At 41.1% G+C, this 144,179-nt stretch overlaps 1 protein-coding gene across 1 annotated transcript; it reads left to right on the top strand.

The window, feature by feature from the left end:
* The first annotated feature begins 25,359 nt into the window (after window positions 1–25,359).
* On the top strand, window positions 25,360–140,219 carry LOC131248818 (uncharacterized). Its single transcript, XM_058249288.1, has 13 exons — window positions 25,360–27,482; window positions 77,092–77,269; window positions 81,144–81,256; window positions 81,426–81,527; window positions 87,875–87,944; window positions 88,577–88,632; window positions 90,371–90,421; window positions 108,157–108,261; window positions 108,443–108,487; window positions 120,309–120,420; window positions 128,366–128,568; window positions 139,187–139,273; window positions 139,761–140,219. The coding sequence occupies exons 1-13, from the start codon at window positions 25,605–25,607 to the stop codon at window positions 139,932–139,934; spliced, it is 3,174 nt and encodes a 1,057-aa protein (XP_058105271.1). The 5' UTR covers window positions 25,360–25,604; the 3' UTR covers window positions 139,935–140,219.
* The last annotated feature ends 3,960 nt before the right edge of the window (window positions 140,220–144,179 follow it).

Genomic DNA, 144,179 nt, shown 5'->3' with positions numbered 1-144,179 from the left:
GGGAGCTCCGTTCATGAACCGCTGTCGAGTCAAACGGACTCGCTACAGGGCGATTCTGAGCCATTCAGGAACTAGTTCGAACCTCCCCAAATTCTTGAAGATTGCTAGACCTCCAATAGGGAGTTTGGAAGAAGAAGAATGAGAGAAAGGGGGCGTAGGTTCGTTGATTCTTCATAGGTTGTCGAGTCAAGCACTGAGTTGACTCGGCCAATCCCCCAGCTGAGTCAAGCTGACTCGCCAGTTTTCCGACTGAGTGAGGGAACTTCAATCCTCTGGGTATGATCTGAGCAATGTTAGATTTAATTAAATCATAAATCGGGCCTTGTAGTATATTAGACCTTGTAACTAGCTCAACTCGCTGTAGGTTAGAGACTCTGACCGAGTTAACTCGATCATAACTCACTAGAACTTGTGATGCCCCTACAGGTGCTGGTTGCAACTGTTACCCTTGAAGGACATTTTCCTTCAATCAATTTCAATCAAGATCTTGTAAACTCACATTGCAAGAAGATTCAAATTAGAGAAACATCCACTCAAGATGAGGAATATCCCACATTGCTTCCTTCATGTCATTGAATTCCAAATTGGTTAAGCCTAAAGAGTAGAGGAATTTAAAATGATGTAAATACTGATTTTCACTCCATTTAACCTCTAACTGATATTGATAATCATGAGCTATTGTTTTAACCATATTTCTCCAATTTAATTTATAGGAATTTGCATAATACTCTTTTTACCTCATTTGTAATTGCTTGATTCCATATACTAGTTATAACATGAGATAAGAATCTCATTTCCAACCATCTTACAAATAGTATATTTGCCCCATTACTTCTTATATATGCCAGGCCATTTTAATTTTGAATTTAATGTGTATGGAATTTTGGAATAATGCGAATAGTGATCTAATCCTTTTATTCCTATTTCGTAGCGATGAACATGAATTAATACTAAATTCCTTTTACTCTAATTCTATATGGACTAACCATGTGCATAGAACTTAGCCTTATATTTTCTATGGCACATTTGTGATTGCTTAAATATAGGTACACTTCTAGTAGTTATGACTTGAGCCTTCAACTTACATCTTATTTTGTATTATAAATTATATAAGGAGGAATATATGATGAATGTCTTCTTTGGTAAGAAATGTAGAATGGACCTTTAAATATTACAACTTGTTTAACCATACTTGAGATTGACACACCGCATTTGTGGGCCTTTACTTAAGCCTAGCGGAATTATTCGGATTTATGATTGAGCTCATGTTTGATGTTTGATATCTGATTAAAAGACCTCAAGCGTTGATGATGTTTATGAGAGCAATCTTGTTAAATCTAAGGAATGTGCATAAGCATCATGGTACATGACGACATATTAGCTTTTCTAAGTGATCGATGTAAGTCACACTCTGATTGAATTCCTGAAGGTTCTAGCACTTCAATTACACTCACAGAGCATGTGCATTTGTGCCACTTTGGGCGCTCTTTCTTTATATAAGGCTTTTCCGGGATTAGACACTCCTTGGGCATACCCCATGTATTTTTCCAGGAGATATCCTTGGGTGCACTCACTTACATGGCTTTTTTCAGGTAAATGATCTACTGAGGGTGACCTGCATGGTCTTTTTCAGGTGGCTAGTTCTCCTTGGGCGTACCTATGAGTATTTTTTTAGGTGACTAGTTCGCCTTGGGCGACCTTTTATTTTGACAGCTGGATGTGCATCCCCAGATCTGTGACTTGGACATACATTCATACATCCATACATTCGAGTTTATATTATCCTCATTATGATTGAATATGATTGGTTTGAACTATTTTGGAATGACATTATATGCATGAATCCTTGTGGGAAATTCCCACTGAATTTTCACTCACCCAATCGTGCGATTGCAACAAATAGATGCGGGATTAATGACAGATGAAGACCCTTATGACAGGATTTCAGAGATGATTGAGTAGGAGTTTGGCAAGGACCTTTATGCCGATGTGGTTGAGCCATTGGAGCTTAATTTACATCTTAGGATTTACTTGCTTTCATATGTCAAACTTTGTGTTCTGCATGAATTGTAATAATAATTCCCTACTGTGGGATTTCATTTTGGCTTCCATTTACATGTATTAAACTTCCTTTTGTTACTCTTGATATCCTTAGTTTATCCAATGTTGCCTTACTCCATGTTATAAAATTTGTTATTATTTAGATGTATGTTAGTCCACCTCATAACATAATACTCAGGTTCTCAATGAGGAGCGACTATCCTCAGGTTTTGAGAACCAGGGTGTTCCAGTATGTATGGCTAGGACAAGTGGAATTCCTCTACACACCACTGAGGATAGGTTAGTTGAAATGGCTCAAGCACAAAAGGCATTGATGGACGAATGTAAGAATCTTCGAGAAGCTCTGGCTACTCTCACATACAATGTAGCCCAAATAATATCACCTCCGATGATGGCTTCTACGACTGAACGGAACAACAACCTGAAGGCTCCCAGCTGCCTCGAGTGGGGTCTCATGGATCCATTCCTGCGACAAGAATTATAACACAGGAAGAAGTGCGATAAGTGGTTGTGAAAGCTATAAGAGAGCATGATAGTATGGGAAGGTTCCGGTATCGAACGCCATATCCGAAGGAAGGAGAGGATATACCTTTTCCTGCTAATTTTAAACACCCCGAGTTTTACAAATTTAATAAAGACGGATCACCTGATGAACATCTAATACATTTCATCACATCTATGGGAAATTTCCCCGTTGTTCCCCAAGATTGCCTACATCTATTTGGGTCTTCCTTAATAGGCAAAGCATTTCGTTGGTATTCAAGTATAGCCCCAGAGTCAATACAAAAATGGGAACAAATGGAGGATGTGTTTATGTCAAAAAAAATTCATCAAATCATGATGTTAGCATAGCAGAATTAGCATCCGTAAGGTAAAGGGAAAATGAATCAGTGGAGAAATTCATCAGCAGATGGAAAACTTTAGGAACGGCGTGCCGCCAATTGCCTGAAGAGAGGGAACATGTAAAAATGTGCTTAAGCTCCATGGATACAGGATCGCATTTGGACTTACCAGTGCCAATATAAAGACTTTTCGAGATTTGGCCACCAAAGCACATGTGTTGGAGTTGATGACTAAAAAAGATACCCACATTCCAAGCTAGAACCGAAAGAAGAGGGCCAAATAAGGTGGTGGTAAATGTTGTCGACTAGGAGAAAAGGAAAAATACATTCCGCGATAAGAAGGAAATGAAAGGAAGAGAAGAATCGAACTGGTGAAGAGATTATAAGAACGATAAGCAACCACGGCCGTACGATTCACATGAAGAGTATGCGTTTGAAAAAGAGGATATATTGCCAATGATGGAACAATTATTGGTCTTTGAACTATTAGACTACTCTCACCAAGATATCTAGAGGAAGCTGCAATGACAAAGGAGAGGAATTATTGTCATTATCATCGATGTTTGAGACATCAAATAGAAGACTACTTCATGCTGAAAAATATATTGCAAAGAATGATAAGACGAGGGGAAATCGTCCTAAGAAAGGACAATGAAAGGCGATACAAGGTGACAACAAATCTGACAACTGTAAGAAGATCGTCAGCGATACCGGTCAGAGAGACTGATTCAGAAAATCTGTTTTTCATCAACGGCCAAAATAACGAATCAGTAAGGCAGTTTATTAATCAAATGAAAAGCCTGGGGACATCTGTATTCGGAATGCCTGGTAATGAAAAGTCAGAGTATTGCAGCCTGAATACCTCGATAAAAAGGGAGTGAGGAGGAAGGTGTGGATTATTTTTCGCAAAAAATGTCTATATTTGATTTGTCAATAACAAGCTAGCCTGTAGAGTGACAATGATTTTGGTTACAAAAGGTATTGATGACATACCTTTCAAACCCAAAAGGGGGCAGAATAGGTAGTAAAAAATAATGAATGAAATGATTACGCCTATGATTACGCTAATGATTATGTCGATGATTACGCCAATGATCATCACTATCATCATTAATCGCTCGTGCAAGCCTATCTTATAAAAATTGCTACCATCGCCAGGCTGATATATATTATTTTAAATATAGTATGAATATTGGCAGAACATTATCAGCAATGGTGAAATATCAATTTTAATTCACCATTTTGGCAGTGGAATAAGACTATATGGCCAACCGCATATAAAGTTGATGACAGCAATGGCAGCTTATCATTTTAGGCAGCGTAGCCAAGCCTCATACGGCTAATTATGCATAAGACCTATCATCGTTGGTGACATATATATATATATATATATATATATATATATATATATATATATATATATATATATATATATATCATTCGGGCAACAGTGGAGTCCGTGGCCCTAAAAAGTCCATAAAGAGCTTCATATGCACCTATGCGGGCAATTGACGAAGCAGTCATGTAAGACCCATGCCATTTGTACAGTTTCAGGTAGCATCATGAGGATGGCCAGAGAGCGCCCCTTGTAAATGGGTCTGACCTTGCAGGCAAAGGAAAAGCGAGTTTCCGAAGCAAGATGACTCCCCAGATCGCTAGTTTGATTTCTGTAGTAACACATAGGGGTAAGTATCTGAAGCAGGAAACCCTTCATTCATGGACTGGTGCCTTGGATTTGGTACCCCACGGTAGCCTTGCGCGCCCTGCAAACTCTAGAGAGTTACTGTGGCTAACCATGTGTGTAAATCCTATTGAGTCCACGATTCCGGTAGCTTCATTGGGCCCCTCTGATGGATCACGGTTTATAAACTCCCCGGCCGCGATAAGCCCCATGAACTCTAGAGAGTTACAGCAGCCATTCATATAAGACCAACTCCAACTACTTATGAGTTTAAACTGTGGTAGCTCCAACTACTTATGAGCTTAAACTATGTGTGCTACTAACTGGAACCCCACCTACACGAAATAACACCATATAGACAGCACTGTATGATTGATAATAAAATGCAACATAAGAAAATTAACTAATTAATCATGATGTTTAGCCATTATATTCAAACATGATATTTGTTTACGATAAGTATGCATGACTCATCAAAGTTTGTCTATAATGTCAAAGAAAAAGAGATAGCAAATGTGAAAACAAACTACAATAAATATATTTTTTTTTAAAAGGAAAGTTCATATATCATTTGAAATTCCTAGAGCGAGCATGTAACGACATAGGTCGTCTCTCAATTGAACTTCAGCGGTTGCACTTTCAACTTTAGCCTCAATGATAAGCCTGGCCTGGTTTAGAGCATCGATCAACTCCCGCTCCAAGGAATTTATTGCCTCCTCCCCTTTTGAAACCTCCAACCGCTCCAGATCGGCTATCTGCCTGTTAACTTCAATATCAGCCTCAAGCTGACTCGCCTTTGAATTTATTTCGCATTGCTAAGCCTCCAAATCCAGGATTTGCTACTTGAGGTTTACAATGTTCTCTGTTATTGTCATCGAGGAATGCTTGGCAGCCTTTACTTGCTCCTCCAAAGAATGAAGCTCCTTATCATAAATAGAAACCACTGATGCCGCTTTTGAAACTTTTTTCTTTGAGCAGTAATAATTCCTGTTGCCGAGCAAGAATTTTAGGGGCAATAGTCATATTGCGGACATCCACCGATTTACAGAAGGTCTTACAAAAATGGGATAAAGACTCGCACAAAGGAGAAATATTGAACCTAGCAATTCACGTGGCATTTTCCAGAGAAGATGGCACTATCTCTAAGTCGGACAATTGAGATAGATCCTTAAAGATGTTAATGGCTGCTGATATGGAGCTTCGCAATAAAGATAACGCTGGGGTAGAAATCCTTTTCTAAGATATGGTATTTGATACAGTGACCACAAAGTTTGAGCTTGTAAAGCCACTAGAGATAGCATAAACTGTGAAATACAGATAAAATGCATAGGTTAAAGGATATCGGTGACTACTGAAGTAGATGGAGCTAGAGTCGTCGCTTCTACAGATGGCACTTCCTCCAAGGGAGGTTCAGGTAAGTCTGAAGCCATGTTAGCAAAAGATGGAGCTTTGAGTTCAGTACTGGACACCACGGTAGCGAGGGTTGTAACAGTGGTAGGTTCTATTTGGAAAGTTATGCCACGAACTGCTCTACTAGTCTTGATGGGAAGTTTGGGAGGTTCTCTCTTCTTTTTAGTAGAACGCTTATCGGAGCCAGAGGTGGGAAGATTAACTTGAACTGTATCCATAGGAGCCGGGAGAAGATGTCACAATATCAGTCAGAGGATTTGAAGGCACTACACGCGGGAGGGGAGAATAATTACTGCTGAAAGATATAGTTAAGTTAGCTTCAGCTATATCCACGTAGTCTCCATATTCCAGGGGTTCTTCTCCCTCATCAGCATCTCCAGTGATGAACTGTGGAATGTTTACTTGGGGAAGCTCCTCGTTAATCCCAGTAGTCGCTCTGACTCTTTCGTCCTTGCTAATATCTACATCTTCTTCTTCTATTTCTTCCATGACCTCAACTGCTTCGGCGTCGGCATCTGATTCACTTTCTTCTCCCGAGCCGCTGGAAGAGGATGTTCGACTGGTAGAAGTAGAGCTGTAAGAGATGAACTCTTCATCTTCTTCCTCAGAATACGATGGAGATAATGACGATCTCAGAGGAGATTCTTTGGTAACCGCTTGTTTTTCCTTCCATATAGATTCCCACCTTTCAGCAAAGGCTGGGTTTTCTGTAGCAGTAGCGATAGGGGAAGTAGAAGATCTTACTCACATTTGTGACTGGGTCACAGGCGATAAGGATTCTCTATGAGGAGGTGATGATGGAACAGGCGAAGGTACTTTTCAGGGCTCTAAAGGCCCAACAGCTTCTGAGGCATGAATAGGAACCGTAGGGGCGGGAATATGAGATGCTTCGTCGATATCTGCAGGGGCACGTTCTTCGTCAACATCTGCGAGGGCATTTTCCTTAGCCGTAGGCTTTTTCTGAGATTTGAAATGTGTCAACGGAAACCCATGAGCAATCCAGCCTTCAAGAGTGTTCACTAGTTTGGCCTCACGAATGTGTTCTCCTACGAAAATCTTCACGCAAATATCACCATGAGCAGGGGCGTGTTCATGTTCAACAGTATAGCCTATCCCATCTCCTCTGTCGCATTTCCTGAGTTGAGGGGCAGGGATCCATATTGGCAAATTTACTGGCAAGCATTGGCGAATGAGGAATGATTGATGTGCCCACCACTGCATCCATGGATAAGTCGTGCGAACGAAACAACCAAAACTTGGTATGATGAACTTTGGATTGATGCGGGCTGCAAGAAGTTGTCTCAAGATTAAGCCCCAATTGAATGGCCCTATACCATAACAGCGCATGTTGCGAGTCACTTCTTCCGAATGGTCAGGAATGGTCTGATCATATCCAAACTATCCCGCGAATCGGCTAGGATAATACGGTTCTCTCCAAAACTCACTGCCTTCTCGTAAAGGTAGGCTGTTAGACCATATTGATATGAAGAATGCTTACTCAGGTGGAGGGAGCTCATCAACGGCTTCGTGATCCACTATATATTGGGCAAATGAGAACTGATAAAAACCAATGGCATTTATTGACCCACTGGCATCAATAACCCATTTATACATTCATTTTGGCATGACCCTCCTCTGATAATGGCATAAAGGGAGTCGGGATGGATAAACATAAGCTTTTTCTGGGTCATCATATGTCCATGGGAAATATATACCCAGCCATCCAGAAAAGTAGTACCACGGGGTGAATGCTGAACTGGCCCCAACAAATGGGTTTTGGCAATGTTTAGTAATGTCCCCGAAGGCTCGGTACAATGAGCAAAGTACAGGGGGTGCTAATGAATATCTCCGTCCTTCTGTTAATTTGCCTGCAACGACAAATACGGATGGTCTGATGGCGTCTGCCCATTTGGAACTTGGAAGTATTATTGTACTCAGCTAGTACGCTAAGAAAGCCGCTAATTCACCCTTGGATGAAAATTCTGATGGGTTTCGTATTTTGCGATGTGCATTTTCCAGTTCATCCGAATTGTTGTTTTTAAACCTGCTAAGAAAAGGAAATCATGAGCAAAAATGATGATTAGTGAATGTATGAAGATCACAATGAAAAGAAGGATAATATACTGTAAATCTTGGGAAAAATGAGCCAGCCAAAGGAAGAAATGAGAAATTTTACCAGTGTCAGGAAATTTGGACATCTCCCTGAAAAGTTCAACAGTAGTATCCGATACTAGTGCTTGTCTTTCGGAAGAAGAGAAATGTGAGAATTCTTCATTAGTAGGAACATATTCGTCATAGAAACAACCTGTCACAGGTAAACCTGCCATTTTATGAAGTTCCCACAAAGTGATGCTGACTTCACCCAAAGGAAGATGAAAGGAGTTTGTGGTGGGACACCAATAGCTCAGGAAACCCTTATAAATCATGTGATCATTGTAAAAGTACTTAGAAGTTGCTTCAATAGCGTCATAGAGGCCAACATGCATCAGTGTCGCGGAATGTTTGGTAAGGATAGCCTTGGCCCAGTCAGTGTAATATTTACAAGACGTCAGGAAGCCTGGCGTGCGAAATTCTCCAGATTCCCACAGCGATCTTCTCTCTCTGAAACACTAGCGTATTATCTCGTAAAAGACTATAGAAAAGCGTGCATGAGGGTTGTGACATGGAACCAAGAATCGGATAGGATGTACTTCGCCAATTTATTGTTTTGACCCTCTCTCTGAAAGAATCCCTCTAATATTTGGGGCTCTCGAATTGACCAGTTTGGAGTATACATCATACAGCTTTGCAAAGTTCGATCCGTTGGCTCGCTTTTAAGAATGGACTAATGTCGTCGAATGTTCAAAGGAATTGTCACCAGTTCGTTCTTGAGGGGGCTGTTGAATTTTATGAAGTTATCATGAACCTTTACCATATCCAAGGAGTTCGGGACTTTCCTCTTTTTATGTTCTTGGATCTTTTCTTGAAGTATTTGTTGCTTCGACTTCTTCCACTTTCTCTGGGAAAGAATGGGTGGTGGTGTGTCTTCTCTTATTGGCGAACGAACGATGTCTGTGCACAGATTGGCTGTGGATTCCAGCCAAGTCTCCCAGTCGACTTCTCGACCTTGCTTTGGAGGCGACGCTATGACTCCAAAGATGATTGCCTGACATATTGGCCAAGATAACAACTTGACTCTGTCAAAAAAGTCAAGGACAGAAGGAGCAGCTACTTAAACTGGGGAAAAAGGGGCCACTTGAGTTACAGGAGTTGGTGAAGGATCAGAAGTTGGAGGAGAATTTGGAAGGCTAGCATGAGAGGGACAATTGGTGGGTGGCTCTACTACATGAAAAGTTCTTTTAGTACGAGATATAGTTGGGAAATTCGAAAAATGGCTAAGCCTAGAAAAGTTAGAAATTTCGGCAGAGTTTCGAGGCAAGGAGTTATCGCACAAGTGCTGATGAGTTGCGCGAAAGACTTGTGCGGGCAAGTTGCGTGGGAGTGAAGCGTGGAAAAGGAAATTGTTGGGAGATGGAAAGATTGGAAGGTGAAAATGATTAGAGGAAGTGGATATTTATAGGCTCAAGGTGAGGCCAGAGAGTTGCGCGAAGCTGCACAACTCAGATTCTCTGTGGCTAAAATTGATTAAAGAGAGAGAGAGAGAGAGAGTTAGAGAAAGGCATGAGAAGGAGGGTGAAAGTAATACAAGATGTGCAAGACCCGAGTTGTGCGGGACATAAGTTACGCTGATCCGCACAACTCACTCGAGTTGTGCTCGAGCACGCAGGTTTCATCATAAAAGGAGGATCCAGTAATGCGAGGTGGGGCCCATGGTACAGGAGTCGAGGGTTCACACATGCGAATGCCTATAAATACCTCCTGACCCCCTCATTTGGGGGATCAGATGTTCAAGAAGTCAGTCCCTTTGGCAGGTATTGAGGGTGGAGAGAAGGGAGGAAGGAGAGTTGCGCTAGCAAGTTGCGCGGGACCATGCAACTTGTCAACCGCGCAACTCCTATATGAGTTGTGCCGGTTATCTTTAAGGCAGTCATTATGCTGAAATTTCAGACAAATGATCAGACTATTTTGGATATTTCCAAGGGATCCTAGCATGGGAAACCCGCACAACTCGTCTCCCCTGGAGATTTGATAAAAATGCGCCGGAATGCTGCCAAAATTTACATTCTGATTATATTTGACTAATGTATTTTTATCTTTATTAAGAGATTCTATCTTGTAATCAAAGGATCAAGAGGATGTTAATCAACTCAGCACAAATAAAATTGATGAAAATTCTCTTTGTTCCATCTTTATCCACATTAAATAAGAAATTTCCCCAAATCAAATGCATTTTCTTTCTGGTCGAAATAACCCGAAAATCATATCGTACGTGAACACCGCAAGATGGCTAGAAAATTGATAAGCGAACTCCCGCTCCACCCAGAAATCACAGTACGATTAAATACCGCAAGATGGCAAGAAAACCAATATACAAACTCTATACCACCCAGAAATCATATCATACATGAACATAGAAAGATGGCTAGAAAATCGATAAGCGAACTCCCTCTCCACCCGGAAATCACAATACGACTGAACACCACAAAATGGCTAGATAACTAACATACAAAACTCTACTTCACCCAAAAATCATATCGTACATGAACACCACAAGATGACTAAAAAATCGACAAGTGAACTTCAGCTCCACCCGGAAATTACCATACGACTGAACACCGCAAGATGAAGAGAGAATCAACAGCCACAAAAGGGCACCAATGTTCCATCAAGGCCACAAAGGACAAATAAGCGATCCAAGTCATGTAAGGAAATGTGCGATCAAGTCCGTGTAAGTCAAATAGGGACCGCAAGATGGTAAGTCATTAACATGTTCCGTTCAGTCCATAAGATAATCATAAACGACAACATCTAATTAATTAGCTAACTCTATAACTTAAGATAACATGTGGCAACCAAATCATTCATGTTTGCTAACATTAAAGAGACATAGCAATTATACATTACATGAGTCAGTCGTGCAACATATTGACATATTCATATAATGAGATAAGTAAACTATGAAATAACTTAGAGCTACTAACTGCACAGAATTAAAGCATCATTTATGTCCAGATTGATGAATTTAAGTGGGAAGCTCAAAGGGTGAGTCCTCACCTTAAGATGTAATTGTGCACTTCTTCGTAGGGTTTGAAGGTGTGAAGTAGCTTGAATCAAATTAGCCCCATGTTAGAAAATTTTTCAATATACAATAAAAATACAAACCAATCTTTTTAATAATAGTTTCTAATCAAAATAGTTGCCTTGAACTTACCCGATTGGGCCGATCCAATTTAGTCCTGGTTGCTCGTCTTGACTTGAACTAACTCAACTCGAGCTTCGTTTGTTCTTGGTTTGGAGCTTAACTCAGCTCATTTGACCCGCAACTGAATCGAATCGAGCCTGACCGGATCTTCATGACTCCACAACGAGTCGACTCACTCTCTCTCTCTCTCTTTTCTCTACCCTCTTTCACTCTCCTTCTCCCTTCCTTTCTTTCTTTCTTTTCTTCTTCCCTTGACTCCCTCTCTCTCTCTCTCTCATCCCATGCTGGACAACTAGACCTGGACTAGGCCCAAACCCAACTTGACTCAGTTGAACTCGGTTTCAACTGAGTTGACTTGATAACCACCCAACCCAACTCCCTCTCTCTCTCTCTCTCTCTCTCTCTCTCTCTCTCTCTCTCTCTCTTCCTCTCTCTCCTTCCTCTCCTTCTCACTCTCTCTCCTTCTTCTTTTCTATTGCTGGACCAAACCACACCCAACTCGGTCCGGCAATGTCCTGGTGTTGCAGTGAACAGAAAGGAGGAGGACAACGTCCATGTCTTCTTTATCTCTTTCTTCCTCGTTTCTCTCTTGCTGCAATGACCAGTAGGGATTGAGCTCGAGGCAAGGTTTGAACTCGGCAGCAACTCCGCTGGGCCAGCTTGGTGCAGTAGCAACAGCAAGGAGGAGGACAGCGTCCTAGTCTTTCTCGTTTCTCTCTTCTTTCTATCTTTGTCTCCATTTTCTTCTTCTTTCATTTTTTTTCTCTCTGGACAGGGGAGGAACCCCGACTCGAACCGCAGCTTGACCCAAACTCAGTCGGGGTGCGGCAAGGGAGAAACGGCACTCACATCCCTCTCTTTAGATTTCCTTCTTTGGACAAGAGCTGCCCTAAAAGGGTGGCTTTTATAAGCCACTCTAATCCCACCCTGATATTCCAACTCCAACTAATCATTTGATTAGTTATGCTAAGCCAATTCTAGACCCAGACGTAATGCGAATAAAAATTTTGCAGATCTAATTCGGGTTGCCTTAAATGGCTTGCATGGCCCAGACACTAGGGGTGGATCTCTGGGACCCTGGTCCACCTAATGGACAGTTCAGATCGACGAATGGGCCTCATCATCGGGTGATGGGTCCTTTGAACGGACGGAGAAGATGATCTCCACGCTAATGGTAGAATGCCATTGGACAGTTGAACCTCTGATTTAAGGCATTCGGACGGAGTTGATAGGTCTCATGATCACTGTGGGACCCACAAAAGGGATGGTGATTAGCAATTTTACTTAATGGACTTAGGTTTTGAGTTGCGTCAGTGGGTGAGAAAAGCTCAAGCCATAGCTGAGGAAGCCCTACTTTAAAGGGCTGGGATTTGTGGGCATTAGGGCTGAAAGTCAGGCGGGTTGGATCGGGTTGGTGCTCAACCCTAGCCCAACCCAAGGTTCTTGTTCCTCAACCCTAACCCAACCCAACCCAACCTCGGGTTGGGAAGGGTTAGTCTGGTTAGTCGAGTGGATACATGCTAATATTTTAATAATTGCATTAGTTTATTATATTTTAATACACAAAAGCAAATGAGACAAATCCTCTTTCATATAACTTAGTCAATTCCAGTTAATGAACAAGGATTGGGGAACTTCACATCCCAAGGGACTGAGCTACGAAAAGTCGGCCGGCAGGAGGGTTTTTTTAAACCCGAAGACTGCTGGTTAGCGCTCGCTATGGCTCGCTTGCTAGAACTACTATTTTTTATATTTATGATTTTATTAATTATATATGTAGTTATTTATCGTAAAGAACTTCATTTATTCTAAACAAACAAGCTAAAATATAGGACAACTACTCGTTTAAAAGTCGTGTTGTGTAGCACACAATCTATTTGGGAAAGAGAAATCCAACATTTCTTGTTAGCTTGAGTCATTGGAAATGATGTGGACCAATGAGACCCGACAACACCGGAATTTCCTATGTCTTCAACACATACGATCCACACTCAATTATAGTTTATAAGTTACTTATATATTGATCGGGTTCGAGTTAGGTCGGGCAACCCAAGACCTCAACCCAAGCCCGACCCAAGATTTATCGGGTTGGTGTTTACATAGCCCAAGCTTGAGATCGGACTCGATACATCTTGCCCAAGCCCAACCCAATGTCAGGTCGGTCATGGGTCGGTCGGGTTCAACCCGCCCAACTTTCAGCCCCATCAAGCAAAACAGTGCAGGGTATGGTCATAGGTGGCTCCTGAACACGATGGACAGTTCAAATCGGCCATCCAATCATTAGCGGTGGGCCACAATCCATCACAACAAGCAAGCCTTATTCGAATTCGTCTAGGCGGGAAAAGCCTCTGTCGTTTTTGCCATTTTCATCGGGTCAGACCCGGTTTGACCGAGCACCATGTTCAGTGCAACGTAGGAGTACACAGGTTGTGTACTCTCAGCTCAAATGTGGGGCCCATTATGATCCTTTTGATGGATCCATTCCAGTGACTAACCTTTACGGTTCTAATAGGCCATTAATCCAAAATTTGGGCAGATTCGAAACTCAGGTGGATCGCACCTAGCGAGATATGTTATAATTTGGCGATTTCTACCAATCCCCGACAATCTGCCAGTTGGATTAGATTTTAGGTGTTAATCTAAATGATCCCACTTAATTCTTAAGTCATTTAAATCTCAGTTTATGCTGCATGTCTCCATTCAAGTATGAAGCTGATAAACAGTGGACCTCATAGTCATAGCTTCTAATTTAAGGCGTAAGGTTACATCCTATTTATTTAACGACGATGAACTCTTAAAGATAGGCTTTTTAGTTGATGTGAAGGTCCATTTTGAAAGTAGATGGTTGGATTTGAGGCCCAATTCTTATAGTTTAATCATGTATCATTCCTGACCCATTTCTAAGGGTAAGGATTCATGGGTTCGATGATCCAATACCATAGGTTACTAGTGGATGGTTAGGTTTACTAAAGAAATAGGTCCTCTAGATAACGTGGCGCTATATTTTGAAAATCAATGGATGGATTGTCCTAGGGTCGATGCCTTCTTCCCACTGGCTAGATACCGTTTTAAAAATGTAGCTTTGACAATAGAGTTAAGCTTATTTTGATAATCCTACCTGTGCATTTGTGAGACTTAGTTCACATGGTAACACCCAAGTACTGAAAAGTACAGGGTGTTACAGTATGCTTATCTCTACTCCCATTGAGCATAAAGGAGAGCTTGGATGGTCGATTGCGGACCTCAAGGGAATCGATCCTTTGATTTGTACTCACCGCATTCATCTTGAAGATAATGCGAAGACCTCCCGGCAACCACGATGTAGATTAAATCCAAACATGAAGGAAGTGGTTAAGGCCAAGGTTCTTAAGCTATTAGATATGGGTATCATATACCCTATATCCGATAGCCAATGGGTGAGTCCAACTTAGGTAGTTCCTAAGTCCGGAATCACCATCACAGCTATTGCTGACAATGAACTCGTGCCAACTAGAGTCACTACTGGTTGGAGAATGTGCATTGACTACATGAAGTTGAATACTGTCACGAGGAATGACCACTTTCCTTTGCCCTTCATTAATCAAATATTGAAAAGGCTAGCTGGTCATTCCTATTACAGTTTTCTTAATGGATATTCAGGCTACAATCAGATCGAGATAACCATTAAAGATTAGGAAAAGACAACATTTACATGTCCTTACAGCACCTTTGCTTATTGAAGGATGCTATTCAGGCTATGTAATGCTCCCATCACTTTTCAGAGATGTATGTTGAGTATTTTTCTGATATGGTGAGACAATATTTAGAGGTCTTCATGGACGATTTCTCTATCTTTGGTCCATCCTTTGGCGAATGCTTAGAAAAGTTGAAAAATGTGTTGAAGCGATGTAAGGAAAAGAACTTGGTACTGGATTGGGAAAAGTGTTACTTCATGGTTCATAAGGGAATTGTCCCTGGACATATCATCTTGCCCAAGGGAATTGAGGTAGATAAGGCTAAGATTGATATTATCTCTATAACTTACCTCCACCTAAAAACATATGAGACGTGCGATCATTCCTAGGACATGCCGGATTTTATAGACGATTTATAAAGGACTTTAGTCACCTCTCTCATCATTTATGCAATCTACTTCAAAAGGACGTGCCATACAAGTGGAGTGAACAATGCCAATAAGCTTTTTCTAAACTCAAAGGCATGTTAACCACTGAACCTATCATGCAACCAACCGAATAGAACTTTCCTTTTGAAATTATGTGTGATGCGTCCGACTATGCTCTTGGGGCGGTGTTAGGCCAGAGAAAAGAAAAGAAGCCCTACGTCATTCATTATGCAAGTAAAACTCTAAATCTGCCCAAGTGAATTACTCTACTATGGAGAAGGAACTCCTAGCCGTAGTATTCGCTTTAGATAAATTTAGATCCTACTTGATTGGATCTAAGATCATTATCTACACTTATCATGCGGCGCTCAAGTATCTACTTTTTAAGAATGATGTTATGCCTTGCTTGATAAGATGGATCCTCTTACTCCAAGAATTTAATTTGAAAAAAAAAAGATAAAAAGGAGTAGAGGACGTAGTGGCTGACCATCTTTCCCGCCTTGATCTCTCTGATTTCCTTGAGACGACACATATAAATGACATGTTCCCTGATGAACAGTTATTTAAAGTCTCTCATTCACCTTGGTTTGCTGATATTGTTATCTTATTACAGGTTTCACGCCAACACATTGGACTGCACAAGATAAGAAAAAATTCTTTACTGAGGTACACAAATTCTTCTGGGATGATCCATATTTATTTAAATATTGCTCAGACCAAATCTTAAGGAGATGTGTGCCAGACAATGAACACCAAAGTGTCATCTCCTTCTGTCATTCTCAGACCTGTGGTGGTCACTTTTCTATTAAAAAGACCATGACTAAAATTTTACAGTGTGGGTTTTACTGGACCATTATGTTTAAAGACACTCATGAGTTTTGCAAAGCTTGTGAGCATTGTCAGAAGTTGGGAGCATTGTCCCAACAAAACATGATGCCTTTAAACCCCATTCTGATCATTGAAGCATTTGATTGCTGGGGCATCAATTTCATGGGACCGTTCCTCCAATCCTTTGGGAATTTGTATATTTTGCTAGCAGTAGACTATATCACTAAATGGATCGAAGCAATCCTATGCCAGAACATTGATCATCAAATGGTCATTAAATTCTTAAAAAGGAACATCCTTTCCCGGTTCGGAACGCCTTAAGCCATCATTAGTAATGGAGGTCCACATTTCTGTAATAAGCCATTTGCGAACTTAATAAAGAAATATGGCATCTCGCATAAGGTGAGCACTCCATACCACCCACAAACAAGTGGGTAAGCTAAGATTTTCAATGGAAAAATTAAACATATTATGGAGAAAACGGTTAACCCGACCGTAAGGATTAGTCGATCCGATTGACCGATGCCTTATGGGCTTACTGTTTTGTATTGAAGACCCCGATCAGAATGTCTCCCTTTAGACTTGTCTATGGGAAGGCTTGTCACTTGCCTGTGGAGCTGGAATAAAGAGCCTTCTGGGCTATTAAAAATCTAAACTTCAATTTAGACAACGTTGGCTTGCTACACAAACTTCAGTTGAATGAACTTGAAGAAATCAGGAATGACGCATACGAGAACTCGAGAATTTACAAGGATAGGATTAACGCATTTCATAATTAACACATTCTTCGAAAATCATTCACACCAGGTCAAAAGGTCTTTTTGTACAATTCTCGGTCACATCTTTTTCCAAGTAAGCTTTAATCTCGTTGACCGGCCCTTTCAAAATTACTAATCTTTATCCTCATGGGACCGTCAAGATTCAGAATCTAAACAATGCCAATGTTTTCAAAGTGAATGGACATCGATTAAAGCCATTTGTAGAGAAATTTGATTCAGGGGACATGTCCATACCTCTTATTGATCCTGTTTATCAGGATTAACCTCCTAGTCTGACGAAGGTATAGTTAGATATATTACTTTCATATATGTTATGTTTAGGATAGTTTGCTTTTCGCTGTTTAGGATAGTTTGCTTATCGTCTGTCTAAGTCTTTTGTGTTAACCCATCTACACACTGAGATTATTGGAAAAGCCTCAAAATTCGTTCTTCAGGTATTATCTTTCCATTACTTTCCTTTTCTTTTCAATGCCTCTTTTGCATTACATGCTTATTTCTTTTATATTGAGGATAATGTAGATTTTAGGTTGGGAATGGTGGATTAGGTAAACTAATTAGTGTTTTCTCAGTTTTGAGCAAAATTTTTGAAAATTTTTAATGTTTCAAGTTGAAATCTGTTTGGGAAGCGATGAATTGTGTACTTAATAATGCTTTGAGTATGATAAGATAGATATTGAATTTTGGATTATTGGAGTTTCATCAACTAAGTAATCTATCACCTAAATTCTTGCACTCAATTGATTAAGAGGAAGTTTCAATATCATGTTAATCTAAATCACAAGACATATTCTAATTATTTTCTGTAAACAATACTGGAACCTCTACTTGTTAGTATGTAAATCATTGATAGATATTGAGAATTGAGTCTGAAGAATTTTATTCATCTTAAAAGATGAAAAGAACTAGTTAAAAAATAGTGAGATCGACTAAAAGGTCATGTATGGTGAAAAGACTGGAAAATAATGGAAAAAGAATGAAAATAATGCAAAGTCTGAAAAGAATGTATAAAAATTGATCGTCGATATAAAATCAAAGACTAGAAAAAGAAGGGAAATGGGATAAGTTTGGAATTAACACTTATGTCTTCAAGTAATCTAGATATGGCAAACATGGCTAACATGATGAATTGATAGTATTCGTACAAGAAGTAAGTTGATTTTCATTGAGCACATTGAAAAAAAAACTGGATATGCAAACTATGCTATGATTTAATGGATAAAGAACTTATTTGATTGGTCGCTTATGTGATTCGGCTCTAGGTTTTCAAAATCCCACTTTCATGTCCTTAGTTTACTCATTCATACTTGATTACACAAAAAATTGTTTTCTTAAAAGAAGTTTTGGACATTGAGCACTGAGGTTTATTTCACGCATACTTTGCTCGGGACTAGCAAAATGCTAGTTGGGGATTGTGTTGAGGGTCAAATATTGCATATTATCCCTCATTTATATCTTGGTTTTATGAACATGATAATGCTTAATGGTTTATTTTATACATGTTTGTGTTGTAAGGTGAATCTGAGAGCTTAGATTAAAAAGAATGTTAAAAGCATGGATTTGAAGCTCAAGAATCACCAAGCCAAAGGTTGGATCTTAGAAGACCAAAAATGAAGAACTCACATGCCAAAGATCCAAAAAAACTAAGTGAGAAATGAAGAGAATCGAAGACTTGAAGTGAAGAAAAAGAATTCTAAAAATTTACCTGCTTCGACTAGTCTAAGCCCTCATTCAACCAGTCTAAGCTCTACCTCGACTAGTCGAAGAAACTTCGACTCGAACTCCAGCAACATGGACTTTTAAATTCACGCGATCTTTGACCAGTTAAAGAATGTCCTCGACCAGTCAAAGGTGACCCTCGACCAGTCGAAGGTTGTCCTCGACTAGTCGAGGGTTACATAGATTTTGCACGGACTGCGTAAATTTAAGGCAGTTTCCAGACTTTTCCAACTCGATGCGAAAGTTGGAGTTCCCCAACTATAAATAAGAGTTCCTAAGATATTCCTAGGCATCTTCTAGGGTTTGAGGAGTGGAGCAAAAGTGTGGAGAAGCCGTCGCTAAGAGTTTTTCTTCTTCTTCCTTAGTTGTTTTCATGTTTTATTTAAGAGACTTTGGTTCAATCATGTATATTATTGGTTAAACTTCTTAGTCAGGGTTAAGAGGTGAAGCTTGTAGCGTGATTGAGATGTTTTCTTTGTTTTGATTCATGTTTATGTTGAACTTCATGGATTCTAATTTAAGGAATACTTATAGTTTTTAATGGTTTATTGTGACTCAAATTACGATAGATCCGCAATAGCTTTGAGTATCTTCTTCTTCCTATTTTGAGATTGTGGGATTGGTAAATTCCATTGTTTGCCATCGTCTCTTGGGCATGATTTGGTGATGGAATCCCTTCCAACCTTCACAATTCTTCTCCATTGAGAATTAGGTTAATGAAAGTTCAGATTTGATTTGATTGCTTTATCTTCCAATTGGATAGGATAGGACTCCAATTCTAATTATGCTTTTTTTAATCAAAGTAAGGTAGCATCCCAAGAGCTACAAGTGGATCCTTGACACCTTAGTTCCCACCTTTAATTGATAGTTTTCAACTTAATCACAATTATTCACTTTATTCTAGATTTCTCTTCTTCTAATTCTGATTCTAGTTACTTTTAAAATACGCATGAGATTAGTCCCTGTGGGTTCGACCTCGGTCTTACCGAGATTATTTCTACATCGCGACCCTACACTTGGGGTTGTGAATAGCTACAAGCTTCACCTTTTAGCCCTAGCTAAGAGGTTTTGTCAATCATATGTAAGACCCGTATCCTAGTCCGTACTGTTCCGTCGACTCCCACGATCCTTTCCATCGAATTCTAGTAACCTGCGACCTATAATCAACGTTTGCACGCGATCCTAAGTCGTATCCTATAGATTTGAGTCAGCTTAATCTGAGACTTGTACCATTGCGATCGCACCCTTGCCGCGGTTCCAACGCCGCGTCTTGCATACCGATCCGATACCCTGACAGGGAGATGTGGGCCGGTGTTTATTTCGAAGAAAACGTCGCGCGTTTGCAATTCCAAGAGAATCTCTACAACATGTCCCATCAATCAATCACTCAAATTAATCAATTAATTACTTCATGTCAAGTACAAAAGCAACCCATGCTTTCTTTCTCCACAAGTCAAGCAAACCCCAAAAGTCAACAAGTCTCTCACCTCACTCATCACTCACCTCACATCTATCACCCATCACTCTACCTCTCTTACAACCCATTCTCTCTCTCTTTCTCTTCACCTTTTCCAAGCAACAAAGACTAAAAGAGAGTGGTGGACATCCATGCATTCTAAGGAGAGAAAAGTGCATGTGTGAGGCCCACTTCCCATCCCAAAATCCTTCATCTTAGCCATTCAACTCTCATCACCTTCCATCAAAGTGAAGCACAAGGAGATCAGCGTTCCATCGGACCAAGAAGATCTAACGGTGGGTGCTTATTATGCTAGATTTTTCATGTTTTGATGATGAGTCAAGTGAGGCCTACCAATTAATGGTATAGATCTCGCTTTGGACCCTGGGTGTGGCCGATGGCCCATCTTGATCCTCATGATCATTCCATGATGGGGCCATTCTCCATGGACCCAATCATGATGTTTATTCTCCTTTCATAAATAGGGTCATCTAGACCTTACATCTTGTTGGAGAAAGGATCTCCACCGTTGATTTTCGATTTGATGGACCCACGTGTAATGGGACCCACTTGATGTATGATTGATTGCAAAGGAGGGCCCATAGTGTCGGGGTCCCTCCATCACACGTGCCTCTCTTTCTTTCTCTCTCTCTCCCTCTCTTTTTCGTTGGTTTTGTGTATGATGATGTGGTTGTGCGGCCCACCTGAATGGACCCCACCATGAAGTATGTACTTTATCCAAGCCATCTTTAGGTGGAACCCATTTTATGTATGCGTAGTATCACACCACCCATTATTTGGTGGTCCACCTGAGCAGGGCCCACCTTAAGTATGTGTTATGCCAAACCGTCCAGCGTCCAGGGATGCTGGACGTGTAATGAAAACAAAAATATTAGCTTGATTCACAAGCTTTTGGGCGGGCCACTCATGCAGGCCCCATCTTGATGTACGTATTTAATCCAAACCGTCCATCCCATTCCTTAGATCATTTTAGGTGTTGAGCTGAAAAATGAAGCTGATCTGACTTTTTGGCGGGCCATAGCATAGAAAAATTGTGGTTTTTACTGTTGAAAACCACCTGATGTCTCTACACACCGAAATATACTTAATATTGGACTTGTTGGATTTTTAATGAGCTGTAGAATCCAATGGGTGGGGTGGATTCCCCTGATGCGGACCCCACTTAGGAAAAACATCAAAAATACACTTTTTTTTAAAAAAAAATGAAGAGCAGCAGCAGCGCCTGCTGCTGCTGACCGACTTGAGGAGGCGTAGGGCGTCCTGCGCTGTGGACGGACGGGCAGGGGGGTCCGAACCGTGGACCCCACCGTGATGTGTGTCGTCATTAACACCGTGCATTTGGGTGGGCCCCCTCAAGGCAGTGGGCCACCCCAAACATCAGCCGTATGGGGACTCAGGTGGCCCACGTCATAGGAAACAGTGTTGAATTGAATGTCTGCCATTTAAAACCCTTTGGGCGTCGAGACGTTTTGGGTCGAAATGAAATTTGTTTTTCCTTTCCATCTAGGTCCGTGTGACCTTACCAACGGGTTGGATTGCAGATAAACATTAAGGTGGGCCCCACGTTGGGCCCACAATGATGTATGTGTTTTATTCACACCGTCCACTGCCGTGGACGGTGGAACCCACCATGTATGTGTTTTATCAAATGCCGTCCAGGCATTTGCTGGACGGCTAATAGGCCCCACCCTTGATGTCTGTGTTATATCCAAGCCATCCATTTAATTGGTGGGCCATGTGTGTGGACCTCACCATGATGCATGTGTTGCATCCAAGCCGTCTAACCATTTGAAAAATCATTTTAAAGCTTGAGTTAAAAAATGAGACAGATCCTGTATCAAGTGGACCACACAGCAAAAGCAGTAGGGATTGAGTGTCTGCCATTGAAACCTTGTTGTCACATAGGTTTTGGATCATTAGGAAAATTGTTTTTCCTCTTAATTCAGGTCTGTGAGACCTTATGATCAGATTGGGTAGAAAATAAATGTTATGGTGGGCCTCGAAAGTTTTAAATGGTAGAAATCATTCCCACCACTATTATTTGGAGTGCAGTCCAGTTGGTCTTTTGATATGATTCATTTATATATATATATATATATATATATTATACATATTGATGTACTCGTGGCCATCCATTGAGGCCCACCTTGGTATATACATGAGACCCATGTGATTAGGCCCATCTTGATGTATTTGTGGCCCATTGTTGAGGCCCACCTTGATATATATGAGGCCCAAGTTATGAGGCCCGTTTGATGTATTAGAGGCCCGTGGGTCAAGGCCCAATGGGATGTACATAAGGCCCATTGAATGTGATTTCACTGTGGTTTATGTGTTAACCTCTATGGCGGGCTATGTCTTGGGAGCAATGATGGTTTGACATCCACATTGTAAGTACAATGTTGGTTAAATGTCCGCATTGTAACTCTCCTTAGGGCCCATTGATAGGCCCATACTTGTTAATAATTCATCACTTTATAACATGCTTAGTATAACTCCATGATTCATGCCCATACGCATCATATGTATGCTTGATACGAGGAACGTTTGATCATAGCATAAGTCGTTGGGCTGAGACATTTACGGGACTCCTTATAAGACGGAGTGCCCCACATGATCGCGCGGTACGCGTAGGATTGCTGCATGACTGATGGTGTGACTCATGCATTTCACATTGTGTGTCGTGATCACTGCACACCCTAGCAACATCAGGGCCGTGGCCTCCACAGGCACATCGTGGATGGTCGTATCGGATACCGAAAATATTGACTCTAGCATTGTGGACACTTAGGATGTCCTTGAGTGAACATCACAGAACCTTTTTGGTACCAGGAGATGCTTCAACGTCTAGACCGAGTGGATACATGAGCGCCCGAGTGCCGAATACCGATAAGCCGCGTCTCTCACTATGTCGTGGTCGGTTGGAAGGGGTGTGGCCTTATTCGCCCGAGTAAGGGGGCTATAAGTTAGGTTGAGTTTGACCAGCTCGCAAATGAGTCCGCTATCGACGAGCTGGGTAGGTATTGGTAGACTACTGGTTAGGTGGATAGTGTGGTTTCTTCCACTTGCTTGGCTGTGCAACTAGGGAGGAGGCAGTCAGTGTGAAGTGTATTAGACCCTGGTGATATCTAGAGAGGAACTGTACTGATATGTGTACTTGATGAGGACTGACATGCTTGGTTTGCATCTCGCATACGACATTTGACTACATAGGCCTCGCATCGCATGGCCTTGGTATGGCCGATAGCATTCATGTCTTGCATCATATAACTTTAGTACAGCTGATAGCATTCATGGACTTACCGTATATTTTCGCATTACTCTGATATTGTACACTTGGCGCTTGCCTTGCGTACACACTTACACTACCCTCTAAGCTTTTGTAAGCTTATGCACGACTGTTGCGTGCAGGTGACATTGGATCGCAGCAGCGCTGAGGCAGGAGCACACATCAGATTATTTTGAAGTTTTTGATCACCCTGTATTTTCCTTTCCGCATTGTACTTAAAGTTTTTGATATAGTGAATATGTGGTGATGTTGTTTTGTGACTTGGTTATGCTTGTAGTTATGCTCTATTACAAAAAAAATCATACTGAAAATCCTCCTTATAGGATCCAAGGATCGGAATCTGGCATGTGAGTGCCGGGGTTCGAGAATAGGGTACTACGGAGGTTGTTGGCGCCGGATTCGGCGATCGAGAATTTTGTGAGCCTGTTTTTCGAGTTCGGGGCATGACGCCATAGACATGATTGGATCAAAAACTCTAGAGGAAAGCATGAAAACTAAGGAAGAAATGAAGAAAAATGCTTGGCGACGACTCTCCGCTCTTGTGCTTCGCTCCTCCAAACCCTCGATGATGCCCAGGGATGCCTTGGGGACTCCTATTTATAGTTGTGTAACACCTCCTTCCGAATTGACCTTGAAATTTCTGGAAACCGCCTCAAATTTACGCACTCCGCGTAACTCTACGTAAGTCGTTCGATGACATTAAAGGTGTCTTGAATACGTGCCTTTTTTGCGCTGCGTAACTTTGTTTGGACTGCGTAACTTTCTATGTCATCGAACCTACCTTCGATGTTATCGAAGGTGTCTTCGATGTCATCAAAAGGTGTACGAGGAATCGAGAATGTGTCTAAAATAGTCTAACGAGTTTACTTCAATTTCTTCAATAAATTCGATGCCATCAAAGAGGCTTCGATGTCATCGAGCAGGTCTTCGATATCTTCAAGGAGGCCTTCGAGTAATCGAACATTGTACCCAATATGTCTAACGGATTTTGTGTAAAATCCACAAAAATATCAATGTCATCGAACTGGCTTCGATGTCATCGAGCAAAGCTTCGAGTCATCAAAAAAGTCCTCGAGTCATCGAGAAATGTCTTCAATTTGTCCTGCGACCAACTCGATTTTCATCCATAAATTCGATATCATCGACCCGTGTTTGTTGTCATCGAACGGTAGCTTCGATGTCATCGAATAGTGATCGATGACATAGTTAATGTGAATTCTGCACTTGTTCTTTTGACTTATTTCATTCTATACTTGATTTTCTTGAATATTGAGACCTTGAAATCTTCAATCTTTATCTCCTAATATCCATTTTTTGTCTTAGTGATCTTTGAGCATCAAATCCATGCTTTTAGTACCTTTTCCAATCCAAACTCTTAAATTTACCTTGCAACATAAACATGAGTAAAATATGACATTTAATAGCATCATATTCATAAAACCAGGATATAAGTGGGGGATAATATACAATATTTGACCCTCAACACAAAGGGTTTAGGTCAAGCTTTGGTGCTCTAAGGTTAGACGGTAGAGACACTACATCGGTTTGGAGTAATTTTTCAAATTGTGACCTCCACCGATCAACTTTAAGTACTGGCGTAACATTAAGTAAGACATCTATCTTCCTAATCATGTCATCATCTAAATCAGAGGAGTGGGCCGAGCACGTCTATAAAGTGTCAGAGTATAAAGTTAGGAGTGCTTTATTTTCTATCAAAGAATTGATCATGTTAATGTTGTGGGTATTATCACCATCTTATAGTGTTTGTTCACGTTGAAAAAGATGTTGTGCTCCAATTTCATATTTCTGAAAGATATACTCACGTGCCCTGTACTTTACTAGCAAGGGTCGGGTGGGGAGTACCCAGGACGCGTTCCCTTCTAACGACTCAAGCTTCAAATTACGATGGTACACAATGCTCATGGAAATATTCAGGAAGCAAAATGAGCAAATAAAAACCCTAGAATCTTACCCGCATCGAAGAAAGCCCTCTCTCCTACGGAGAAAGAAGATCCATCTTCTCCATGGAAAATTCGATTCCCTTTCAAATCCCAGCTCTCTTTCTTCTTCCCAGAATCTTCTGACCACGGAGCGAGATTTGTTAGATCGAGCTCGAGATGGAGGAATCACGGCGTTTCCGTCCGATCCAGGGTACTAACACCTGTCCTACCTGTTCCATTTCGCATTTCCCATTCTGCCCCCAACCTCTCCCACTCAATCACAACGGTCCCGGCCCCGATAATCTCCATCGCTTCCCAATGGATCACAACCTTTCGTTTCAAAAACCTTTCTTGAATCCCCACCCCGACAACCATCCGATGCCATTCCCGGGCCCGGGCCCTTTCTCGCATCCGAATACGAACCTATTTCCTGGCAATGCCTTCGGTGTGCCAGATTCTTCACATTCTTGGGATAGAAATCAGATGCAGGCTATTAGGGGTGCATTCTTTCCAGAAGAATTCGACGAGAGGACTCACAAGAGGATGAGGGTTGACGATATGGACTCGGGTCCTTTTACGCAGATGATTCTGCCTGTTCGTAATGGTTACACCTCTGCTGAGAACGAACGGCGGCTGAATTTGATCCGTGAGCATGGAGGACAAAGCATCACACCTGACCTGTCATTTGAATTGGGGCCTGGCTTAGTGCGTGACCGATCGAACACGGGTAGCACTCGGAGTTTTGAATATGACTACCGGACGGATAGATACTTTCAAGGAACTTCAATTCAGGAGAAGAGATCAGAAGGTCAAAGGATCGGAGGAGTTGATTGGCGGGGCAGTATGGTTTCAAACAATTTCAATAATTCTGGGTTTGATTCTGTTGCTGAAGCAAGACCTGTTTTACCTCCCGGCCAAGAGCTACTTAATCAGCTGAACCATCCTGTCCATGTCAATGTTCATGATCCCTATCGCAGTTTTCGTAGAGCTGATAATTTCCAGGATGAAACTAATAGGGGATACAGTTCAGGCTTTGAGCATCAACGGATGCAAAGCAACTCGAATGGGTTTCAATGCAATGCAGAATACACTGTTCAAAACAGGGAGGAAACTGCTGCGGCCACGTTCTATAATTCGCAAGATGAACAGCACCCGCATTCTCGTTATCGTCTGCCTGATATTCCCTTGCATGCTTTGCAGAGCCACAGACCTCGGAATTTTTCGATGGGTGCACTAAACCACGAGGACCCTGCCGGGCAAAGTCAGGATCTGTTGGTGCATCATGGAGAAGATCGTGACCTTTGTCAGAAGATGAACTGGGTTGGGCAGTCTTTTATAAATCCAGATCAAGGAAAACAAAATCAGTCAGATCGTTTTTCACGAGTCTCTCATGAAGATTTCCATGCCTATGGTCAGCAACAGTTTCACCCAAAAGAGTATTCTTCTGGGATCCCATCAAACCAGCCACAAAATCCCCATACAGCTACATGGCAGGCGGCAAATGCACAGCACTGGGAACCAAGTTCTCATTTGCCGATACAGAACCATCTCCCCAATGATTTGCTGCCCCAACAACTTCACACCATGCAACTCCCGGTGGTAAACAGGCATGAATTCCATGGCCGGCATATTGATGCTACATCACCCTTTGATCTTAAAGTTCCACTGCATGAGGAATATCAGAGGTCTGTTGAACCTCAAAGTTTGCCTGTGGTAGAACAATCGGATGCATGGAGTATCAATAAACACGGTGGTTACTCATCCCTGCCAGCTGCCAGCAGCATGATTGCCCAGACGTTTGGCACCCATCATTGTTCTGCCTCCTTGTTACCGCAGCCTCTTTCAAAGGCCCCATCAGCACTTTATCCATCACACTATCAAGCTCCTTCACCCCCAAGAACATCCTCCCCTTTGTGGCCTATACCTGCGAGTTCTTCAGCTACTGTGGCTTCACCACTTCCATCAGCAATTCGAGGTCTTCCTGAAGGCCAGCCCTTGGCACAGGACTACTACAATAAGCCACTTTCACATGCTTCAACTGGATTGTCTGCCGAGGTATTTCCATCAATATGTGTTTCTTCATCATTCTATTTGATGTTCCTTTTAAACAATGTTTGCAATACTGACAATATCGGCTGATATTATCGATATCATAGGGCTGTGATACGAAACCCATGGATAGTTGTGGGAATACTGGGTATTGCCAATAATACCATGTGATACATATCACCGATATCGTGATATATCTCGAAATATCGCATGTGCTTCACATTTTTAAATAGTACCGACGATAATATCATCAATACCATCGATATGCCGTGATTAGAGCTTTACACGAGTCGAACTGAGTTGAGCTTGGCACAGCTGGACTCGGCTGGTAGCTAACCCCAGCTCGAACTCGGCTTGGCTTGGTCCTCAAGCCTGAGTGACCAGCTCGGCTTGGTTCGGTTCGGTTAGCAGCTCGGGCCAGTTCGAGCTGAGTTTGAGTCTGTGCGAAATTTCTCAAACACAGAGTGCATCTTCAATTTCTTGCAGAATGCAAAATAGTAACAATACATTACAAGTATTTCATCAAACACTTGGCAAGCAACATCAAAATAAAGATATGAGGGCAGTCTTATAATGTAAAGTTTTTTGTTGTTGTTGTTGTTGTTGTTGTTGTTGTAGTGATTTGTTTTGTATCCATTTCTTCCTCTCCACCCGCGGATCCTGTGGAGAATGTAAACAACACTTTGTTGAGTCATTTCATCAAACACTCGACGAGCAACATCAATATCAAAATAATCGAGTCACCAAGCTGATTCGATCCGAGTTGATTCTAGTTGAGGTTCGATCCCAGTCGAGTCGAGCTCGGGCAAGCTTGAACTCGGCTCGAATTTTTTTTTGAGCTCCAAAAACCAGCTCAACTCGGTTCGAATCTAATTTCGAGCTGAGGCGAGTCGAGCTTTTCCGAGTCGAGTTGAGCGAGTTGACCGAGCTAACTTGACTCATGTATAGCTTTAGCTGTGATATTGATGGAACCCTTAGAAAAAAGGCCTTTAAAATCGCATTCGAAAAAAAGAAAAAAAAAGAAAAGAAAAATAAGAAGAAAATAAAAAATGACAAACCTTCTTCTCCCCCCCGGCTCCTTCCCTCTCTGCTACGTTTCTCTATTCTTTCCCCCCTTTCTCTCTGTACTTTCTTTTTTATTTTTTCCTCTTTTATTTCCTCCCCCCCCCCCTCTCTCTCTCTCTCTCTCTCCCCCCTCCTCGTCCTCCTCCTCTGCGCGACAATCTTTTCGAAGTAAAAGCTTGCAGCAGCAGGTGTCTTTCATCCATTTAAAAGGGAGAAGGTCTCAGTCCAATTGGTTGGACTACAAGTAATGGTCCACTGAGTGGATAATTTCCAACCTATTGTGCACATGTAACATCAAGCCATTTCAATAGGTCGGTTCCACCACAAGGATCAACTATTGCAACACATATACTAATCTGGTAGGCCACACCACAGAAAATAATTTTAGCCATTGATAAATAGCAGAATACGAGTATGGTCCACTCAATAAGTGAATGTGGCTGAATTTTGCATAAGGAATTCCATGTGATGGGACTAACTTTTTGGACGGGTGAGATGTCAAGCTCCCATGAGATGTTATAAGTTATTTGTTGGGTGGTAAGTTGTGGTCCAACCAGTTGGACCTTAGACCTTTTTAAAAGTTGGGTATTTGATACTCCAGCTGCTATGTATTTACGGTTGATACACAAGCACTTAGAAATGGATTTAAGTGGCATATCGCATATATATTAACCTAAATTAAACTAATTAAATTGTGGATCCCAATCTCATTAAGTTATAGTATAAAAATCACGTTAATTGTATAATAATAACCACTGATTCATGGATTCTTGTTATTTGAAATAAGGCCACTGGATATTTCTCATTTCTAACCGTTCAATAAGTGTCAATATACCATTTTCATAACGAAATAAGAGTTATTTTTTGGTCCATGATAAATCTAAACTGGTGCTAAACAGGTGCCTGTAATTTAGATGGTTTATTTTGAATTATTTGTATGCTACTTAAGCAATATCTTAACAATTTCTATGTGCCTGCATATTGCACATCATGCTCTATCAAATTATCAAAGTAATCTCTATTTAAAAAGGGAAGTCATATGATACTCTCGCAATGTATAACACTTCATAGTCACACACTCAAAAATTGTACACATGCTATATATTTATTCAAATTAAACCAATTTAATTGTGGAACCCATCGTTGGTAAGTCATGATCCCAAAATCGGATGTTTGAACGATCTTAACCTTTGATTCGTGGACACTTGTGATGGGGACATCTCGCGCACATGCACGCCCCCCCTTACTCACGTAAGGAGGACCCCACCTTCAATCTGGATCGATGAGGACATCCATAGAGGGCCTCCTAGTTAGAGGACTGTGTTTTGGTTCCTTGGGGTAGACTCGATCATCATGTGGATCCCATCATTGGATCTCATGATCGTGGCCCACTACCCTAAGTGACCTAGGACTTTGAGTTTTGCTTATTACCGTTATTAGGAACATCATGAACGGTTTAGATTGCATTAATTAGTTATTATTTTTGATTACTTCGTCTTTAAGTAATAACATGTGCACATGGCGCGGCTTTTGGGGTATAGGTTTTTCTTATAAATAGGCAACCCCTTGTAGTCTTTTTTCTCATTGAAGATGATTAATAAAATTCTGCATTTTCCTGCTTCTCTAATTCTCTGAGTTGTGGAAACCTAATTGGGTGCGAAATCCTCCCTTCTTCGAAGGGCTAACTACCGTGGTGCGAAGCCACACCCATCCCAAATTGTCCCCATCTCCTATCCTCCATATTCCTCATCTTTTACAGCCATCCCCTCATCAAATCCACCTACGTTTGCAGCTAATCTTTCTCCTACAGCAGATTTTTAGAATCTGGCCTTGCAGGAGGGCTGAAACTTCGGTGGAATATCGTGTTCAAACCAATCATCCGTTTGACATGAAATTTAGAGGGAAGGTGGCCCATCCCTGGTTGACCAGGCCCTATCTGGCTGATTCCAGATTCGTGGGCCCCACACACGCGCGGGCCACCATCCACGCACGTGCATCAGGCTAGTTTGATGTCCACATGTGCGGGCTGATCACAGGTTCCCTCTCGTCTCTATTTCACTCTTCTTTTGCTTTGTTTCCATAACCCTAACCATAAATCATCTCAAATCCCCAAGTTCTATTCCACTTTTGAAACCCTAGGTTTTCCCAAATTGAAACATGAGAATACCTTGGATTGGGAAATAATCCTTTGCATGTGTGGATGAATCTACTATTCGTTGAGTATGTTTGGTTTATAATTTTTAATTGATTCAGCTCTAACTTGTGTAGGCTTGGACCCTCGTAGATTCCCTTTGTTGAATGCTTGACTTTATGTGGGATGTGGAATTTTTTGTAGTTGTTTCTAAATTAGTATGATTCAAAGCCTGAAATCTTGCATATCATATTTAATTTTCATGTCCGGCATTACTTGTTTATTGAAATAGGACCATTGGATATTTTTCATTCTTATATGAGGAACTAAACCTAAATTTTGGGTTATGTGACAAAATTTGAACAATTTAATTTTAATCGATGAGGAATTATACCTAATTTTTGGGTTATGGGACATAATTTGAACAATTTAATTTTAATTTCTTGGACTCCAGGTGTGCAATTCTTTTAAGATAATTAATTTGTTGTATTTTCATACATGTCTTCTTAGATTTATAAATTATGTGGTCTGATTTAAATATAGTTGCATCACTTCTGTTAGCCAACGCATAGTTTAGAACCCTATACAAAGGAAACTTGTTTTGTGTGCTTGTTTTTTGTGATCTTTTGATTTCTTAACATTTATTGATGTCCTCTTTAACATTCCCTCAAGTTTCATTGAAAAAATCGACCAATTTCCCAATGTTTCCCAAAAACAACAATACATTACATGATACATTTGATATTTCCCATGCGATAACCGATACATTTTCATATCGCAAAGGTGCGATATATTCATCAATAACGATATGGAAAACATTGCTATTGACAGTGCCTATCATCAAACATGTTGTTTGCTAGATGAATTGTAAGGAGGAAAAGCATACGATATCTATGATGCATTTGGTGCATTCTCTCTCTATCTTTCTATTGATCTACATCTCTTTCTCTGAATACGATCACAATCATGCATGTGAGATGGAGGGGTGTTCAATGCACACATGTCTGATAGTTCGAGGACCAGGCCATTCAGTAGGTGGCATTAATCATGAAGATTAATTATATTGCCATAAATTTCTGTTTGCTATAGTTAGTCAATATTTTATATATTTTAAAATTTTAGCTTAATTTACAGAAAATTATGTGAGTGTGCAAGTCACATGGCCAACCTCGAATTGGAAATTGTGAACCTGCCAAGTTGATTCCAATTCACCAGTTTTCAACGAGTAGTGTAAAATAGAGTTACATCATTGTTTGAAGTATAGAAGTATATCTATAGCCGCACTTCTTGTATATGCTTGATTCTCTCAATATCTATGCCTACTGTGACTTGTTGTGAAAGTTGGTTTTAAACCTACTTTAAGAGTCGGACCTTGGTTTTTGTAACTAGTAACATACTTTGCAAGGTGAAATTCCCTTTCCCTCTTTGCAATTTTCACTCTTGCTCTTGCTCATGCATTTACATTTCATAACCTTTCAAATAGACCTTTTTGCACATACTCATGCTTCTTGCTATTAAGCAAAAGTTTTTCTTGCAACTAAAGAGTGTGTCTACGATCCTCGTACATGATCTTTACAATGTCTTTACCTAAGGGCTTGTTTGGGAGCTTCTAAATGGAGGTAAATGGGAAATGGAATTGGAGGTAAATGCATTGGGAGTAAATGGCTTTACTCAGTTGTGTTTGGTTGGGAGTAAATGAAATGCATTTGAAATCCAAATATTTTGTTTGGATGGAGTCAATGGGAGGAATTGGAATGCATTGGAAGTTTTTAATATATTCACAAGAGCATATGTGATATCCCAAATCAGCTCTAATATCTTAAATTAGTGTACATATGTGATATTTAACATAATAATTATAATAAGCCCATTGGAATATATAGGGGTGCACACGGGTCGGTTTGGTCCGGTTCTGGGGTAAAACCGGAACCGAACCGTTCCTAACGGTTCTGAGATTTTTGGAACCGGAACCGAACCGTTAGCGCACTAGAACCGAACCAGACCGGGACTGTGAAAACCGGTTCGGTTCCTGATCGGTTCCACGGTTCTGGCTTTTTAAAAAATTTAACAAAAGACCCTTTGCAATTTTCTCAGTGTGGCCCACTCCACATTCAAATCGTCGATCTGTACTGTCCATTGTGTACAGAAGGGAGATTTAACCCTTGGCAATGTGGCATTCTGAAACCATGCAGGCTGTTGTAGAATTATGACCGTTGAACATGAAATGGACGGCGGAGTAGATAAGCTCATGGGCCATGCTGATTTTGCTCCAAAAGCACTCTATTCCTGATGGTTTTTCGTCCTCAATCTCATGAACGGAGTAGATTTTTCAAAAGACTTCAGTAAGTGGGCCACCAAACGTCACCGAGTCGACGTACGTCAACTCTGTTGAAAACAGAGCTTCCGTCCTTTTGTTGTGGGCCACCATCATGCAGGGAGAGATGGATCTGAACCGTTCATCAGGTAGAGGGGGTAGAATCCATTAAAACCATGTTGAGCTTTCTTAGCCGTGTACATCCTCGTGATCTCTACAACGATCGAAAGAAGGCCGTCTGACTGCTTTTAAGGCTTGATTATTCAGGTGGGCCATATCATCATATGATTAAAGCTCACCATTCACGGTCTAAATTCCAAGAGGAAGACAATGGACGGTGTGGATCTGGGCCACGGTTCAACGGATCGGGTCCACGGTTCGGTTAAGGTTTGGTTCGGTTCTGCGTGGCCTTGAACCGAAACCGAACCGTATCCAACGGTTCTGGAAATTTTGGAACCGGAACCGGAACCGGTGCTGTCTAGAACCGGACCAAACCGGACCGATCCAACGGTTCTGGTCCGGTTCCACGGTTCTACCGGTTAAATGTGCACCCCTAGGAATATATACTTCACCCGAAAATTCAGAAATTTCAAGCCTCAAGTGGGCCACAAGCGCAAGGATCACAAACAAGCAACTTGCTAACGTTTTTGAACCGTCCATTTAGATGGCCGACCTCTGGATGGTTTAGATCATTCTATTGGTGTGATTTTAGTGATATAGCGGATAATTGGATTGTTTTGAAGTATCATTAGCGTGCCACGTGAATGGTGCATGTGCGTAGCACCACTTTTTGTTTACTTTTGTGACTTTCCAAGGGAGCTCAAAAAGGCATTTCACCCCATTTACTTTAGAGAGGATTTCATTTACAGGCCCATTTACTCTCATTATCATTTCATTTCCATGTATTTGCTCCCATCCAAACGCACTTAAAATTCCATTTACTCCCAATTCTCCTCATTTACCTCCATTTACTCCCATCCAAACGGCCCCTAAGTGGGCTTATTTTACAAGTGGGCTTGTTTTACAAGTCAAAGATTTCTCGGCCCATATAGTTTCCACTATATTATAGACGAAAAAGCTTGGAAGGAGGTGCATGACCTAAAATTCTCAAATCTAGTGGTGTATTTGAATAGTATAAGAGTGTATGCCAGCATAACTTTCCCATCTCTCCTTCCCATGAGGTTCCTGGTCCTTGTAATAAGTTTACCTTATGAGTGTTTTAGTCCATGTAATTAAAGGCATTCTGGCGCGCACACACTTTAGGCGTTTTGGCCCACTTGTGCCTCATTTTGGCCCCGTGAGAGGTGTCCCTAGGCGTGACTGGTACTACTTGCAAAGTGTTGTGAGGTACCCATATGCGCACCTCAAAGAAATGGCATTTTAGTTTTTTCTTTTTTTGGGTAGAGTCTTATTACCAAGGCATTCAATAACCATAATGATGATTGTAACGGGCAATGTTTAAAATATTAACGATATCAGCCGATATATCCCATGATATTTCCTGTATCCCACCTATGCTATAGGAAACGCACAAGTAGTGCTGATATATCCCACCTATTCGATACAATGAGCATTTTCAATTTTCGATCCATGTTTTTATTGTAAATCACATTAAACCAGTGTCAAATGGTTACAAATCTATGTTTCTTCATATTTTCTAAGAAAAATCATGGATTTGGAACTTCGATTTCGAGATTTAGGGGAGATGGGTCAAGTTGTGGAAAATTAAGAAAAATTGAAATTTCTCAATTTCTCTCAAATCAATTGCAATCTTTATATCCAAACACAAAATTAAACATGTATGTAACTTGATCTAGTTATTCTTCTTTTGCTTTTGAATGTATTGCTTGTGTTTCCATACATGTCTTCTTACGTTTATAAATTATATGAATAGACTTTGAAAATACTTGCATCAGTTCAGTTGGAAAGCACATTTATTAGGACCCCATGCAAAGGAAACCCCCATTATGTGCAATTTTTTTTTTTTGTAATGTTTTGATTTCTAAGTGTCTATTGATGTCTTTTTCAACAATCCTTGAAGTTTCATTGAAAAATTCAACCAATTTCCCAAATTTCCCACGTTTCCCAACAATAGCGATACATTGCGAGATACGACCGATATATCCCATGTGATAACCGATATGTATCCGTATCCCAAGGGTGTGATACATTAAACGATATATTTAAAACATTGGTCGCGGGCAACCTTATGGTATGATACGGGCCACAATGGTGGGGGATCTTATTACCAATGTATTCAATAACTATTGGTGGCTATAACGGGTCGCCTTACGATATGATATGGACCATTGTGGCCTTGTAAGGGTCAAAATTATTTTTATAGGAAAAATGTGTCGACCCAATATCGGTCCATTATGGCTCTGTATTAACGACCATTAGAGGTCTATTCTGGACCTTTTTTTTTTCTTTCAAATCGGGCGTTATGTCTCTGTATCACATAACGGGAACCACCATTACTGTTACGTAACTTGCGACCCACTTTTGGGGTATCACATGATGATGTCAGAGCTGCATGAAATTGGTCTCATTTGAAAGCTTCTTGAGTTAGTTTCCGAACAAGCTTGAGATTATGTAGTTCTAATACTTTTTGAGTGAATTATGGCTAATTTGCTGGACACCTACCTGTTTGGTGAATGGCTAGGGTCGTGGGTTTGCTCCCCACAGACGTGAGTTTGATTACCCTCCCCGTGCTTTACCCGATGCATGTGGTGTGTGGGTGATTGCGTGCATCCACAGGGACTAGTCTCACCTTAAAAAAGGGGCAGGGACATCCTGTCGTCATAAATTTTTTTGCTGGACGCCTGTACAACAGTGATGCAATTTTTGCGTTTTGCCAAATTTCAAAGATGTTGATTATTGCATGTGGGCCCCTAGCCCCTAACTATTGGCACAAGTGCTGATGTGGAGAGGTGGGGATGCTGAATATGTTTGGGTGCACGTGCACCCCACTTAGAGATTAGCTGATGCTGTAGCTAGAATCCTTACCAGGAGTCCATTAGTTTTTATTTTAAGTGATAGTTGGTAGGTGATGTCATAGAGTAATTATGGTCTTAAAAAAGCATAAATACTCTCTTGTGATATGGGATAGACGACTATTGATATTTTCTTTGAGATTTACAAGTGAATGAAAAAAAAGAAAAGAGGACATTCCTCCCTCCTTTTGTTGATTGTCTAGATATGTAATTTTCCCTTGCCGAGTTATTCGCAGGAAAGTACATTTTCACCGCTTGATTTACCTACGTGGTGTGTAATTCTATTTCAACGTTCTTGAATGACTCCCCAATTGGGCCGCTAGGGTATCACGTCATAGAGGGAAGTTGGAAATGTTGACAGAGTAAGGTTTGAGAAAGACACTTGGGAAGGAAATTCAACTTCCATCACTACTAATTAGTGAGCATTTTTTTGCCCATAGCTTCAGTGTGAAGGATGGTGGTCTGTCTCGGTCCCCTCATTTTCACAGAAAACTTAGACGCGAGAGGGTTTTGGATTTTATTGATCTCGCTAATTGGATTAATGACTTCTGGCTTTCTTCTTCTGTTGTGGATTTGGCATTAGAAGATGGCTTCTTTAGGGAGTTCTATGGTGAGATCTTTTTATTGCCTCCTTTATGGTATAGGTGTCACATGGATTTCGGCACCCGAGCATTCTCGACTCAGTTACCTAGTCACGGGTGTGACTTGCTACACTAGCTAGATAAAACCAAACATTCATTGGAACCATTCATACATGATAGAAATATTGAAGAGAAATCATCACTAAATAATCAAAGGTTTTCAGCATACATTTATTTATTCAAGATAAAAGTCCTATGACTAAAGCAAGAATAAACTATTCTTTATTCTCTTTTCCTTCTTTCGATTCTGGAACAACTTTCTCGAAATCGCAACTCCACTCCTGGATGTGATGACCCACCCTTTCTCCTAGATGGTTAAATTCCAATTGGGTGAGCTATAAGCCCAATAAGTAGTTTCTACACATCCTTTCACAGTTAGGCATGATTTAAGCATATGAAGTTTTCATAATATAAAGAATGTATGCATGAATGCTTTAAATGCATGCAATATTCCAGCAATTCTCAGTATAGTTAGTCCATTGAACAACGAGGGCCCGATCTCTTTCGCCTCGGCCTTCCAACACTCGCCCGGTAATGCAGGGGCATTTTCACAATGGGCTCGAGTGGGGTAGTGATGTAGGATGGTCTAAACTACAATGCATGTGTGAGCACAAAAATTATCCAGCGAAATAAACTAAGCAAATCAATTGAAATATTCAACATTCCATATAATAGTAAAGATAATAACAAAGGAAACATGCAATGGTTGAAGACCATCATCACAATCCTGCATTACCGTATTTAAATCATGTGTGGATTGGATCTGGCAAGGGATGGGACTTCCCAATCTTGCATGGTTTCAATCCAACAGTCAATGCAGCTTCTCTAGTTCAGGAAATCAAAGGATTTCTGGAATAGGGACGGCTGGAAAATTTGAGAGAGGGTTAGGATCAATTCTCAGATTTTCAGGGTAAGGGGACTTTAAAGAATCTAATTGTAAACAGTAGCAATCAAAGAATACTAGGCATAGAATGAGAAGAAGAAGGTTGGAGGGTTAGAAACATAATTTAGAAGAAGAGGAGATTATGGGAAGAGAAGAAATTACCACAGAGAGAAAGGAGGAGGAGGCACCAAGCTTTCATAAAAAAACATCATCCGGTTTAGGGTAGAAAATACCCTATTTATAAAATTCGGATAAAAAATGACTAAGCTACCCCTATAACAAAATAAAATAAAATAATTGTTCCTCCGTATGGTCTTCTAACTCATCCTATACGTGTCTTCCTAATGCGGGGCCTTTAATTGATCCATGGACACGTGTAAGGTGTTCAAAATCCTCATTGGTTGTGCCACGAACCATCATCGAGCCATAAAGATGTATTCGTCGGCCGCCTTCGTCTTTGATAAACTTTGAAGGGTCTGATGTCCTCATCAACTCCCCTCGGGTGAGAAGAACTCGACTTCGATGAGTTAAGACTTTTGTGCATCTCGAGAAGGTCCGGATCAATCTGTTGCAGTTCCGCTTCTGTAAGCCACGTGGAATCGGATGGTGGCTTGTTCTTTCATTTGACAAGGTACCTTTGGAAGCCCCATCTCGTGTGGAAACAATATCCTCATCCACTATCCCTTCAATCTCTTCCTTACGATCAATTGATGGTGGAAGGGGTGGAGTGGGTTGAGAAGTAAAGTCGGAAAGTGGCCAAGGATGGGAAGAAGAAACAATGGAAGGTACCTTTGGAAGCCCCCATCTCGTGATTGATGGTGGAAGGGGTGGAGTGGGTTGAGAAGTAAAGTCGAAAAGTGGTTAGGGTGGGAAGAAGAAACAATGGAAGGGTTAGGACAAAGGACTAGATCTTCCACATTGATCGTTGAATTTATTCCTAATTTAGGTGGAAGGTCTACCTTGTATGCATTAGACCCAATTTTGCGCAATACTTTGAATGGTCCAGTACTGCGAGTATGTAATTTCTTAGTGGAACCCTGAAGAAACCGCTCTAGTCTATTCCTAACCATTACATAATTCCCTTCATTAAATTCTGTCCACCTACGATGTTGGCCAGTTGAACATTTTACTTGCATTTATTCGCTGTCTAAGATGTGCATGCAAGTCATGAATGTGTCGTGCAAATGCATTGGCTGACTCAGAAGATCTTTGGGTAACTGACATGGGTAACAAGTCTATGACCATCCTAGGTTTGTACCCACTAACAATTTCAAATTGACTCAACCCTGTAGATCTATTGACTGAACTGTTATAGGCGAACTCGGCTATAGGTAGAATCAAATCCCAAGTTTTCACATGTTCACCCACTAAGCATCGTAAGAGGTTTCCAAGGCTGCGATTAACCACCTCAGTTTGGCCATCAATTTGGGGGTGGTATGCAGTAGAAAACTGCAAACATGTTCCCATAATGTGCTAGTGTCTTCCAAAAATAGTTGGTAAATCTGACATCACGGTCAGACACTATGGTCTTAGGTAAACCATGGAAACGGACCACACCATCGAAAAAAACCTTAGCAATATTAGATGCATCCGAAGTTTTAGAACATGGGATAAAATGTGCCTTCTTAGAGAAGTGGTCCACAACAACAAAAATGGAATCGTGCTTTTTAATCGTCTTGGGAAGCCCAAGCACGAAATCCATGCTAATGTCTTGCCAATGAGCATGTGGCACAGGTAATGACGTATATAATCTAGAATTTTTCTTTTGCTTCTTCGCCATCTAACACGTTCTACACTGCCCTAAAATTCTGGCGACATCTCGCTTGAGACTTGGCCAGTAGAAACGATCCTCTACGAAGGCAATAGTCTTATCGCGGCCAAAGTGGCCAGCTATCCCTCTCGAATGAAGCTCCCAGACGAGGAATTCACAGAGGGACGTACGGGGAATACATAAACAATTTCCTTTAAAAAGGAATCCATTTCTCAACACGAAATCCCCCGCATTTTGCTGATCACTCGAGAGTGACGTATAGGTACCCCCAAAATCTGGACATGTGGGGTACTCGTCTCTCAGTTGCTCAAAGCCAACAACTCCTACACTCAGAGAATTGAGCTATGCCACTTTACGGCTAAGGGCATTGACTGGTTTATTCTCTACTCCGGGCTTGTGTAATGGGGACATCACGCGCACACGCCCCCCCACCACGCACGTACGCAAGGAGGGGGGCCCCACCATCGAGCTGGATCGATGTCGACGTCTAGGGAGGGCCTCCTAGTTAGAGGACTGCGTTTTGGTTTGTTGGAGTGGACCCGATAGTCATGTGAATCTCACCATGAGTTCTCATGATCGAGGCCTAATATTCTAATTGATCTAGTATTTTGGGTTTTGCTTATTATTGTTATTAAGAATATCACGGACGGTTTAGATTGCTTTGATTAGTTGTTATTTTTGATTACTTCGTCTCCAAGTAATAGATTGCACACATGGTGTGAGTTTGGGATATAGGGTTTTATTATAAATAGGCACCCATTGTAGTCTTTTTTCTCATTGAAGATGATTAATAAAATTCTGCATTTTCCTACTTCTGTAATTCTCTGAGTTGTGGAAACCTAATTGGGTGCAAAACCCTCCCTTCTTCGAAGGGCTAACTACCATGGTGCAAAGCCACACCCATCCCAAATCGCCCCCATCTCCTACCCTCTATATTCCTCATCTCCTACTGCCATTCCCTCATCAAATCCACCCACGTTTGCAACTAATCTTTCCCCTACAGCAGATTTTCAGAATCTGGCCATGCAGGAGGGCTGAAACTTCGGCGGAGCACCGTGTTCAAACCGATCATCCGTTTGGCCTGAAATTTGGAGGGAAGGTGGCCCATCCCTGGCCGACTAGGCTCTAGCTGGATGATTCCAGATTCGTGGGCCTCACACACGTGTGGGCCACCATCCACGCACGTGCATCAGACCGGTTTGCTGTCCACACGTGCGGGCTGATCATAGGTTCCCTCTCATCTCTATTTCACTTCTCTTTTGCCTTATTTCCATAATCCTAACCCTAGATCATATCAAATCCCCAAGTTCTATTCCATTTTTGAAACCCTAGGTTTTCCTGAATTGAAACGTGAGAATCCCTTGGATTGGGAAATAATCCTTTGCATGTGTGGATGAATTTACTCTCCTTTGAGCGTTGTTTGGTCTATAATTTTCAATTGATCCAGCCCTAATATGTGTAGGCTTGGACTCTTGTAGATTCCCCTTGTTGAATGCTTGACTTCATGTGGGATGTGGAATTTTTATGTGATTGTTTCTAAATTAGTATGATCTAAAGCCTGAAATCTTGCATATCATATTTAATTTTCATGTCCTGCATCAAATTTGGTATCAGAGCACAAGGTTTTTATAGGGGAATGCGTTGCATGTTTAAGGTTTAGTTTATTTGTGTCCATTATGCATCAAGTATCATCATATAGAGCTGTTTAGAGGTCCATAATTCCTAATATAAGCTGCTGAATTTTTCTGCTATCAGAAAATCCCCATATCTCTTTGCTGGATTTTTTGTTGACAAATTCTTTGGGCAGATAGGTTGCTGGAAATTGAGTAGTATTGTGTCGTTTCCCCCATATAGTCCTATATGAGCATTTAGTCCCATCTAGGCGCATATAGTCGTATTAGAAGGTCCTTAAGTTGAGTTAGTAGTTGTATGCCTACATGTACGGGTCTTGGTTTTGGCTTGCACCGTACACTAAACATGGAGCAATTGCAAGAGTCAATGAACAAGCTGACCCAGTAGTTTGAGTCTTTGGGTAAGCGCTTGGAACAACGTATGGACCCACGCTTTGAGCAGTTTAATGTGTGCGTTACCCAACTAGAGACCTTCGTCCGGGCAAACCCCACCATTGGGGAAGATGCCCAATCTCAGGCAGGTGATCAGGAGGTTAGACTAAAGAATGGAGGTGGCTAAGGAATTGGTCATGGGTGCGCACCCACCCCGTGAGGGACATCATGATCAATATGACCCAGATGCGCAACTCCTCAATGGAGTTAGAGTAGATGCCCCTACGTTTGATGGCCACTTAGACCCTAAAGTCTTTTTAGACTGGCTGGCGGATATAGACCACTATTTTGAGTGGTATGACATGTCGAATGCTCGTCGAGTCTGATTCGCCAAGATGAAGCTTGTGGGCCAAGCAAAGAAGTTCTAGGCTACTGTAGAACGAAAGAAAGAAAGAGCAAGGGAGCTCCCAATAGTCCATTGGGGAGAAATGAAAGAAACTGTTAAGGAAAAATGCCTCCCTTTTTCTTACCACTTGAGGTTGGTTGAGGAATGACAGTCTTTTTGACAGGGTTCCATGAGTATCACTGAATACATTGAGAAGTTCGAAGAGTACTTGACCCGCTGTGAAGTTGATGAGGACCCCGTACTCACTCTTGCTTTATTTAAGACGGGCCTTCGTTCTGACATTAGGAGAGAGTTGCTTGCTAAGGACATAGACACTCTTGAGCAGATGTATCAAGTAGTGTTAGAGGTCGAGCAATACCTTAAAACACCTGTGGAAAGGCGGTTTGAGCCTCGCGATTATGGCGCTAAGGCCAACTCTTCTGGGGCTAAGCCTAGCGCTGGATATCAATACAAGCCTTCTAGTAGTGTTCAGTCTGGGCCTAAGGATGATAAGGATAAAGAGGTTATCGAGTCTAGCTCGCGTAAGAGTGGAGCAACTAAGTGTTTTAGATGTCAATGGTTTGGTCACCTTGCCCACCAGTGTGGCACGAGAAAGGGCACCAAGGTGTTCCTTATTGATGGGCAAGTAGAAGTAGTGCACTCAGAAAGTGACGGTGAAGAGGAAGAATATAAACCAGTAGAAGCCCCCAGTGATGAGGAAGAGGGAGCGCAAGAGTCTACGACCCTCGCAGTTGTGCGTCACCCCTTTACACAAACAAATAATACCAATGACTGACGTCGTTGTTTTGTTCCTATTCAGTTTGGGTCATATAAAGCCACATTTTGGTGTGATGTTGTTCCTAGGAAGCCTATCGATCTTGTCCCTATGTCACTATCCCATAGGCCATCAGAGTCTGCAGAGTCCCTTGTGTATCACATTCATTCATTGCATTAAAGAATCAGGCAGAAGATCATGACTAGTAATGAACATTACACACTTTCTGTAGACCAACATAACGTTTCAAGGAATTCAATGTAAGGGACTTTGTGATGGTCCGCATCAGGCTGGAGCGGTACCCTCAGGGAGTCGTTCGTAAATTACACGTGCGTAGCGCTGGACTATTCAAAATTATAAAACAAAATGGTCTCAACGAGTATGTGGTAGATCTTCTAGTTGCATTTTAGGGGGCCATTGATACATTGTCCAGCCTTTCGCCTAACCATCCTGATTCCTCAGACTTTTCCCTTGATCCATGGCCCTTTCCCGACCCATCTTCCCAGCCTCTACTTCCCATACTTACCCTTTCCAACCCATCGTCCCAGCCTCTACCTCCCATACCTACCCTTCCCGATCCATTTTTTCAGCCTCTACCTCCTATACCTACCCTTCTCATACCCAGAGAGGAGATAAAAGATATTCTGGACCATCAGATAATATCCGCGTTGGACGGCGAGTTTCAGAAGTACCTGGTTAAGTGGAAGTCCCGCCTAGCTTCAGATAGTATGTGGCTCACTGAGGAGGAGCTTCAGAGACTTGATGCTGGCATCTTGGAGCGGTTTATGAATTTTGTTTCGCCAGTGGTGAAATCTTCGCAGCTGGGGAGAGTTGATGGGGACATCACGGCACATGTACGCCCCCTTATGCACGTATGCAAGGAGGGCCCCACCATCGATCTGGATCGTTGACGACGTCTAGGGAGGGCCTCCTAGTTAGAGGACTGTGTTTTGGTTCGTTGGAGTGGACCCAATAGTCATGTGAATCCCACCATGGGTTCTTATGATCGTGTCCCACTATTCTAATTAATCTACTACTTTGGGTTTTGCTTATTATTATTATTAGGAATATCATGGACGGTTTAGATTGCTTTCATTAGTTGTTATTTTTGATTACTTCGTCTCCAAGTAATAGGTTGCGCACATGGCACCAGTTTTGGGGTATTATAAATAGGCACCCTTTGTAGTCTTTTTTCTCATTGAAGATGATTAATAAAATTCTATGTTTTCCTGCTTCTCTGATTCTTTGAGTTGTGGAAACCTAATTGGGTGCGAAACCCTTCTCTTCTTCGAAGTGCTAACTACCGTGGTGCGAAGCCACACCCATCCCAAATCGCCCCCATCTCCTACCCTCCATATTTCTCATCTCCTACATCCATCCCTTCATCAAATCCACCCACGTTTGCAGCTAATCTTTCTCCTACAGCAGATTTCTAGAATCTGGCCCTGCAGGAGGGTTGAAACTTCGGCGGAGCATCGTGTTGAAACCGATCATCCGTTTGGCTTGAAATTTGGAGGGAAGGTGGCCCATCCTTGGCCGACCAGGCCCTAGCTAGCCGATTCCAGATTCGTGGGCCCCACACACGTGCGGGCCACCATTCAATCATGTGCATCAGACCGGTTTGCTGTTCACACGTGCAGGCTGATCACAGGTTCCCTCTCGTCTCTATTTCACTCCTCTTTCGCCTTGTTTCCATAACCCTAACCCTAGATCATCTCAAATTCCCAAGTTCTATTCCACTTTGAAACCTTAGGTTTTCCTGAATTGAAACGTGAGAATCCCTTGGATTGAGAAATAATCCTTTGCATGTGTGGATGAATTTACTCTCCTTTGAGCATTGTTTGGTCTATAATTTTCAATTGATCCAACCCTAACATGTGTAGGCTTGGACCTTTGTAGATTCCTCTTGTTGAATGCTTAACTTTATGTGGGATGTGGAATTTTTATGTGATTATTTCTAAATCAGTATGATCTAAAGCCTGAAATCTTGCATATCATATTCAATTTTCATGTCCTGCATCATTGTGTTTCAAGACAAACGAATACTCTTGAAGGAACGCAACTCACTTAGCATGCCTTGGGTTACGTTTCTTCTGGGAGTGAAGATAACGCAAGGTCTCATGATCAGATAGTAAGAGAAATTCCTGCGGTAGGAGGTAGTGGCGCCAATGTTTCAAAGACTGCACTACCGCATAGAATTCCTTGTCACAGGTAGAGTATCATTATTTTGCCTCATTCAGTTTCTCACTGAAATAGGCAACAGGATGACCCTCTTGACTCGGGACTCCACCTATACCAACAGCAGACGCATCACACGCAACTTTAAAGACTTTAGAAAAGTTGGGAAGGCGCATGACGGGAGCTTCAACCATCTTGCTCTTAATTTCTTCGAAAGCCTTAGCTGCGGCTTTCGACCGCATGAATTCTCCCTTCTTCATACACTCTGTAATGGAAGCCATAATTGTGCTAAAACTACTAATAAACCGATGATAGAATGTGGCTAAGCCATGGAAGCTTCGCACTTCATGGATGTTCCTCGGTTCAGGCCAATCAACTATGGCTTTGACTTTCTCTGGGTCTGCACGCATCCCTTCTGCTGACACTATAAACCTTGAGAATACAACCTGATTGGACATGAACGAACACTTCTTAAGGTTAGCGTATAATTTCTCTGCCCTAAGGGCGCTACAGACTAACTTTAAATGTTCAAGGTGTGATTCTCTAGTGGTGCTATAGATCATGATATCGTTGAAGTACACCACTAAGAATTTCCCCATGAACGGTCTCAAGACTCGGGTCATCACTCGCATGAAAGTGTTGGGTGCGTTAGTCAAGCCAAAAGGCATGACCAACCACTCATATAGCCCATCCTTCGTCTTGAAGGCCGTCTTCCATTCATCATCGGGGGCGTATGCGGATTTGGTGTTATCCACTCTTGAAATATATTTTGGAGAAAATGGTGGATTAATTATCATGTCTAACATGTCATCAAGCCTAGGTATGAGAAACTTATACTTGACCGTGATTTTGTTGATGGCTGGCTCTACTGTCCACACACATGCGCCAAGTGCCGTCTTTCTTAGGTGTTAGTAAAGCGGGTATGACACACGGGCTCATGCTCTCCTAGATGAAACCCTTTTGCAGGAGCTCATCTACTCGCTTCTTCAACTCTGTGTGCTCTGTAGGGTTCATCCTATAGTGAGGAAGGTTTGGTAGAGTCAACCCAGGGACAAGATCATTGGCATGCTGGATGTCCCTCATGGGTGTGGCAACTCATCCGGCAAATCCTCAGGGAATACATCTCTGTACTCCTATAAGACCGGGGCTATCTCGTGGGGTAACTCTACTGGTACCTCTGTGTAGCCTCTCTAGCCACTAAGGCATACACCGTCGAATACTCCTCAGTCTCTCTTTCAAACTCTTTAGCTGTGATGATGTGGAGAGACTTGGGTGTGGATTTCCTCACTTAGGCTCACTAGCCTTCTCTCCTTTCTTCTGTGCAGTGTTTTGTGGTGGCATAAAATTAATTTTGAACTTCTTGCCGTTATGCATAAAGGTACTCACATTAAAATGGCTGTAGATCGTGACGTCATTATTGAATAGCGACGGTGTGCCTAGGATGATGTTTCTTACATCCATGGGCAACACATCACATCGCAGTGACTCTTTATAAGACTTGAACTCAATTGATACAAGACATTGATGGGTGACAGGAAAGGAAGTCTTCTTTACCCATGAGACTTTGTACGGGTCAGGATGAGGGGTGGCCTCTAACTTTAGACGGCCTAAGGTGTTAGTGGAAATTACATTCTGACAATTCCCACTGTCCACTATCACCTTACAATTTTTCTCACTACACTTGGCGATCGTGTAGAAGATAGTGTTGCGACGCCAGTCAACACTACTTCTAGTATGGGCTAGCACACACCTGACAACTGCTACTATGGCATCACCACCTACCTCATCCTCATCACTCAATGATCCTATAGGCTGATATTCTTCAACATCAGAGTTGCCCTGATCATACTCGCTATCCTGGGAATCGCGTATGACTAAGGCTTTTCCTTTACTCTTAGTGGGACAATGATTTGCAAAATGGCCAATACTCCCACATTCGTAGCATCGCACATCCTGTCCTCCAACTAGACCAGCACCAAGGACGCCTTTTCCCTTATCATCCCTAGGCAGGACATTTGCCTGTGCCTTGGGTTGATTACCAATGTTGGGTCTAATTCCCTGAGAACCAATCCTAACATTAGAGTCTCGGGAATCGAACTGTCTTGTGATATGGGTCTTCAGATACTACTTTAATTCTTGCACCACTTGGTACATCTCGTCCAAGTCTGTCACGGGACGAGCCCAAAGCTCACGCTAAAGATCCGATCGAAGCGTTAGCGTTATAAAGGGTCTTCCTCAGTGTCACACCGCATCATGAATTCCTCAAATTTTGCGATGTATTCCGTGACAGGCATGGATACTTGGCGTAAAGATTGTCATTGTTCCAGGAGCTTCCGGCGATAATAGAGAGGGAGGTACTTCTCTCTTAGCATAGTTTTCATCTCGCTCCATTGGTTAATGGGAGTTCCTCCCACACATTCAATCCTACGCTCTGTATTGGTCCAATACATCTTTGCTTGCCTCACAAGCTTCATTTTGGCAAACTGCACTTGTCGGTTCTTTGACATCTCATGCCTTTCAAAATAATGGTCCATGTTAGCTAACCAATCAAGGAATGCCTTGGGGTCAAAGCGACTATCAAAGCTCGGGGCATCAATCCTAACATTCTTCATGGGCCTTTCATCAGGATCAATGCGGTCCTGATATGCCCGTTCTCTACCCGCATGCTCGCCATTGGTGGGGGTTTGTATAAGGGTTTGCTCCTCACCAACACCACCTACCTACGACTACACATCTCCTCCAACAGTAGGGTTCTCCTTTTGGGATGCCTCTAATCGCTTAAGTCTAGCTTTGGTGGCGGTCAGTTTTCGTTCGATATTTTTGTTGGATGTCTCTATGGTAGTTATCTTTTGGAGTAACTGAGCGAGGTGATCGGTTAATTGCTCATTACTCATTATGGGGTGTCGAACAAAAACTCGAACTCGATTTTCCTAAGCTCGACTCAAGGTTTGAACAGACCTCAATGTGGATGTATGATCCTATTTCTATATGATGTGTGAATGCTGCAGATTTTCAGATTTAACTAGAATGAAAACACAAATCTGGAAATTCAGATTTATATCTCATAGGACTGAATCTGAAAAATCAGGTTCGCAATTTCTGTGGGATGTAGATATTTTATCTTTTCAATCCTAGATGAGAAAACAGATGATCCTAAGTTCAGATAACTCGATCTAACAAAAACCATGCAAAACTTGTCTCCGATACCAAATTTGATGCAGGACGGTCTAAACCAGAATGCATGTGTGAGCATAGAAATTATCCAGCAAAATAAACTAAGCAAATCAATTGAAATATTCAATATTCCACATCATAGTAAAGATAATAACAATGGAAACATGCAATGGTTGAAGACCATCATCATAATCCTGCATTACCGTATTCAAATCATGCGTGGATTGGATTCGGCGAGGATGTGACCTTTCGATCTTGCATGGTTACAATCCAACAGTCAATGCAGCTTCTCTAGTCCAGGAAATCGAAGGATTTTTGGAATAGGGATGGCTAGAAAATTTGAGAGAGGGTTGGGATCAATTCTCAGATTTTCAGGGTAAGGGGACTTAAAAAAATCTAATTGTAAACAATAACAATCAAATAATACTAGACATAGAAAGAGAAGAAGAAGGTTGGAGGGTTAGAAACAAAATTTAGAAGAAGAGAAGAGATTAGAGGAAGAGAAGAAATTACCACAGAGAGAAAGGAGGAGACACCAAGCTTTCATAAAAAAAACATCATCCGGTTTAGGGTAGAAAACACCCTATTTATAAAATTCGGATAAAAAATGACTAAACTACCCCTATAACAAAAATAAAATAAAATAAAAATTGTTCCTCTATATGGTCTTCTAACTCATCTTATACACGTGTCCTCCTAATGTGAGGCCTTCAATTAGTCCAGGGACACGTGTAAGGTGTTTAAAATCCTCATCGGTTGTGCCACAAACCATCATTGAGCCATAAATATGTATTCGTCGACCGCCTTCGTCTTTGATAAACTTTGAAGGGTCTGATGTTCTCATCAGGTAGCCTGTGGGATGTAGGGGCACACTCAGGGTGGGCGACCTGTGTGAGGTAGGCTCCACCCATACGAGGCAGGCTCCACCCATGTGAGGCGGGTGGCTCGTGTGAAGTGGAACCCATGTGAAGTGGGGCCCGCAAGGGGGGTTCGGCCAAGGTCCTAACCCATGCAATGTGGGGCCTGGGCTATGAGATGAAGGGATTGTTTGCCATGCTCTATCAGTTCGAGCTTTTAGTGCAAGTGGTTAATTGTCCTGCATTAAAGTGGTATCAGAGTAGGAGGTCTTGTGTTCGAGACGCCTCACCAGGGTTGATTAATGCAAGGGCATTTTCACACTAGGCTCGAGTGGGGTGGTCTGTGGGATGCAAGGGCACACTCGGGGTAGGCGGCCCATGTGAGGCGGGCTGCTCGTGTGAAGCGGAACCCATGTGAAGTGGGGCCCACAAGGGGGGTTCGACCGCGAGGTCCTAACCCATGCGATGTGGGGCCTGGGCTATGAGAAAAGGGATTGATTCGCCATGCTCTATCAGTTCGAGCTTTTAGAGCAAGTGGTTAATTGTCCTGTATCAAAGTGGTATCAGAGCGGGAGGTCTCGTATTTGAGACTCCTCACCAAGGGTGATTAATGTGAGGGCGTTTTCACAATAGGCTCGAGTGGGGTGGTTTGTGGGATGCAGAGACACACTCAGGGTGGGCGGCCCATGTGAGGTGGGTGGCAGGTGTGAGGCGGGCCCCACTCGTGTGAAGTGGAATCCATGTGAAGTGGGGCCCACGAGGGGGGTTCGGCTGAGATCCTAACCCATGGGTTGTGGGGCCTGGGCTAGGAGATAAAGGGATTGATTCGCCATGCTCTATCAGTTCGAGCTTTTAGAGCAAATGGTTCATTGTCCTGCATCATCGGCCTACATGGGTCGATCTTTAACACGTGATGTGTTCTACACATACTGTGCGCAATCGCTTGGCCTAGATCCGTGGGTGAACTAATTTGAGTTGGTCAGATTCTTACCTTGTCCGACTTATAATCTAGAAACAGAGGCCCTAATGGTACCATCTAGGGGTGGAGATTCACACCTCAGGACATCTTCCTATCTCATCTAATGTGAGGCACACTCATTCTTTGAGTTGTCTGGTGTTCACATATAATGAATGCTATTTTCATTCAATGGTGCAATCACACATTTTCTTAAAATGTACACACCTTCCAAACATTGCATTGATATGTATGAAACTTTCAAAACATGACCTTATACTGTAAACAAAACAAATTTCATCAATGTATGAGTCATGACATGTATGCGGATATTACCGTCCGTGTTTGCAACTACTTATCCATAGTGCAGTGTCCACGTGTGAGTAAGGCTTTTTCTCTACGTTGATTTGTTTCCTCCTTGCTTCATCCTGCCAAGTCACTCTCTTAGTCCAGTGTGTCTTCCTTTTAGCCATCGGTAAACCCAAAGACTAGTTAATAAATAGAGTTTTCGCTTAAAATTCATCATGCAATCACATGATCACTAAATCTGATACACAACCACTAAATCAGAGCCGTTGATCCAAATTAGTGGCGCGATTTGCGTGCTTGACCTTTGATCGAGCATCTTACCCTTAAGATAGCTCCGCAAGTTAAGGAAAAACTATGTTTATTGCGTAAGATCGTTGGATGATGGAATCCATCCGATCCGATTGTTCATTTCATCGTATCTTAATCTGATGGTTTAGATGGGTCAGCTTGTTCGATCTGGTGAATTCTAAAGTCCAACACCCATTTAGTTGGGTTGATTGCCCAATCAAGGGTTAGATTACTCTCTTAGAGGTTAGGATCTTTCCCCTCCTTTTCTTACACATAACGGTTCGAATTTTAACGGTTGCAAGCCCAAATATTTACTTCAAAATCATCTAATCATTGGTTCAATTGCATATACGGGTTAAAGCCCACTAACTAAATGTGTACGTGTGGTGGAGCCCACTAGGATGATACATTTAAAACATGTGGGCCCTACCCACACAACATATGCAAGCGATGATCCTACTACGCATATTTAATAATTCACAAGACCAAGATACATGTGTTCTAAGGGATTCATTCCCTTACATGTGCTTGTGGTGGGGTCCACTTAGAGGGTACGACACATGTGGCCCACTAATCATGACACATAAATGAGTTCATCATCCCACATCATCACACACTAAGAGCCCCAATATACTATTGAGTTTATCAAGTCACTTGTGCATGTGTGGTGGGACCCACCTGTTAAGGTACAATTGACATGTGCAGGGCCTATCATCACCTCACATATTTAGATGGCCAACTACCCGTTCATAACCAGATTTTCTAACACGTGGGGCTCACCACTGTGGTATTAACATTAGTTAGATGAATACAATACATGCAATTTCAAAAAAAAAAATACTATAATGGATATGTACACCTACATATTGTAGATTATTTATAACATGATCGAGTAGTGGGGCAAGGTATGTTTATCACGTGTGGGGCCCGCCAAATCTCGACATGTTTTTTTTTTTTTTTTTTAAAGTTCTAAACATGCTTTAGGAATAAATCAGAAATTAAAACTTACAAATATGTGATGTGATCTTTCAATCTCGTGGTGGGGTCCACCTAGAAAATATATTTAATGTCTGTGGGTCTCACGACACCATCCTAAGACAGAATAAATGCCGCACCAAAAATCAATGTCAAATTCATGAATATGCATAGAGATTGATATTACGTTCGTATCACGACGAATGCACATACATCAAGATGGGGCCCACTTTCAATCCACTCCACGTGTGCCCACCTTACTGAACCATAGGGGCTGCGTGCGGGCCCCACCAACTGTCCACAGTGGACCCACATTGCCGCCCATGTGGTATCGTGTTGGGGCCCACATGCTAGCCCAAATGCAGACATGTGGGGCCCACTTTGGCCGGGGTTTGCTCCCTCAAAAGTGTGCTTCATCATGATGTACGTGAGGTCCACTTTGGCATTCATTCTAATCATTATGATTACGTACAATCTAAATCATTAAAATCAAAGAAAAAGTTAAAAGAGGCAAGTATGGTACCACTAGATGGTGATGATGATGATGGATCTAGCCCCCTCACCTTAAGATGGGGGATTTCTTCCCTTAATCTCTCTCTTAGTTCCAAATTCAAATGAGTGAGATGGTGAGAAATGATTAACATGTGCACAACATACACATGCCACTTGTGCATGCATCATCTAAGCGTGGCCCACATGAGATATAGATATAAATGTGACATGGTCATGATGATGCACATAATGATCAAGTCATATATGAAGATATAACGCATGAGAAAGGTGTACACGAGTCGAGCTGAGCCGAGCTTTGCCTAGCTCGTGCTCGACTCGGACTGCTCGAGTCTCAGCTCATGCTCAGCTCGGACTGCTCGAGTCTCAGCTCGTGCTCGGAACAACAGCTCGTGCTCGGCTCGGCCGGGTTCGAGCAGAGTTCGAGCCGAGTTCAGGCAATAATGGCGGACTTAGGGTTTAGGGAAATGGTCGGACGATGGCTGTGCGGGTAAGGGAGGAAGGAGAGAGTACAGAGATCGAGCGGCGGCAGTGCGGGTAAGGGAGGAGGGAGAGAGATGAGTAGAGAGGGCCGTGCGGGTAAGGGAGGAGGGAGAGAGTAGGGAGATCGGAAGGCCGTGCGGGTAAGGGAGGATGAGGGAGAGAGTAGAGAGAGAGGGAGGAAGGTTAACTTAGCCGACTAAGAGAGAGGGAGGAAGAGGGTTAGGGAGGAGAGTCTAGGGTTCGGGCGGGCTGGGATGGTTTTTGAAAACGGGTAGGGTTTTTGTTTTTTTGAAGGGTATATATACCCTGTACTGAGTCGAACGGAGTCGAGTCGAGTTCAAGCAGTATTCGAGTTGAGTCGAGTTGAGCTGGAGCAAGATCGAACTCGGCTCGAACTCGTTTTGAGCTCCAAAAATCAGCTCAACTCGGTTCGAACTCAGCTTCGATCCGAGTCGAGTCGAGCAAGCTATTGAGCTAACTCTGCTTGTTTATAGCCCTAAGTAGGGGTGTACATCGAGTCGAATCGACTCAGCTTGGCCACTAGTTGACCTCAGCTCGAACTCGGCTCGGCTCGGTCCTTGAGCTTGACTGGCTAGCTCGGCTCGGTTCGGTCAGTAGCTCGGGCCAGCTCGAGCCGAATTCGAGCTAAGATCGAGCTGAGTTCATCATTGAGGCATTTCCACAAACACTTGGACTGCACCTTCCAAATCCCTCTGTATGTGAAACAAAAGCAATGGTTGTATAGGTTTTTTATCAAGCACTTTCTAAGCAACATAAAAATCAAGAAAAACCAAGAAAAAAAGGGTATTTGTTTCATGTACATACCTTCCTTGCAACCAGGTACACTTCGTTGAGTCATTTTATCAAACACTTGGTGAGCAACATCAATGGCAAAGTAACCGAGTCACCGAACTGGTTTGATCCGAGTTCGATTCGAGCTGGATTCGATCCGAGTCGAGTTGAGCTAGGGCCTGCTTGAACTCGGCTCGAACTCATTTTCGAGCTTAAAAAAATCAGCTCAACTCGGCTCGAACTCAGCTTCGAACCGAGTCAAATTGAGCTTTTTCGAGTCGAGTCAAGCGAGCTAACCGAGCTAGCTCGGTTCGTGTACACCCCTAACGCATGATGATCCAATTTATGTAAGAGTGCAATGCATGACGGTACAATATCATGAGAGTACATCAATGATCGTAGTAATTCTGGCCACACTTGTGACCTCATGATCATCATGATCGTACATCATATTGCCACTAATGTTAGGTAAGCAATGCCATACTTAGATCGTGCAAGGATATACAATTAATGGTTAATATTCAAGCAACCTCTACCATCAACCTATAAAAGCCATGATCTCATACCAAATCATGACTAATCTTATTAGAATAAATGATGATCATCGGGTGGATCAAGTGACTCAATGGTTGTTTCCCGTGATCTAGAAGATCTATTCGTTGGATGGCATTTTTAACGGTTCATTTGAAAATCCAACAATTGCTTTTAAGTTTTGATGGTTCGGATCAAGGATCCATGGTGGATTGATGATCCATCGAACGGATCATCTTAGATTTGGGATAGATGCGCTCGATGGTCCATCTGATGTCGGCTCCAATTATAGCAGTTTATGAATTTTTTTGGTACCCTCCAAAATTCTAGGTATGTTATAATAGGCACTTTTGCTGCTCCCTCAATAATTTTTGCTTTTGCTTGTTTTGTAGCGAAAATGATTTTCTCACCGTGTGTCATGTGCCTCAATGATGCAAAATCAATGGTTGATCTTATTCATTACAAGTTTGCTTCCGAAGTTTGGAGCAATCTCCTAATTCTTCTCACTATCTTCTGAGTCATGCTCAATTCTAGAAGATACGTTATTTTATCATGGGATGAGAGAGCCGCTGCTAAAAATATTAAAAAAAAACCTTCGGTAACTCTTTTTGTTGGCATTTCTGTGGTCTCTATTGAATAAATGGAACAATCGCACTTTTAACGGCTATCTTGAATCGAGGAAGGCAATCTTTTGTTGGGTTGAGGTCAAAGATGTATTTGCACAACCGGGATGAACCTTTGTGGTAGGGATATGAGTTGGTGGGTGGCTGGTTTAATTTAATGCCTTGTTACCATAGCTGAGTTGGGGGTGTGTTGGGATGGTTTCTCATCATACGCCTTGTATCTCCTCTTTGTTTTTTTTGTTGATTAGTAGATCTCTTTTGTTGCCATTCAAAGGGAAAAAAAGGGCTTCAAGATCCTAAGCCCACTCTTGCTCCAATTTTCCCATGTGCTTTATGCAACTTATAGCGTGATTACAACTACATGATTTATGCGAGATCTTCACACTATTGGGATTGTTTAAGTTACATATATATGCTCATTCATTATTTTGACCACATTCATTTGTGAAGATGCATTGGAAGAAATTATGCTGTAAGATTTTGCTTGTGAGAAATTGGTCGAACTTGTAAATTAATAAAAATTTGCTTCCTGCCAAGTTCAAACCAGTGTTTCAAATAGTGCTCGTAGCTTACGCCACATAGTATAGTATAGCCGTAGCACTACGTAGTGTACTAAATAGCATAAATCCCCTGTAGCATATGCTACATCTATGTAGTGTGTAGTGTACGTAGTGTATCCTGCAATGTATTTATTATTATTAATATATTATTATTATTATTATTATTATTTATTATTATTATTATTATTATTTTTACATTTTCTTTGTGTTCATGGTAATAGCTATGGGATTATGGCCCACTTAGTCTTAGGATGTGTTGGGAACATAGTTTTTTTTTTTTTTTTTTGTATAAGGGGGTATTTTCGGTATTCTTGGTTTTGTTTACTTAAGAGCACTCTTGTGATTTCATCCTTTTATAAAATAATATAAGAGAAAACTGGGAAAGTGAGCCCTAGCTCTCGATTTCCTTTCCTCAAGTTTCTTCTCCCCCTTTTCTCTTCTTTTCATATTATCTTTTGCTTTTCTCATATCTATACCAACGTACATGGTATCAGAGCCATCCTAGAAGTGGTTTAGACTCGTAATTCCTCCCGATCTAACCCAAGTTGCTGGATCTTTTTCTTGAGGGCCTTCTAACACTTTGAGGACTGATCGGACCATAAGGGGGAGTGTGTTTCGTCGTCCATTTGTGCTGAAAAAATGTCGTTTTCTACGTTGTTCCTCGAGTAGAAGAAAATGCTCATGAAAAGGAGTGTACATGCCTTGTCGAATTATAAAGGCTTGCTAATTTCTCATAAGGTGATGTTAAATTTTTTTGTTTCTGATTGTGAGTTATGTGGAAGCAATTCTTTTTGATAGAACATTCTCTTGTTAAGTCATATGCAATGTGGGTTTGGTATTGATGTTGATTAGGGTGATAATGGGCTAGGAATCTCCATGTTATTTTATTGTGGAAGTATAGTTGTGTGTGGATCTCCTCTTAGGTCAGCGTTTTTCTTTTGGCCTTGAAGCAAGTTGATCGTGGAATATCTATGGAGCCCAAAAGTACAGTTGTTAGTTCCTCATCTCTTGGGGAAATGTTTGGACCATTCTTCAATGCATCAATAACTTCTGTGAAGTTGAATGAAAAGAATTACCTTTTGTGGGCCAAATCTTTCGAGGTGTTTCTCTTAGCTTACGAAAAGGACTAGTTTCTCATGGATCCTAAGTCGGTGGAATCTGATCCAAAATATAGGTAATGGATGTGTGAGGATGCCCGGATTCACTCTTGGTTATGGAATAGTGTGGTATCTTAAGGCGAGTTCTAATTTGGTTTTCTTAAGCACAACAAAGGATGTTCGGGATACTGTAAGGAAGATGTATCCCTCAGAACATAATGTTTCTCGGGTGTATCGGTTGTGTGAGGAAATCTTTGCTTTTAAAAAAGGAGACAAGCCCTTTGGTGAATATTTTGTAAAACTAATTAGAATGTGGGAAGAGCTAGCCATATATCATCCCATTACCTCAGAAGTCACCCTTATGAAGAAACAATGAGAAGATATGAAGGTCATAAAACTTTTGTCTGGATTGCACAAAGAATATTAATCAACAAAGGACAAGATTTTGGGAGGAGTTTCCATTTCTTCAGTTGCAGAGGTACATGCAATACTTTAAAGAGTCTCCTTAGCAAATGAATTTGACAACTCTCAGGTTTATGCAACTGATAAAATGGCACTGACCTCTTCATTTGGTTATTTTGGCTTTCGTGGAGGCCATGGTGGTCACGTTGGGCATGGTCCTCCCCATGTTGGTAGAGGTGGTAGATTCCCAGGGGGAGCTAGAGGCGGTTGTGGTGGTGTAGGAGAGCGTACGTGTACTCATTGTGGCCTGACAAATCATACAGTGGACTTTTGTTGGGATCTTCATGGAAAACCCCCAAGGACTAACCAAGTTCTTATGGTTGAGGACACTTCTTCAGATGGTAGATTCACTGCTCTTTGTTTAATTCTGGTGGTGATTAGATCAATGTTTCACTATCATGGTAGGAATATGCATGTCTTCTTTCTTCTTCTAGTGGCTTTACATCCATGATCCAACAATGTTGCATACACCTCTACAACCACTGATGTAGGACAATTAACCACTTGCTCTAAAAGCTCGAACTGTTAGAGTATGACGAATTAATTCCTTTATCTCATAGCCCAGGCCCCACATCTCATGGGTTTAGGACCTCAGCCGAATCCCCTGTGTGGGCCCCAAAGCACATGGGCCGCCCACCCCGAGTGTGTCCCCGCATCCCACAGGCTACCCCACTTGAGCCCGGTGTGAAATACGCATTAATCACTCCTAGTGAGGAGTCTCGAACACGAGACCTCCCCCATGGGCCCCAAATCACATTGGTCACCTACCCTGAGTGTGCCCCTGCATCCCACAGGCGACCCCACTCGAGCCTAGTGTGAAAATGCCCCTGCATTAATCACCCTTGGTGAGGAGTCTCGAACACGAGACCTCTTGCTCTGATACCAATTTGATGCAAGACAATTAACCACTTGCTCTAAAAGTTCGAACTGTTAGAGTATGGCGAATTAATCCCTTTATCTCATATCCCAGGCCCCACATCTCATGGGTTTCGGACCTTGGCCGAACCCCCTTCATGGGCCCCAAAGCACATGGGCTGCCCAAATTTGATGTAGGACTTGAAAATTAACTATGATATGCAAGATCTCAGGCCTTAGATCAAACTAATTTAGAAACATTCACATAAAATTTCTACATCCCACACAAAAGTACAAACATTCAAGCAAGGGGAATCCGTGCGGGTTCAGGCCTACACATGTTAGGGCTGGATCAATAGAAATTATAAGCCAAACGATACTCAAAGGGAGGTAAAACTTATCCACACATGCACAGTAATCAATCCTTAATCCAAGAGATTCACCAGTTTCAATTTAGAGAACCCTAGGATTAGAAAAGGGGCAAACAAATTGAAAATAATGCAATCTAGGGTTAGGGTTATGGAAAATAGGTATGAGAGATAAAATAGGCGGAAATTCTGAACCCGGCGACAGTCCACGCGGGTGGACAGCGGGCTAGGCCTGACGCACGTGTGCAGGGCCCTGGCCGCAAGTGCGAGGGGGCCTCGAATGCGGATAAGGCCTCCTTGGCTCTGGTCAGCCAGGGGAGGGCTTTAAAACCCCCGAGTTTCGCGTCGATCGGATGCGCGGTTTGTGCGTGGTGCTCCGCCGAAGTTTCAGCCTTCTTGCAGGGCTAAATTCTGGAAATCGGCTGTAGGGAGAAGAACTGCTGCGAAAGCTGACGGATTCGAAGCGAGGATGGTTGTAGAAGGTGAGAAGAATGGGTGATAGGAGATAGGGGCGGATCGAGATAGATGAGGCTTCGCATCACGGTAGTTAGCCCTTCGATGAAGGGAGGGCTTCACACCCAATTGAATTTCCACAACTCAAGAACTCAGAGGAGTAGAAAAATGCAGAAATTTTTATTAATCTTGAATGAGGAAAAGAACTACAATAGGTGCCATTTATAAGAAAACCATATATCCCAAAACTCGCGCCATGTGCGTAACCTATTACTTGGTGATGAAGTAATAAAAAATAATAACTAATCGAAATAATCTAAACTGTCCATGATATTCTAAATAACAATTATAAGCAAAACCTAAAATATGAGATTAATTGAACTAGTGGGCCACGATCACGAGAACCCATGATGGGCTTTACTTGACTATCCGGCCCACTCCAACGAACCAAAACTCAGTCTTCTAACTAGGAGGCCCTACTTGGACGTCGTCATCGAGCCAGATCGACGGTGGGGCCCTCCTCCTTGCGTACGTGCGTAGGGGGGGCGGCGTGCGTGTGCGCGGGTGACGTCCCCATCAACTCTCCCCGGCTGCGAAGATTTCGCCATTGGTGAAACAAAACTCCTGAACCACTCTAGGATGTCAGGATCAAGTCTCTGAAGCTCCTTAGTGAGCCACGTGCTGTCCGACGCTAGGCGTGACTTCCATTTAACCAGGTACTTCTGAAACCCGCCGTCCGACGTTGATACTATCTGATGGTCTAGAATATCCTCTATTTCCTCTCTGGGTGTGGGCAATGTTGTCAAATAGCATATGCGATCCTGTGCGATTGCATATGCATGTGCGCATATGCGATCTCACAATCGCATATGCAGTTGCATATTTTTATTTTTATTTTCCGCATTTTTTCAAAAAATTAAAAAAAATTAGAAAAATCAGAAAAAATTCAAAAAAAATCAGAAAAATCAAAATAAATTATTATATGTCATTGGGACATGAAATACATTTAATTTAAGTAAAAAAAAAAAAAAAACCATACTCCATACATGATACATGCATCATACATTTACAATTTAGTAATTTACAAATTACAATGTAGTTAACTTCTTAAATGATCTTAACATTAACAATTAACATTTTAGTTAGTACTAGTAGTTACATACTTACATTTAACAAATAACAATAACAAATATGAAATATGAAATATGAAATATCCATATTCAACATTCAACACTACATGTACATGATAGTGATACAAATACAATACATAATATATCAAGTAATCAATGATTCAATATCAAGTTATCAACAAACAATCGACAACATCAACACACTTAGACTTATGAGACAAGACAACCATTAAACAAAATTAAGAAGTTATGTATTTATTATTTATCTAATCATTAATCAATAATCATGATATACATTGATCTAGCACCCATTATGGCACATCACCACCAAGTTCACCACACCACCACCATCATCATCATCATTCAAGTCATCTCCTTCTTCTACATACACTTCTTCCGTTTCTCTGTCATCTGTACGTACTAATACTTCATCAACATTCAATGGTGGATGATCTTCAATTTGATCATCATTATTACCTTCTCCTTCTTTAATCTCCTCAATCTCATCAACGGGTTGGCGGCTACTACTCGCCCCTCGGCTTCCCCCCGTCCTTTGCCTTCGATTGGTACTACTACCTTCACCAGATGTCGATCCATATGCGGCATCTTCAAATTGTGCCCATGTCAGATCCTCTCCAGCAAATACCGGGTCCTCCGTCTCTACGAGCCACTCATTATCTGCATTCAACTCATCTAAGCAGATAGGGTCAAAGAAGCCGGGCTTTTCTTTCCTACTTTGGAATCGTTCTCGCAATTTTTTATTGTATTGAACGAAAACCAAGTTGTTGAGCTTTTTTTGCTCAAGGCGATTCCTTTTCTTGGTATGAATCTGCAAGAAAGAAAGTGCATTTGGTATTAGCTATTTAGGTAATTAATTTAGCTTAGGCTACTAAAAAATTAAAGCTTACCAAAAAACAAAACAATTACTAAACAGTCTAAACTTTTACTTACCGACTCGAACGTGCTCCAATTGCGCTCGCAACCACCGGTAGAACATGTGAGTTCGAGAATCTTCATAGCTAGTTTCTTTAGAGCTGGATCCTTACTGTTTGGATCCACTCCATAGGCAGCCCACCAGTCAGCTGAGAAAAACAGTTTAAGTATAGGTTAGAATCGTTAGATCTCTTAGAGACACTTTGTAGAAAAACTTTTTGTAAGAGTTCAGTACATAGTTGACATGCCTACACTAACATAGTAACATTCATTCATAGAAGTACTTACTGGGTAATTTCATTGTCCGATGTCTAATTACGATATCCCTTGAGAATATCCCTTCACTTTTTGTGTAGAAGTCCAGCAAAGTTGAGATCTTGTCCTGTTTTCCTCTATCTGGAATCATTCTTTCCAAGACATCAATAAATCCAACCATATGCATAGTTAGTGCTTCTGCTGGATCAGCAGAAGCGAATAAACAGGCTGGGTTAAGGATGTAAGCAGCCGAATACAATGAGGATGACATTTGGTTGCCCCATCTTCTATCTATAATATCTAAAATTGGCCTGTAATCACGTTCCCTATAGTTAAAATGGTCCATGATCTTATTTTTCGCCCTCTCCATTGCATCATATATGTAGCCCATTGCGGGCTTCTCATCCTCGTCCACCAATCGCAACACAGAGACTAAGGGCTCGGATGATTTTAGCGCCTTTACCACCTGAGTGCAAAAACTTTGAGAAAGAATTGTTTGTTGAACCCGTTTCCCGTCAGCCTTCTTTGACCAAGGCCCACTTGTAAAATCGGTCGATACTACAAAACTTCTAAGTTCTGATTTCTTTGCATGTAGACTTTGTAGTGTTAAAAAGGCCGTAGCGAAACGGGTGACTGCTGGACGTAGCAAGTTACCCCCAATGTGTTTTCTCATTCGACTGAGAAGAAGGGCGTGTTTGTACATAAAGACCGTGATTCTTCTAACCCTTGCAATCACGTTTATAAGTAATCTACCTGTATCTTCTAACATAAGATCAATACAATGGGCCGCATAGGGGGTCCAAAATAAACGTCGCCTCTTTTCCATAAGAAGACGACCGACCATTACATACGAGGCTGCGTTATCTGTAATTACTTGTACAACGTAGTCCTCACCTATTTCTTCAACCACACTATCTAGTAAGTTAAACAAATATTCTCCTGTGTGTGAATGACCCGATGCATCCACTGACTTCAAGAACATTGTCCCAGCTGGACAATTTACCAAAAAGTTCATAAGAGACCGACCGGATCTATCGGTCCATCCATCGGCATTAGTGAACAACCATATATTTTCCATGATTCCCTATATTCAGCTATGAAGGATTGTGTATATTCAACTTCAGTTTTTAGGCATGTATCCCTCATTTCATGATATGAAGGAGGTTTAAGCCCAAGTCCAAATTGACCTATAGCCTCAATCATTACCTTGAAGCTTTTTGATTTAACGGCGTTGAAAACAACGCCGGTTTGGTAAAACCACTTAGCAATATATTGAATTGTGGTTTTCCTATCTTTTTGTTTATACCGGTTCTCTAAAGTTGTTTGAGCCGGCCCTTTCCCTCTACCCCTTTGGTCGACCACATCCTCGGGGTGTGGTCTACACCATCTATCTATGGGCCCATGCCCTCGGGCTCTTTTCGATGGTTGTACTTGTGGTCTAGACCGGCCTGTTGAAGTAGGGGGAGTGGGACTAGCGTCATCTACATTAACTACATTTATATCTTCATATGTATCTTGTTCCATATATTCCTCCTGACGTAGGGCACTATTCCATTTCTTTCTTGATTGTTTTTCCATATACTCCATGATCTCCCTTCTGATTTCTGGAGTAATTTTGTCGCATGCTTTTGCATTTGACCCCGGTAAATGTGCAAGGTGTTGCTTGTGCCTTGCAATGCCACCGGAACTTACAAACCCACATAACTCACATACTATGTGAGTCTTTTCGGTAGCACTACGGTAGTGCCCATACTTCCAACCCGGGTCATTCGACTTGGGCTTCAGAGAGGAAGATTGGGAAGAAGACATTATGATAGTGGATAGTGGTAGTGTGTGTGTATTATTAGCACTAAAAAGTAACTAGCTAGCTACTAACTAGAAACTAGAAAGTAAACTACAAATAAAAAGAAAAGTAAAGTAAGAGACTAAGAAGTATAAGAAGAAGAGCTAAGAAGTAAGAAAGAAGTAGATCTAAGAGACTAAGAGAGTAAGTAAGAGTAAAGACTAAAAAGCCTAAAGAGATGGGACTTGGGAGAGAGAGAGAGAGAGAGAGAGAGAGAGAGAGAGAGAGAGAGAGAGAGAGAGAGAGAGAGTTACACACTTACACTTACACACACTTACACACTTACACTAGAAACTAGAAAGGGAGAAGAAGAGGGAGAGAGAGAGTTGAGTTACACTTACACACTTACACTTGTAGAAAGGGAGAATAAGATGGAAAAGAAAATGAGAAAAGGAGAGAGAGTTGAGTTACACACTTACACTTGTAGAGAGAGAGAGAGAGAGAGAGAGAGAGAGAGATTTACACACAAATAAAAGTAAAATTACAAATGTAACAACTAACAAATCTAAAAGAGGTTCCCAACTTCAAATCTTGTTGTAACTTGTAGTCTTGTACTTGTAATCTTGAAATCTTGTTGTAACTTGTTGTAACTTGTACTTGTAAGTTGTAAGTTGTAAGATGTAACTTGTAGTCTTGTAATGTAAGTTGTAACTTGTCACTTGTAAGTTGTAAGTTGTAACTTCAAACTTGTAAGTTGTAACAACTAAACAATTAACAAAGTAAGTAACAACTAATAAATCAATTAACAAACAAAATATTTTTTTTAAAAAAATGATAGAAAGAAGTTGTTAGAAACTTAGAATTAGAAACTTAGAAGTTAGAACTTAGAAGTTAGAACTTAGAAAACTTAGTGGATGGAGATTGGAGAGGACTAGAGGAGTGAGGAGTCTCTTGACTCTTGTCTTGACTCTTGATCTTGAATCTTGAATCTTGAATATGGATGGTATGAATGATGTATCATGTATCATGTATCATGTATCTTGGATTCTTGAATCTTGATTCTTGTTGTACCTTCTTGATTCTTGAAAGTGGAAAGAAAAGAGAAATATGGATGGAGAGGAGTGGATGGAATGTAGAATGTAGATTGTAAAAGGTAAAGTGCTTAGTAAGAGAGGATGTAGTAAGAGAAATAGAGAATAGGGAGAGAGTTTGAGCTTTTTTTGTAAGTAGGAATGCTTAGAATGCATATATATAGAGTAAAAATCCGGATTTAAAAAAAAGAAAAAGGGTCAGAAATCTGACCGTTGGCCAGTATGCGATCGCATATGCTGGCACATGTGGCATATGCGATCGCATATGTGTAGGGATCACATATGCCACTGCCGCATATGCGATCGGGCCAAATATATGCGCATATGTGATCGCATATTCGCATATGCGACCGCACATGACAACAGTGGGTGTGGGAAGGTTAGGTATGGGAGGTAGAGGCTGGGAAGAAAGGTCGAGAAGAGGCCATGGATCAAGGGACAAATTTGGAGAATCAGAATGGGTGGCCGAAGGGCCGGACAGTATCAGCGGTCCCCTGAAAAGTAACTAGATCCTCCACATTGAATGTGGAACTAATTCCCATGGAAGGTGGAAGATCTACCTCATACGAATTGAGGCTATTTCATTTTATAATTTTGAAGGGTCCAGCGTTACGTGCGTGTAATTTACGAACGGTCCCCTGAGGATACCGCTTGGGCCTAATGCAGACCATCACAGAGTCCCCAATATTAAATTCCTTGAAACGTTTATACTGGTCTACAGAAAATTTGTAATGTTCATTATTAGTAATGATCTTTCGCCTGATTTCTTGATGCAATGAATGAATGTGATGCGCAAAGAACTCTACAGACTCTGATGGCTTATGAGACAGTGACATAGGGACAAGATCAATAGGCTTCTTGTGGACTTATTGACAGAACTATTGAATGCAAACTCGGCTATAGGTAGTACGGTGTCCCATGTCCTGGTGTGCTCCCCTACTAGACATCTGAGCAAACTCCCTAGGCTCCCATCGACCACCTTAGTCTGACCATCGGTCTGAGGGTGGTAGGCAGACGAAAATTGGAGCCTAGTATTTATTATGTGCCATAGTGTCTTCCAAAAGTAACTCATGAATCTCACATCACGGTCAGACACTATGATTTTTGGTAACTCATACAGTTTGGCAACCTCACTAAAGAACAGCTTGGCAACACGAGATGCGTCTGAGGTCTTAAAATAAGGAATGAAGTGGGTCATTTTAGAAAAACGGTCCACGACAACAAATATGGAATCGTGTTTTCGAATAGTCTTGGGGAGTCCAAGCACGAAATCCATACTTGTGTCTTGCCAAGGGATGAATGGAACTGACAAAGGTGTGTATAATCCTGTATTTTGTTTCTTTTGCTTTGCCAGTTGACAAGTACGACACTGCCCTATAATTTTGGCCACGTCTCGCTTGAGGCTTGGCCAATGAAACCTATCCTCCACTAGGGCAATGTTCTTTTCTCGACCAAAATGACCCGCAACCCCTCCTGAATGTAACTCCCAAACAAGAAAATCGCGGAGGGAGGTGCGTGGTATGCACAAGCGGTCACTTTTAAACAAATACCAGTCTAAAATCAAGTACTCATTGCTAGCTCCTGACGGACTCTCTAACAACGACGCGTACACAACTCGAAAATCTGGACACTCAGAATAATTTTCTTTGATGCACTCGAGGCCCGTGACTTTGACACTCATGGAATTGAGTAATGTGACTCAACGACTTAATGCGTCGGCAGACTTATTCTCTACACCGGCCTTGTGCTTAAGCACAAAAGTGTACTCTTGAAGGAATTGAACCCACTTGGCGTGCATAGGGTTTAATTTCTTCTGAGAATAAGAATAAGAATAAGACGAATTCTTGTGGCAATAGCTAATGACGCCAATGGCGCAGTGATTGCACTACCGCATAGAACTCTATCATAGGTGAAATATTTTTACTTCGCCTCATTCAATTTCTCACTAAAAAAGGCGACAGGGTGCCCTTCTTGATTAAGTACTCCTCCCATGCTGACTCCTGATGCATCACATGCGACTTCAAAAGCTTTTGAAAAATCCGGAAGTCGATTGGAGCTTCGGTCATCTTGACCTTTATCTCCTTGAAGGCCTTCGAGGCTACCTTTGTCCATTGAAACTCTCTCTTTTTATTTTTATTTTTATTTTTTTATGCAATCCGTGATGAGAGCCATAATGGAATTGAAACCTCGAATGAACCGCCTATAGAAGGTGGCTAAGCCGTGAAAGCTGCGCACCTCATGAATATTGCAGGGTTCAGGCCAATTGACTATGGTCTTGACCTTCTCGAGATCCGCCGATACACCCTCAGCTGACACAGAGATAACACTACTAGACAAAAATGCACACTTCTTTAGGTTGGCGTACAATTTCTCGGCTCTATGGATCCCACAAGCTTGCTTCAAATGGTTGAGGTGTTGTTCCTTGGTCATACTATAAATCAAGATATCATCGAAGTATATGACCAGGAACTTCCCCATGAAGGGCCTCAACACTTGGGTCATCACACGCATGAAGGTGCGCGGGGCATTAGTTAACCCAAAAGGCATAACTAGCCACTCGTATAGCCCATCCTTCGTCTTGAAGGCCGTCTTCCACTCATCACCAAGGCGTACACGGATTTGGTGATAACCACTTTTGAGGTCAATCTTTGAGAAGATAGTAGCATTGGCCATCATATCCAACATGTCATCAAGACGCGGTATGGGAAACCGATACTTGACTGTGATTTTGTTGATGACCCTACTATCAACACACATCCTTCATGTGCCATCCTTCTTAGGTGTAAGAAGGGTGGGCATGGCACACGGGCTCATGCTCTCTCGAATGAAACCCTTCTCTAGGAGTTCGTCAATCTACCTCTTCAACTTAGCGTGCTCCTTGGGATTCATTCTGTAATGCGGGAGATTTGATAGAGTTGCCCCACGGATTAAATCAATGGCATGTTGTATATCCCTCATAAGGGGAAGCTCATTCGGTAGATCATCAGGAAAGACATCACGAAACTCATGCACTACTTGAACGGCCTCAGTGGGTAACTTTACGCTAGCCTCTGGTACACTCTCCCTAGCCACAAGGGCGTATACCATCGAGTTTGCCTCTGTTTCTTGCTCAAAGTCCTTGGCATTTAGAATATGGAGTGGTTTGGACTTGGACTTCGACTCCTTCAATTCTTTTGAACTGCTCGCACCACTTTGTGTGGTGGACTCTTTTCCAGTTATGTTCTTGGGTGGCAGTGGATTTAGCTTGACCTTTTTGCCCTCGAATCAGAATGGACACACATTCAAACGATTAAATATGGTGGCATCCCTGTCATAGAGCCACGGTCTACCCAGAATGATATGGCCAACATCCATGGGAACAACATCACACCAGAGTGTCTTTATAAGATCCAAACTGAATAGGAACAAGACAACGGTGCGAAACTGGAATGGAAGTTTCATCAACCCATGACACTCTATGGGGTTGAGGATTTGCTTCAAGCTTCAAGCCCAAACGGCTCATGGTGCTAGTCGATGCCACGTTGGCACAGCTACCACTCTTTATGATCATCTAACAACTCTTTTTTTCACATTTTGCGTAAGTATGGAAGATCGTGTTGCGGCGCCAGTTATCAATGTTCTTTGCTTGAGCCAAAGCACAACGCAAAATCGCGAGGGTCGCAGACTGTTGCGCTCCCTCTTCCTCATCACTAGGGGTCTCTACGGGCTATATTCTTCCTCTTGACCATCACTCTCTGGGGGGCACTACTTTTACTTGCCTATCAATAAAGAATACTTTGGTGCCCTCTCTCGTACCGCACTGGTGGGCAAAGTGACCAAACCCCTGACACTTAAAACACCTAGTTGCCCCACTTCCATGCGAGCTAGACCCGACAATTTCTTTACCCTTATCATCCTTGGGCCTGGGCTGAAAACTGTTGGAAGGTTTGTTTTGGTACCCAGTGTTAGGTTTAGCCCCAGAGGGGTTGGCCTTAGCACTAGGATCGCGAAAGTCAAACCGCCTTCCCACAGATGCCTTGAGGCCTGTTTAACACTACTTGATACAACTGTTCAATAGTGTCTATGTCTTTGACGAGCAATTCTCTCCTAATGTCAGGACGGATGCCTGTTTTAAAACGAGCAAGGGTAAGTATGGGGTCCTCATCAACCTCGCAACAGGTCAAGTACTCTTCAAACTTCTCAATATATTCAGCAACACTCATGGAACCCTGTCAAAGAGATTGCCATTCCTCAATCAACCGTAGGCGATAAGAGAAAGGGAGGTACTTCTCCTTAAGCATTTCCTTCATTTCTCCCCAATGGATTATTGGGAGCTCCCTTGCTCTTTCTTTCTTTTGCTCTACTGTTTCCCAAAACCTCTTTGCTTGGCCCACAAGCTTCATCTTGGCGAATCGGACTTGAGGAGCATCCGACATGTCTTACCACTCAAAATAGTGGTCCATATCCGCCAACCAATCTAAAAAGGCTTTAGGGTCCAAGTGGCCATCAAACGTAGGGGCATCTACTTCAACTCCCTTGATGAGTTGCGCATCTGGGTCATATTAATCATGATGTCCCTCACGGGGTGGGGGCACGGGTGTGCGCCCATAATCAATTCCTTGGTCTAACCTCTAGACCACTAGTCTGAGATTGGGCATCTTCCCCAATGGTGGGGTTTGCCTCGAGGGAAGTCTCTAGTTGGGTAACGCGCACATTAAATTGCTTAAGGCGTTGGTCTATATGTTTTTCCAAGCGCTTACCCAAAGACTCAACTTGCTGAGTTAACTTGTTCACTGATTCTTGTAGTTGCTCCATGTTTAGTGCAAGGTGCAAGCCAAAACCACGACCCGTACGTGTGGGCATACAACTGCTAACTCCCCCTAAGGACCTTCTACTACGACTCTATGCAAGTAAATGAGACTAAATGATCTTATGAGACTCTATATGAGGGAAACTACACAATGCTACCAAAATCCAACAATATAGTTGTCAAAATAAGGGGATAACAGAAAGTTACAACAATGTGAATTGCTAACTTCCTGATAACAGAAATTTCAGCAACTAATATCAGGAACTACGAACTTCTAAACAGCTATATATGATGAAACCGAATGCATGATGAACTTAAACAAATAACCCTAAACATGTAATGCATTCCCCTATAAGAACTTGGCTTTGATACCAAATTTGATGCATGAGTACAATTAACCACTTGCTCTAAAAGCTCGAACTGTTAGAGTATGGCAAATTAATCCCTTTATCTCATAGCCCAGGCCCCACATCTTATGGTTTTAGGACCTCGGTTGAACTCCCTTCGTGGGCCCCAAAGCACATGGGCCGCCCACCCCAAGTGTGTCCCCGCATCCCATGGGCTACCCCACTCGAGCCCGGTGTGAAATGCGCGTTAATCACCCCTAGTGAGGAGTCTTGAACACGAGACCTCCCCCATGGGCCCCAAATCACATGGGTCACCCACCCCAAGTGTGCCCCTGCATCCCATAGGCGACTCCACTCGAGCCCAGTTTGAAAATGCCCCTGCATTAACCACTTTCGCTCAATCAGGTAAAGCATGTCTTTTGTCATCTTCCTGCCCATCTTGGATCATCGACTCTGGGGTGTCTGACCATCTCTATTAATTGTAGTTTCTTTTCTTCCTTTAATTGTGCTTCACAAATATGTCAGTTACTTTAGCCGATGGTATGTCGTCTAATGTCATTAATGTTGGTACTACTCAGCCTAATGCTTTAATACCCCTACGTCTGTTCTGTATGTGCCTAATTTTTCATTTAGTCTTTTATCTGTAAGTAAGTTAACAAGGTCTTTGTCATCTTCCTCTCATTAGTACCCCTTCTTATTGTGTGTTTGAAGACCTCAAGACGGGCAGGATGATTGGTGGAGGTCATGAGAGAAATGGTTTGTACTACTTGGAGAAGGAACCGGTAGGTGTGGTGCTACTTCCTGCTGATTCGACAATTCAATTGCATCGTTGCTTGGGACATCATTTTCTTTAGAATCTACAGACTCTCATTTCATCTCTTCCTAAGGTGTCCAAGGTGGAGTGTGAAGCATGGGAGCTAAGTAAACATCGTTGATGTAGGACGATGCAAAACCATGTGATCGAGATTTAACTTAAAATCAAAGGAATAAATAAATTCATCAAACTAAAGCGTGATGCACATGCAAACAACATGAAGTCCAAGAGATGACGGGTATGATTCGAGGCTAAATCACAGTCTTTAGCCCTTTGACCAAACAAAACACTCAAAAAATTGGACCCAAGGAAGATAAAGATCTTCCGACTAGCATAGGAATAATCTGGGTTCAATAAGTGAAAGTTTGATGTTTTTTGAGTTGGACCAAGGTAGTTTTAACGTAAAAATCTTGATCTCTAGGAATATTAAACGCAAATGGCCGAAACTGAGTGGCTTATTATGGACAAAGGAACACAACCGGCTCAAAATCAGATCAAGTGGGCCCTACACGTGCGTGTGGCAATCACACGGGTGGCCGTACGGGCACATGTGTGGTTTGATCGTGTGGTCCACGTACGGGTTGGGTCCGTTAATAATGGAAGATGCGTTTAGGTGGCCCGCATGATCAAGTAAAATAAGATCCAAGTGAAAACAATGAAAAGATCTTACCTTAGGATTGAAGATTCAAAGAGACCTACCACCTACGATTCATCAAGCATGAAGTGGAAGATGAAGTATCTTATAGATGAAGGATAGAGTGGCTTCACACCCTCTAAGCTTCTATCCAAAGATCTAGCCTTCACAACAATGAAGAAGAGATGACTCTCACAAAGCCTCCTCAAGATTTTCTCTAAACTCACATTAGGGTTGGAAGTCCCCACCCCACTTGCTTTATATTTTTCCAAAAAAATGGTTGAAATGGCAATTATGCCCCGTTAGTAATAAAAGCAAAATACCCATTATGTCCTAAAAGGTAAAAAGTCTAATCTACCATCTCAAAAGAAAAAAATGTAACAAATAGATGTCCATTGTCCAATCACAAACTAAAATGTCCAAATCATCAAATAACATAAAAGAACTAACTAATAAAAGGGTCCAAGATAATCTAGCCATCGGATGGCCCCATGATGGGACACAAGATGATCCAATGGATGGATGATCATGTAGACCTTGATCAACGATGGGATGGTCTCCAAATATGATTTATGCCATCCATGCTTTTCTAATGCTCGCCAATAACCATAGTGATCACCATCAGTCGCCTAGCCAAAGTGAAAGTGCCGATGTAGCTTGTTGACGCCTATGTCTTTGATATGTACGGAGTGGTGGTGTGATGTCTGCATCAATTCTCCCCGAGTGGGAAGAATTTGCCTCTGGCGAAATAAAGCTTCGGTACTGCTCGAGAATGTCTGGAACTATCCACTGTAGCTTAGTCTCTGTAATCCAAGTGCTGTCAGATGTAGGTCGACTCTTCCATTTGACTAGAAACTTCTAATATCCACCATGGCGAGTGGAAACCCCTGCTCATCCAAAATTGTCTCCACCTAATCCTTCCTCTCAGGTGCTAATGGAATAGGTGGTAGAGGCTGGGCACGAGGGTCAGAATGGTGCCAAGAATCATTGGGGGGATATGGGACAAGGTGGGGATCAATAGGGCAACTGAAGTGAGGATTTGGGCAAGGTACCAAATCTTCCACAAACGTTGAACTAATACCCATGTCCAATGGAAGATATATCATGTAAGCATTGTGACCCATTCTCTTAAGGATTTTGTAAGGTCTTGCACTGCATGCCTGTAATTTCTTAATGTCACTTGGAGGAAACCGTTCGGGCCAAGCCGGATCATCACATATCACCTACATCGAACTCATGCTGTCTGTAATGTGAATCAACATGTAGTTTGTAATTTTCATCACTATCATTGATCCTACGTCTAATCTCAACATGTAGCTCATGGATGCAATGTGTACATGATGATGCTGACTCAGAAGGACGACGAGATACTGACATGGGAATAAGATCTACAGGCTTCCTAGGGGTGTAGCCATAGATGGCTTCGAATGGACTCATGCCTATAGACCTATTGACTGATGAATTATATGTGAACTTTGCCACGGATAAGACTGCATCCCACTAGTATGCTCACCTACCAAACACTGCAACAAATTCCCCAAACTACGATTCACAACCTCTGTCTACCCATCAGTCTGTGAATGATAGGCTGATGAAGTCGTGTGCCCATAATGTGCCATAGTGTCTTCCAAAAATAACTCATAAACCTTACATCCCAGTCAAACACTATGGTCGCAGGCAACTCATGTAGATGAATGACCTCTTCCAAAAAAAATAAAATCCTGGCAACATGAGAGGCGTCAGACATCTTTGAGCATGGAATGAAATGGGCCATCTTTGAAAATCGATCAATAACCACAAAGATGGAGTCATGCTTCCTGATAATCTGTGATAATCCGAGCACGAAATTCATACTAAGGTCTTGGCATGGAGCATGTGGCACTGGCAAAGGTGTATGTAACCCTGTGTTCTGCTTTGCCAGGTGACAAGTAAGACACCGCCCAATGATCCTAGCCACATCTCGCTTGAGACTTGGCCAATAGAAATGATCCTTCACAAGGGCGATGGTCTTGTCACGATCAAAATGACCTGCGATCTCTCCTGCATGTAACTCCCAACCTAAAATATATCGGAGGGAAGTGAGAGGTATATAGAGCCTATCGCCTCTAAACAAATACCCATTACTCAAGGCAAACCTCTGATCTCTCCCAATCTGTCCCTCCACAAGGGACACATACACAACTCCAAAGTCTGGACACGACGAGTACTCCTTTCTCATACGCTCAAACCCTATAACCTCTACGTGCATGGACTGGAGCGTCGCCACCTTACGACTAAGGGCATCCACGGGTTTGTTCTCGACTTGGCCTTGTGCTTGAGCACAAACGTATACTCTTGAAGAAATTCAACGCATTTAGCATGCCTTGGGTTCAACTTCTTCCGAGAGCTGAGATAGCACAAGGCCTCGTGGTTAGAAAACAAGATGAATTCTTGCGGTAATAGATAGTGTCGCCAATGCTACAAGGATTGCACTACTGCATAGAACTCTTTGTCATAAGTGGAATACCGTTGCTTTGCATCATTTAACTTTTCACTAAAGAATGCAACGGGATGTCCCTCTTAACTGAGCACACCACCTATACCCACTCTAAAGGCGTCACACGCAACTTCAGAGACTTTAGAAAAGTCGGGAAGTCGCATGACATGAGCCTCTGTCATCTTGCCCTTGATCTCCTTGAATGCCCTAGAGGCAGCTTTGGTCCATTTGAACTCCCCTTTCTTATGCAGTTAGTAATGGGAGCCATAACGGAGCTGAATCCCCTAATTAACCGTCTATAAAAAGTTGCTAAGCCGTGAAAGCTATGGACTTTGTGAATATTCCGCGGTTCTGGCCATTCCACTATCGTCCTAATTTTCTCAGGATCGGCGGACATACCATCTCTAGACACAACAAACCCTAAGAAGATAACCCTATTAGACATGAACGTGCACTTCTTAAGGTTTGAATGCAACTTCTCGGCCCTTAAAATCCCACATACTTTCCTCAAGTGGTTGAGATGCAGTTCCTTAGTAGCACTATAGATGAGAATATCGTTGAAATATACTACTAGGAACTTTTCAATGAAACGACTCAACACTTGGGTCATCACCCGCATAAATGTACTCAGGGCATTAGTCAAGCCAAAAGGCATGACTAGCCAGTCGTACAGCTCGTGCTTCATCTTGAATGCTGTCTTCCACTCATCACTCTGGCGAATGCGGATTTGGTGACACCCGCTCTTGAGGTTAATCTTGGAGAATATTTTAGCGTTAGCCATCATATCAAGCATATCGTCAAGGCTTAGTATGGGAAACCGAAACTTGACGGTAATCCTGTTGATGGCACGGCTATCCACACACATGCGCCAAGTGCCATCTTTCTTTGGCGTGAGAAGCGCGGGCACGGCGCACAGACTCATACTCTCCTGGATGAAACCCTTTCACAGAAGTTCATCCACCTGCCTCTTTAATTTTACGTGTTCCATTGGGTTCATCCAATAGTGGGAAGGTTCGGTAGAGTGGCCCCCGGTACAAGATCAATGACATGCTGAATGTCTCGCATCGGTGGGAGTGCATCTGGTAAATCCTCAGGAAACACATCCTCTAACTCATCTAACAATGGATTGGCCTCCTGTAGCCTCTCTACATCGACCTCTAGGGTGGCCTTGTTGTGGGGCATCGATCTTGTCAAGGCGCCCCATAACCAGTTCAAGGGTTTCATTCAATTATTCTAGACTCATGGTCGCGTTTAGTCCAATGCTGCGGCTAGATCTAGTGGGCATGCAAGATTAGGGAACCGGAATGCACTTGCGACTCCTAGACGACAATTGAGGACACGAATCCGAAAATCACAATCGCATGATCAGTATAAATGGTGCAAAATCAGCAACTATGCAGAGGAAAATTCTGCAAACTGTAGAAATTCGGTTGCATGCAGAATTTTCAGCTACGTGCAGAATCTTCTGCAATACGCATAAAATTCAGTTAATTGCAATGCGCAGAACAGCAAATTGCAGAATTTTCTACAATACACAAATATTCAGCAGCGTGCCGAAATTTCCAGTTCGCACCTGAATTACTGATTGTGCAGGAAATTCCAGATATGCGCAGAAAATCAGATTTGTGCAAGATTTCAAATTGCCATAAGATTTAGATTTGCGCAAAATTTTCAGATTGCAACAAAATCCAGATTTGTGCAAAAATTGCAAATCATACACAGTAAATTCCGATAAAGTGCAACAACTTCAGATTTTATAATGCAAAACTCGAATAGATGATGCATATGCTGAATTTTATGTTTATGCATGAAACTTGACATAACCTATCCTAGATGCATATAATCGAACATGTGATATCTGTGAAAGGACTCCTATGCTAAACCAGTCTCTGATACCAAAATTTGATGTAGGGTGATGCAAAACTAGCTATGTTACCGAGATTTAACCTAAAATCAAAGGAATAAATAAAATCATCACATGCAAACAACATGAAGCCCAAGAGATGATGGGTATGATTTGAGGCCAAATTACAGTCATTAGCCCTTCGACCAAACAAAACACACAGAAAATTGGGCTCAAGGAAGATAAAGATCTTCTGACTAGCGGAGGAGTAATCCGGGTTCAATAGGTGAAAGTTTGATGTTTCCCGGGTTGAATAGGTGAAAGTTTGATGTTTCCTGGGTTGGACTAATGTAGTTTCAACTAAAAAATATTGAGATCTAGGAGTATTAAACGCAACGGCTGAAACCGAGTGGCCTATTGTGGACAAAGGAACACAACCAACTCAAAATCAAATCAAGTGGGCCCCACACGTGCGTGTGGTAATGAGGCATTTTTGGAGGAAAATTGCAAAAGAGCTATGGATGCCGCTGATCTTCCATTAAGTAAGACTCCAGTAAACTGTAGATGGGTGTACACAATTAAGTTCCCGCCATATGGATCAATTGATTGTTACAAATCCAGCTTAGTTGCTAAGGGGTATACATAGATTTATGAAGTAGATTATCTTGATACGTTTTCACCAGTGGCTAAACTTAATTCGGTTTGGGTTCTTCCATCAATAGCGGCAAATCATGATTGGCCACTTTTTCAGTTAGATGTGAAGAAACACATTCCTGCATGGAGATTTACACGAGGAAGTCTACGTGGAGCAACCTTTTGGGTATGTTACTCAAGGGGAGTCATCTAAAGTACGCAGGTTAAACAAATCTATATATGGGTTGAAACAGTCATCACAGGCCTGGTTTGAGAAGTTCAATTGTGTAGTTGTGTCGTTTGGATTAAAAAGAAGTAAGGTAGATCACTCAGTTTTCTCAATACATTCTATCTCTTGTGACGTAATACTTGTTGTGTATGTGGATGGTATGATAATGACTAGTAATGACTAGAAGGGCATTGAGAAGTTGAAGTCATTTCTTCAAACTCAGTTTCAGATCAAAGATTTTGGCCTTCTTTGATATTTTCTAGGCATTAAAGTAGCAAGTTGGCATAAATCTATGTCAAAGAAAATATGTTTGTGATTTGTTGGAAGAGACATGTATGTTGGGTACCTGACCGGTTGATACATAAATGGACCCTTACCTCGAGCTTGAACCTGAAGGAGGAGAAGTGTTAGAAGGCCTTGGTATGTACGAGAGACTTGTTGGCAAGCTCATTTATTTGACCATCACTAGGCCTGATATTGCATTCCTCGTCAATGTGATGAGCCAGTTCATGCAAAATCCGAGGACATCACATCTTACAGCAGTTTTGAGAATCCTCAGGTATTTGAAATGTTCACCTGAGAAGGGTATTTTATACAAAGCTCCTGGCCATCTCTAAGTAACCGGTTATTCAGATGCAGATTATGCAGGGTCGAGACGTGATAGATGGCCGACTATGGGTTATTGCACTTTCCTAGGTGGTAATGTAGTTTGTTAGAAAGTAAGAAGCAAAATGTAGTTGCCAGATCAAGTTCTAAAGCTAATTACAGGGCAATGTGCATACAACTTGTGAATTTATGTGGTTAAAGTCTCTTCTTGAAGAATTGGGATTCGGAGTTCAGGTTCCAATGTCTTTATAGTGCGACAATCAAGCTGCGATATATATTGCCAATAATCTAGTGTTTCATCAGAGAACAAAGCATATAGAGGTTGATTGTCATTTCATTTGGGACAAGATATCTCAAGAAGAGATCCACACACCATATATTTCTTTTCACGATCAAGTTGCAATTTATTCACCCAGGCTCTTGAAAAATCTCAATTCAACAAACTAGTCCCCAAGCTGGACATGCAATACATCTATGCCCACCTTGAGGTAGAGTGTAAATGGTCGTGGCTATGGGCCTATGGCCCACTTACTTAGTCTTGGAATGTGTTGGGAACATATATATATATATTGTACAAGGGGTATTTTCGGTATTTTTTCTTTGGTTTACTTAGGGCACTCTTGTAATTTCATCCATTTATAAAATAATATAAGAGAAAAGTGGGAACGTGACCCCTAGCTCTTAATTCCTTTTCCTCAAGTTTCTTGTCTCCTTTTTCTCTTCTTTACATCTTTTCTTCTACTTTTCTCTTTCCCATGCCAACTTACACTTTGTATCTAATGTTGAGGAATGTGGCACACGTCTTGTATTTAATACTTTTAACCAATGGAATTTTTATTTCTTTTTATACTTGTGACTTGTGGTTTCAATTAGACGTTATTAATTAAAGTGGTTTGCTTAGAAAGTCATTTTTCTTGAAAGGTTTTGCTTAGAAAGTTTTTGATGTGATAATTATTTGATTTGGTTTATATATGTGGATTGGCTTTCAATAAATGATAATTATTAACTTTTTTGAACATGCTTATGCATGAAAAAATGAATCATCTTTTGTACACATATATTATATTCCTTTTAAAAAAAACTATTATCACAATTTTCTATTTTAAATTAAAAAATAGAAGTATTGTGTAGTTTATGCTACATGCTATGCTATTTATGATACATGCTACTGAAGGCTGAGTGCTACGCAACATGCTACCGCTATTTAAAACACTGGTTCAAACATTTGAGTTGTGTAGTATGTGTCATGAAAATTATAGGTTGCTGACTCAGCGACAGTTGATGAGCCTCCCGATTGACTCCAATGAAGCGGTTGTAAGTTAAACTGATTTAACAGCAATCAAAATTTTCTTTTGAAGGTGGACCTTGCTAGAGTTGGATCAAAGTGCAATTTGATTAGCTTTGGTTTGGGCTATGGTAGTCCTTATAGTTATCTTATTTCTGATGTGACATTTTACACTAATAATTTATTGTGTTCAACAAGCCTTTCTTCCAGCCAAGTTTTTTTGTTTTGAATTCCATGCAGTCATGTCTCCTTGCTGATATTATCTCCTTCACCTGGTTGCACCATGGAAGTTGAATATCTCATATATGAATTTCATGTACTTGAGTGCTTCTGCAGGGATCACAATTTATCCACCAAGCACTGCCTAAGCAATATGTGGAAGAAGGGCCGCCTTTTCAACCGAAGCATTCCCAGCCAGACAAACCAAAAGTTATTAATGCTGCTCACTTATTTAGGCAGCCACACAGAGCCACCCGCCCTGATCATATTGTCGTCATCCTTCGAGGACTTCCTGGTAGTTTTTCTTTTAAATTATGTATCTTTACAATTTATTGCCGTTGACCTCCTTGCATTTTCCTTTTTGGTGGATACCTTTGACTTCTTTGCTTGAGTTTTCACCATTGTTGCGTCAGAGCTCCTTTTCTAACCTGGGAGTGTATCTGTTATGACAGCTACATGAATTGAATTCTCTTTTACATGTTAGATTAGTAGGAAACCATAGATACAATATTATCAAGTATAAATTCTGTTGCTGTTCTTCTGTTCTTTTTTGAAGGCATGTATGATATCTTTGTCTTTGTAATCCTCTAAAAAAATGAGTCTTTGTAGGAACCTTTATTTCCCACATGTCTCTCCGGTGGGGAATGCCATTTTTTTCATGTGGGCTCTATCATCTTCCATTAAGAGGGATTTCGGGTAGATAAAACCTTACATCACCTGTACCCTTTACTTGATATCATGATATGTCAAAGGGAGTGTACTTTATGGAAGAATTTAGGATTCTGATAACTCTCCTCCAGCCATCTTATTCAAGCTCTATTTATCTTTTTTTTTTTCACTTGAACAACTGCACAGTATTTTATGTTCTAATGCCTCTTTTGGATCTGACGTCCAGTTGTGTAGCTTTTTTGGTTCATTCATTTTACCGACTACAATATGAAGTTCTGCATTTCTTTTTAGGGCCTATTTGGATTTGAGGGAAAAAATTGATGAAAATGTTGTTTATTTGGAAATGACATTTCTAGAAAACAGTGAGATATGAAAAGCTGTTTCCCTTGATTTTTTTTTAACAAGATTTTCTTGAATTTTATTTATTTATTTCCAAATCTGTTGTTTGGAAAAAAAGGATTTTTTTTTTCATGAAAATTTTACTCGAAGATGGATGGTGAAACATGTCCACTGATGATTGATGGGGACCATCTCGCGCACATGCACGCCCCCTCTACGCACGTACGCAAGGAGGATGGCCCCACCTTCGATCTAGATCGATGACGACATCTAGGGAGGGCCTCCTAGTTAGAGGGCTGCGTTTTGGTTCGTTGGAGTGGACCCGATAGTCATGTGAATCCCACCATGGGTTCTCATGATCGTGGCCCACTATTCCAATTAATTTAGTACTTTGAGTTTTGCTTATTATTGTTATTAGGAGTATCATGGACGGTTTAGATTGCTTTGATTAGTTGTTATTTTTTATTACTTAGTCGCCAAGTAATAGGTTGCGCACATGGTGCGAGTTTTGGGGTATAGGGTTTTACTATAAATAGGCACCCCTTGCAGTCTTTTTTATTCAATGAAGATTAATAAAATTGCTGAGTTTTTCTGCTCCTCTAAATTTCTAAGTTGTGGAGATTCAATTAGGTGTGAAACCCTTCCTTCCTCGAAGGGCTGACTACCGTGGTGCGAAGCCACACCTATCCCGATTCGCCCCCACCTTCCATCCATGTTTCTCTTCTCCTACAATCATCTACACTTCAAATCCATCCTCTATTGTAGCCGTTTTTCTTTCTACAACAGATTTTCAGAATTTGGCCCTGCAGGCGGAGCACCATGCACAAAACGTGCATCGGATCGAGCTGAGATTTGGGGGTTTTGGATTCCATCCCTGGCCGACCAGGGCCAATTTGGCCTTTTTCTGAATAGTGGGCTCCACACGTGCGGCCGGGATCACGTGCACGTGCGTTTGGGCCATTGTTGCTGTCCACATGTGCGGTACTTCTCTGGTTCGTCTCTCTCCTCTTTTTCACTCATCTTTCACCCAAAATCCCTAAACCTAACCTTAAATTACTCAAATTCCCAATTTTATGCCCTTTCTTCGACCTTCTTCAACCTTAGGGTTCCTTGAATTGAAATTTCTAAATCCCTTGGATTGGGAGAATTATTTCTGTGCATGTGTGATGAATTTACCCTCATTTAATTCTTGTTTGGTCTATAATTTTGATTGATCCGGCCCTAGCATGTGTAGGTCTGGATCCGCATGAGATTCCTCTTGGTTGAGTGTTTGAACTTTTGTGTGGGATGTGAAATTTTATGTAATTGTTTCTAAACTAGTGTGATCTAACGCCTGAAAAATCTTGCACATCATACTTGAATTTCATGTCTTGCATCAATGATGGATTGAGGCACGTGTCACATTATGACATATGACATACAGGCACAATTGGGACATTGGCATGTGTGGGATGCATGGTGGCATATGTGGCATGGTGACACGTGGTTCCTATGGAGCGCTTAAAGATGGATGGCGGCACATGTGTCACAATATTACATGTGGGTGCTTGAAGATGAGGGTGGCACAATATTTGATGGGGACATCACGCGCACACGCACGCCCCCCCTATGCATGTACATAAGGAGGAGGGCCCACCATCGATCTGGATCGATGACGACGTCCAGGGAGGGCCTCCTAGTTAAAGGACTGTGTTTTGGTTCGTTGGAGTGGACCCGATAGTCATGTGAATTCCTCCATGGGTTCTCATGATCGTGTCTCACTATTCTAATTAATCTAATACTTTAGGTTTTGCTTATTATTGTTATTAGGAATATCATGAACGGTTTAGATTGCTTTGAATAGTTGTTATTTTTTATTACTTCGTATCTACGTAATAGGTTGCGCACATAGCGCAAGTTTTGGGGTATAGAGTTTTATTATAAATAGGCACCCCTTGTAGTCTTTTTTTTTTTCTCAGTGAAGATTAAATAAAATTTCTGCGTTTTCCTATTCCTCTCTGAGTTGTGAAAGCCTAATTGGGTGCGAAACTCTCCCTTCTTAGAAGGGATACTACCGTGGTGCGAAGCCACACCTATCCCGATTTGCCCCCACATTCTTCCATCCATATTTCTCTTCTCCTATAATCATCTACGCTTCAAATCCATTCTCTATTGTAGTCGTTTTTCTCTCTATAGCAGATTTTCAAAATCTGGCCCTGCAGGAGGGCTGAAACTTCGGCAGAGCACCACGCACAAACCGTGCATCGGATCGAGCTGGAATTTGGGGGTTTGGAGTCCACCCCTCGCTGACCAAGGCTAAGCTGGCCTTTTTCTAAATAGTGAGTCCTACACACATGCGGCCGAGATCACACGCACGTGATCTAGGCCATTGCTACTGTCCTCACGTGCGGTACTTCTCTGGTTCGTCTCTCTCCTCTCTTTCACTCATCTTTCACCCAAAACCCCTAAACCTAACCCTAAATTATTCAAATCCCCAATTTTATGCCATTTCTTCAACCTTAGGGTTCCTCGAATTGAAATTTCTGAATCCCTTGGATTGTGGGAATTATTTCTGTGCATGTGTGGATGAATTTACCCTCATTTGATTCTTGTTTGGTCTATAATTTTGATTGATCCGGCTCTAGCATGTGTAGGCCTGGATCCGTATAAGATTCCCCTTGATTGAATGCTTGGACTTTTGTGTGGGATATGGAATTTTGTGTAATTGTTTTTGAACTAACGTGATCTAAAGCCTGAAAATCTTGCACATTATATTTGAATTTCATGTCCTGCATCAATATTACGTGTGGTGCATTTGCACATGTGGGTGCTTGAAGATGAGGGTGGCACAATATTACATGTGGTACATTTGCACATGTGGGTGCTTGAAGATGAGGGTGGCACATATTGCACATGTGGGTACATGTTATGTTACTCCTTTACTTCTGATTTCAGGCCAGTCAGCTTTGTCACGTACATTTTTCCACTATTCCCTACAAGTGACAAAGTGGTGCATTGTAACTGGACTAGTCCTTTATTCAGGAATTTACATATGAAGTTATTAGAAGTCTCAATACTGTCATGCTACTTTATTTTTCGTATCGATATTATGCTCTGTTTTGCTTTTGGTTAGTCAGAATGATCTCTCATGCACAGAAAATTAATTTCATTTCTATGTTCAGGTAGTGGAAAGAGCTACTTAGCAAAGATATTACGCAATCTTGAGGTTGCAAATGGTGGTAATGCACCACGAATTCATTCCATGGATGACTATTTCATGACTGAAGTTGAAAAGGTGAGCAACTGATTTTTCAGTTGTGGCTGATATTCATTAAAGATAGACTTGATATCTCTTTCTGTGGATTGCTTTTGGAACTTCCCATTTCGTAGTTCCTCATTTTCTGGCACATAAGGTTTTGGCAGCACTATTCATTTGCTTGAAACATTGTCTTATTCTTTAAAAGGTTGAGGAGATTGAGGCTTCTAAACCTTCTAGCTCGGTCAAAGGCAAGAAGCGAATTACTAAGAAGGTGATGGAGTATTGTTATGAACCAGAAATGGAAGAGGTGATGCTGGTTATTCTTTCCAATAACAATCTAGGTTCCTAAGTTTTATGTAGACAAGTTGATGCTCATTTTCCTTTTAGTTTTTCATTTGCATCTTTTATGTACATACGAAGGAGAAGCTGGATAAGTTCTTGGTTCTTCAGCCCTTTATCAACAAGAGTTTCTTGATTTTTTTATATATGCCTGTGCAAATTTGTGGAATTCTTGGTTTATTTGTCTTCTATTTATTTAGCTCTGATGTTAACCCATCTTTATTTCTTCATTTATCTTCTTGACTGATTTTTCATTTCCTTTTTTCCCCCCTTACTTTTTATAAGTAGCAACATGCATTTGCAATATCTGATTATAACTTCAGTTCCTTGTGGATGTGTGTAAGCCAAAAGACTAGTTGGGTGCAGGTACTTGAAAGTGATGATTGCTGTGTTGTTTAGAAAGTGTCTTTGGAGATTCGTGGCTGAGGGTAATTTGTGGTTTTGAAAGTGATGATTGTTGTTTGGAAAGTGTCTTTAGAGATTTGTGGTGGAGCGTAATTTGTGGTGGAGGGGGGTAATTTGTGGTAAAAAGTAATCGTGTATAACGGTTCCTTGCTGATTTGTGGTTCCCAGAAATGCTCTCTCTCTCTCTCTCTCTCTCTCTCTCTCTCTCTTACTGTAGACAAGAGTATAGACTTCATCATCATCATTGTCTTCTTTTTATTTTTTTGGCAACAAGAACTATGAGAAATTACCAACTTAAATGTGATTCTAAGCTAAGGTGCTTTGAGGTGGCATTAGTTCAAAGGACCACTTTTGTACAAGCGAAGTTTGTAGTGTGCGAAATGATGATCTAAGTTTACAACCTCTTGTGAGATCATGGGCCATGGAATGGAATCTTTCCCATCTATTTATATCGGCTTGTCTGTGTGTTGTTTGTCCATCAGAAAGTCTGTTGGTTGGTGGCCAAATACTCATCAAGGGACCCTCTCAAACCTCCCTGCTTACATACATCCCACTGTCCTGCTGGACCTCCATTAGTTGACACTTGGCCTCCATGCATGCATTGTTGTTCGTGCTCCGATGTGAGCCCTCCCAATATGCCACCTACCCTATCCTCCGGCCCTTTGACGCAATGCGTGGATGGCCGGAGACCCCTCCTCTTTGTGGAGCAGGCATGTGGCATGATTCTAGGCCATTTCCTTGATGAAGCTTGCCCCTCTCCTCCCTTGGTGACGCTTGGCCTAGGCACCCTCCTCTCGAGCCTGTTGGAGCAGTCGCCTGTGAGATTTTCTAGGTGTATGACTTCAGCCACCCTGCTTTGAACAATGAGAGCCTTCCCTCTGAGACACGTGGTTGGCAGTGCTAGGCCCTCGAGGTTGTCAGTGGCGGTTCTCGAGCAATGCGTCTCCTTGATATCATCTCTTGAGAATGCTAACATAGGTCCCTTTAACCGTGTTGTAAAAGGTGTCATCTAGGTCAAATCCGGGGTGCCTGTCTGACCTCGCTATCCTTCATTCCCTTCAAAGCCACTTACATGATGACTCCGACATAAATGACAACGGTGGCTTGGGCTACGTCAATAGAGGGTCTTCCGTGTTGACGCGTTGCCTATCACCATCACCCTATGGGACAGCTAGCACCATTTGCCATCATTTCGTAGCCTTCGTCTCTAACGGTTGTGTGAATGATGGTTCTATCATTATTAGTAAGGTGATCACCGAGGAGATGTATGGCCTGACTTCGCCGTACCTTGAGCCAGCTGGTGCTGTTAGCTTTAATTTCTCTCACTCCAGCTCCCTCATTATGACACCTGGCTGACTTAATAATATCGATGCAGCGGGAGAGAGAAATCCCTTCTCTCTTTATGTATGTTTCAATTGGAAAAAAAACCCGAAAGCACTTGTATTGGCCTCTGTAATGGTATCCGTGCGCCAGCTTGGGTTTGCGAGCAACATGGCGTGCCATAATGGGGCTATAAAGGCCATTACGTAAGGGTAATGGTGGCAACCGTTACACGTTATGGGATCGTGTTGGTGCACACAAACTCGCGTACACCTGATGTACAACTGAGGTGTACACAACACTTGTGGTGTACACATTCCCATGCACCTACGGTGTACCTTACATAGGTTTAATCTTAGTCTCCTAATTATCTTTGGTCTCTTCTTTCAAAGTCTCCTATTGTAATTAGGCTTTTATCTAAACTTCTAATAATAAAGGATTAATGGGGTGTGGGTAAAGACGAATAACCCTTCTTACCTCCTCTTCATTCCCATGCACCTGCAGTGTACCTTACATAGGTTTAGTCTTAGTTTCCTAATTATCTTTGGTCTCTTCTTTCAAAGTCTCCTATTGTAATTAGGCTTTTATCTAAACTTCTAATAATAAAGGATTAAGGGGGAGAGGGTAGAGACGAATGACCCTTCTCACGTCCTCTTCTCCTAAAATTTAGCTATCATTCTTAAAATTGATGGTGCAACCCATCTTAAGGATTTCCGACCCATTAATCTTTTTGGGGGCCCCTAAAAAATTCTGGCCAAGGTCCTTGCCTCCAAGCTACGCCCTATTCTTTCAGGTTTTTTTTTTTTTTTTTTTTGAAGCTTTGAGAGTTTTCATGGCTAATTGGCAAATCCTTTAATTGGCCCTCATTGCCCATGAATGTATCAACTCCTGCCACTGGAAGGTAGGAGCAAAGTGGTTTGAAAGCTTGACATTAAGAAAGCCTTTGATCATGTTGATTTGGACAACCTGCACTATATGTTAGGTTGCCTTGGCTTTGGGTCGAAATGGTGTAGATGGATCCGGGTTTGCATCTCCTTTGCAAAATTCTTTGTTTTAGTTAATGGATCTCACAAAGGTTTCTCTCAATCTTCCAAAGGTTTGAGGCAAGGTGACTTGCTTTCCCTCTGTTTCCCACATCCAATTCATCAATGACCCTCTCCTCTTCCGTGTTGTTGAAGCAGTGTTTGTTGAAAAACTTCGGAAAATTGTTTGATGTTTTAAGGCTATCTTTGGTCTTAAGATTAATATTTCCAAGATATATGGTGCTTGTTTTTTGAAAAAAAGAAAAGAAAAAAAAGATCAATATTTCCAAAAGTGAGATGTCCAGTATTAATCTCTCGTTCTGACTCTTTTTGATTTGGCGGTTGTTTTCGTCTGCAAGGCTGGATCCTTCCCCTCCTTATACCTTGGCCTTCTACGGTGCATTGGGAAGCCCACCAAGCATCCGTGGGATGTATTAAATGAGTTGAGCGGAGGCTATCTTGCTCGAAATGTCGTGCCTTGTCCCTTGGGGGATGCTTGACACTTATTAAAGCCACTCTCTCCAACCTTTCGGCCTATTCTCTCCCTCTCTCTCTCTCTCTCTCTCTCTCTCTCTCTCCGCATGAAGTTTGTTTTAGTCAAGCTAGACATGCTCAAAAGAGACTTTCTTTGGAATGGTAGTCTTGATAGTCGAATTAATGTAGGGGCATTTTCACATCGAGCTCGAGTGGGGTAGCCTATGGGATGCGGGGACACTCGAGGTGGGCGGCCCGTGTGAGGCGGGCCCATGTGAAGTGGGGCCCATGAGGAGGGTTCGGCCGACGTCCTAACCCATGGGATGTGGGGCTTGGGCTATGAGATAAAGGGATTGATTCGCCACTGTTTATCAATTCGAGCTTTTAGAGCAAGTGGCTAATTGTCCTGCATCAAATTGGTATCAGAGTGGGAGGTCTCGTGTTCGAGACTCCTCATCTGGGGTGATTAATGTAGGGGCATTTTCACACTAGGCTCGAGTGGGGTAGCCCGTGAGATGCGAGGACACACTCGGGGTGGGCGGCTCGTGTGAGGCGGGCCCATGTGAAGTGGGGCCTGGGCTATGAGATAAATGGATTGATTCGCCAATTCGAGCTTTTAGAGCAAGTGGCTAATTGTCCTGCATCACGAATGTTCCACCTTCTTAGCTAGTCGGAGGTCTATAAACCTATCTCGGATGGTGGTGCAGGTATTCGGGATCTGGCTGTGATTAGAGGTGGGCATCGAGCCGAGTCGAGTCGAGGTGAGCCAAGCTTGGCTTGGCTTGTCCGTGATGTACTCGAGTTCGAGCTCGAGCTCAACATTGAAGCTTGGCTTGTTTGCCAAAGCTGTCGAGTCGAGTTCGAGTCGAGCTAGTGGTTCGAGTCGAGTCGAGTTTACCTCGAGTCGAGCTCGAGCTTGTTGGGTGAGAGAGTAATGGATTCTGTTCTTAATCCTCCTCCATTGATGAAAAATTCAAAAATCTTAGGAGAATCAAAACAAAACCCGATAAAAAACCAAACAAAGCTTTGAATCGGATGAGGAAACCTGTAAGAACCGATCTGTTCTTAATCTTCTTCCACCAGAAAAAAATCAAGTACTAGAAAAGAAATAGAGCAGAACACAGATCAAAAATCCAAGTAAAGAGCTCTAACCAATCAGATCAATGGATTTCCTTGAAGCTTTAACAAATCTGAGAAGAACCCATCTCGGATTTCTTGGGTTTCTCGCCCAAGAAGTAAATCTCAAGAGATTGAAATCATACTATTGTGGAGCTGAAATGAAAATTGGTGGTGGTGGTCCGGGCGGGCGTGCGGCTGGCAACGGCTAGAGAAAGAGAAGAAAGGGAAAGGGAAAGGGGTTGCGTGCGGTCAGGTAGAGACTCTAGGATTTTTTTTTTTAAAGTTAAAAGTTAAAACTTATAATAATAATAATAATAATATATAATATATAATATATATAATATATAATATTTAATATATTTATTAATCGAGTCGAGTCGAGCTCGAGTTCGAGCTTCGAGTCGAGTTCGAGTTCGAGTTCGAGTTCGAGTCGAGTTGAAATGCCCCCTGGTCGAACTCGGATTGAACTCAACTCAAGCTTTAAATAATTAGCTTGGCTTGGCTCGAATCGGCCATTCAAGCCGAGTCAATCCAAGCTGACTTGAGTCGAGTCGAGCGAGTTTTTCGAGCTAGCTCGACTCGTGAACAGCCCTAGCCGTGATGAACTCAACTCTTCTTGGTAAAAGGACATGGTGATTTGGCTCGGCTCGTATAGTTCTCGTAGTTGGCTGTGGAAAATGACTCCTTATGAGATTCTATAAGCTTATTTGAAGAAACAAAATAATTTCTGATGATGCAATATCTTCAATTGAAAATATAAAGGAGAAATTGAAGTTTTGTCTCCTGAAGTGGGCTACAGTGGCAAAAGAGTTTAGAGGTGTGTCATTTTTGATGGTCCATTAGGTACTTGGGTGCTTTTGGCAAATTGGGGTGTTCTTAGGGATGATCAAGCTCATTTTCTCCCAACCGTATAGCATGGGTGAGTCTAAATGTGCAAAATTATAAGCGTTAAAGCTCGGGCTTAGCCTTTTTAAAAGCATCTCTTGGTTCCTTTAATTGCCTTGTAATTGAAGAGGACTCAAAAATTTTCAAAAGAAAAAAAATTTGAAGGGGGCTCCGAATGCACTTCTTTTGGGTGGTGGGTATGTAGTGGCCACCTTGGAAGCGGTTTTTCGTGTAAATGAAATTAAATGGTTCTCGGTCCATAACTCTTATCTCTTTTAGCTTAGTTCTCTGAGAAACTAATTTCGTGATAGACGATCTTAGGTGAATTGTAACTGGGCCCGTGGCTAGAACAGATTTTTATGTTGCTGCTTCTTATCCATTAGTCTTTTACGGAACACAGAATCAAAGAGAAGGGTACAAATAGTCTCTCAAGTGTGCCCCTTTTTCCCCTTCACTAACACCATTTTGTTCGGGGGTATGGTGACAGCTTTGGGACAAGATGCCTCTCTCTAAGAAACTTTTGAATTTCAGCAGACATGAGATCTCCCCTTGAGTAGACTTATCACATCCTATGCTTCATTTGTCTGGGGGCGTTGGGGTGAATTTTCAATCCTAGATATAACATCTGCATTCATTGCTGATATGACCCTAAGTAAGTTTTCATTGAACTGAATGATATGGCATGCTTATCATCCGATGTATGCCTATATGTCTTTCTAGACTCAATTCACATACCCCATCATCAATATTTCAAACCATGATTTTCCTTGAACATAATCCATGATCCGTTGGCAATCTATTAGATGGAGGGTACTTGCTTAGATTGTCATGTCTACCAGGTACAAGTATAGGCTGGGCAAAAAGCCCAAAGTAGCATTTACCACTACTGCTAATTGATATAGACAACCATTTAATGGATTTCCTAAAAATACATCCCTGGATTCTAGATTTTATTCCTTCCCGTTTTGAGATAATCATGGATTGATGTCATTTTAAAGTACCTACTGTCATTTTGTATATATTTTGTTATCTATGATCAATAACATTCATTATGGGTTCAAACCTCTTTAAGTTTTCTATTCTATGGCAGGCTTATCGATCAAGCATGTTAAAAGCATTCAAGAAGACCTTGGAGGAGGGAGCTTTCACCTTTATAATTGGTATGTGTCTTATAATAAAATACTGCATTTATTTGAATCAGATAGAATCACAAGGTTTGAGTGGGTGGTCTTTGATTTCTGGATGCATTGTTGATCATCAATTTTCCTTGGTAATATTTTGGTCAGCTGTTATTAATTTTCACTTGTTTCTGAGTTGTGTTTGATATGAGTTGTGATCTATGCTATCCACCGCAAAGAAAGGTTGTGATCCATGTTCAAAATTTTTCACTCTACTCATTTCAAACTTAAACATGTTTTAATCTAATGTCAACTTCTAGTGTTTCATCTTGTACTGCTGATGCCAGCTATAGTTCCAAATCAGAAAAATTTCTTGCATTCAGAGGACCCTTCCTTATGTTCCTGCTTGTATTCCCTTTCAGTAAGGAAGTTGCATGGATGTTTTTCTTTCTCAAAAAGTGGTCAAAGTCAAGTTGCCCCTATATGATAAACTGACGGAAGTTTCTCACGGTTGTCCTAGCCCTTTGTGCCGGTTGACAAGTTCAATGTTTTAGCATGGTTATAATTAAGTGGCGGGTTGCAGTGTTATGCACTGCCTTCATTTTCACTAACCACAGATGCAGTGTTGTACGGAAATTGACCCATTTGTTGCTGGTATGTGTGCCTCGTCTTAGTGGATGACCGCAATCTGCGGGTAGCTGATTTTGCTCAGTTTTGGGCAACTGCGAAGGTATACCCTCATTATCTCTTTCCACAACCTCAGTGAGTACTTCTATTCTTATTTTCCTTGTAAATGAGATGTTATGTCCCGAAATTGTTTCTGAAGTGCTTAGACTCTTCATGTGCACGTGCAGATTCTTTTGTAATTTGATGTACATCATATTAATTTTTTGTATTTGCTCTCTGTTTTTTGTTTCCATTTTTTTTTTTTTCACATTTTCTTATTTTTCACTACGATTAAAAGAAGTTACCGAGTACATCTTTTTTTTTTCTTTCTCGGGTTATTGTTGCACCTGGTACCCCTTTCCTATAATTCTATTTCTGTATGCTTGCTTGCTTGATCCTAGAGCCAGGTACACAGTCACGCATCATTTATGTGAATAGGGATTCCTAGCAATTGTCTATGGGAGTGATTGATTCCATGATTGAGACTGGAGTTTATCATGGAGGGCAATCAAAAGATGGGAAATTTTACATTCGCCAGCATCCATTAGAAATGAAGAATCGAAGGGGAAGATCCTCTGCAAGGGGTCCCTTTTAGAGGATAAGAAGGCCCACAGATCACAGTTTGTTGAAGTGCTTTTTTGATTCCTATGAGACTTCAACTTCTTGTGGGTTACTGCCATCATAAGAGCCCTATGGGCATATCCCGTCACATAGGTTGACATTTTGGTCTTTGGATTCTAGTGGCATCTTCTGAAGTGATGAGGTGGATGTGTGTGTTGGAATTTCTTTTTCTAACTTATTGTTAGGTCTGTGCTTGTGGATGCCATTGTTGGTGGTTAGCAGATCATTTGGACACCAGGAGTATAACTCTGATCTAATTGTGAACTATGGGCCAGGGACATGTCATGCAATGACAGAATGCTGACATATTTCATAATATATTTAGGAATTACGAGATACTTATGTGGTATTGTGCCTCTTGTCTAGTTATTTTTGGTTGTTGTTTGCAATTTATCTGCAATCACTTGACAAGTGTTAGAATTGTAACTACATTATGCTTGTCCATAGGACTAGAATGTGATTTAGGTGCATGGATCTTCTACCTGAGGCGCAATTCCAACTGCTGCAAACTCACTTTCCCTCTTCCTAGGTGTCCTCATTCCTGACTTTATTAAACTGCTGCTTCATGGCTCCACCCCCATATCTGCTTTTGTAGTTCTCACTCTTTGTGCAACTAAGGGAGGCAAAGCTTCTTGGAGCAACTGTTGTTTGCAAATCGAAAGGGTTGAGGCATATACAATCAGTTAGGAGTCATTTTGTTCAGACTGTTATGGATCTTAGTGTGTTTCAGATTCTCAGTCAACCTGTTCAAAAATTTGGATGGACTACTCAATGCTTGTCAAAGATTTCTGCCAGCTTTTCATCAGAACTATGTCATACTGCATGTACTATGCAATAGTTTTGTGAAAAGCACGTTCAATTTCCTACAATTGTTGTAAAAGAAATTGTCACCAAGTTATGCTGAAAAAATCTGGCGAGTTTAACCCAATAAATTTTGAAACAAATAATGAAGAATCAAATAGATGTATCATATCTTGGCTATATGTTCTTTGGCATCCTATATGTAGTCTATGCCCCGTTTATTATTTTATTAGGTGCCATATGTGCAGACCATCTTTTAGATGTACTTCTACTTTGTGTCTGCATGCTTGTGTTATTTGGGAACGGTCGTAGTCTTCTTTCTCTTCTTATTCTTTTGTGTGCTTTTTCTTTTTTTCATTGTTCCCTATTTCTGTGATCAGAGATCTGGATATGAGGTCTACTTGCTGGAAGCTTCATACAAGGATCCCATGGTGAGTTTTACTTTCGTCTTTCACCTCCTATTATCTTCATGATTTATGCCCAATATAATATGGATGTAGCCTGAGGATGCATTGATAGATTCATTAATAAATAGTTTTTGATGTTTGCAAATGAGGATTTAGATTGATAAATGCTCCTCTTGGGGCACATGCTTTCTATGTAAATCAGAACTCAATATCTGCTTGAAGTTGTCTCCTCTGCTGGCAATTCCTTATTTTGGGATGTAGTTGTGAATTTAACAATAAGCAAATCATGAATAACATTTCAAAGTGCCGGTTTCTTTTATAGCATAATTCAATCTTCTGAGTAAAACTATCTTAAACTCACCAATTTCAGCGGCATGATTAAAATATAAATTATGCCCTGCTTCATTAGGTGGAGCAGCTAAGAGGCACATGACCCCACGAATAAATAACAATCTCTTTATCAAGCAGTGAACAAAGGGGTTGGAGCAAAACACACACAGGCAAGATTATCCATTAACACACTGGTTCACATGTTCTCTGCTAAGATATCCTGGAGGACTGTGGGCCTTAGATGGGGGGAGCATCCAGGACCCTAGTGCTTGTGTCACATATATATTAAACAACACCAACGAAATACTTTGGCAACCTCTCACACATGTTCCGTCAACTAGTTTGGTATTAAGGGACTTCATGATCAGTTCTCTCTACCCGACTGTTCGCCAAACATCTGCCCAATAGTCAGAATCATTTATGATGGCGTATTGATGCATTTCTGATGGTGCTGGATGATGTTAGACATCGACCCGGGTATGTAGAGCACTGCAATGTCATCAGCCTGATTCCAGTCCTCCCTATTTTAATCTTTTGGTGTACTTCTTCGTCGTATTCTTCACCCCTGTTGTAATTACCATTGAACTTCTACTACTCCCATGTTTTAATCTTCTGCTTCACTTATTTTTCTCCCATACTGTAATCTTCTGTTCTATTACTTCCTCCTCCTCCCCTGCTGTACTCCTCTCCTTCTGCTCCATCTTCTACTTACACTTCTCCTCCATTGTAATCTTCTGTTGTCCTCCGCCCATCCTTATCCTCGTAGCTAGTGCACACAATGGTTTAACAGCTCAGTAAATTCCAATATGTGTTGGCTTATTGACAAGTTTTGAGGACCATTGGATCATCTACATACACTATTTTTATTAGACCTCACGGTCTCATGGGTTATGATTCATGTCTTTTTCAGGCATAAAGGATTATTAAGTTGGTGACTGGTTTTATCCAATCTCACCTGCTAATCTATTAATTTACAAAATGATACATCATTGTCATTACGGCTCTCTCAGCTATTTGGGGTTGGGTTTATGAATCTTGTTTTCCCAATTGGTTGCATCTAAGGCTTCATTCTTGGTAAGTGAGGTATTTTAATAGCTCATTAAATTCCTGTATGTGTTAGATTATTATCAAGTTTGAGGACCCTTGGATAATCTACATACACATTTTTATTACACAACACACTTCATGGGTTATGGCTTATGCCTTTGTAAGGCATATTATGTTGATGACATTGGTTCTGTACAAGCTCACTTGCTAGTCTATATCTGTTTACAAAAATGATACACACATGTCATCATTAGCACATTTTTTTTTTTCCAGCTATTTGGGGTTGTGAAGCAGGACAATTAACCACTTGCTCTAAAAGCTCGAACTATTAGATTATGGTGAATTAATCCCTTTATCTCATAGCCCAGGCCCCACATTTCATGGGTTAGGACCTCGGCCGAACCCCCTTCGTGGGCCCCAAATCACATAGGTCGCCCACCCCGAGTGTGTCCCCGCATCCCATGGGCTACCTCACTCGAGCCCGGTGTGAAATGCGCATTAATCACCCCTGGTAAGGAGTCTCGAACACGAGACCTCCCTCGTGGGCCCCAAATCGCATGGGTCACCCACCCCGAGTGTGCCCATGCATCCAACAAGCGACCCCACTCGAGCCCAGTGTGAAAATGCCCTTACATTAATCACCCCCGGTGAGGAGTCTCGAACACGAGACCTCCTGCTCTAATACCAATTTGATGCAGGACAATTAACCACTTGCTCTAAAAGCTCGAACTGTTAGAGTATGGTGAATTAATCCCTTTATCTCATAGCCCAGGCCCCACATCTCATGGGTTAGGACCTCGGCCGAACCCCCTTCGTGGGCCCCAAATCACATGGGCCGCCCACCCCGAGTGTGTCCCCGCATCCCACGGGCTACCCCACTCGAGCCCGGTGTGAAATGCGCATTAATCACCCCTGGTAAGGAGTCTCGAACACGAGACCTCCCCCGTGGGCCCTAAATCGCATGGGTCACCCACCCCGAGTGTGCCCATGCATCCAACAGGCGACGCCACTCGAGCCCAGTGTGAAAATGCCCCTGCATTAGGTTAGTTTATCAATCTTGCTTTCCCAATCATTCCCATGTAAGGCTTCTTGTTTGGTAGACGAAGAAGGCTCCATATCCTTCTCACCACTTCAAGCCAATCCCTTTATTATGTCTTCCTCACATCCTTTTTTTAGGCCGTTCAACCCTAATCAAAGTTTCCCTCCTTAGTGGGGCCATCTTTAGTTTCCATAGCACGTGGCTGGGTAATCTCAATCAACTTTTTGTCATTTTATCTCCTATAGGGGCCCCTTTTAGGTTGCATTGGTTGCCCATATTCTTGAATGTATCCTTCGTTGTCTTCCCATGTATCCATGTCAACATCCTCATCTTTGCAAGGCTCATCCTCTCACATGTTGCCTCTTAATTGGCCAACAATATACTCCATATGGCATAGCTGATTGAATAGCTCTATTACAAAAATAATAGCAAAGTAAAACAAATATTCATATGGATGCTTTTGTTTTTTTTTTTTTTTTTTTTTTTTTTTGAGGAATAATGGAAAATTTATTAAAGGCCCACTTGCAAAGCAGGATAGGAAAAGAATACAAGGAACCTGAAGGATTCATAACCCTAGCGTTGCCCCAATGCAATCATGCTCAACCCACTTAGACATGGACACTTTGGAGTCCACCACGACTCACTCAATCCTGACGAGTCTTGGAAGTACTGTCTATTCTGCTCACCCCAAATGGCCCACCCATGATGTGCCATAAAGGACGTTACATAAAGGTAACGGTGGCAACCGTTACACGTTATGGGGTTGTAACGATTGTAACAACCGTTATGAAAAAAGTGACATGTATCCGCCATTAACGGTTTGTTATGCCCCTTGTAAAGGCCGTAACAACCTCGTAATCAAGGTGTTCAATAACGGTAACGGTGGCTATAACCATTAAGATTCGGGCCATAACGGCCGTTATGATATATTTTTTTAAAAAAACTTGTTTTTGGACTGTTACGGGTCTGTTACGGGCCGTTACAAGCAGTTTTTCCTGTAACAGCCATTTCAGCCTTGTAGCGCATAACGGTTATGGCCGTTACCGTTACGTAATGGCCATAATATAACTGTTTTTGTATACCTTATGGGGTAAATATAGGTTTTTCAGTTTTTTTTTTTCAATGTTACAGGGCATATATAGGTATTTCGGGTTTCTTTTCTAATAAAAAAAGAGATCGTAACGACCGTTACGGGGACTGTAACAGCTATTAGATCTGTATTGTAAAGGTTACGATAGTGGCTGTTATGACCACCGTTACCATTACAGAATACCTTAGGCTCGCCACCCAACAAGCAAAATCAACTGGCAAATAGCCCTTGTTAGACACACCTCCCATTCCATGCCCAAATGAGATCTCTCACTAAACCTGCATAGCCCACATGATATCAAATAAGGCTAAGAAATGTGTCCATACTTTGAATGTGGACAAACAAAATATGAAGAGGCGGTCAATGGATTCGGCATATTGATTGCATAAGCAACACATATTTAGGATCACCATGCCATGCTTCTAAAGGTTATTAATTGTCAACACCTTTTTTGCCTAATAACCAAGGGCTCATTTGGCATCTCTACTCTAATTCAATAAGAGCTACTCCAATAAGCTCTTTTTGTTCTAGCTCTTGTTTTAAATAAGCTCATTTGGTAAAATCACTTTTTCAAGTAAAACAAAAAATCTCTTATTTGAAATAAGCACGTTTGGTAAAACCTTCAAATAAAAGCTTTTTTTAGGGGTAGTTGACGTCATTTTTAAAGATTACAATAACTCTATTATAAGAGCAATCCAATGGTTGTTTTGGTGGATTTCACCATAGATGAACCATGCCCCAAATGACAAAAGAATGGATGACTACAATCTTCATATTCTAAGACATTTGGGCCATCCATTATATCGTACATTAGATGTGGATCAACAATCATTTGAAGCCCACCTTTAATGTGGACCATCTATTGTGTGAGCCAAACCTTCAAAGTGGGCCGTGCATCATGCAAAGCTTGTCTTGGATGTGGACCATTCATCATTAGGGGCCCACCTTGCTTTAGGTCATCCATCATGTGGGGCCCACCATCAATGCTAACTATCCTTTATGTGGGGCTGCTCAATGTCCACTAACCATCACCCATCACTTGGAGTCCACATTCGATATGTCTACAGTGTGGGCCCTACCTTCAAAGTGGATTGTCCATCATGTGGGGCCCACTTTTGATATCCACCATTCATTGTGTGGGGCGCACCTATGTGGATCATCCATCATGTGGCCTACTTTGGATATGGGTCATCCATCATGCGAGACCTTGAATGTGGATTGTCCATTAGGTGGGGCCCACTTGATGTGGATCGTCCATTATGAGGGGCCACACTTTGATGTGGGCCATCCATCATGTAAAGCCAATTTTGTCCATTATGTGGGCCCACCTTAATGTGGACCATTCATTGTGTGGGGGCCCATCTTCAATATGGGTCGTTCATCATGTGGGCCCATCTTTGATGTCAATTGACCATCACGTGGGCCCACCTTCAATGACCATCATCCATCATGTGGGTCCCACCTTTGACGGGGGCTGCCCATCAAATGGGACCCACTTGATGTGCATGTTCCGTCATGTTGGGCCACGCTTTGATGCAGGCCATCTATCATGTGGGGCCCGCCTTTGATCTGAACCGTTCATTACATGGGCCCACATTGATGTGGGGCCCCATGTTCAATATGAGTTGTTCATCTTGAGGGGCCCACCTTTGATGTCCCCCATCCATCATGTGGGTCCCACCTTTGTTGTGGACCATCTATCATGTGAGGCCCACTTGATGTGGATGGTCCATCATGTGGGACCCACCTTTGATGTCCACCATCCATCATGTAGGTCCCACCTTTGCTGTGGACTGTCCATCATGTGGGGCCCATCTTCAATATGGGTCATTCATCATGTTGGCCCACCTTTAATGTCAACCTTCTATCATGTTGATGTCCACCATCCATCATGTAGGTCCCACCTTTGCTGTGGACTGTCCATCACGTGGGGCCCATCTTCCATATGGGTCATTCATCATGTATGTGGTCCCACATTAAATGTCCACCATCCATCATGTGGGTCCCATCTTTTATGTGGACCATCCACCAAGTAGGGCCTGCTTGATGTGGATCGTCCATCATGTGGGGCCACACTTTGATGCAGGCCATCCATCATGTGGGGCTCACCTTTGATGTGACTGTGCATTATGTGGGCCCACCTTTGATGTGGACCATTTATCATGTGGGGCCCACCTTCAATATGGTTCGCTCATCATGTGGGCCTACCTTGAAGAAATTGTAAAGAAGAGAAGAGGGTAAGATGGGAATTACTGGAAAAGATTAAGGACAAACTTGTCCAAAAATTAGTTAAAAATGTCTACCCGCTTAAGTCAAATAAGCTTCATTTCAAAAAGTGACCCCTCCCCAACTTATAAAATCGGAGCTTATTTGCTACTTTCTAAAAAAATAAGCACTCTGGGTAGACTTTTACTAAACAGTCTAAAAGCTTATTTCTTTTTTAGAAATAAACCAATAAGCTCTTATTTGTAGAGATGCCAAACGCCACCCAAGTGAAAGTGGCAACCTTAGGAGGTGTTCATAAAGCCAGAAGTGATAAGCGTGAGCCCCATCTAAGCACGTTGACTCTGCACAAAGCATTTTGTAAAAAAAGCTAACTGTAAATCGACTTGAGCTGTGTTGGCCCACACCATAGAATCAGTCCCATCCGAAGGAGACACAAACTGGAGTCAGGCTAAGAGAGAAAAGCTCTTCCATCTCACTATCTGTAAGATTCCTCCTGCATGAGGGCGTCCAATATGTCGAGTATCCACTATGAGGGAAGTAATCTGTCACTTTTAACTCTTTGGAAATTGTAAGACTAACCAAACCGGGGAAGTCAAGGTGCAAAGGGTGGTCACCACACCAAGATTCCTAAAATCTGATTCTAGCAGTCTCCGAAGGAGAAAGAGATATCTTCCTTGACGTTCCCTCTCAAAGTCGAGATTAATTTCCATGTATGAGAAGCCCGATAAACAGAGGACTCTTTTACCTCCCATTCTCCCTCCTTAAGGCTGTACTTGCAAGCAATTGTCTCATGCCAAAAAATGTCCTTTTTCCATACCAAACCACCACAGCCATTTGTCGAGGAGAACCCGATTTTGACGCAGGGAAGGACGTGTAGAGGTCAAGCACCGTCTTCCTCTAGGATAACTACAAATCCACGGAGTTTCTCTAGACTCCTCACAGAGATTTCTCGAATCCACGAGAAAAGAAACAATAAAATAGAAATAAATTCTAGAAAATTCGTAATTTGATTAATATCTAAATAAATGAGTTTACACCCCTTTAAATAGGGGTACTAAGCCATGGAAGAAGTTTCAGAATTAAACCACAACTAAAACACCTAGAATTCGCGACTTACTATAAATAGTAAACTTACTATTTATAGACGGTCGTGATACCTACTAGTACGCATGGATTTCGGCCAAAAATAATAAGTGTCCTATTTGGCTTCACCGTGCTATTCTCCTAATTATTCTAAGCACTTTTCATGTTGGGCGCAACTCCTAAAGCCCAATAGATGAAGAGTTAATACTCAAACTAAAACTTACTATAAATAGTAAAAACAGAATTAAAACAGGATTTCGATTGTCGATCTGATAGTATTTTGCAAATTCGGCATGGGTAACCCGGCGTAGCGGGGTTGGGTGGCTTCAGTAGCTCGTCCTACCCCAAAATCATATATGGTACGCCCGATAACTCATTCCGGTTTGCGAGATACGTCCGTTTTAAGTTATGATGGTCCGGATCACTTCTGTCATTGACCGGGCCTTTTCTGATCCATCTTGGCCACGAAACTGTCCGCGACCCGCTCTACATCAGTCCCCTCCACTTCAAAAGAACTCGTCCTAGAGTTCTCGCCTTGGTTTGGTTCGTGATACTTGGTCTGGTCCGCGACGTTGAAAGTTTTCGAGATCTCCATGTCGTCTGGAAGATCAACAACGTAAGCGTTGTCATTGATCTTTTGGAGGATCGGTATCGATCCAATCTTCTTGTTCTTCAACTTGTTGTACGTCCCGATCAGAAATCTCTCCTTGCTAGATGGACCATAACTTGGTCACCTACCTTGAACACCTTTTGTTGCTGATGCTTGTCGGCTTGCTCCCTGTACTTGTCGTTTGAGGTGTGTAACTTGTCTTGCACCTCAGCATGAATGCCCATGATCCTGTTGGCCATATGTTATGCTACAACGCTCATACCTGGGAGCTTGGGCAAAGGGACCAAGTCAAGTGTGTGGCGAGGTACTTGGCCATAAATAACCTGGAATGGGTACTTCCCTGTCAAGCGGTTCACCATGTTGTTAAATGCAAACTCTGCTTGAGACAAGGCTAAGGGTGTGTTTGTTAATGCTGAATTTTTGTACTTAATGCGGAATTTGTTCCACGTTTAGTGGTGTTTGTTAACGCGGAAGAAGGAAAGTGCTCCACCATTTTATGTCGAAAATTTTCCATGATGGGAGTCTAGCTTAATGGGGAATCAAGAATGTGCTCCGTGATTTTTATTTTTTATTTTTTAAAATCCAAAATTGTCCTTTGCGAGGGAGATTTTCTCCCTTGCGTTATACACATCCCAACTTTTAACATGGGGCACTTCTCTGAGCCCACCATGATTTATGTGTTAGATCCATACCGTCCATCAACTTTTTCAGATCATTCTAGAGCATGAGCCCAAAAATGAGCCACATGTAAAACTCAAGTGGACCACACCACCATAGAAACCAACAAAAATTGAATAACTAATGTTGAAACTTTCGTAGAATCCAATGTGATGTTTATTTCCCATGTAACCTCTTCATAAGGTCACATGTACTTGGATGAAAAAGCAAAAAGACAAATATCAACTTGATCAGGGCTTCTATGGCCCTAAGAAATTTTCAACGGTAGGTGCCAAATTTTCACTATTTCCTGCAGTGTGGCCCACTTTAGCCTTATATCTACCTCTTTTTTTCTTTTTTTTTTGAAATTTATCTTATGCCCCTAAATGATATGAAAAAGTGTATGGATGGTGTGGATAAAACGTATACATTACGGTAGGCCCCATAGATCCACTAATAAGGCCGCCCTTCTCGGCCGGCATTGCCTGGATGGCATGCGGATGAAGCGGCTTTCCCATTAAAGCCTTCCTAGGAGGTTCGACGCTGGGATGTAAGGTGGTGTCAACTGTGATGTTCATGAGAAATCCAACCCGTCCATCAATTTTTCGAGTTTATTTTAGGACATGCTACCAAAAATGAGGAGGATCCAAAAATCAAGTGGGCCATACGAGATGAAACAGTGGGAAAGGAATGCCTCCCGTTGAAACCTTCTTAGGCTCCACTTTGATGTTTATATGCCATACAACCCATTTATAAGGTCATTTTCACTTAGATGAAGTGAAAACACCAAAAACTTAGATGGATAATAAACTTTTGTGGCCATATAAATATTTCAATGGTGGTCACTAAATCCCCAATGTTTCCTCTCGTGTGGCCCATTTGAGTTTTGGATCTACCTTATTTTCGGTCGCATGTCCTAAAATGAGCTTTTAAAATGGATGGACGGGTTGGATTTCTCACAAACATCACAATGGGCCCCACCCAAAATCCATGCGTAATATGGCAAGTCAGCAGGCAATCGCATCCAAATCCACTACGTTGCTGGAGGGATTTCCTGCGAAAGCCTTTTGCCAGAAGGTCCTGTGCTGGAAACGTAGGTGGGGCCCACCTTGATGTTTGTGAGAAATCCACCCTGCCCATCCATTTATGAGTTTATTTTAGGACATGGGACAGAAAATGAGCTGGATCCAATACCCAAGTGGGCCGAAAACGTGAATTCAATCCCCATTGCTTTCTTTTGTGTGGCCCACTTGAGTTTTTGATCCACCTAATTTTTGGTGGAAAGTCATAAAATGAGCTCACAAAACTGACGGACGGGGTGGATTTCCCACAAACATCACAATGGGCCCCACCTTGCATCCTAGCGTGGGAATCTATGGGGGAAATTTTCTTCTTGGTGAAGCAGTACCCAATCGGACGGCTTTCGCAGGAAATTCCTGTGCTGGGAACCATCGTGGGGCCCACCATGATGTTTTTTATAAATCCACAACGTCCATCTGTTTTTTGAGATTATTTTAGGATAAAAGTCAAAAAATAAGTCGGATCCAAGACTCAAGTGGGCCACAGTAAAGGAAAAGGTGGGTAGGGAAATTCCTACCGTTGAAACCTCCCTGGGGCCGACAATGATGCTTACATGCCATCCATACCGTTCATAATGTCATTCCTACTGGGATGATCTGAAAACAAATATACTAGCCTGATTCAAAACTTCTGTGGCCCCACAAATATTTCAACTATGGATGTTCAATTCTCACATTTTTGGCCCAGTTGAGTATTGGATCTGGCTCATTTTTGGCCTCTTCTCCTAAAACGAGCTTACAAAACGGATGGAAATGGCGGATTTATCAAAAACATCATGGTGGGCCCCACATAGGTTCTCAGCATAGGAGCTTCCTGTGAAAGCCTTTTGCAAGAAATCCGCATCCTACCCAATCCGCATGCGTCCAGATGCACCCAAGGTGGGCACCATTGTCTCACCAGTTCTGATGGTGTGGTCCACCAGAGATTAGGGTCTACTTCATTTTTGGGCCCATATTTTCATTTAATAAAAAATAATTTCCTTATAATGTAAAACATTTCCAAACGGGAGATAGGGGCAAATGTGTCAAATTAACATATTTCAGACATTTCAGATGTTTGTTAACAAACAGGTTGTTTCAAATTCAGTACTTAATTTTCAGACTTCAGCGATAATTATCAAACAAGTTTTTTGACTTCTGATTTCAAATTTAGGCTTTAGATTTTAGATTCTGGCTTTTGATTTCAGATTTAGTCTTTAGACTTTAGATTTAACAAATGGGGCCTAAATCCCACTGCTTCGGCTTTTCTCTTGAAATACATCAAAGGAGGTTCCTCAACGTGTGATTCACAACTTCAGTTTGCTTGTCGGTCTGTGGGTGGTAGGCACTGCTGAACTGAAATCTTGTACCAAACCGGTTCCATAAAGTTCGCCAGAAGTGGCTAATGAACTTCATATCGCGGTCAGAAGTGATAGTCTTGGGGACCACATATGGCCGCATGACCTCTTTAAAGAATAAATTCGCCACGTGCGTTGCATCGAGGGTCTTCTTGCACAGGTAAATAGTGCCATCTTAGAGAAACGATTTACTACCACGAACACCAAATCCATGCCAGGCTGTGTTCGTGGGAGACCCAACACCAAGTCCATTGATAGGTCCTCCCAAGGGTCGTCAGGCACGGGTAACGGGGTGTAGAGGCCCGTATTTTGGGACTGCCCCTTGGAGACTTGGCAGACATGACAACGCTACACCGCTTTACCCACGTCATGTACTAACTGTGGCCAGTGTTACCGTTCTTCAATAAGAGTTCGCATCTTGTCCTGTCCTAGGTGTCCACTAAGGCCACCTCCATGTAGCTCTTGGATGATCCGCTCCCTCAGCGAGCTTTTGGGAATGCATAGTCGATTCCCTTTGAAAAGGAACCCGTCTTGCATATATAGGTTTCTCGGCATGTAACCCATGCGTCCTTGAAGTCGTTGTCGTTGATGTATATATCCTTGAGGCACTTGAACCCGACAACCTCATTGCTCATGGTGACTAACAAAAGTTGCACGGCGACTCAGTGCTTTGGCTACTTTGTTCTGTTGTCACCAATGTTGCAGTGCCTGGATCACTGTATACAATTCGATCTCATATGTAGACCACTTTTTGCGTGCATTGCTAAACTTCTCACTGTAGAAGGCTATCGACCGACCTTGTTGAGACGGGACTCCCCCAATCCCGACATATGAAGCATCACATTCAACTTCGAATAGTTTGTCAAAGTTGGGAAGTACAAGAACCGGGGTTGTGGACAACTTGTGTTTAATTTCAGAAAAGCTCCTGTCGGCTTCGTCAGTCCACTGGAATTGTCTCTTCTTCATGCAATCTGTGATTGGCGACACAATGGTACTAAAATTCTTCACGAACCAACGGTAGAATGTTGTTAGTTCGTGAAAACTCTGTATCTTGTGAATGTTTGTGGGACTTGGCCATTCCTTAATTGCCTTCGCCTTTTCCTCATCCACCCGAATGCCTGTGGATGTCATGACAAAGCCTAAAAACAACACGTTATCGGTCATGAAGCTGCATTTTTTTTTTGAATTATTTAAATTGAGATACAATTTATTTTCGGTGAACACTTGAAGGACCATCTTGAGGTGTTCCATGATCTCGGTTCATGGGTATAGGAGGTTGAGTGCATGCTCCAACGGGCTCTTCCCTCCGGGCTGTGGAGCTCCCTGGGACGGACCTGCCGCGACGACCCTAGCGATAGGCTAAGTCCTTGTGTTGGGGCATTGAAGCTGTGCTTTTGCTTGGGCAGCCAATTTGATTGCATCATTCATCGTCCAAACGGCCTGCATCTGGACTCGATCCTGGATGGCCATACGTAATCCACCGTTGAATCAGACGACTTGTTGCGATTCAGTCTCGACAAAATCGTTATGTGTCACTAAGCGGTAGAATTCTTCTGCGTAATCTCTCACCGACCGATTACCTTGCTGACAATTTTGGTATTGTTGGAATAGTACCTGATCGTAGTCGCTAGGGAGGAATCGTGCGTGTAGCAGCTGCTTCATCCGCTGCCATATACAGATTGGTGCTTTCATATGTCTCGTCCATGCGATTCGTAGCTTCTTCCATCAAGCTGAAGCTCTGCCTTTCAACTTATAAGCCACAAGTTTGACCTTCTTCGTTTCAGGGATCTCCATATAGTCAAAGAATCGCTCAACTTCATAAAGTTAATCGAGGAAATTCTCAATGTGAAGTTGGCCATTGAAGCTAGGGATATCGACCTTCATCCTGAACTCTCGATCTAACTGATCTGCTCGATCACCACCTTGTCTGGGATGTTGGAGGATCATGTCATCAACCTCCTCGTCGTTGGATGCCCCTTCCTCAGGGATGATCCTTTGGTTCACCGCTGGCACCATCCTGTGATCAGGTCAATTATGAGTTCCAACAACTGCTGGGGGTGGATCACCACCATGAATAGGGATCTGCCCTAGGGCCTCTGTTATGTGATCCGCTATGCGATCCGCCATGCAATCGATGGAAGCCCTTGCATGGCTTGCTGATTCTCTCGCTAAAAGTTGCTGTTGTTAAACGGGTGATTCCCTGGAGCACCGTCCATGGGATTGTTGCCCAACCCGTCGTTAGAAGCCATAGATTCGAGGAAAAGCCTCGCTCTTATACCAAACTAACGCAGGGAAGGACGCGTAGATGTCGAGCACCATCTTCCTCTAGGATAACTACTCTGAATCCACGGAGTTTCTCTGGACCCCTCACAGAGATTTCTCGAATCCATGAGAAAAGAAACAATAAAATAGAAATAAATTCTAGAAAATTCGTAATTTGATTGATATCTGAATAAACGAGTTTACACCCCTTTAAATAGGGGTACTAAGCCATGGAAGAAGTTTCGGAATTAAACTACAACTAAAACTCCTAAAATTCGTGACTTACTATAAATAATAAACTTACTATTTATAGACGGTCATGATTCCTACTAGTGTGCATGGTTTTGGGCCAAAAATAGTAAGCATGGTGTGCCGTAAAGGCCGTTACGGGGCCGTAAAAGCCATTACGTAAAGGTAACGGTGGCAACCGTTACACGTTACGGGGTCGTAATGGCCGTTATGGAAAAAAATGACATGTAATTGCCGTTAACAACACGTTACATCCCCAATAAAGGCCATAATAGCCCCGTAATGGTCTATTATGGGACATACAGGTTTTTCATACTTTTTAATTAACATTACAGGGCAGATATAGGTTTTTCGGGGGGTTTTTCAATAAATAAAAAAATAAAATAAAAAAGAGAGAACGTAACGGCCGTTACAGTAGTAACAACCGTTATGCCCCATATTTATAGACGGTCGTGATGTTTACTAGTGCACAAGGTTTTCGGCCAAAAATAGTAAGTGTCCTATTTGGCTTCACCATGCTGTTCTCCTAATTATTCTAAGCACTTTTCATGTTAGGCGCAACTCCTAAAGCCCAATGGATGAAGAGTTATACTCAAAACTAAAATGTACTATAAATAGTAAAAGTGAAATTAAAACAGGATTTCGACCGTTGATCTGATGGTATTTTGCAAATTCGGCGTGGGCAACCCGGCGTAACGGGGTTGGGTGGCTTAAGTAGCTCATCCTACCCCAAACTCATATATGGTACGTCCGATAGTTCATTCTGGTTTACGAGATGTGTCCGTTTTAAGTTATGACGGTCTGGATCACTTCTGTCGTTGACCAGGCCTTTTCTGATCCATCTTGGCCATGAAATTGTCCGCGACCCGCTCTACATCAGGTTCATAGTGGATAAGTTTCATAATCTTGCACCGCCTAGGGAAATAAGCCTGCACACCTCCTCCCAATGTTCGGGTTGTCGGTATCGCTACAAGTTTCGCTGGCCAGAGATAAAGATATAATATCGTTATCGCCGATAATATCACCAATAACCGGAAATGCAGGGAAAAAGGAGGAAACATGGAGAAAATGGTGGAATTTTTCAGTGAAACTTCAGGACATGCCTAAATACACATATTTACATATTCAGGAATGAAAAAATTGCAAAAAGAATGCATTAAATTAGAAGTTTCCATTTAATGGGAGCCAAAAAGGCATGTGTTGTCGTAAGAAATCACTCAAATAGTAACCAAAATAAGTTTGTATAATACAAATGCAGTGGACCCATGGGTAGATAAAAATCTATAGTGGACCCCACCATAGAAAACAGTTGGAAGAGTGATTCCGACAGTTGAAACTATCCTAAGGCCCACCATAATGTTTATTTGAAATCCAACCCGTTCAAAAGTTAAAAATGACACGAAAGAAGGGAAAACACAAATATCAGCTTGATCTAAAACTTTCGTGGCATTTAGAAAATTTTAATGGTGGGCATCACTATCCCACTGTTTTCTGTGCTGGGGTCCACTGGAGCTTTGGATTTAACTCGTTCTTTGGATATTGCCCTGAAATGATCTCTCCAAGTGGACTGAAGGCGTGGATACAAAACACAAATCATGGTGGGGCCCACGGAACTTGGTCACGTCTCTTCAGTAGCGAGTCTCGCTACTCTGTCGGTATCTAATCCACGGACGCGGATTGCGTCCTACCCTGCCCGTCTCCAGTTGGGAACGGGCAAAAGCTTTGAGTGGCCACTGTGATTTATGTTTCTTATCCACACCGTCCATCCATTATTTCGTATAATTTTAGAATATAATACCAAAAATGAGGCAGATCTAAGGCTCATTTGGACCACACCATAGGAAGAAGCGGTGATACTGATTCTCACCGTTGAAAATTTCTAAGGGCCAACGTGATGTTTATTTTCCATCTAAACTATTCATAAAGTTACATAGACATGGATGAATAGAAAACACAAGACATGGATGAATAGAAAACACAAATATCATCTCCATCCAAAACTTCTGTGACCCCCAAGAAGTTTTGAACGGTAAGAGTTTAATCCCCATTGTGTAGTCCACTTGAGCCTTGGATTTGCCTTATTTTTGGGCTTATACCCTAAAATGTTCTAAAAATATTGGATGGACTGTGTGGATAAGACCCATACATCACTGTGGTCACTCGAAGCTACTGCCCGTTCCCAGCTGGAGACGGGCGGGGGTAGGATGCAATCCACGTCCCTAATCCATGCCCGATCCGGCCCATCCGCTGGCTAGTGGTCGGTGCTCTGTGGGCCCCACCATGAGGTATGTGTTTCATCTATGCTGTCCATCTATTTTTATAGATCATTTTATGGTATGAGAAAAAAAATGTGGTATATACCAATCTCAATTGGACCTCATTACAGGAAACAATGTTGAATGAACTTTGACCATTAAAAACATTTTGGGGCCATAAAGGTTTTGGAACAACCTGATCTTTGTTTTTTCCCTTCATCTAGGTCTGTATGACCTAATTAACAGATTGGATGTCAAATAAAAAGTACAATGGGCCTTAGGAGGATTTAAATGGTGGATATCCATTCACTACTATTATCCTGTGGTGTGGTCCACCTGAGTTTTAGATCTACCTAATTTTTTGGATCAAGATCTAAAATAATATTTTAAAATTAATGGACAGCATGGATACAACAGATGCATCATGGTGGGGCCCACGTAGCACCGACCTACACCGTCAAAAGGGGCAGAGCCAACCGCGTACTGAGTAACTCGGTACGCTAAGCGTACCGGGTAAACTTTGTGGGGTCCACCGTGATTTATGTATTTTATCCACTCCATCTATCCATTTTAATAGATAATTTTAAGTCTTGAACCTAAAAAAGAAGTATATCCAAACCTCAAGTGGACCACACCATAGGAAACAGTATGAAATGAACATCTACCGTTGAAAATTTCTTGGGGGCCACAGAAGTTTTGGATCAAACTTATATTTGTGTTTTCCCTTCATCCATGTCTGTGTGATCTTATGAACAGGTTGGATGAGAAATAAACATAACTTTGGGCCCTAGAAAGGTTTTAACGGTGGAAGTCATTATTCCAACTGTTTCAAATGGTATGGTCCACTTGATCTTTTGGTATGCTTAAATTTTGGTCTCAACCCCTAAAATAAGATGGAAAAACAGATGGACCGCATGGATAGACCAGATACATTCACGGTGGGCCAACAGAGTTTACTCAGTACGATGAGAGCGTACTGCGTAACTAAGTACGCAATCCGATTTCCTTACACGCATCCGAACCGATCCCCAATTTCTTTAAAACCCCAAAATCCCTCTCCCCTGATCCAAATTTTTCAAAAATTATCTCCTTCCCACCCATTTCTCTAGATTTTCAACCCGAAAATCCCTCTCCCTCATCCCCCAAAAAAAAAAAAAACCTCTCTTTTACAAAAAGATCTTGGCCCGCAAGCCGATTATTTCGTGGAGAAGTTGCCAGAGAATTTTCGACGGAAAAAAAGATTTTTTTGGGTTACAGCCGTGAATTCGCGTCTTCAGACAGATCCGGGCGACAAAACAGGTATTTTTTGTGTTTTCTTTCCCTTTATCGCCGACAACTACCCCCTTTTATCAATAAAGGTAGGTTGTTGGTTACAGTTCCCACCTCGTGGTTGGTGGGAACAATGAAATATCGGCGAGATTCCGATAATACCGATACTATCGGCGAGATTATCAGCGAAAATAGGAAACGACACGAAAAAATGGGGTTTCGGTGTCGCTACTGCGGCGACACCGATATTATCGGCGATATTTCGATAATATCGCCGACAATTTATACACTGCCTCCTCCCATCTCAAAAGATGAAACTTGTCACCGTCTTCTAATCCCCTCCATAGGAAATCCCTTCTCAACTTATCTAACCTTTGCCGAACCACTTGCGGACATTTGAACAAGGACATAATGTAAAACGGCATATTGGGGAAGGCTGCTTTGACCGCATAAGGAGAGATAGCATGCAACTCTTCCACTTAGACATTTTCTTTCAATTCTCTCTATCACCTTGTCCTATAAATGCTTTGGAGGCTTCCTAATGCATAGAGGAAGCCCCAAGTAGGGAGAAGTGAAGGAGCCGACCTTGCATCTGAAATCCATAGCCAACCTCCCGATCTCCTTTTGAAGAAAGATAATGCCCAACATTTTGCTTTTCCCAACATTGATCTTCAAACCTGAAACCACCTGGAAGCAAGCAACTGTTTTTTGAAGATTGGCAATCATTGAATAGTCCGCATAACAGAATATGATTGTGTCATCCGCAAACTGAAGGTGCGAACTGAAAGGATGCGTTATGATTCCGGTCCTGTTAAAAAGGCTTATTTTGCACTCTCACTCCAACTCCTTTGTATTGACTGATGACTTTCCATCAAGCCTTGGTTTTTCCCTTGTCTAGTCTCTGATTTCTGTATTGAAAATATCAAGCTTATAAAGAGAATTAAGGGGACCAGTCTCTCAATGAATATACCACAACATCTTCTGAAAGTTTTTGATTTACAATCAGGGTCTGTTAGACATTCCTGTGGGAGCACATTCGATATTTTTCACCTGAATCATTATTTCTTCCTACCATTTGTGGAAGAAAATGTTACTGCTGAAGTTTTCTGTGTCAAGTTTTTTGCTTCTTGTCATGTGGTGGACAGTTATAAATCTGGTATAATATGAAGGAAATCTGGATTGAGTTATCATTATAGCATGATGTTAATATCCTTGTGGAAAGACAGGGTTGTGCTGCGAGGAATGTGCATGGTTTCACAACAGATGAAATACAAAAGATGGCAGAACAGTGGGAACAGGCTCCATCTTTGTACTTGCAGTTAGATGTCCAGGTATGTGATCGATTGTTCTTTTCTTTCTTCCTTAAAAAAAAATCTGGTATGAGCAAATAACTAAAACAACATTTAGCACTCTTATAGACTTGCTATATTCTCTTATGTGGTTAATTGAGATATAGATGCATAATGTGTTTTTCTGTTTTTATTTTAACTCAATAATTCACTGACATGGCAGTCATTATTCCACGGAGATGATCTCAAAGAGTGCAGTATCCAAGAGGTAACTTAGTCTGATGCAGCATCTTCAGAACATTTGAATGTTTGTTTAATTTGAATTAGCTGAACTGTGCTAGGAATTCTGCTTTTTTGATGACTGAGTATTTATATGGGGAAGTACAAAAAGTAAATCTGATGCTATCATGTTTAACGTTCGTAGAATATACTCTTTCTGGGTTTTCCATGAATTTCTTCATTTTGAATTCAGGGGCTAGCATAAAAGCTTTTCCTCAAGCTTCATATTCATTTCTTTTTGCTGTTACATTAGTTGTGAATCAAAGCCTTGACTCAAGCTCCTGTTTTGTTATTGGAGATTTGTGTAATGACAAAAAAGTTGGAACTTCAAATCCGTTTACATCATTACATAGCAAAAAGTTATGAAACTTAGAAGATTATGGAATGAGCTGTAAAATGAAACTGAAGCTATTTCAAGGAGCAACCATATTCATGGCTACTGGGAAAGGAGATACATCTGGAACTGGCAATATTACGCATGTAACTGCTTTTCGTTTTAAAATAAGTTGCTACATGACTGTGATACTTGTTTACAGCTTGCTCTACTTTCAGATGCTTTAGATTCATGGGTGTAATGGTGATTGCAATAATGGTCTTCCTTTCTAGTAAGAGTAATCTTGTTTGTCCAGTTGTTCGCTAAGAATACTGCCAGAAATGATAATGAAAATGAGAGTAAGAACAAAAACGGTACCTGCTTTTTTTATTTTTATTTTTTTAATCTACGTTTCTTGGACTCCTTAGGTTGCAACATGCATGCTACTGTTAATGCTGCAATAGATGACATGGCCTTGGCATAAACATGGCTCCAGGCACATTGGCAGACATTTGATTTTGTTGATGCCTGTTGGGGCTGTGTGAAAAAGATAAGATTCATGGTATGCAGCTTTGTAATGTTCTCCTTTGACACATGGGGCTGGTATAAGCAACATATGGTTTATATATATGCAGTATATGACAAGTACAACTCTTTGGTTCCTTTGGTAGTCCCTGTGGATGGGCTGAAGAGGAACACCCCATGCTTATCTCACTAACTAGACTACTACTATCAACCACATTAGCTTTCTGGCTAATTGAGCATGACTTTTTCTGTAACGACCCTGATTTTTATGACCCATATGATGTCACGCCCCGCAATTCGGAATATAGACCAGAGGCATAATTTGAGTGTACTCTTAAGTTCACAGACTCAAGCACTCACCAAGACATTTCTCATTCAATTATTCCAACCATTCACCCTATACTAAGCATTCACACATATCAACCAATTAGAGAATTCAAAATCATTTATTCCATGCGTAGTGTATCTTCTTAAGATTTTAATCATCGCACCACAACCGACCCATTTGGGGCTTTATTAAATTATAGTCAACTTAAAATAAAATACGACATTCATAATTTAATCAATTTTGAATTCCAAAGCATGACTAGAAGGAATAATGTTTCCATGCCACAAGCTACTAATTCAAAGCATTCAATTCCGCCTCTTCAAGATAGAGCCACTGCCCTTGACGATCATCCACTAGTTCAACCTCTTGTCCTGGAAATTTAGCAATTGTCTCATCTTTCACAAAATGTGTACAGTTTTTACATCAATATAATATTAGCTGGCCAGGCCTAGTGAGTGAACCCATCATGGTTCATACATGCCATAAATAAAGTAGGAAAGATGCATGGATGCGTGAATGCATCAAGTGGGTAGATTCGTCCACTTGCTTGAGTTGGATTCCATCAACCCTCATCTCCCTTCTAGGGTAGACTTCCACACATTGAGGGCATTCAGGGATGGTCCCGTAGGTCACCCGATACTGTAAGTACCTACAGGTTTTCCAGGAAGTGCCCCTAGGAAATCAACATAGGAACGCTATGCATGACATGGATGCATGATGATGATTGAGGCATCATATTAGCAATTGCCATATTAAAGGTAATCACGTATGTTATTATGGTTCGACAATATCATTACAATTTAGACAATTTCAATAAAGAAACCTATACAAAAGCATACAATACCCGGAGCAATCACATATTTTAAATTACAACGAACAGGAAACATGTTGGGATCACTTAGCTGAAATATGATAATGTGGATTCCAAGGTGTTTCCCCAAGATCAGTTAGTTTGCAATCACCTAAATAATCATAATTCAAATTACATTTTTATTGGTGTACGTCTGAGCAATCAGCCCACCCATGGTTAATCATTTTCCCCAAATCTAAAGTTCGTATAGAAATCACATCATTGATCTTGGTTTTATCCTCCACGAAATTTGGAATGATCTCTTTTCAATGTGGGGTGCATTCAATTAACCATGGTGTTATGATCATCCCAATATTCCAAGAAAATCAAAGATTATTACTAATTTACATCATACAATAAAACATTGAATTCCAATCAAACAGAAAATCCCAGCCAATCGTCGATCGATCGACGTTGCCCTCGATTGATTGAGGTTTGATTGAAATCCACTTTGTTCAATTGAATAAATTCGAATTTCCAACACAACTCTCTGTACACCTTTTGTCCTCCTCGGTCGATTGAGACTTCTTGTCTTTGATCGATCTAACTACCCCGTCGATCGATCGATCTCGTTTTGAATTTCAAACTTTGGTTGCTTGACATTTTTGGGCCGCCTTCGATCGATCGAACCGATCTGTCGATTGATCGATCTGGCGCTATTGCACCAAGTTTGGACGATCTAATTTGGTTTTCCCTAATTTCTTATTTTAAATGATTTTTTGATCATGTGGGACAAATCTGAACCATCCATTGATTCACAAAATCCCAAATTGGGGATGGGTCAATAGATTGCTTAGATCCAGACCATTCATGACCCCGAGTTCTAAATCAAAGCATGTTAAGCAACAATTCCTCCCACCTACTTTAATGGCCCATTAGACGGTCAGATCCTACTCAAATTTCGAGCATGACCATGGATTTGTTTAGTCCTTTATATAAACAGCTTGGATCTAATTTAACACGTTGAATAGTCCATGATCTTATTTTATACATTATTCATGGCTGAGATTAGATCTGACTGTGTGGTTCGTCCGATGACTAGATCGATATGAAATTCAAGGCTATGATATCCTTTGGCCCCTAGGATCAAATGATCCGTATAGATCTGATCTGAAACAGCCAGGCGAAACTAAATCAATGAAAACTACCATTCAGACCGGAATTTTCATATCATCTCTTCCTGAGATCTCTCCATGGACCAAAATAATAGTTGTATTGCCGATCCACACCATCCATTGTAGAGATCAAGCAAAACGAGATTGAATACACCAAGAAAATAAACAAAAAGGGAATGATACATGCTAGATCTGAGCTCTCCTTCATCTCTCTCTCTCTAGGGTTTTCTCTTCCTTTTAGATTTCTGCAAGAGATCACTCTCTCGTATCCTCTTAAAGGAGAAAACTCTCCAGTTAAGGTAGGATGAACACATCCTTATCCAGAAATTGAAATTTTTCTGGAATTTGGCAAAAGGTTAATATTATACTCATAGGGATCGATCTTCCTACCTCAACCGCAACCGAGAGTCGTGGCAGCATAAGCTGATCCCTCAATCTCTCTCTCAACCAAGAGTGTCTCTACCGACCGACTAATTGATTTGCCTTTTCTCTTATTCTAAAAATTAAATTTATTAGTTATGATTATAAGGTGTACCAAATTTCAGGGGCGTTAGACATGAGACCCTTTACAAAAAAATTAATAATTTATTTTTTTCTTTATTAATAAAACCAAGCACTTAGCTAGTTAGTAAAAGCACTCTCAGTAGAGGGATAGGTCGGTGGATCGATTCCCCACATCGTAGAAATTATATTTTTTTGCCAAATCCGGCGATTCCTAGTGGAATATTCTAGAATTAGGGCTTTCTCTATTTAAATGTAAAAAATTGCAGGAAATTCATGTAGAAAACCCTAATCCAGAGAGAGAGAGAGAGGCCCTGCGAAATGAGAAATGAGTCTTCGTTGATAAGTTCTCATCTTCTTATCTTTTTATTTATTTTATTTGATTTTTATTTTTAAAATTTTAATTTTAAATTTCCTTCCTAAAAACCCTGGATTCAACCAATGGACGTGGTGGATTCACCCTACGTTCATCGTTTTGATCTAAGGGAGAAGTTTTGAACAATAGAATGTTTTTGAACAGGTTTTTGCAATAAGGATGATCAACTGTGAGAAATCCAATTGTTTCAGTCTAAGGAAATATGAATCTACGAATCTTAGGGCCAAATTGTGTTAGAGCCTCAAATCTTAGATTGGATTAACGAATAAATTTCCCAAAGCAATCTGCAGAAATTTATAGTTAATAATAATTTTGTCGAAACAGTTTCAACTATCAAGTTGTAGATGCCAAATGTTTGAATTTGAGCAATCATTTGGTTTTTCCGAATTCGATTATTAGGAAAATCATTGGATGGGTTGGACCCAATTCCATAATCAATGAAATCCATCAAAACTAAGGATTGTAGAAAAACCCGAGAATTTTTGAAAAAGTGGTTTGTGTAACAGATAAAACCCGTCAGACTTTGATCGATTGATCGAAGAGGGTTAATTTTATCTAACGACCAAATTCAAAAATTTCATAACTTGGTTCGACTAGTCGAATTCGAGGTTCGATTGATTGAGGGGATCCTTGAGTGATCCTGATCAATCAAACTCATTTGATCGATGACGATCAAAATTGTCCAGCGAGCAAACTGATTTAATCCAACCATGCTCGATTGAACGATGAGCAGGGTTTGATTGATCAAAGGTGGCCAAAAGTGTCCAATGAACTAATTTCGAATTTTCATCAATCCAATGTGGGCCCTCAAGTTGACTCGATCGATCGATTGCATTGATCGATAGTCTTTGTTGTTTTTCAAAATTTAACTAAAGAATTAATGTTGGGTCATGCTGCTGGAATCAAAGGTGGACCCCGCTTATTAGTAGAATATGTGATTAAACTTGTTGAATGTTAAATCATCTCAATAGGGATTCGAACTATAGATTCCACAGCGTCAGATTAATTGAAGGATTCGACCCTACCATAAATAGGTGAGTGAATCCCAATGTGTATCATATCTACATGATTAAGATAGATGATTTGATGGTTGAGATTGTTCTGATTGATATAGTTGCTGTATGATTGTTGAAACATTGTATAATTATAATCATTGCTTTATGATATATGCCTTGGAAGGTTTCGATGAATGCTAAACATGCACATATGCCAATCATTGATATCATGATTTCGTGTTTCCTCTCAGAGAAATGTATCTGGTTGACTATATATATCGATGCACAAACATTGAGCTCACATTACATGCATCCATTGAAAATGCATGCACACCTAATGCCTTGAGTTCCTGGGGGATCTCTCTAGATGGTTACTCGTAGTAGATTTGTTACCAGATGCCCACGATAGTGGAAGCCTACTCACGGGTGGATGTTTGACTGGTACAAATTGCCCATGCCTACCCATGGTGGATGTCTAGAGGGTATAGTTCTCAGGTTGATGTATATCCAACCTAAGCAAGTGGATGATCATCCCACTTGACATACATATCATGACATCTTTGCATCCATGCTCATACTGCATACACACTATTTCAGTTTGAGCTATCTTATATTGTGCTACTACATATGAACCACGCTGGGTTCACTCACTAGCCTGGCCAACTAGCATTGTGGATTAACAACTGTACAAAGACGGACGATGCCGGACGATCTAATCAGGTACCGGATAATGAAGCCGGGTTGGTGGATGAAACTCAAGACCCATGGTTGCATTTGGCAGAAGACGAGCTCGTTGCATTAGACGGCTGAATAGATTTTGAGATTTCTTTTAGGAGTTTTAGTTTCCATTTATTCTAACTGCTGCTGGTTTGATTAAATTTAAAAACGTTTATAGTTATAACTTTGTTAGACGATGATTGATTATTTTAGTTGAATAAAGTTCCAAATGGGTGGACTTAGACTAGTTTTGAGAATTTATTTTATGAATGAGAATGTTATGGATGAAGTGGAAACATTTGAGTGTATGAGTGTTAATGTGATGACAATCTAGAATACATGTAATTTTGCCTCTTAATAATTGTATGATAGGTTGATTTATGTACATTTAGTGTACGAGTCATGGACCGTAACTCGGGTATGAGGGTGCGCTCTCTGTATCTGAGATGCATAACATGACATTTTCTGGTGCTTCAAATCTCCAATTGTTTTACTCTTAAGGAAACATGAGTATGTTTGATGAAGTAAATGATATTGGATCACAATAACTTCATGACTGATAGAATACGACTTCTCTAATGCTTCTAGTCTCCAATTGTTTTGCTTTGAAGGACACATGAGTATGTTCAATGAAAGAAATGATTTTGTTGAACTGAATTGGGAAATGAAGAAAACCTCTTATTTCTTTATCTTTGCACCACCTTGTATTCAAACTACAAAATAAATACTGTACTGCTAAAACCATGAGCTGTTATGCACCATTAAAATGCACATTCTCTACAGTTGGTTTACTGTTGTTAGTCACCTTGACGACTCGTTAGCAGAGCTAGAAACAATGGTCTTTACTATGCATTTTTATTTTAAATGTCTTTTCCTTTCCTAACTAATCTGGACAGCTTGTTACCTCAATGTTATAATGAGACCAAGGTATTGAAAATTGGATATGTATCGGCCGTAACGACTGATACGTAATGGTAAAAGTTGATGCCGTTATGCAATATTGCCTCGAAATGGGGCACCTCTGTTTTTTGGGTCTGTAAACAGTCCCGTAACAGCTGTGACACACGAGAAAAGAAGAAGAAGAAGAAGAAGAAAAGGAAAGAAAGAAGGGGAAAAAGAAAAAAGCGAAAAAAAAAAAAAAAACTTTCTTTTGTTGTTGTTGTTGTTGTTGGGCTGCTGCGGCTTCTTTGAAGCTGCTGCTGCGGCTGCAGCAGCAACTGCAGCTCTTCTTCTTCTTCTTTCTTCCTGTGGTGCGGCCCTCTCTCTCTTTCAGTTCCCTCTCTCTTTCCCTCTTTTTCTTTTCATTTTCCTTCTCTCTTAGAAAAAAAAAAAAAAACGAATGGACTGCGTAGTTATTTCACAGCCACATGCTTATTATTATTTTTTAAATGCTCTACAATGTACGCAGCGTAGTGCACAAGCACTGTTTCGTTGCGTGGGGCTCACCTTGGTTTCTGTGTAGCATATCCATGCTGTCCATCAGTTTTTCTGGTTCATTTTAGGGCACGGTCCCTGAAGGGATCCAAATCTCAATTAGACCACACAGTTGGGATTGAATGCCCACCGTTAAAATCTTCCTAGGGCCCACTATAATGTTTATTTTCCGTCAAACCTGTTGATAAGGTCACATAGACTTGGATGAAGGGAGAACACAGAATAGCTTGATAAAAAAAAGGTCCTAAAGAGGGAGACAAGAATACTAAATTTTCCACAGTTTAGCTAGTGCGCGTGCTAGAGCTAACAGAATCTGCAGCATTGTAGTAAATGGCAACCGAATAGAGGACAAGGATAAAATTTCTGAAGAGGCTATACAGTATTTCAGCAAGGTTCTTCAGGGAGAATCTTGGTCTAGGCCGAGACTAGACCACCTTCCTTTAGATGGAATCTCAGAAGAGGAATCCAAAGCTCTTGAGTACAGATTCCCGACAGAGGAAGTGAAGGGGGCGGTGGGCTCGTTGGGTGGTGATAAGGCCCTTGGGCTAGATGGCTTCCCAATGATTTTCTTTCAGACGTTTTGGAACACTTTAAAGGATGATATTATGGAATTCATAAATGAATTTTATGACAGAGGGCAGATCTCCAAAGATCTCGGGGTCTCTTTTGTTGCCCTCATTCCTAGAAGTTCGGGAGCTGAATCCTCATCAGAATTTAGACCAATCAGCTTACTCGGGGGGCCTTACAAGATATTGGCTAAAGTTCTGGCGTCAAGGCTGAGAGGAGTGATGGGAAAGATCATATCTGATAATCAAAGCACTTTTATAGCGGGAAGACAAATTATTGATAGTGCTCTTATTGCCTTCGAATGTCTAGATTTGAATCACAAATCCGATTTTAAAGGCCTTTTATGTAAGCTCGATCTTCAAAAGGTGTATGATCACGTCGACTGGGGCTTCCTTCAGTATATGCTCAATCGTATGGGATTTGGGGCAAGATGGATAGGGTGGATGAGGGAATGTGTCAGCTCAACTTTTTTTTCGATTCTTCTGAATGGGTCCCCTAAAGGTTTCTTTAGCAGCTCTAGGGGACTGCGCCAAGGGATCCGTTATCTCCTTTTCTGTTCCTTATTGTTGGGGAGGCCCTTTCCAGAATGATGAGAAAAGGTCAGGATGTAGGTATCATTAGTGGCTTTAGACCGAAAGGAATGGATATGGCGATATCTCATATTCAATTTGTAGATGACACGCTCTTGTTTTGTGAAGTAGATCCGTATAAGGTGAGTAACTTGCGTACCATAATCCGTTGTTTCGAGGCAGTCTCGGGCCTCAAAGTAAATTTCAAAAAATAAAAAATGTTTGGAGTAAACATGGAAGATAGAGAGGTTCAGGAATTCGCAAAATTCTTCAATTGTCCAATGGGAAGATTCCCTTCCACGTTTGTGGGCCTTCCGCTATGCATAGGTAAACCCCCATTATTCTTATGGGATAAGGTTATTGCTAGGTTTGAGAAGTATCTAACAAGATGGAAATGTAGATACCTGTCTTTTGGGCGGCCGCCTCACCTTGATAAAAGCGGTACTATCGAATTCGTATCTATACTTCATGTCCATATTGATCTTGTCAACTTTAGAAAGACTTAGACGAGATTTTCTATGGCAAGGGAAGGAAGAAAAGAAGAAATTTCACCTGGTGGATTGGAAAGAGGTGTGCAAGGAAAGGAAAGAAAGTGGAGCAGGGGTGAAGGATCTCAGAAGAATGAATCTAGCTCTCTTAGGTAAGTGGATTTGGAGGCTTGGGACAGAAAATAGAACTTTGTGGAATAGTTTAGTCAAAAGTAAGTATGGTTGTTCAGATGGGGGATGGTGGACAAAGGAGTCGTCTTGGTACAAAGCATCTGCGTTGTGGAGAGATGTGCTTTCAATTAAGAAGGAAACCCTAAAGACTTAGACGAGATTTTCTATGGCAAGGGAAGGAAGAAAAGAAGAAATTTCACCTGGTGGATTGGAAAGAGGCGTGCAAGGAAAGGAAAGAAGGTGGAGCAGGGGTGAAAGATCTCAGAAGAATGAATCTAGCTCTCTTAGGTAAGTGGATTTGGAGGCTTGGGACAGAAAACTGAACTTTGTGGAATAGTTTAGTCGAAAGTAAGTATGGTTGTTCAGATGGGGGATGGTGGACAAAGGAATCGTCTCGGTACAAAGCATCTGTGTTGTGGAGAGATGTGATTTCAATTAAGAAGGAAACCCTAAAAGGCATTGGTATTGCTATAGGAGATGGAAAAAGAACCCGATGCTGGGAAGATGTGTGGATGGGAGAAGCTACCCTCAAAGAAGATTTTTCGAGCTTATTTCGTTTAGCTCCAAATTGATCCATCAAAGTTGCAGACTACTATACTGTAGTGGGGAAGGAAATTGTTTGGAATCTTATGTGCAGAAGAGATCTCCAAAACTAGGAGATCGAAGATTATATGGCCCTCCTCACTCGAATAAATTCTTACAAACCGGTCCAGAATAGTGAAGATTCCCTTCTATGGAAATTGGACAAGTCCAACACCTTTTCGGTCAAATCCTTGTACATCTCTATTGGTAGCGAATCCTTCACCGATTATGAGAATTTGAGAGAACGAGTGTGGAAATCTAAAGTTCCTCCAAAGATAGCAGCCTTCGGATGGCTTGTTGGGAAGAAAAAAGTCCCGACAATTGATGACTTGAGAAAAAGGGGCATGATAATCACAAATGTTTGCCTTTGTTGTATGGCAAATGAAGAATCAGTTGACCATCTGCTCATTCACTGCCTCTTGTTAATCAAATCTGGCCAGTGATCTTATCCCTCTTTGGAATGTACTGGTCCTTTCCGGATTCCATGGGTCGGCTGCTTAATGCTTGGCAAGGTGCTTCTTTAGGCAAACAAAGAAAGGAGATTTGGAGAATGGCCCTCCTAGCCGTCTGGTGGTTTGTGTGGGAAGAGAGAAATGGGAGATGTTTCATGGATACCTCAAACTTGGTGGAGTGTCTAGTTCAAAGGGCGAAATATCTGATTGTAGAATGGGCTTCTAATGTTGGATCCTTGAAGGCTTGTAGTTTATCTTTTCTTGGTGAATAATCGGTCCGCTATCTCAACGAGCTAATTATCCCCGTTTTGTTAATCCTTTTTTCATATTATTAATAGAAATCGTTACCTTTCAAAAAAAAAAAAAAAAGGTCCTAAGAAAATTTTAATGGTGGGAATTCAATCCCTACTGTGTGGTCCAACTAAGATTTGGATTTGCCTCATGTTTTGGACCATGCCCTAAAATGAGTTGGCAAAAAGGATGGACCACATGGATATACCCCAAATGCATTGAGGTGGCCCCCACATTTAAGGCGATATTCACTTCCACCTTAAATTTTGATCTACCTGAACTTTTGGACCATGCCTTAAAATGAATTCACAAAAGAGATTGACAGCATGGATATAGGCCCACTAGTCCACCTGAGATTTGGATTTGCCTCATTTTTATTTGCCATGCCCTTTAATGACTTGGCAAAACGGATGGACGACATGGACATATGATACATAATCGAGAGTGGGCCGCACGTACATGGCCCTAAAAATTTGTACATGGGGTATATATCAACTCAAAATTAACCAATTAAATTTTGGAACCATTATTGTTAAGTCACAATCCCAAAATTAAATTGTTTGAACAATTTTCACCATTAATTTGCAAACACTTTTTTTTTTTTTTGTGAAATAGGACCACTTGATATTTTTCATTCTTCATTGTCCAATAAATGTTCACCAATCCATTAGTGGGATAAGTTCTAATAGATTGCATTAATTTGAGGTTAATTTGGGGCATTGAATGGTCCCCAAATCAGCCTCGAATCGGCAACACTATTTACCCCAATTTAATTTTAATTTTTTAGATCTATGGGGGAAAATGATATCAAATTGTTAGGTATAGGAATTATATAATACGATACAAAAGTCCCTAAACTCTATATATTAAAATGAAATGTATGCGAGTTGCGAGGCATGTAACGCACCAATACTATAAATAATAGTAAAACCTGAAAATATGAGATGTTTTGGTATTACATTCATTATAGTAAATTTGTATAGATATTCTATAGTTAGAAAATTAAATACAAAAGGTTTGCAATCAATTGTAGGATGTTAGGTTCATAAATCTATCAGATAGCCCGATATAGTATTCTCACCAAAGATTGGACCGTTACACTACCATAAACATGTTCAAAATTATAAATGAATACATATTTGGAATAGTTATAATTTTTGGATTTTCCGAATATTTTTCCAGATTTTTTGGAGAAAAAAAATTGACCAATACAGGGGCATATCACTCATTACGCCCCCCATATTGCCCGTTACACCGATTCAGCATATCCTTAACTGTGGACACTGCTACGCCCGCTGTTACCTTTATGGAACACCTTGAATGAGACACCTTCCAGTTTTGCTAAGTGATTAATTCCTAAAACATGAACATGCAATTCAGTTTGTGGTGGTCATAGGTCCGTCTCTAGAGTTAGGTGGATCTTGTTTTCCATGTTGCTGGAAATATATTACTTTATGCACATTGTCAGAAAGAAATTAACATGGAGGGTTCCTGTGGATTGATAATTTGGATGATTTCTTACACTAAACCTGCCAGGTTGACATGGATATGGATGATGTGTCTGGTGATGAAGGAGGCATATCCAACATGCAATACAGAAAGGCTGTTAAGACAATGGAACCATCATTAGCAGATTCTGCCCATGATGGTATGCACTGAGAATCCGTTTCTTCTGTATTTTTATTACATCTTTATAGCTACAATTTATTGTAATTTGCATTTTATAAGTTTCATTTCATATCACCCATGATGGAACATGGATATTTGATTTTGTGAAAATTTGCCCATTAAATATTTCATGTTGAGCACTCACATGTCATGTCTGATATGTGCAGTTAGTCCTGTGTTTTGTTTTTCTACTTGTCTGAAACATTTTGTATCTCCTATGTTGGAATATGGATTCTTGCTTTGTGAAGAGTTTGCTTATCAGATATGCATGCTCTCTCTCTCTCTCTCTCTCTCTCTCTCTCTCTCTCTCTCTCTCTCTCTCAAAAATAAAAATAAAAATCAGATATGCATGTTGACCACTCATCTCTTATCATGTGCAGTTAGTCTAGTGTTTTTTTTTTTTTTCTATATATCTGAAACATTTATACTATCACTATTATAATTCTCATGTATATATTATGTACATCTGTATCCTTTGTTAATATCATAAAATGCTTCTGATATTTAAATAATATGGGAAAATTACAGTTGCACATTTGACATTGTTAAAATTGTGCAACTACAACCCTCCTAACAGCACTAGCGCATGGGCTTTTGAGATTCAATTTCAGCTTTGCATCCAAGTTAAAAGCGAGCAGATTTAAATACATCTAGAAAAAAGTACCCTCAGTGGTGTTTTTTGTTATGGCATGTGCAATGCATGTGCAGAGAAAGATAGTGGTATGCAAGGGGAGAGAGTTATTTGGTTCCCCTGCGGAGTGTGAGGGTTTGATATGTGGGCACTTTGACTGTATTTGTGGCATGTATTAGCCAATCAAGCTGTTTAAGTTGTGGGAAATACATTAGGTAGGTTACTTTTCAAATTTCAGATTGATTTAGTGTTGCCTTTCTGCATCCTAATCACATGGTGATGCTTTTCTATCTCCTAATCACAAATCTATCTGGCGGCTCTCTATCATGGCTGTGTTCTGGGCAGTTTGGTGGTAGAGGAATTGTCGCCGTTTTCAGAACATCTCCTCCCCCTCCGGTCGGGTCATCAGTATGATCTTCAGAGACATCTTGGACTGGTCTTCTTTTGGTGCTAGCATCTGCCCCTCCTAGGCTGCTGGTGGGCCCTGGCTCGTTTGGTCTTTTGTTGGCCTCAGCCTGGGTCTTTAGTTTTTCTGTTGGGCCTTGGTCCATTTGTTTTTGTTGGGCCACGGCCTGCCTGAGTTTCATTGGGCCTGGTCGAGTAGTATGGCTGCCTAGGTTTCTGTTTTCTCTCTTTTCTTTTCTTGATGTTTTGTCTTTTGTTTCTTTGTTTTTGTTTTCTTTGGCCTTTGGCCTTCAATAAATTTCTGCAATCTTCAAATTTTTTTTAGTGTTTCTAATCTCAAATTAATAAGAATTTATATGTTGAGTTTAGACCATTGACTCTCTTCATTTGGTCATCCATTTAACATCCACCAATCAACAAGTTACAAAATCAAATACATATATTTTTTTAATTAAAATCCATTTGAATTTAAACCCACGATTCACACGGTTTAATTTCAATTGATTGTCCATGTGTATGATTTGTTAGTGGCTTTGTATCATCCATCTTATCCTGCCAAAGCATCACGATTTTCTCCCTGGAGGAGTGTAGTTGAACAGATGGTTGGTTGGTCGTTTGTTTTTAAATTCCCCAAATACCCAAGAGACCCTCATGTCCTCTAAATAAGGCAAAACTTTACCTTATCTGAAACGTAATGCGTGGGTGAAAATTTCCATAGCTATTCGTGTTATATACAGTAGAGATTCTCTACAAAGAAAGGTTTCTCTTCTTTAATTCAACCATGTATCTCCTGGTAGATCTTAGACTAGTATTTTGCTACCATTTTGGAAACGATAGTGAGTCATCCACCATGCACGTGGCATATTGAGTTTGTATGATGCAAATCGTGGGTCCTATTGTGGATGGAGCATAGCCGAATAGTAACATTGATTGAACAATCTTAAACATATGATATTGCCAATGTAGTTTTGACCTCTGTCCACTTTTAGCCGTTTGATCTCAATCAAGACTCCAGATAGATGGTTTGAATCTGTTGCTCGATCAGTATGACATTCTAGATGTGATCTATCCACACTTAGGCACATGAATGGTTAGATTTTCATACATAAATGGAATGTTTAAGGTGGATGAGACACTGCTGTTTTGAAGCTGGCGGTAAGCTATCATCTTATTCTACTTATTTCATCTCCATCAAGGGTAAAATCCTTGAAGCAAACATCGAAGCTGACTATGATGTGATACAGACATCTCTAGGTAGAAACTGCACGTGTGTTACAGCAATGTGTCATGCATAACATCCTGCACAACAATGTGGCATGCACAACGCCTGAACTTAACAATGTGGGACGCACAACACACAAACTTTATGGTACCTACCGTGTTTGTGTGTGAGATCCTATATGTCCATCCCTCAAGTTCACTGTAAACACCCCCCCCAAAATAAAAAATAAAAAATAAAATAAAAAGAAAGAAAAGCCCAATACATAGCTTTGGTGAACCACACCATGGGGAACAAGGTAAAATCACTCCTAAAATCTCTTTAGTTCACACGGCGCCTCAATTTTGTGTCAGGCTGATTTTTTTAGTATCCCTTCATTCTGGTGATTCACACCTTACGAACGTGTTTGATGGAATGTACACATTGTGTTGGGCCCCACGCAGAATTTTATGCTTGGTGCCCCCACCCCATTTTTCACTGTGGTGCGACCCACTTGAGTTGTGGACTAAGCTGATTTTTGTGCTGGGGACTAACATTGAGAGACACCTAGTGGATGGAGTAGGTGTTGCACACACAGGGCATGTCTCATAGGGGTTGGGTGTTGTACAGGCCACTCACAACAGATGTTGTAGAGGATTTTAGTTCAGTTCTCCATGTAAGGACCTGGTAGATCATCATCATCAAACCCTTATCCCAACTAAATGGGGTTACTAAACAAATCCCATTCTGCCATTCCACTCTATCAAGGGCCATCTCCTCTGTTAAGCATATGTCATCAAATGTTTTCTCTGTCTACCCATGTCCTTTTGGGCCTTTGCATCACCCATTTAGAGCCTTTAACTTGAACCAAGGCACTTCTTCTAAGCAGTTCTTGGTCCCTGTTGCACATGACCAGATCATCTAAGTCTACTTTTCCTCATATTATTATGTATTGGTGCTACACTGAAGCTCCCCTGCATGTGTTCATTTCTAATTCTATCCTTCCTCATCTTGCCACTCATCCATCTCAGCATTCTCATTTCAGTCACATTCATCCTACGAACATGTTCCTTGATTGTCCAACATTCTGTTCCATACAGCGTGACTGGCCCTATAACCATCCTATAAAATCTCCTCTTCGGCTTGATACTTTGATTGGTATGCAATGATCAGATAAAACTGCAGAGGCATATCTCCTTCATCCGCCCAGCTCTAATTCTATGAAAAATATCCTTCTCAATCTCTCCACTCTCATGAATAATAACATTACCACAAATAATGGCATAACTGGTGGATCGACTGAAGAGATCAGATTGAACAGATTTGGAAATACATGTGGAGAAGTTTGGTCATCAAGTAATATGGAGAACCACAGGTCTGTGATGGCTGCACAAAAACTAAACAAAAAGGAATTATCTTTGGTGGTCCAGGCTAATGGAACTTTCCTTGGAGGGAGATGTTTGATTGGATACATAGATGGAACAGTTGTTGAACCTGTTGCTACAGATCCAAAATATGTTGTCAAATGATTGCTTGGCGCAGTACCAATCAATTAGTCATTTCATTTCCTGATTGTTGAATGCAATCGGACCCACTATATTTTCAGGATGGCTGTTGTGGAGATCAGGAGCATTTCTTCTGTCTTCTTCTTTTAAAATTTTTATTTTTTATTTTTATCTGCAACACTTGGAAATGTGTGGTGGGAATGTTTCAGCTCCGAGCTGGATATTGAAAATCTAGAACAAGGCAATTGAAGCCTTTGGATTGATGTAGCAAACTTCAGTCTCATAGGAGGAACTTTCCTTTCATGCACCAATACGATGTAAGGGCCTGCTAGATGGATTGTCCCAATCACTTTGTGTCTTCCTTGCCATGTGTTTGGTGGAGAGGGTCTCTATCTATTATGATAGAAACATCTGTATTATATCATGCTCCAAGCATGGGATGCCATCTCTAAGGCCCACTAGGTGGGCAATCTCAATTCACATGCTGTGTCCCTTGCCACACGTTCGTTGGTGAGGGTCTCTATCCATCATGATAGAGACATATTTATCATATCACACACCAAGCCTGGGATTCCTCCCTAAAGAAAAGAGGTATTCTACAATGCTTGGGCTGAATGTTTGCTTATGCAGTTGGGGCCCATGGTCCAGTGACTCAACCATCGATATCATGGGCCCCACTATGGATGTTTGATGTGCCAAGAATCTCCCAGATTGAATAATACTGGCCTTTTAATATGTAGCTCAACAATAACAGTTGAGTAAGAAACACAGCAGCAGTTAACAGTAAACGTAGAAAACGCCAAATATTCTATAGCCAGTGTCTTTCAATTTGGGGGATTTTTTGGTGCATGAGTGCATAAAATGTGGCCCACCATATCTACTCCATGTGTGCATGCATGCGTCCAAGGCTTATTTGAGCACACGCGGTGTGTATGTGTCATCCACCAAAGGAAATTTTATCCAAGGCTTATTTGTATTTCTTTGACTCTTACATCGGATGCACAACTTAGACCAAAATTGAAAAGCACATGGACAACTGCTATTAGGAGAAATGTAGATGCACAAGCTCAAGTAACAATATATTCATATTTCAACATGTTGGAATTATAGGGAGAGTTATGGCTGGCATCTAAATGCCTTGTCCAAATTGCATGGTTTGTAACTTATGTAACAAGGGCCCTCCATATTTGTGCACATACATTTACATGTGCATGCTTGCGCAAGCACATGCGTTTTGTATATGAAATTAGTGTGGAGCACATTGAACCTGCTGTAGAAAAGATTACTAATTTATTTTGTTTCTAATTTGATGATAGTAAATACCATTCACATGGCTATAATGCATTTCTATTCATCCATATTCTTTTATCTTCATATCCCATCATCATCATAGCCTTCCCCAACTATTGTGGTTGGCTTTACTAATCCTGTTTCTCCAATCAATCCTATCTTAGGTAAGTGGATGGGTACAATGTTTAAATTATCAGCTTTATTATCGAATTATCGCCGATAATTTCGGTATCGCTAGAGTTGCGACACCGAAACTCCCTTTTTTCATTTCTCTTCCTAATATCGCCGATTTTTCGGTGATTTTATCGATTTTTTGCGAAAAGTCCAGTTGTCACTCAATGTTCACAATATCGGCCGATAGTATTGGTATCGTAGCCCAACGATACGAAACACGTCGAAAGCAATATTCCAAAAAAATTGGAAGAGAGAGAGAGAGAGAGAGAGAGAGAGAGAGAGAGAGAGAGAGAGATGTAGAATAGATTGCCCTGATTGGAAGCTGTATTTGGTGGGCCATTTGAATCGAAGCTCGCCATTCGTAGGTTACCGTAAAGAAAATCTCGATTCCCTTTTTTTTCTTTCTTCTATTAGATTGTTACTTGAAAACAGAATTGATTTAGGAAGGAAATGTGAAAAAAAAAAATCCAGAGAAATCCGGAGATTTGGGGAAGAATTCAGGGTTTCAGGGTCTCTTAGATGAAAAATGGGTTCGGAGCCCTTTTTTATCGGGCGCGAATGCGCTACTGACGGGTCGAGTAGCCAGACTCGCTACTGAAGTGACGTCACCAAGTTCTGTGGGTCCCACCATGATGTATGTTTTGTATCCACATTGTCCATCCATTTTGAGAGACCATTTTAGGTCATGAGCCAAAGAATGATTCAGATCCAAAGCTCGAGTGGACCCCACCACAGAAAAAGCGGAGAGAGTGATGCTCACCATTAAAAATTTCTAATGGCCACAAAAGTTTTCAATATAGCTGATATTTGTGTTTTACCTTATTTAATGTTTGTGTTAACTTATGAACAGATTGGATCTCAAATAAACATCATGGTGGACCTTAGGAAGGTTTCAACGGTGGGTGTAACTCACTCCACTGTTTTCCGTGGTGGGGTCCATTATAGTTTTGGATCTGCCTAATTCTTTGGATCATGCCCTAAAATGTTCTGTCCAAATGGATGGGCTGTGTGGATACAACACATACATCATGATAGGATCCACATAACTTGGTGACGTCACTTCAGTAGCGAGTCTCGCTACTCAACTTGTCATAGCTAATCTGTGTCCTTTTTTATCGGGCACGGCTACATGAGGCACGTGGGCATCTTTTCACATGTGTAATGGGCCTCCAATCTGAACGGTTCATGTGATGTGGCATCCCATGAAGTGGGAACAAATTTTACCCTGATCTAAAACTCTGGTGGGCCATAGCAAAGAACGATGCAAATCAAGGGAGAAAAATGTTTTCTTTTATAATGGCCCATTGAAGTGGTAGATGAAAGCAAAAGTTGAACCATAGAAGTTTCATGGAGTGCTGCATCACTTAGACCGTTCAGATTTTGGACTCACATCACATATGATGAGTTCTCGGAAAATTCTCACGATAACTCCGCTTCGGGGAAAATTCGCATTGGCGCGGATCAGGAGCCTAGAGATGGATGGTCTGTCAGGACTCTGTAAGGCCCACCATGATATATTTGTTTTATCTACACCGTCCATCCGTTTTGATATGTTATTCTAGGGAATGAGCCCAAAATGTAACCAAATATGAGGCTCAAGTGGTCCACACCACAAGAAGTTGTGGTGGGAATGATATCCACTGTTGAAGCTTTCCTGGGGCCCATCATGATGTTTATTTTCCATCCAATTTGTTCATAAGGTCTAATAGACTTGGATGAAGGGAAAACATAAATATTAGCTTGCTCCAAAACTTATGTAGCCCCCGTAATTTTTTTAATGGTTGCCATTCAATGATCACTTTTTCGTGTGGTGTGGTCCACCTAAGATTTGGATTCGTTTCATTTTTTGGCCCATGCCATAAAATGATTTGTCAAAATGAGTTAACGCTGTAGATACCAAATCATTTTAGCTTATTATCCAAAGAATAAGCACATCCAATTATCAAGTGGACCATACCAAAGGGAAAAGTGGTGATTGACGATTAATGGGCCACAAAAGTTCTGGATCAATCATATATTTGTTTTTTCCTTTGAGTTCTTTTACTTTTCCGTGTCTTAATTACTGTATGCCAGCTGCATTTGTAATATATAAACTCATTTTGGTTGCTATTAAAGTGATTTTTTATGGCATCGCATGCTTTTTGGGTCCCATTAAATGAAAACTTATTATGTAATGTATTCTTTTTGCAATTTTTTATTCCTAAATATGTAAATATGTGTATTTAGGCATGTCTTGAAGTTTTACCGAAAAATTCCATCGTTTTCCCCATGTTTCCCTCTTTTTCCTCGCATTTCTGGTTATCGGCGATATTATTGGCGATAACGATATTATATCTTTATCTCTGGCCAGCGAAACTTGTAGCGATACCGACAACTCGAACACTGGATGGGTATATATACCTTTTTATGAATTCGTTTCCATTTAAGTATATGTACCTTTCAATATTATCGTATGGTGTAAAGGATATTTCAATGTCTTTGTTTCCCAAGGTTGTTTTGCTGTAGACCTAATGTTTATTTTGTTGACATATTTGAAAATGCCAAGTTAAATAGAACGTTATTCATGATTTTGAGCTGATTATTTTCCTGAGAAGCCATGAATTTCCAGAGAAACATGCTTGGTACGCTACTGTAATAATTTCCTGTTCAATTGGGTGTCATTGTGATCAATCCACACATTTCCATGTGCTTACATGCTGCCATTTTACTTCAATTTTTGAAGATGCTTTAAGTGCTGAAGAGAAATGGGGCACTGAAAGGGATGACTCAGCAGAAGCTGTAAAAGAACTGGGAAGGAGTAAATGGTCAGAGGACATTGACGATGATATCGACAGAACAGAAGGGGCTAAAGGGAATTTGAGTGCTTTTTCTGGGTTGATAAAAGCTTATGGAAAGCGAGATAAATCGGTCCGTTGGGGTGACCAGGTATGCACTATCCACTATGAAATAATGGACTTTGGAATTAGATGTTCATTTAATAACTATTAGTTCGTGTTAGACACATTGATTCACCGAAATGCTGAAACAGATTACAGTTTATTTTTAATATTGAGGACATCATGATATAGTTAATTGCAAGCACTACTTCAAACTTGCACTCCTGATTCTGCATCATAGCTTGTTTTTACTTGCTAAAATATTGAGACAGATGCTTCTCCACTCTGCTTCAGACCTGTTGCTGCATCCCTTCACGCTTCATGCAACTTTATGATAAATTCCCTTCTCAAGATAATGATGGAAACTTCTCGTTTATCTTTTCCTTTGTTTTTGTTTTTTTGGATTGTACTTGTTTCTCCCAAGAGTGTTGGAATATAAATACGTTGTAAGGATAATAGGATGCTCCACTGTGAGCCAACATTATGGCATTTATGGTTTCACATCACAAAATAGTCATCCCCTCACCTGAAGAACAAGCTACTGTACTAAGTATCATTCCTTTACTTTGGAATGAAAGATAATTCTAACAATAATCATCATAACTGAGAAAATCATAAAGGAAACATGCAATGGAGCGGGCCATCACTACAACCATGGAGTATGGAATTCAATTACTACTTAGGTTGGATCTGAGACCTCCCGATCTTGCATGGTCACACCCAATCGATCAATGAAGATCACTAGTCCGAAGAACCAAGAAGTTTCTCGGATTAGGGATTTGAGAATCTGGGGATTTAGGGTTTAGATCGGTTCTCAAGATTTTTATCGAAGAGGAATTAGCCAAAACAAAAAATAGAAGAAAGAAAGTTATTACCTTGAGGAAGTTGGAGGGGCACAAGAAGAAATTAGAAGAAGAAGATCTTAGAGAGAAGAGAGGAAGGAGGCAACCAAAGGGTTTGCTTTTCATTCATCAATAGTTGAAATTCGTGTTTAGGGCTTTACCCCACTTAAATAAGCACATAAAGACATAAAATTACTAAAATACCCCTAGGATAAGCAAATAAAGATATAAGATTACTAAAAGACCGCTAACTAAGTCAAAAACGTGCAAATAACATAAGTATGGGAAAGTTTGGGCGCTCGGTCCTCTTTCTCCAATCTTCCTTCACATGTGTCTTCCCTAAGTGGGGTCTTCTATATGTCCAATCACATGTGAAAGGTCTTCAACTCCTCAATATTCGCCTATCCATAAGGACGGCACTTGTGGTTGGTGCTTTCTTCGTTGGTCCACCTTGAATGCACTTGTATCCGCATCAGAAAGCTACTGTACTAAGTATCATTCCTTTACTTTGGAATGAAAGATGGGATTTAGGGGTTTCTCTGGGGAAATGTTTTGAAATTTAATGTTTTAAAGAAGGAGGTAGAAAAAAAAATGATGCTTTTTAAAGAAATCTGGTTTTTGGTAAATAGAAAAAAAATAATCTTTTCTTTAGAAAAATTGAAATATAAGATTTCTAAGAAGGAAAACATAGAGATATGAATCACAAAAGAAGACTTCCTCAAATCATGACCGCTCTTGAACTTGCTTCGATGTTAAAATGAATGTGGAACTATTGCAGAAATTGTTTAGCTCTAGATTCAATTGACAATATGTAGGAGAAAGATAGTGGATTGTGGGAAAAGAGGGTCAATGATTTGGTATCTCTCCAAATTGCAGTTATGTGGATTCTTACCACCCAATTTAGAAGAGTCATGCTTTAACGGAGTAGCATCTATCCCTTGAAAATTGATGTTAAATCAAAACTTACACAGTTACACTCAATTTTACGACCTGGACCAGGCATCAACCATTTTGCTGAGCAATCTGAACCAGTCCAATCTCTGTCCAACTGGTTAGACCTATGATGACACTTCATTGTTGTACTCGTTGGAGCACAAAAATCAGAAAGAAAGAAGTGATAGAAATAAAGAAATCAGGGCAAGAAGGAAAGAGAGAGAAATCTTAATACAACACAGTGAAGAGGCATTGTGTGCGCACAATGCATGTATTGCGTGGGCTGGTTACTGGCCTGTGGTGCGGCGCAGAATAGGTCCCATGCGTAGGTGCGCAACAGGAGTGGATGTGCCGAAATCGAGGTCCACACGTGTGGTTGCCTATAAATACCCCTCCCCTCATTTCTTTCATTCACAAGTGTGGAGCTCTAGAGGATTTTTGAAGAATTTCGGGATTCATCTTAAGGATTTCAGGTATCCTGCAGAAGAAGAAGAAGAAGAAGAAGAAAGAAGGAAACAGGGGAGAAACCTTGTTGCGCAGAGGCGCGCAACAGGGACCCATTGCTTCTGTTGCGTGTGCAATAGATTCATCATGCCTATATATTTCGTCATTTCTTCGTAAAGACAGTGGTCTATGACGGAATTCAACCATTCCTCTCGAGATTATCACCTCGGATGAATCAAAAGAGAAGTAGAGGGTTTCTGAAGGATTGTTAAATCCGTACAACTCCATTAAGACGAGTGCAATACAAGCCGGAATACTTCCGAAATCATTATTAAAATCATTTCTGCATACACTGTTGTTGCATTTGCTAAATACACTTTGTATTGGAATCAAGGGAAATATGAGGATGTAAATGAACTTTAGAATCAATAAAATATTTGATGATGATTGTTCTCTTATCTTCCTTTGTTATTATTGAATAAGATATCCCCAATTGCAATACATTTATTTCTTGTCGAAACACTTGTGTTATACAACTAACTCAAGTAAACCATCCAAAACGAGTCCTTGTCTAGATAGATAACTGAAAAGCTTACTTGATTATCTGGCAAGATGATTAGTGGATATTTAGTGGATAGTTGGATAAAAGAAAGTCAATGGCCCGAGTTCAGTAGAGAAGTGTCCACTAACCCCTCTAAAGCTCCGGGAAAGGGAACTTTCTGTCTTTCTAATTCCTTGTCTATCTCATCTATAGTTCATGATCCCTTATTTCCATCCAATCGTCTTTCTATAAGCGCCCTAACCAAACAACTAAATTACTATGTCATTTTTTCTCGTCCCATCATGTTATTTAGGATCTGGTAATGATGAAGACGATTGGTGGTGGTCGTGAAGATCAAGGGCTTCATCTTCTAAACCAAGAAAGATTTGTCTCTGCTCATGTTTCTGCTCCTGACATGAATGCTCCTGACATGAAGAAAAAAAATTGGGCGACCCTAGGTCATTCATAATGAAAATCTGTCAGAGAAGAAAAGAATTTGAGAAAGAAGAAAAAGTACTATTGGACTGGAGGCCCATCCCTTGTTTATAATGTGGGGATGATGCATAATTACAAATATGCCCTTAACACTTAAAAAATTCGTAAAAGGGGAAAAAGATAATTAACTTGAAAAGAAATAACCTAAGGACCAAAGGTCCACAACCCAAAGGCTTAATTGGCCCACATGCATATGTCTACACTCCCCTCAAGCTAAGGCATAGATATGAATCATGCCCAGCTTGCCAATAATATGTCGTCTAACTTATACAAGAAAGTGCCTTAGTGAAGATATCTGCCAGTTGAGCAAAAGATGAAACAAACGGAGTGGAAATAATGCCAACAACAATCTTGATGCAGGACATGAAATTTTAAACATGATATGCAAGATTCTAGGCTTTAGATCATACTAGTTCAAAACAATTACACAAAATTTCACATCCCACATAAAGTCAAGCACTCAATCAAGGGGAATCTATGCGGGTCCAGGCTTACACATGCTAGGGCTGGATCAATTAAAGTTATAGACCAAACAATGCTCAAAGGATAGTAGATTCATCTACACATGCATAAGAATATTTCCCCAATCCAAGGGATTCACATGTTTCAATTCGGGAAACCCTAGGGTTGAAAAAGTGGAATAGAACTTGGGGATTTGAGAAGATCTAGGGTCAGGGTTTTAGAAACAAGGTGAGAGAGGAGTAAAATAGAGACGAGAGGGAACTTGTGATCAGCCTGCGTGTGTGGACAACAAACCGGCCTGACGCAGGTGTGTGGATGGCGGCCCGCACGTGTGTGGGGCCCATGATTCTGGAATCAGTCAGCTAGGGCCTGGTCGGCCACGGTTGGGCCACCTTCCCTCCAAATTTTTGCGGGGCCCATGATTCTGGAATCAGTCAGCTAGGGCCTGGTCGGCCACGGTTGGGCCACCTTCCCTCCAAATTTCAGGCCAAACGGATGATCGGTTTGAACGCGGTGCTCCGCCGAAGCTTCAGCTCTCCTATAGGGTCATATTCTGGAAATCTACTTTAGGGGAAAGATTAGCTGCAAATGTGGGTGAATTTGATGAGGGGATGGCTGTAGGAGATGAGGAATATGGAGGGTTGGAGATGGAGGCGATTTGAGATGGGTATGGCTTTGCAACATGGTAGTTAGCCCTTCGAAGAAGGGAGGGTTTCACACCCAATTAGGTTTCCACAACTCAGATTTGGTTAGCGAGGGAGATCTGGTTAGCGAGGAACGAGTAACGTTTCGATAACCGTCAGATCAGGATCCACCACTCCATCAACCAGGTTCGGTCTTGGCTCTCTCGCCTGCACAACTCCTTTCCCCTCCCGCCGTGCAAATCCCAGCCTGACAGCGAGGTGCTTGCACTTCTCGGCCTCCCACGGTCGGTTACTCCCCTTCCCACACTGTCTGTGGTGAAATGGACCTGCCCATCTAGGGGGTGGGTAAAGTTGAATGTTGATGGGTCGTCCAGAGGTAACCCGGGTCTGTCAAGGAGTGGGGGAGTCTGCAGAAATGAGAAGGGCAATTTCCTCTTTGCATTCGCTAGGGGATACGAAGTGGGGTCGAATTTCATGGCTGAAGTCAAGGCGGTCATTGATGGATTGAAGCATTGCAGGGAATTAAGCTACACCAACGTTGAGGTGGAGAGTGACTCACTCGCTGTTATGGATCTATTCTCTAATAGAGGTTCTATCCCTTGGATCGCCTTCTACTGGAAAAACCAGTTTGACAATTTTCAGGCAGCTCTTTGCATTTCAGTTAAGCATGTCCCTAGGCAATCGAATGCAGCGGCTGATAGCCTAGCCCGATGGGGTAGCTCAAATCAGCAACAACAGTTGTTCCAATGTACCTCGGATCTCCCCCGTATCACTCGTGGGGAGCTGGTTCTCGATAGAGCTGGCTTGGGGGCGATTCGTTTCTCCTAGCCTAGAAAAGCTTCTTCAGTCTGTTAGATTCTCTATTTCTTGCGGTTCAGCCCTTTATGATAGGCGGGCTCAGTCCTTTTTCTCTGGGCCTCCCTAAATTGTAAATTATCCTTTTCAATCTTAATACATCTAGGGCCGTTGGTTGGCCCTTTTTTGAAAAAAAAAAAAAAAAGGTTTCCACAACTCAGAGAATTAGAGAAGCAGGAAAACGTAGAATTTTATTAATCATCTTTAATAAGAAAAAAAAAAAAAAAAACTACAAGGGGTGCCTATTTATAATAAAATCCTATACCTCAAAACTCATATCCCTAGGCAATCGAATGCAGCGGCTGATAGCCTAGCCCGATGGGGTAGCTCAAATCAGCAACAACAGTTGTTCCAATGTACCTCGGATCTCCCCCGTATCACTTGTGGGGAGTTGGTTCTCGATAGAGCTGGCTTGGGGGCGATTCGTTTCTCATAGCCTAGAAAAGCTTCTTCAGTCTGTTAGATTCTCTATTTCTTGTGGTTCAACCCTTTATGATAGGCGGGCTCAGTCCTTTTTATCTGGGCCTCCCTAAATTGTAAATGGTTTTCATGAGCGAACAAAACTCATGCCATATGCGCAACCTATTACTTGGAGACGAAGTAACCACAAATAACAACTAATCAACGTAATCTAAACCATCCATGATGTTCCTAATAACAATAATAACCAAAACTGAAAGAACTAGATCTTTTGGAATAGTGGGCCACTATCATGAGAATCCATGATGGGATTCACATGACGATCAGGTCCACTCTAAGGAACCAAAACTCAATCCTCTAATTAGGGGCCCTCCCTGGACGTCGTCATCGATCCAGATCGATGGTGGGGCCCTCCTCCTCCTCGCGTACGTGGGTAGGGGGACATGTGTGTGCGTGTGATGTCCCCATCAAATCTTCTCACGAATAAAGTGGCAATCAACCTCAATATGTTTTGTTCGCTCATGAGAACCATTATTAGAAGTTATGTGAATGACAACTTGTCACAATAAATAAGCATAGGAGTCTCCATGAGAATTCTCAATTCAGTAACAAAAATTTTCAACCACATAATTTCACATATGGTATTCACAATAACACAATACTCTGCCTCAACACTAGACCGAGCAACGACTTTTGCCTTTTAGTCTTCCAAGTAATTAAATTACCTCTGAGAAAAGTACCATAGCCTATTGTGGAGCGTCAATCATATGATGATCTTGCCCAATCTGCATTAGAGTATTTTTCAATATCAAGATTATTATGATAGCTAAATAGGATGCCTCTTCTCGAAGAAAACTTAATATAGTGTAAGATGTGACAAATTGCTTCAAGGTGACCAGAATGCGGAGCATACATGAAATGACCAACCAAACTAATTACATGAGATAGATTTGAGCGAGTAATAGTCAAATATATCAACTACCCAACCAAGCGCTGGTACATACTAGTATCATCCAGGAGTTCCCTATGATTTGCCTAAAGCTTCATATTTACTTCTAGTGGAGAATCAATAGGTTTGAGTCAATGGCATATTTCCGTTAAGTCAAAACTATGCCTTTCTTAGAATGAGAGACTTCAGTTCCAAAAAAAATATCGTAGCGGCCCCAAGTCTTTGATGTCAAACACCTTATTCAGATATAACTTCAACTCAGAAATACCACTAACATAATCACCTATAATGAGTATATTATTCACACAGACACTCACATTAATGAGACCCCGCACACGCCTCTTAACAAAAACAGAATGATTTGAGTGAATGCGAGTAAATCCGATATGAATCAAGGCCCCACTAAACTTCTCAAACCAAGCTTGAGGAGCTTGTTTAATTCATATATAGTCTTCTTAAGACGATTTACCTTCCTTTCCTCCCCCCTTTTAGCAAATCCAGGGGGAAATATATAGATTTCCTCAGTCAAATCACCATTCAATAAAGCATTTTTAATATCTAATAAGCGCAGAGGTTAATGCAAATTGGTAGCAAGAGAAATGATCACCTATACATAATTCATCTTAGCGACAGGAGCGAACGCCTCAGAGTAGTTCTTGCTAAAGTATGTGTAAATCCTTTAGCTACAAGACATGCTTTATGTCGAGCTATATTGCCATCAGAGTTGTACTTGAGAGCATACACCCAATTGGTAACTTAATCATCCCCCTTTATGATTCTTTTCAAGGGCAACTATCTCCTCCATAGCTTGTCACCACAGGAGAATTGAGAGCCTCCTTAAGGTTTTTAGAAATGGTGGAGGAAGAACACTTAAGAACAGAAAGAAAGGATCTGTCTGTTGAAGACGAATGTTAGGAAATAAAACATGAATGAAATAAGTACTCAAGGTATGCCTTACGGTAGCGGTGGCCATAATGGTCACCACTATTATCTATACGGGTATCAGTCGTAACGGCCTATATGGGGGCATAATGATCGTTACGACCCCCGTAATGGTTGAAAATTTTTTTTGCCCGATTTTTTTTTTTTTTTTTGAAAAAGCATATAAAAAATTGTAAAATAATGTAAATATTCCAAATTTGTATTCATTTATTTTTATTTTATTTTATTTTTATTTTTTTGTTGTTGCTTTGGACATGTTTATGGTAGTGTAACGGTCCACTCTTTGTTGAGAGTGTTTTATTGGGTTATCTGGTGAATTTATGAACGTGGTTATGTGTCTCTAATGTTTACACATCACAATCAAGTATTAGAATTAGAAATTGGAAAAAACAATGCATATATACCACTTTTTTCAAATTTGCTTTTGAAAAAATAGCCCTCAGAGCTTCTATTCGCCTAAATCACTTTAATCTACTATTTTAATCTTAAAAACTATAGTGCAAGTGTTCAAAATCTGATGTAAAATAATATAGGAAAGCCTTTAGAATGCGAAAAGTGGAAAAATGAGGAAAAAGGATTTACATAAAAAAAGAAGAAGAAGAAGTGGTAGTTTTTCAACAGTTACGGGGGTTCGTTATGCCTTGTAATGGCCATGACGGCCCCTGTAATGGTTGATACGGTCTCAAAAACCACTTTTAAATCATAACATCTCAAAAAAGAATTGCACATAATAGGTTTCCTTTGTATATGGTCCCAAGCTATGCGTTGTCTGACTAAACCAATGCAACTAACGATATTCAAATTGAATGCATAACATTTAGAGTGTATGTCATGATCATTTCATCAACCACTCCTAAATACTTCAAAATTAGTCTCAATTGACAGCAGCTGGTTGAAGGGAAATTTCTAAAAAAAATATATTTTAATAATTTTTAATTAAAAAATAATTTTTATTGTTCGAAAATTGAAAAGGACTTAACATATCAGTCGATCTGCCCTCATACATGCTTGATTTCATGTTTGGAGTGCAACGTTACAAGCAATTTGGGAGAAATTGGGGAAATTTTGAAATTTCCCCAATTTTCCCCAAATCGCACCACCTACACTTAAATTTCGAAATTAGAATGTATGTGATGATCATTTCATCAAGTACTCCTAAATACTTCGAAATTACTCTCAATTGACAGCTGATTGAAGGAAGATTACGAAAAAAAATGGAGAACATGAAGAACCAATGGATATTGAAATCAGAGCCCCAACTCCATGATTTTTCTTGCAAAACATGAAGAACTAATGGATTTATAACCATTTAACACTGATTTAACATAATTTCAAAAAAAAAAAAAGGGTATTGGAAACTGAAAATGCTCACCGGATCGAACATGTGAGATATATCGGCACTTGTGCGTTTGATAGAGCATAGGTGGGATACAAGATATATCGTGGGATAAATTTGTTGATATCGTCGATATTTAAAACATTGGTTCCAGGTAACATGCGAACAGTAATCAGATACAAGGCTTTTCATTTTGTTTTCTCATATTATTCCTACTGCTAGAAATTAAACTGTAATTTGACCTGACATGACAGGAGTTATGTTTTCATTTTCTTGATTCTATGATGAGTGACCATGTTAGACATAAATGTTTGAGTTATCAGGTACTCAATTTACATACACGAGGCACAAATGTACAAGATCTTGCTCTACCATGGATTGTGGATAATCAGACTGTTTGGGTGATCCTAACCACTGATTCAATGATTTTTGAGGGTTAGTATGGCTGTTGGATAGAAGTCGAAGTCCGCCACATTCAATTGGTGAAAGTCTTCCAGCTAGTTGCTAGGATCATGGGATGTGTGTGATTTTTTGCATATGGCCCATCGATGTGGATGGGGTTTGGCTGGTGACCCCAAACACCAGCCAGCTAACTGGTGCCAAAGCTGTGGACCCCATCATGATGTATGTATTTTATCCATGCTGTCTGTCCATTTTGCAAGCTCATTTTAAGGCGTGAGCCCAAAAATGAGGCAGATCTAAATCTCAGGTGCCCCAATACAGGAAACAGTGATGATTGAACTCCCACCGTTAAAAACTTCCTAGGGCCCGCTGTAATGTTCATTTGCCATCCAACCTGTTGATTAGGTCACACAACACTGGATGAGGGGAAGACACAAATATCAGCTTGATCCAAAACTTCTGTGCCCGCCAAGAAGTTTTCAATGGTAACAGTTCAATCTCCACTGTTTCCTGTGGTGTGGTCCAGCTGAGAATTAGATCTGCCTCCTTTTTTGGCTCGTGCCCTAAAATGAGATGAAAAAAATGGATTGATGGCGTGGATAAAACACATGCATCATGGTGGGGACCATAGAGCTTTGTCACCAGCTAGTTGGCTGGTGTTGGGGTCACCAGACAAACGGCATCCCATCCATGTCTACCACGATTTGAGTGCCTGAGAACTGAGATGCAGGAGTACCTGATTACTGAGATGCAGTATTTGCATTAAGTGTTGTATCCATTTTCTTCCATAATTATTTCTCCACTTTCCCATCTACTTGGATGTTTATTTGTAGCCATTGTCCATATCTTCCTTGCATTGCCTACTTCCATGCAAGGTTAAGCACTTAGTTGGAGAGCAAATCCTGTTTCGATACAATCCAGTGAAATGGAAAATGTCTTCCATTGATGTGACCTTTTGTGTTGCTTGGATAGAAAAGAAATTAGAGGATTCCACCAAGCTGGCATTAGCCTTTTTGATAATTTGGATTCTCAAGTAGAAGATACGAGATGATCAATGAGTGGAATATAAGATTTTCGCTTGCTATCCAAACATGACCCCTGAAATGGAATCCATGTTTGCTTAGTGCCATGGGAAATAATCATTACATAATGATTGAGTTTTCCAATCTCACACGAAGGATTCCTCCAATCCAAACATCTCTTGACTAGTATTACTAGTGGAAAATTGGGTTCGTCTAAGTTGTAGGAAGTGTTGTATTTTTTTAATCTGACCTTGGCAAGCTTCCCTCATAAATACTCTTAATTAGCCAAACTAATTTATATACACTTGAAAAAGTATACATATTTCTTTGAGACTTTTTTTTCCCCCTCCTCTTGCACACCTAATATTTACTTCTTTCAGGTTGGAAAGAGTGGCTTCTGGATTGGTGCGGCTAAAAAATCCATCATGTCTTCTTTGTTAATTGGGCCTGGTGCTGGCTACAATTTGGTTAGTGACCTGTTTGCTATCACTGCTCAGTCAACTTTTCCTATTTTCTAGACAATTTATTCCTGCTTCGTTTTACGATGAAAGGGAAAGGGCCTATTGGTAGATGCCTAAAGATGAGTCCATCTCATTTAGTTGATCACAGTTATATATTAGAGATCATGATTGTTCTTTATCAAGATTATTTTTAGTCCTTACCAAAAAGAAATATGATCCCTGATAAAGAAGAAGAGTTCCATTTACTGATGTTGGAAGAAGTTATTTGTGCTTGCAAACATGTGTGTCTAAACTAGGCCTATGTGGTTCTATGTTTAATTGCTTAACTACCTCTCTTACATGTCCCTCAAACAATTTAGAAACTCTCGCTATGAATTTTTAATTGAGACGCTTTTACACATACAGAGTAACAATTTTATTCCATTTGCAAGAAATCATGGACTTGTCATCTATTAGTTTTTCTGTTCCTACAGCCCAGTTCGCTCTTTTGCAGGACTCCAACCCACTGCTGGAAGAAGACAATGCTGATGCAATTGAGAGTAACAGTGGAGAGTCAAGAAGGCGAACCGTATTTCTTGAGCAGCTCCGTGCAGAGTGTGAGTCCTTCCGAGCTGTGTTTGACAGAAGGCGGCAGCGCATTGTTGGGCTGGAGACAGAAGATGAGTAGGGTTGTTTTTTTTTGTTTTTGTTTTTGTTTTGTTCTTATTTCTCCATATTAGTTTATGCATGTGAATCTTTCCTTCTTTTCACATTTCATCTTAAATGAGACATTTCTATGAGTGAATTCACCAAAAGTTTTTGTTCATAGAAGGAAACCGTTGTACTGCAGGGCATGGGGCTGTTTGGGATCATCAATTTCATCATCATCTAAACCTTATCCCAATTAATTTGGGAACATACAACAATACAACGTTCATCAATTTATTAGATTTTCTAGGCTTTAAATAGGTAATTATCAAACTGTCTTCTTTTGCCCCTTCATTCTTTTAGAAGGACACTATTTCATTCTTAGTCAAATGACCAAACCAATATGATGTTTCATTTACGAGCACTGGGAAAGGGAAAGGGAAAGGCTCCCAAGGTGGGGATACCGGACCTGGATGGCTGCTCTAATTTGATAGATAAGGGAAGAGGTATTCAAAACTGCAGGAATTCCAAATCACCACCTTTCAATATGTGGCCTTCAAAACGTGGGTTTAGTTTGATTTTCCCCACCATATCAGATTGCCTGTTAGCTAACCACCAATAGGCAGATCTGCCTCTCTTACAGTAGAACTGATCACCCACAGTGTAGCCCATCTTTGTTGTCAAGGTCTTGATTGTACAGGACATCCAAGCCATGAAAACAGTGGGCTCCACCACGAAGACCACCTTTCTTGAAAGTCATGCTAATCGGTTGGCTACAGGTGTAAGCTGTCACACCATTGACGAGCAATTGATTCAACGGTCCGTCTTGCCTAATCGCCCTGGATATGCCAGGTGAGCTGCATGATGGCGGCCATTACTTATCATCGAACCTATTCATAAGGTCAAAAGACGGAGGAATAGAAAAGACAAATATCAGCTTTATCCAAAACTTCTGTGCCCCCCAAGAAGTTTTCAAAAAGCATTTATTTCAGTGTCCTGTGGTGTGGTCCACTTGAGCTTTGGATATGTTTCAATTTTGGGGCCATGCCCTAAAACGAGCAGATACAATGGATGGACAATCTTGATAAGACAGGCATCACAGTGGGCCCCACAGAGTTTACTCGGTATGTGGGCCCCACAGAGTTTACTCGGTATGCTAGTGTACCCAGTACCCAATCTGCTTCCCAGTTAGTGAATGCATGTTATTGTTGTGTGCCTGAGAGGCCAATTATGACTGTCATCATGGCCTAGATGGCCACTGATATTTAGTATATACTATAAAATGTTATAATTGATGTGCGGGAAACTTCAACTTTCTATGGTTATGAAATTCCTCTGTTAGTTGTTCATGGGATTAGAAATAGCAACTAAAGGGCTAAGGGAGAGTTGTTCATGGATCTTAGTACCTTAAATGGGCAAGACCACTTTAACGGGATTGGGTAGTTCATGATCATGTTCTATGGTCATCCTTTCTTGGGAACCAATGATGAGTTAGGATGAACAATTTCCACTAGAGGGCTCCTGGTGCCTTGCACCACCCCCACATGGGAGCGTTAATGTTGATAATGTTTTGCAGGTTCTTAGCACTATACTAGATTGGATGCTTACTGTTGACGTTTGCGTGAATTGTGAGGATCTATTTCATGTTTGGAATGGTGGGTGGTTTCTTTTTATGATGCACGATGAGACTTAGAATCGTCACTAGCAGACGAATACAGTAGAATCACGAGTTAGGGAACTAAAGCTACCTGATTTGAATGACTGATGGTTGGTAGCTAGATACAATAGAATCATGAGTTAGGGAACTAAAAACTACCCGATTTGAATGACTCTTATAGATGATCCACGGTCAAAATTTTGAATAAGGGCCTCACCTGGAAGCGGATTATGCACATTTGTCCACTTACATGAATATGCAGTCTCTACTACGTGGAATTTTAAAATTTTTAGGGATTCTATGCTCTAGATTAGTTCCTACTCAGCCATGGAAAATATTTAAAATTGAGAGGTATTTATTACTCGATTGCTATCACAACCGATGAGATGATCCTTGCCCATGATCATGATCGACGGGGCAATTATTGCATGAAAAGTAAAAGACAAACGGATCTCAATGATCTCAATTTCTGATGTGTCTATATCTGATTACTTTGTAAGACAACATGTATATGGAGATCGATAAAAAAGAAAGCGTAGCAAGGGGTGTGTGAAAAAGGAGAGAATGTGAATAGGTGGACTGCACGGGTTGATCATGTTCTTGCACTGATTTGTGCATCTTTTTTGTCAATCACATGAGTTCATGTGTCATAAAGTCTGTTGAGCTTTTGGAAGCTGAAGACCGAAGATGCAAAGAGGACATGAGCATTAATGAGAAAAGAACATGTAAATAAGGTACCTTGGTGACCCTATCCCTTACACCTAAAACAAGCCTTGAACCTCTAAATGATCCTGACCTTATAGGTAAACCTTATTGATCATCCATTAGTCTTAGAGACCTAATTAGAACATAATAAGTAATGTTAGAAGATATGAGAAGATTGAAATCATATGTAAAAAATAACAGACTTTCGAGTGGTGCTCGATCTCATTGAGCAGTTCTTGAGTGGTCTTTGATTGGAATCGAGTAGGTGGCTCATATATGTCCAACAAGTTTTGATATTTTGATATGATTTTCTCGATGGACTTGCGGAATCTTCGATGACATAGAATGGTCCCCTTGATGCCATTGAAGACCACTCAATGTCATCGGATAGTAATGTGAAAACTGCTCAGTAACAATTCTGCTGGAAATTCGATTTTTCTCAATGCCATCGACAGAGCTGTTATCTGTATTTTTATTTATTTATTTATTTATTTATACTATTAGAGCTCGAACTCCTATTAAAGGGCATCTGGTTCTCGGGCATTTGGATGAATTTTTTGTGTAATACAAGCTTAGATAATCACATTACCATATCCTCCATCCTAATTCTTTAAACCAATGAGTTTTAAGACATTTTTCTTGAGATTAACACTCTAATGAGGATTTCAACCTACACCTTGAAGACATGCTTGAAGTCCATAATTTTCTAAAGATTAGATTTAATCTCTATAGGTATACCCTTATTTAAATCCTCTAGAAGACCCATCTAGGTGAATTTCTTATAAATTACATGTATAACTTTCCATTAGTTGTGAGAGATTCTACCAACCTTCCATCACTTTGGTCACATCAAAATAGCAACACATGTAAGGTGGTTGATCGTAGAGCTGAAGCATTGACAATGCATTAGCATCGCTATTGGGAGAGTATCGACCAAGTAACTTGAGGCGACGCTACAAAATAGGCTCAACCCGATAAGTAAGTTGTCATTTGTAAGAGTCCATGTACACTAATTCCTTGTGTAGAATTGAGTGTAGAGTTTGAATTGCCAAACTCGACTAGGTTCTTGTATAAGACCTACATTCGAGTCTTTGTGTAGGCCATCAGACACGAATATGTATGTATAGTCTCTGAGGGAGCCTTCAATGGGAATAAACATAGGACCTTGGATTATGATTGAGATTGTTGGTTAGCTGATGGAAAACCAACACAAATCTCTTGAGGGAGCCTTCGACAGGAGTGTATACTAGGGTCCTTATGTAGGGTTGTAAAGGTTAGAGGTGAACGTGATTTAAAACCTCTGAGAGTGAAATCTGATATAATCATGGGTTCAATGCATCCTCCAGCAGGAGTGTACACTAGGGTCCTTGTGTTTGAGATTGTCTTTGAGCACTTATTTAATTATGTTTATGTGATGAATGTTTAATTATATGTATGCATGATTAGATGACTGTTATGAGTTAATATGTAACACATTACACACACACACACATGTACATTATCATTTATAAACTAGTTGCTTTATAAGAATATGATTTGTAGTCTATTTAATTGGACGATCTATTGGCTTGGAAGCCTTAGAGTTAATTGTCTTATTTAGTTTAATTTGCATATTAGTTTAAATAATTATATTTAAAAAGTAAAAATTTAATAGCTATAGCTCTGCTAAGTTTCTGCGCTAGCCATGGTATCCTACTCCACGTGCAATTTCAATTGGTATTAGTGAGGGTAGCTCTTGAAGGGCTTAATCGCCTTGAGTTGATCCGATGAGCTTAATAATAATGTCTACCGAAGATGGGTGTGCGTCACATGACTACCAAATTTTAACGGGTCTAACTACGTCTATCGGAAGGTTATGATGATGGTATTTCTAAGATCCATTGACCTACTGGGTTGGGCAATTTTTGAACAAGGATTAACGAT

The sequence above is a fragment of the Magnolia sinica genome, chromosome 6, assembly GCF_029962835.1.
Source record: "Magnolia sinica isolate HGM2019 chromosome 6, MsV1, whole genome shotgun sequence".
In the NCBI taxonomy this organism is placed as follows: Eukaryota; Viridiplantae; Streptophyta; class Magnoliopsida; order Magnoliales; family Magnoliaceae; genus Magnolia; species Magnolia sinica.
The sequence above is the reverse complement of the archived record's forward strand: the minus strand, read 5'-3'. Positions and strand labels throughout refer to the sequence as shown.

Excerpts from the sequence above, each read along its gene's own strand:
- LOC131248818 (XM_058249288.1), top strand. The coding sequence starts at position 25,605 with ATGGAGGAATCACGGCGTTTCCGTCCGATCCAGGGTACTAACACCTGT. Across the intron at positions 87,945-88,576 it reads AGCTTTCACCTTTATAATTG|TGGATGACCGCAATCTGCGG; the intron begins GTATGTGTCTTA and ends GCCTCGTCTTAG. Across the intron at positions 108,488-120,308 it reads AAGAGTGCAGTATCCAAGAG|GTTGACATGGATATGGATGA; the intron begins GTAACTTAGTCT and ends TAAACCTGCCAG.